This window comes from Dromaius novaehollandiae, unplaced genomic scaffold (assembly GCF_036370855.1).
Source record: "Dromaius novaehollandiae isolate bDroNov1 unplaced genomic scaffold, bDroNov1.hap1 HAP1_SCAFFOLD_42, whole genome shotgun sequence".
In the NCBI taxonomy this organism is placed as follows: domain Eukaryota; kingdom Metazoa; phylum Chordata; class Aves; order Casuariiformes; family Dromaiidae; genus Dromaius; species Dromaius novaehollandiae.
This window is the reverse complement of record NW_026991361.1, coordinates 268,710-410,039: the sequence shown is the minus strand read 5'-3', so window position 1 is coordinate 410,039 and position 141,330 is coordinate 268,710.

Here is a 141,330-nt window from a genome sequence, read left to right as displayed (position 1 = left end):
GTGAAAGCAAACTTCTCCTGCTCTTGTGGGGACAACAGGACCATAAGGAACACATCCTTTACATCAAAGAATGCCACCCCTTTAAACCCAGCTGCGTTGAGCTGATCTGATATTTCTAGCAAACTAGGAATAGCAGTGGTTAGCAGCTGTGTGGCAGCATTCAATTTTCCTTAGTGTACAGGAAGTCTCCATGCCCCATTGCTTTTTCTCACAGGCCACACTGGGGAGTTAAAAGGAGAGGGGATTTTCTTTATAATTCCTTGCCTTTCTAAATCTTTAATGAATTCCTTCACCAGCTTCCTAGCCTCTGGTGGGATCCAGTATTGCGGCGTGTTCACAACTTGGCTGTTGGGCAATGGTTCGATCATCTGCAGCAATGTCACTTGGGCTAGAGTGCAGTGCAATGGGGCAAATACCTGTGGGTTAGCAATTTCCCATTTCCCAAAGCAATCTAGCCAGCTCTGGCCACGACGGACATCCATCCCAAGTGTGTTCACTTTCTCCAGTACAAGAGTAGGCCTTACCACTTGGCCATTGGCTAGTTCCAGCTTAGCTTTAAGCACAGTGTGTTGTTGACATCCTGTCCTATGTCAGAGGTAACACAGCTAGATCAAGAGGTTCAAGCAGAGCAGATTGAAAAGCTATCAAGATAAAAGCAGCAGTTTACACTGAGTGCTAGTTTTCAATCACCAGATCACTGTTTCGACCAAAATTTAACCAGCTGTGAACATGCGATTTATCCTTTGGTTTCTAATGGGTCTGTATTCATTTAGGTGGGATCCAGCTGTGCTTGTGTGCAAACCCAGTATCCAGAAAGGACTGAACTCACCTCAGTGTGTATAAGCTGCCTGATAATACACAGATATGTAATGTAACTTCCATTAAAAGGTATGATTTGAATGATGCAATGCTTTTGAAAGTGACACTAAAGTTACTAGACACTTTTCTGTAATTTTGAATACGTCTCTGTCCTTGTAGATACGTTCCCAGGATGGGCTGAGGCCTCACCTTGCAGACATGTAGATGCCACAACTGTTGCAAAAAAAAGAGCTCCTGGAAGAACAAATTGCTCATTTTGGTATTCCCCTAACATTATCTAGCCGGACCCATTTTTTCGGACAAGTAATGCGGAAAATTTGTGCAGCCCTTCAAATGGAACAAAAGTTTCATTGTGCCTCTCACCCCCAATCCAGTGGGGCTGTAGGAAGGAAAAAACTTCATTTTGAAAACCCAGCTGGTGAAGATTTGCACAGAGACTGGTCTGAAATGGCCAGATGCATTACCTCTGGCGTTAAGGTGTATAAGAAATACGGTGACTAGGAAACTTGGGCTGTCACCTGCCGAGCTCTGAAGGGGCAGCCCCATGCGGCTGCCTTGCACAGCACCCTTAACACCCACGCAGGCAATCTTGCCACTGGCAGGTGATGCCCTTCAAAATAGTGCCAGGCATTAATGAGATGTGTAAGGTCTTTCTATGCACAGGTGAGAGAAGCCTCCCCTGCACCCGCCACTGACATCTGTCACTCCCTGGAACCAGGACACTGGCTCTGCATTAAGGTACACCAGAGGACCTCATCCGGTGCTGTTAATTCCCGACACTGTAGCACAGAGCAAGGGCTGCCCACCTGAGTCTGTGCTTCCCAGTGTAAAAGGGTCGTGGCACCGGCAGACACAGCGCAGTCTGTAGTTAGTTACAGTTCTGCTGCCACCGCAGAGCTGCACGGCCCAGATGGACTTCCTTCCACCAAGCGCCAGCAGCAGCTCCCTCTACAGCCCTGCAAGGAGCCTTTAATGACCCAGCTGTTACCACCTGAACTTCTTGCTGCTTTCTTTGTTTTAAAGATCATAACTTCATTTCAGGACTCTATATCGAGGTTTACATTACCAGTCATGTGCTAGCTGTGAAAAAACTGTTACATCCAGAGACTTGTGGTACTAACCTTTATTGGAAGCTCACCCAAGAGTGAGTTAGTGTAATGATCTCTTCAAACTGTTGGTTATGTTTGTGTTTGCCCCATAATGGACAGGATGGTTAGGAAAGCTGCTTGAAAGGATGTCCAAGTATATTTCATTAGAATTATTAACCTTGGTCATTGTGCATGGATTGGTGCAGTTAATCTTCTGCTGTGGCAGATTGTTGTGGGAAAGGATAGAATGAGGCATAGCGCAAGCAGTGGGCCAAGAAATGATGCAGAATATAGTAAAGGATAAGGAACAAGAAAAGGAAAACATACTTGAGCTAGTGGCTAGAAGTGATAACAAAGGCTAGAGGCCAGGTCGGACGGTGGGACAGCGCGGCCTGCACAGGGATTGCTCCTGGGATCCCAGGAGGCGTGAGCAGGGCGTGTGGTGCCCTTCTGCCGGGCTCTGGACCTTAAGACGACATGAGACTGTAAGTCTCAAAGGAGGAGTGTGGAAGTAAAATAGTGGATGCCTCCTAGGCCTTTGCAGGCCTGTCTAGGGAAAACTGTCTGCCAAGTCAGTCTTCCCAGCTGTCCAGGGAGTGTATTGTCTGTAAAAGATTGCACTGTCTGTGCTGTTGGGGCCTCCTCCTTGCTTCTGCTTGTGCTTGTGAGGTCACTTCTGCCTCGATACCTGATAGGCCAGCAGCAGTCTCATGGCTCTGATGCTGACTGTGAGGTGACTCGTGCCTGAGGACCTGATAGGAGAGCAGCAGGCACATTGCGTCAATGTAGATTGTGAGGTCACTTCTGCCTCAGCACCTGATGGGCCAGCAGCAGGAACCTTGCTTCAATGCAGATTGTGAGGTCACTTCTGCCTCCAGACCCAACAGGCCAGCAGTATGCACACTGCTGCTCTTCGTCCTGGTCATCTCACTTCTGCCAAAGGGCCTGATAGGCCAGGGCCAGGCACATGCCTGCTTCTTGCGTTCATGAGGTCACTTCCGTCTGAGGACCTGCTGGGCCAGCAGCAGGCACACGGCATCGATACTGACTGTGAGGTGGCTTTTGTCTCCTGAGCTTTTAGGGCAGCAGGAGGCTTTTGGCTCAGGCAGGTCACTGAGGAGTCGCCTCTTTCCCTGGCGGGGACAGGCCAGAGCTGGGCTCATGTTTGCAGTGTCCATTGTGAGGTCACTGCTGCCTCAGGAGCTCATAGGCCAGCACCAGCCCCATTGCTGCTGCTGGAGGTCATTTCTGCCCAGCTCCTTCCCTGCAAAGCTCCTGTCCAGCTCAGCCAGGGTTCAGTCCACCTCCCCATCCCCTTAGACAGCCCGTACTTCATCAGCGCGTCTACGGAGCTGTTGTGGGAGACAGTGTGGAGCCTTCCTGGAGGCAGCTCAGCACCACCCTCTGCTCTCCCCTGCTGCACTGAGCTCCTTAGGGAGAGCAAGAGGTGCAAGCGATCCTGCTGAAGGCATTCAGCTCAGGGCAGAGTCCAGCAGGCCTCCTGCTTGCAATAAAAGTTTCTGAAGCTTTCTTTCCCCAGCAATCCTTGGGGACCTCCTCAGGTGATTGGTGACAGAAATCCTAGTGTGCCGAGAATGGCAATGAAGGCAGCTGGAGCAGGATAGAAAAGCAGCCTGATGTATCCCAGCCTCACAGGGTAGCTGAGGTGGGAAGGGGCTTCTGGAGGGCTCTGGTCCCACCCCCTGCTCACAGTGGAGCTGACTAGCTTAGGTGTCTCTGGGCCTCCTTGCGATGTCAAAGTTTGACCATGTCCAAGGAAGGATTCCCCCACGACTCAGGGTGCTCCTTCCAGCACTTGGCCACGCTAATAATGGCTGGGAAGTTTCATCCTCTCTCAGATGGGAATTTCCCTTGCTGCAGCTGGTGCTGCTGCCTCTTGTTTTGTCCCGGGGCACCTCTGGGAAGACTCTGCCTCCATCCTCTCAACACCCTCCCTTTAGGCAGCTGCAGACAGCAGGGAGATCCCTCTGCGCCTTCTCTTCTCCTGGCTGCATCCACCCAGAGCCCTTGGCCTCTCCTGGTGTGTCCTTTGCCCCAGCCCTGACATGCTTGGAGGTCTCCAGCTCCAGTGTGTCTGTGACGCGCCACTAGAGGGGGGTCCGGGATTCTTTTGGATTCCAGGGTTAGTTGCACTGAACTGGAGACATCATCACTGGTCAAATAGAAGAATTTATTAGAGCTGAGCAGTTCCACACATATGACAGACGCTGGACAATGCTAAACAATTAACACCAGACGATCTACAAGGATAACTAAACTAAAAGCTATAATAAAGAACTAAAAACCAAATACACATATCAGAGATCTATGGTTAAGCCATGGATGCATGGTACAATGACCATTCTCGCCCTCTCCTTGTCCTTATGGGGCCACCCCTCCGGTATAGGCTTCCCCAGACTGTTCTCAACACGCTCAAACTGCGCCAGGATGATTCAGGTTCTCCCTGGCAGTTGGCATCAGGGATGTCTCTGCTGATGGGAGGGTTGTTGGATCCACAGGCCAGATGACGGTGCATCTGGGTCCACACCAGAGCTATGTGCCTTATTTGCCTTTATCCTTCCCGGGCTTAGTTCAGTATCCAGCCGATCAATGCCAGACCACAGTTACACAATACAACAGATGGCCTCAGTCGGTAACAGTATGGGTACCAACAGCATGCTCCACAGGATGGTCAGCAGATGACAGTCAACGGTATCAGTACGGCTGCTCAACAGATAACCCAGGGCAAAATTTCACAAGACCTAGATGTTTACAGTGCGAGTCTGTGGTGTCACTTCTTCTTTGCTGCCTAGGTTCACTCAGCACTCAGCGGGTCGCTGGAGGGCTACAGCAACCCCACGGTGTGGTGACTCTGGCCGTGGGGCACCCGGGGTTCCTAAACTCTTGGGGAGCACCCCAGAGCAAACCCCTCTTCTCTGGGCTGCACCATCCTGAGCCCCACGCTCGCCGGTGTGGTGCGGGTCAGCGAGCCTGTCTGGTAGTGGGGATCTCCAGAACAGGCCCGGAGCCCAGTGCGCAACAGAGGGGAGCAGCCCCTTCCCTCCGCCTGCCAGCTGCACTCTTGCTAACACAACCCAGGGAGCAGCGGCGGCCCTTGCTGCCCAGGCACACGGGGGACTCCCGTTTGCCTTGTCCCCAGGGCTCCCGGGGCCTTTGCTGCAGAGCTGCTCTCCAGCCAGGCATCCCTGCAAGAGACCGTTAAGGACCTGCGAGTTGTTAACGTCTCAAACATTGTCACAAGACGAATTTCTGCAAACAAGTTCTGCGTGGCAGTGGCAAACCATAAAGGAAGTGTGCCAAAAACCACGGCACGGGGCCGCCCGCACCCGGGAGAAGCTTATGGAACCTGGCGGCGCGGCGCCGTTGGTCAGCACAGGACGGGGGGGAGGGGTGCGCCGGAGGGCGCACAGTCCTGCTTTCTGATTGGCCCTGACTTCGCAACGGGGGCGGAGACCACCAGAGACCCCGGAAGCCCCTGGACCATTTCTGGAAGGTTCCAGGAAGGTGGACTGCGCATGGCAGCCAATTGGCATGAGAAGGGAGGAAGCACCTCCCTGAGGCGGGGCAAGGGCCTATAAAAACCACAGACTGTATAACACACATGTGCCCACCACTGCGGGGTTGCCGTGCCCATCATGGACACCGCGGGCTCCAAGGGTGGTGACTGTCTCTTCCTCTGTCTTTCACTCCTTTTCTGTCTTTGTTTCTTCTTATAAACATTTCAATAGAACCCACACCGACCATTCACGCTTTACCAGGTTGGGTTGCCTCCAAGTTAATGTTCTCTCTAAGTCCATGTTAATAAATAAAGCCTGTGACTGATCATTTAGTGTCATTTCACTTTAATTTAGCCCAAGGGAATCATGAAACCTGGATCTCTACGACCCTGAGTCAAAAAAATCTGCAGCCCTTTGGGGCTTCCCCACCTGCAAGGTGTATTTGGGGAAACCCCCATCTGACCTGAGACTGAAGGAGACTGTGATGCAGCCTGGGGTATGGAAAGAAAACCAAAGAAAGCAAGCCCCCATCATGTGGAGACATCAGGCCCTGGGAAAGTAGCTGGAAGTAGCACAGATGGTTGGAAAGGGGAAGTCTCCACGTAGCAGATACCTGTAGCTCTTGGCGCCTGGAGGGCATTTCCATCTTTGCAGCATGCTTGGAGGGTGAAATTGCATTCACAGGCCTCCTGGGACACATTCCCTGGGAGCACAGTTTGGGGCAGCAATGGTTTTCCTCTTGGAAACATCACAATCTTTGCAGAAGAGAAAGCTCCCCTAGAAACCTAGAGTGGCTTCACCTCTCACCCAGCTCCATGTCTAAGCTGGTGGAGGAGGTGGCCTTGGATGGTATTTATAACTCCTGGCCTCCCTGAGGTACTGCCCAGGTGCAGACGATGCCCCCAACCCCAGCACCCACTGCTTTGCAGCCTCACTGTCTCTTGCAGCCTCCCCCACCTGCCACCTTCCCCCGAGAGGTGCCCACCAAAGACCTCAGCCTGGCACAGGCACACACAGCCGTGGGGAGGAGAAACGCTGCCCTTCAGCTCCCAGGTGTGAACGGGCAGTGTGGGAGCACACAGCAGTGTGCTGGCAGGGCAAATGCAGGTCTGCTGGGAAAGGCCCCAGGACACGGAGGGTGCAGAAGGGAAGAGCCCAGGGTGTTCCCTGTGTTACATGGACACACTGGGGAAGCTGCCCCAGGGCCATCATCCCGGACCAGCCCCTCACATCAGCCCTTTCCAGCGTGGGTGGCTCACCCCGGCTGTGGGGTGGTCCATGGCCAGCTCTGTCCTCCTGCAGGTCTCCGTATCCCGACGGAGGGGAAAAGGGCAGCCTTGCGTGGCCTCTCTTCTGCACCACACCACGGCAGATCCCAGAGCACGGCTGTCTGCTGACCCCGGTGTGGGGCACAGCCTGGGCTGGGTGGGGGCCGGGTGCTCAGATCCCCGAGACTCTGCTGGGAGACCTGGGCAACTGGGAGGCCTCAGGCAGAGCTTACCCAGGAGAGCAGAGACAAGAAAGGCATTTAATACCCCAGCCCTTTCCATGCCCGAGGTCACCAGGGCCCCTGGTCCACTCAGCAGCAGGCCCACACTTGCCTTAGCTGCCTTCCCTTTGCTGTGGATGCCCTGGCAGGAGGCCTTCTCATTGCCCTCCCCTTCCCTCACTGGTTCCAGCTCCAGCTGAGCTCTGGCTTGCCGCACTCCATCCCTGCATGCACGCACAAGGTCTCGATGCTCCCCCAGGGCAGCCCGTCCCCCTTCCACCCTCTGGGCACTTCTCCCCTGCGGCACCCTGAGTGCTGGTGCTGCCAGGGCAGAGGTGGAGGATCCCCCGGAGCGGCTCCTCCGGGAGCTCCCCAGGGAAAAGCTGTGCCAGCCCCAGCCTCAGCCCCAGCCCCAGCGTGGCAGAGGGGAGCTGCCCTCTCCCAACCCACCCTGGAGGTACCAGCCCCACCTCAGTCTGCTCCTGAAAGGCTTCAGCACAGCCCTGGAGGGGCCCTGTGGCATGTCGCAGCAGGATGGTTTGACATGGGCACAGCAGCAGTGGTGCCGGGAGCAGGGGGAGGAGCAGGGAAATTGGGGTGAAGACCCCTGCCCTTGGCTGCATGGCTGGGGCTCTGGATGGGCGATGCCTTGGTGGCCGGCCAGGCTCCAGGTTCGGGGTGGATGCCAGCTCAAGGGCAGGAGCACCAGGATTTTCATGGGCTTCCAGTGCAGCCGTGGCTGTGGTGAAGGCAAGTGGGCAGAGCAGGCACACGCAATTGCAAAGCCTGGGCATGAGAAAGGCATGGGGGTAAGGGGGAGCATGGAGGGGCAGTGGGGCAGGGTGAGCAGCCTGGTTCAGGGCCCCACGACTGGCCCGGGGAATGTTGAGGGCTCTGGGGCTGGCTGGGCTCCAGATGCTGCTTCGTTGTCAGCTCCGTGCTGGGAACGTTGGGGTCTCACCCTTTGCAGGGAGCAGCCTGCGGTGGGGCCGTGAGCGGGGCCCTGTCTGGACCCAGGCGATGTTCTGCTCAGAGGCAGAGGAGGACGAGGGAGTGTGGGGCTGGCCAAGGGCTCTGCCCCTCGCCTGCTGGGAGGGCAGCCCTTGGGACAGGCAGAGCCTGTGTTTGTGCCTGGGCTCTTTCCATTCATGGGTTTGCAGAGAACTTTTGGTGGGAAGGCACCTCTGGAGGTCTCTGGTCCAACCTCCCACACAAAGCAGGGCTGGTGGAGCCCTGTGGTCTTGTCTGGTGATCACTGGCCTGTGCCTGATGCCGGTTACCATCCCCAGTCCTGCTCTGCTCCTCTTGTCCGGGCACTGCAGCACAGCATTTCACACCAGTGGGTCACTGCCCTGCCTGCCTTGCCGGCACCCTTGCCTCCCATCTCCCCTTCCCGTACGCAGCAGCTCTGCTCTTGCTGCTCCTGACAACACACTCTTTGTAGCAGGAACCCAGCCACAAATGATGCATAAACCCTTGAGCTGTGACACAGAAAGACCTGCTCTCCTAACTACCCATCGTAAAATCAGACCCTTTGGCTGCCTTCACTTTGTCATCCAGCTAAGACCGTGTGCAGTGGTAGCTGGGTAGTGGGTCCAAACCCAAATCACTCCTTACATATTGAATTTGGCTGTCAGGCAAGAGTAGCTGTGGGGCGGTTTGGGGACCTTTTGTACCCACAACCTTCTCTGGGATCTGCCTGCATCCAGCTTTCTTTGCCAACGCTTTCTGACTGCAGTGCCCAGGTCTGTCCGAGGTAGAGATGGGGAGTCAGGTCAGCAGGACGAGGACAGGGTCAGGTCAGGACCTGCGAGGTGCAAGGTCAGGCACAGGCATGTCCACAGCGTAACTCAGGCCAGGCCCAAGGACAAGGGGAGCAGTTCCCCAGCAAGGGGGAGGAGGCCCCGCAATGATGCCGGTCACTCTGTGTCTCCCCTGCTCTTGTGTCCAGCAGATCCCCTCCCTGTCTGCCTGCAGCCCCTCCATGCCCACCCCACTGCCCAGCACAGCACAAGAGCCCTGGCCCTGCAGCCCCTCCAGCAGCTCCTGCTGCCGCAGGGACAGAGCAGCCTGCCCCGAGCTGGGGCACACAGAAACCTGGGTCTCCTCCTCATTTTCCATCTCTGAAGGCTGCCCTGCTTTTCCCCTGCGACATCCCTGCTCCCCAGAGAGCCTTTCCCAGGTGACAACGTCCATGCTGGCCTGCCCAGCCATTCCTGCACCCTTCCCTGCTGCTCCCTGCAGGGTCCCAGGCTGGCGGTGCTGCTCTGCAGCGTGAGCAAACTGGGGGCCGCAGGGTGACTCCTGACTGGGCACTGGCCGTGCTGGTCAGGTGGGAAGCGGGCCCAGCCAGACAGGGATCACCACCACCGACACTGCTGGCACGTGTCTGTGCTCATGGACAGTGCTCAGAGTGACCCCAAGGTGTTTGCAATGGCAGGAGATGTGTTTGGGTGGGCATGAACTCCAGCCTGGGGTGTTTCCCTGAGGGTGCACGAATCCCTCTCCAGTGCCCCTTCCCTGGGCCTCCTGGGTCCCCACTGCCCCTCCACGGGTGGCAGAGCCCTCATTTCCCTGGGCATACCTGCATTTAGTGCTTTACATTCGGGTGACTCCACCAGGGACTGTCCCTCCCTTGGTGAGCCTCCACTCACCGCCCACCCCCAGGCACACATTGTCCCCAGAGATCCCCTGAGCTCTGCTGGTGGCTCAGAATCCCCTCCAGAAGAATGGCCATCTGTCATGGGCACTGTCACCTGTGGGATAGCCCAGGGGAGGCAACTCAGAGACCATTCTGCATCTCCACTGGCACCGCTCGCTGAGAAAGGAGCCCCAAATCCAACCTGCGGTCACTAGCAGATCCCATGGAGACTCTGAGCTTCTCCTCCAGAGCCTAGAGAGCTCACAAGCAGGACAGCGAGACCTTTTGTGGTGCAATCCCTTGGGAGTCTTTTGGACTCCCCCTTCTGAAGAAAGGCCAGGCTTGAGGCACATCACAGAGGAGATCCCCTTTCATCATAAAATGTTTTTCAGAGGCCAGGTCTGGCAGAAAGGTGCCCAAAGCCTGCTCCTGCCTGCATTCACAGGAATGCCCAGGGAAGCACAACCCTACCACCACCCACTAGGAGAGTGCTTAGGCCATATATCCACAGCAGAGCACAGCAGGAGAGTGTGGAAAGAAGGAGAATAGCCCTGAAAGGGGAAAGTCCTGCTGGCATTGCTGGATGTGTCTGCAGGAAAGCTGCAGTCCTTGTGCAAAGGCTGCAACCAGGAAATTCCTGCTGTGGCAGTGGGGCGATGGTCCTGAGGAGCACAGGGTCTGTCGCCACAAGCTGCATCCAGACTCCTCTGCCCTCCTGCTCTGCTTTGAGTGTTGGAGCAGTGCAGAGGCAAGGGACCAAGCCACAGGGACAGCTGGCTGCCACCCTTGCAGAAGAGGGCAGTGAAATCACCCTCTGACTGTGGCCAGGGGAGCTGAGCTCTCCTAATGGACACGGGACCCACGGTCTCATCCCAGCTGTGCTCATCCCAGCCTGACTCTGTTGCCCTGCACTCCCTTGGTGTCAGTGCCAAAAGCGACACTGCAAAGGGAAACTCTCCTCATTGCCCTGGGGGCATTGGAGGCAGCTCAGACCAGCGGGCTCCGAGGTTGCCCCTCTCTGCTGATGAAGGGTGAAGCCTGGCTTCCTGCTCCAACACCATCGCTGGGTCAGATTCCAATGAGAGTTTCCTGAGGAGAGGTGGCAGGAACCAAAACAATGTTTTCTGTTAACAATTAGGTAGAAGAGCAAAGTAGGCCAGAAAGAAAAGAACACAGAGCCTTGATGCCAGGTAACCTGGGAATGATGAGTGGATGCATGTGGGACAGTTACTGGTGCTGACATTGTCCCAGTTGAATCAGTTTCTTCAGTGCCTCCTTGAGCTCCTTGTTCCTCAAGCTGTAGATGAGCGGGTTCAGTGTTGGAGGCACCACCACGTACAGAACAGCCACCACCAGATCCTTAGCTGGGGAGGACATGGAGGGGGGCTTCAGATGGGAAAATGCGACAGTGCTGACAAACAGGGAGACGACAGCCAGGTGAGGGAGGCACATGGAAAAGGCTTTGTGCCGGCCCTGCTCAGAGGGGATCCTCATCACGACTGTGAGGATCTGCACGTAGGACAGAACAATGAAAACAAAGCACGCAAAGAATAAAAAGCCACTAGCCATAATAATCTTGTCTTCCCTGAGATGGGAGTCTGCGCAGGAGAGCTTGAGGATCTGGGGAATTTCACAGAGGAACTGCTCTATGGCATTGCCTTGGCAGAGTGGTATTGCAAATGTGTTTCCAGTGAGCAGCACAGCATTGAGAAAACCACTGCCCCAGGCAGCTGCTGCCATTTTGACACAAGCTCTGCTGCCCATGAGGGTCTCGTAGTGCAGGGGTCTGCAGATGGCAACAAAGCGATCGTAGGCCATGACAGTGAGAACATAATATTCTGCTGAGAACAAAAAGAGAAGCAGAAAGATCTGGGCAGCACATCCTGCATAGGAAATGGCCCTGGTGTCCCACAGGGAATTGGCCATGGATTTGGGGACAGTGACAGAGATGGAGCCAAGGTCGAGGACTGAGATATTGAGGAGGAAGAAGTACATGGGGGTGTGGAGGTGGTGGTCGCAGGCGATGGCAGTGATGATGAGGCCGTTGCTGAGCAGGGCAGCCAGGTAGATGCCGAGGAAGAGCGAGAAGTGCAGAAGCTGCAGCTCCCGTGTGTCGGCAAATGCGAGGAGGAGGAACTCAGTGGGGGAGCTGCTGTTGGACATTTGCTCCCTCAGGGCCCACAGGGACTATCCAAGGAAGAGGAGACAATGAGGAGACAGGAGAGCCTTCTACAAACAAAACCTTTGTGTAGAAGCCTCCCTCCCCCAAACATACACAATATCTCTGCTCCTCTTGCCAGGACCGTCACTGAGCTCCATGGCTTGAGCTCCCCTTTGTGCTGCCTGAGTTTGCCATGAGGAGCGGGGGCCTCTTCCCATGGGCTCCAGAGGACTCAGTCCTGACCCACAGCCGTGGGTGCAAGGGAACATGGGTGACTAAACTTTCAGATTCACGGTTTTAGTCAGATTTCATCCACTCATAATGTTGAAGGGCTTTTTGCATCTTCACTCTCAGTTCTAAACAATGGGTGTTCTTAACTAGTTTCAAGGATTCTTTTGTTTTCTTTTAGATTCTACTGAGTCAACATCCCTGAGGAGGATTCTTGGAGACAGAGATCCTCAGCATTGCAACTGCACTCAGAGTGAATAGCTGTGATTCCTGAGAGGCAAAAGGATTCACTCTGTCTTTAGTGCAGAGTGAGGAGAGCTGGCCTCTCCATCAGTCTTGCTCCCAGCTGCCCTGTGCTTGCACCTCTGAGGTGCAGGACATTTGCACTCATGCTGACCACGACCCTGCTGCCTGGAGCTGTCCCTGCAGGGAGCTCTTTCTCTGTCCCACGTGTCATGCCAGTGCTCACAGACCCCCCCATGCCACCCCTGGGTGCTCAGCTCTGCCCTGCAGAAACCTCCTGGGGGCAGGGCACTGCCCAGGGGCACCTCTGTGTTTGCAGGGGCTAAGGAGCAGGTGGGATAAAGCTTGCTGAGGCTGGAAAGGTGATGCTGGTTCTGTCTGTAGGCTGAGGGGTGGAAGAAGGGATTTCTTGAGTTTCTCCCACAGCTGTTCCTCTCTCACTGTCGCTATTTGGAAATCTCAATGCCCTGTTGAAACCGGCCAGATCCAAAGACATTTCATCCCAACAAAGAGAATAAAACTGAAAGCAGAGACTCAGGAAAGCTCCTTCCCTTTCAGGCATCCCAGTCTTGACCTTCCTTTTGGAAAGCCCGCTCCAGATATGTTCTCAGGCTGAGCCGCAGCTGAGAGCAGCCCTGACCCATGCAGCACCCTCTCAACAGGAGAGGGAACATGTCCTGCCAGGGGTCAGTCATCCCACCCAGAGCTTCTCCCCACAGCACCGTGGGGAGTTCCCTGGGCAGGCTGAGTGCTGACCCTCACAGGTGGCAGAGTCACTGCCCTGGGCACACGGCACCCTGGGGCACAGGCACACTGCTCTGAATTACAGCCCTGGGCAGACCTGTGTGCACACCCCGGCTTCACACCCTTGCAGCATCCCTGGGAGAAGGTGGCAGGATGCCGTTTCCCTGTGACGGTGTGGCTGGAAATCCCTGCTCTAAAGCACCTCCTGCTCCACTCAGGAGGGACTGGCATACCCATCCTGGCAGACCCCATCAGCCATGGCCTGTGGTAGCTTTAGAGAACCCCTCAGGATGCCTCAGCTGCATTGCCCTGCAGCCAGAGACTTACTGTGTTAGGGGCTGTGAAGATTTCTCCTCCAGTCAGCTCTCAGCCATCTACCCACTCCTGATTGCCTTCAACTCCTGTCTCACTCCTCTTGCTCATCTCCTTTGTCTCGTCGTGGCACCTGCAGGCAGTGCCTGCAGCCCTGCTGCTCTTTGCAGGAGAGCTGCTCCTGGACAGAGCTGACTCTCAGCAGTGCTGCCAGGTTGCCAGGAGCTCCCTCCGTCCCAGGAGCCTGGCCCCTCGTGGGAACAGTGGCCCAGCTGAAGAGGTGACTTTATTTGTCCTTTGTACTCCCTCCTCCTGGGAAATGTTCAGTGAGGAAGACTAAAATAATCACTGAGGGTCTCTCTCTAAACACTGCAGACAGACCGATTCCAGCATTGCAGTTTGTCTCATCAGAGGACGTTTATCTACCAGAGGTGGAAATGTCCCACTCTGGAAGCTCCTCTTGCCATCTCTTAACTAGGCAGGACACCTGGAGAGGGACAAGAAGGGAATTCATTTTCCCATGGCTCAGGGATTGATTCAGATGAGTTAATCTGCACATCTCATGCCATCCTGGAAGCCCCTGGGATGGAGTGGCATTTAGCTGCCTCTGCAAACACCTTAAGGGAGGGTGTCAAGAGGATGGGGCCAGGGTCTTTTCAGTGGTGCCCAGTGACAGGACAAGAGGCAATGGGCACAAATGGAAACCCAGGAAGTTCCATGTGGACATGAGGAAAAACTTTGCTGTGAGGGGGACAGAGCACTGGAACAGGTTGTCCAGAGAGCTTGTGCAGTCTCCATCTCTGGAGATATTCAAAATCCACCTGGATGCAATCCTGTGCAATGTGCTCTAAGTGACTATGTTGGAACCGGGGGGGGGTGGGGGGAGGGGGGGTTGCACTAGATGATCTCCAGAGGTTCCTTCCAACCTCAGCCATTCTCTAATTCTGTGACCTGCACTCGGTGTTGCACACCCCCACCCTCACACTGCCCCCAGGAAGAGCCCTGAGCAAAGCCTGAGGGAAAGGATCACCCCTTTCCAGGGGCTGCCTGTCGGTGCCTGGCCAATCTGCTTGATAAAACGCATCAAGGTTTACTGGACATCAGAGCCAGCTGCACATTGCCTTTGCCTACCTGCAATCAGTGCCTCCAACTTTCTGCTCTAATCAGCCCCCAGGGAGCCTTTGTCAGTAATGGCCCTCAGTGGGACCTATTAACACTCCAAGAAACTTGGGTGTTTGCTTCTGACTTCAACTTCTGGAGGGGTTTGATCAATCTCCTCTCAGCATCTGAGCTTCGTGGACTCAGCACCAAATACACCCGAGGGGCCATTCAAATGCCAAAGGCCTGAAAACCCCTGTCACTCTCCAGCATTTTCTTCAGTTCTTCAATTCTTGCATGGCCAATGGGAGATTTTTTCAGAAGTGTATTAAAATGAGGAGGATTTCAATGAGCAAAGTTTGTCTTATTTTTAAGTTTTATTTTCCAGCTTGCAGAACAAGTGATATGCACATTCTCCACTTCATACTGACCCAGAGTGTCTCTTAATGAAGTGTGGACATGTAGGGAAAGCAGTAGCCTTGATGGGAGGGAGATCTTTATGGACAGCCTTCCTCCTCACCTCCCCAGCCCTGCCGTTTCTCTCATCAGCCACTGGGGACTTAGATCACTCCTGTTAAAATCCAACCTTTTTCCACTCAAGTCTCTAGCTGCATGCTGCATTCCCACCTGCTTTCCTTAGAGAACTAGTTGTAGACGCAGGAGAATTTTTCCTATCTGCAGACAAACAAATACAACATACGATAGAGTTTACTAAAAAAATAAAATACACTCCCCAACTGTATGCTAAGTGCAAGCTGCCTCCAGTGAGGTCCACTTGCCACAAGAAAGACTTTCCCTGAAATGGTTTTGACAGAGAGATAGGAAAGGAGAGCTGGAAACACAACTAAGGAGGTGGCTAAAGAGACAATGAGACTCCTGAGAGACGAGGCAAGCTGCAGACTCCCTGAAGCTCAGAGCAGCAACTAGGGAGGTGAGAGGTATCTGAATGGCTAAAGAGTAAAGGCAGGAGGGAAACTGGGCAGCTATGGAAAGTGCAGAAGTGCAGATCGTCTGAGGCAAAGATGCCTTTAGAAATGATCAATTTAGTCAGGACATGTGAAAATAGGTGAGAGATTACTGAGACTACCTCCACAGTACAACAGACAGAGCAGTGGTAACGCAGGTTGAGGGGGACAGATCAACATTTCTTCTCCTGAGATTAAGACTCTTCCTGAAAATTGCCACTATTTCCACTATCACGGGAAAACATTGACATTAAAATTAGTCAATCATTTTAGCTGGTGAAAGTGTGTTCATACTTGTCAGATGTTGAAAACAGTTCTTCCCCTTTCCAGGCAGAGCTCAGGTGTCCAACCACAAACACCCAGCAGCACTTGGAGAGGCCCCGGTGTCTCTGAGGCACCTGCCTGGGCCTGGCAGCTCTCACGGGGCACCTGCGGGAGACCAGAGCCCCTCCGGGCTGCAGGTGGAGGCTGGGCAGAGGGCACCAGGGCACCTGCGATGGCACCAGATGTCCATGACCCTGTGACGGCATCCCACCCCAATTCGGAGAAGCACTTTCCTTAAAGAAGACCACACACAAAAGCCCCTCAAAACACCAGCATATTGAGAAAATACATCACCAACAAGAAAATAAAAAAAGAAACCTTATCAAGGAGGGCTGTAAGAACAAAGAATGCTAAAATGTTGAGGTACACCAGAGGACCTCATCCGGTGCTGTTAATTCCCGACACTGCGGCACAGGGCAAGGGCTGCCCACCTGGGTCCACACTTCCCGGCATCAAAGGATCGCAGCACGTGCAGATACAGCACAGACGACACCCGGTGCCACCGCAGAGCTGCATGGCCCAGATGGACTTCCTTCCACCAAGCACCAGCAGCAGCTCCCTCTACAGCCCCGCAAGGAGCCTTTAATGACCCAGCTGTTACCACCTGAACTTCCTGGTACTTGGTTCAAAGATCATAATTTCATTTCAGGTCTCTATATCGAGGTTTACATTACCAGTCATGTGCTAGCTGTGAAAAAAACTGTTACGTCCCGAGACTGTGAAGAATACTAACCCGTGGGAACAACTGGAAAGCTATTGGAATTTAGAAATTCCCCAGAGCATCACCATTTCTGTAATGTTTGGTGCCTCATTTCTTGTATTATTCATTTGATGGAAGCCTACATCTTAAGAATTGAAAAATGTGCAGACTTCTTTCTGTAAGCCTAATTCCAATGTTAATTTTGATGCTTGCGGTACTAACCTTTATTGGAAGCTTACCCAAGAGTGAGTTAGTGTAATGATCTCTTCAAACTGTTGGTTATGTTTGCATTTGCCCCATGATGGACAGGAGGGATAGGAAAGCTGCTTGAAAGGATGTCCAAGTATATTTCATTAGGATTATTGGCCTTGGTCATTGTGCATGGATTGGTGCAGTTAATCTTCTGTTGTGGCAAATTGCTGCAGGAAAGGATAGAAGGAGGCATAGCTCAAGCTGCGGCCCAAGAAATGATGCAGAATATTTTAAAGGATAAGGAAGAGGAAAAGGAAGACGTACTTGGGCTAGTGGCTAGAAGCGATAGCAAAGGCCAGAGGCCAGGTCGGATGGTGGGACAGCACAGCCTGCACAGGGATTGCTCCTGGGATCCAGGAGGCGTGAGCAGGGCATGTGGTGCCCTTCTGCCGGGCTCTGGACCTTGGAACGACATGAGACTGCAAGTCTCAAAGGAGGAGTGTGGAAGTAAAACAGTGGATGCCTCCTAGGCCTTTGCAGGCCTGTCTAGGGAAAACTGTCTGCCAAGTCAGTCTTCCCAGCTGTCCAGGGAGTGTATTGTCTGTAAAAGATTGCACTGTCTGTGCTGTTGGGGCCTCCTCCTTGCTGCTGCTTGTGCTTGTGAGGTCACTTCTGCCTCGATACCTGATAGGCCAGCAGCAGTCTTGTGGCTTTGATGCTGACTGTGAGGTCACTTGTGCCTGAGGACCTGATAGGGAGCAGCAGGCACATTGCCTTCATGTAGATTGTGAGGTCACTGCTGCCTCAGGAGCTCATAGGCCAGCACCAGCCCCATTGCTGCTGTTGGAGGCTGTGAGGTCATTTCTGCCCAGCTCCTTCCCTGCAAAGCTCCTGTCCAGCTCAGCCAGGGTTCAGTCCACCTCCCCGTCCCCTTAGACAGCCCGTACTTCATCAGCGCGTCTACGGAGCTGTTGCAGGAGACAGTGTGGAGCCTTCCTGGAGGCAGCTCAGCACCACCCCCTGCTCTCCCCTGCTGCACCGAGCTCCTCAGTGCTGCTGCTGCCTCCCCAGGCAGGTCGCTCCCTCCTGGCCAGGCCCTTCCCACCAGCAGAGCCCCCAGGCAAGGACCAGGCTGGGGCTGCGCTGCCACCAGCAGCCTCCCGGGAGCCTGCTGCCAGCTCCCCGCTCACAGCCCTGCGCCTCTTCCCCAGAGCCCAGAGCTGGGCACCAGCAGCTCCTGCTCTCACCCACAGCCAGGAACCTTTCTGCCACGCAGCAACCAGATTTCAGGGGATTCTGCAGGGCAGGAATAAACCCAAACTGCCCTGTCTTTTCCCATGAGATGGGACCATCCACATGTTGTAAAACACTCCCCTCTTTGCAGAGAGAGGGTTTTCCACTCTGGGAGAACTTTGGGTACCACCTCCCGCCCCTACTTGGAGGCTTTCCTTGCATTTCTCCCTCCAGCTCATGTGGAGTAAAGCCGTTCACTGCCCTTCAGCTCTTTCACCTCTCCCAAACAAGCTGTCTCCTCTGTTTCCAGCTCCTTCCAGGCAGGGACTTCTGCTGACTGCTGTTTTCCTTCTTCCCATTGCTGGGGGACTTCGGGAGCAGCCATTCCCTTAAGCAAGCAAGAAGGCCCATGGGAAGGGTGCCAAGGAGAGCAGCCCGCAGCCCCACAGGGGAACCCTCCAGCCCCCAGGATCTGCCTGCGGGGCAGAGCCAGGCAGGGCCCCCAAGTGTAGGGACCAAGCCAGGCATGGCGTCACCATGGCCTCCCCGCAGCAGTCAGCAGTGGCCTCAGTGATGCTGTTCCAGAGCCAGGACCAGGCTGGTGGTGGGAGAGGGCCCGGGATCAAGCTCTGCACTCCTGCCCACGATGGGGGCTCCAGCTATGAGCCAGGCACAGCAGCTGTGGGAGAGGAGGATGGTGGTGCTGCAGACGAAGAGGAAGGCAGGTTGAACCCTCTGAGACTGGCACACTGCCCTTCTCCAGACCCCCACATCCACCCTGGAGATCATGGATGCAGACTCCCCTGGAGGGAGAGGAGCCCATGGAGGTGCACAAGATGGAGGGGCAGCCCACCCCATGACCTGTTGCCCTGTCTGACAGACCAAAGAGGAGGCACTAGCCCAGAAGCACAGCCCCCTGCTCCCCACCAGCTGGGCCACGGCCCCCGCAGGAAGCCCAAGCTGGTGCCAGTACCTGGCTTGGGGAGCAGGGCTGAAGGCATCAGAGGATGCTCAGGATTGCTGGGCCTTGCAGTGCCTCCTGGAACTCACCTGGCTGCCGGGCACCAAGATCTGCCCACGGGAGACAAGGCTGACTGTGGGGACGTGTCTCTCCCAGGGATCCCCTCCACCTCTGCTGTGGGATCGAGAACATCACCCAGGAACAGCTCCCAACACCCCTGCCAAAACTTCCTTAGCACAGAGCAGTTAATTCCATAGGATAGGGTATTCAGGATTATTATTACTGTTACAGAATGTAGGATTATTACCACTGGAAGAGTTAGCTTAGAGCTGGTTACAGTATTCCTAGTGTGCAGTTGGTTACAGTTAATTACAGTATTCTTCTGGCAGTTACAGGAGTCTTTGTTCATAGTTAGTTCTCTTATTCCTAGTGTACAGTTAGCGTCTTTGTATCCACAGTGATAGAGGAACCCAGAATAATGGAGGCACTAACAAGGGCTAGACCTTTACAAAGTCTGTCCTTTCAAAGATCCTTCAGCAGGGAGGCAGCAGGACTGCCACAAATGACCATCATGCGCACACATGCATGGGGTCCCAGGGCAACTGGGCTACGAGTAGAGGCAAGAGTGCGTCTGCACAGCTGGTTGTAGGACTGGGCTCCCAAAACCAGAATCTCTATCCTTCTACAGAAAAGCAGTAGGACCATGACAAAAATGTCACAGGCACATGCAGTTAGGAAGTTTCACCACATACATGTTTAATGCTAGGATTTAGGTACAAGAGAAGGTTTAACACAAAGAGACTGTCGTGGGACAACTGACTATCTTTACAGTCCTGGACCGTGACAGTTTCATGTGGTGCCAGGGAGGGGAGGAGGGGAGGAGGAGTTTTACTGCATGACTCCAGAACTTATTTGAAAGATCTAAATTTACTACACAAGTTACAACAGTACAAAGCAACAATTCTTATCAACGGAAAATTAGTTCAACTGGAATACTTATTTTCCAACTCTAATTGATCTTGCCCAGGCGTTGCCTGAGCAGTCAATGTACACTCATTCGCAGGGTAGTAACTGCAAGAGAGCATTCCTGTCCCAAGGGGATCCAGAAGTTGGCAGACTCGCTGTCACCCGCTAAGAGCCAAAGACAGCCTCTGGGGCCAACCTGTTTATAGGTTGGCCTCCTAACACCTGCCTGCCCACCCGCTGCTGGCCAGTCTGGAGGTGCTGTCCCTTGAGGGCCAGGCACACTCCACAGCAGTGGCTCAGGACCTGCCTTTGGCCTTGCTCACGTTGCTCTTCTCTCTTTTGAACAGCTGCTCTTCCTAGGACGCGTTCCTAGTCCCTCTGGTGCTGTCCCAGCAGCTTCTCCTAGTGATAGGGAGTAAAAAAGAGAGGTGCATCGCTGTATGAACAGGGAGAAGGCAGAGAAACACCGGAGGCCTAATTCAGGCCATACATTACGGGATCTGCTTCCGGAGAAGTTTCAAGGTCTCTGGGATGTGTTAGAGACCCCTCATGCCCAAGCCCATGACCGGGTCCCATGGGCACCTAATCAGCCAGGGGCTGAGTCAGGTGGGCTGAGACCTTGCACTGAACAGCGATTGACCCTCAAGGCAAGGGGTCTCGGTGTCAGTGCTCCGCAAAGGAAGGACAGACTGCCTGGTTTGGAAAAGGGAGAGCCAAACATCTGAGCGATCCACATGGCTTCAGCCCGGACTTTTATGTGCCATATTGAAAGACCATTCTGAGTGCCCAAGAACTCCCCCTTGGATGTCAGGGATATCCAGTCCAATGTCAGACTCAAAAACCTCCTTCTATCTCATGAGGGGTGTCAGAGACAGACGCTCTTTCCCCTGGTGCTGCTGTCAGTGGCATGGGCATTGCAGCGGGGCAAGCACCATCCCTCTTTGCGGAGACTTGCCAGCAGAACTGCTGCTGCTCTTCTTGCCTCCATCTATTCCTCTCAGTGACGTGCTTCAATATATCCCGATGGCTTTTATATGGCTCCAACCTTCTTAGCATCTGGACTGCTCATGGGAAAGATGGCTGCAACAACATGGAGAAATTCTTTACCGCTGGCTTAGGCACTTCCTGCCTCTCCCCTCTCCCAGCCCCTGCACCCGCCCAGGCCCATGTGCACCCACAGCCCCCTCCCACCTGAGAGGAGCTTTAGGGCTTGCTGTGAGCTGCAGAAAGGCCTCTGGAGAGCAGGAGGGAGTAACCCAGGTCATTCCCATGTCATGAGGAATCAGAGGATGCTGCGTGCAGGCCCAGGTCTCGTGGACTGGGGTCCCTGACACTCGGCGGGCTCACAGCCACTTGACACCTGTGGCTGCAGCTGGTGCACACTTACTCAGGCTGGATTCTCCCCAGCTTGGCTGCTGCTCTCTGCTCCTCCCTTGATGGAGGCTTTTCAGCCCTTTCCCACGTCTCCTTGTGTTCCTTTCTCCTCAGCTGGGCTGCGGATGGGGAGTTCAGGTCTCTTCAGCACCAAATTCCTGCCAAGGAGGAGACACTCTGGCAACGGGCACAAACCAAAACACAAGCAGTTCCACCTGAACATGAGCAAAAACTTCTTTACTGTGAGGTTGACTGAGCTCTGGAACAGGTTGCCCATAGAGGCTGTGGAGTCTCCTTCCTTGGAGATATTTAAAATATATGTCTGCACACAGTCCTGGGAAACGTGACCCTGCTTGAGCAGGGGGCTTGGACTAGACAGGATCTCCAGAGGTCCCTTCCAACCTCAACCATCCTGTGATTCTGTGATACAAGATGGCAGAGAGAGGGGCTGTTTCCCAGAGCACCTCTGGCAAGAACCCTGCAGCAGGAACTGGGGAACCAGGACACTCTCCAGCACATGCCCACAGGAAAATGCCAGCATCACCCCAGGCTTCACTACAGTTCCCAGCTGGCCCTCCCACTTCCTTCGGGCATCCCTGAGAGCAGCATAAATGAGCAGGAGGGAATTGCCATTTGCAGGGCAGGAACTTCCAGTGGCATCTCCACTGCATCTGGCAAGACAGAGCAAATGATCCTGGCGAACACTTGTGACCTCAGGCTTTATCCTGAGGATCAGTGCTCACTGCCCCACTGGCTGCGTCTACAACATCCAAAACCCAGCAATGGGGATTTAATAGCACTGTGACTTTTCCTGATGACGGGACCCATTTGCTGCTTGTTCTTTGCCTGTCACAAGCATTTCTGGAAGAAACACTCTAGATATTGGAAAAAGACATTACCAAGGTCAGGATTACAATTTTCTTTCAAAAAAAAAAAAAAAAAGAAGAAGAAGAAGAAGAAGAATCTTCCCCTGGCCTCACATCTTTCTCAGAGGCTAACAGTCATGCAAGGAAAAAAGCAAGGAATTCATTTTGGAGATAGGTGTGAAAAGATGGCTGCTCAGCATCTGCATTCTGTTGCTACCGCAGCAGAACTGGGATCAAGGAGGAAAAAGTAACTAGGCGAAGGTTCGTTGTTTGGGTGGAGAAAGGGAGGAACAAAGGTGGTGAAAAGGTGGTTCCAGAAATAGAGAAAACGGGGAATAAGGTGTACAAATAAAAAGTAGGAGGCATCTCCCAACTGGAGTAGCTCCAGATGGTAGGTGTGTGAATGCTGATGGATGGCAGTGGGGATGACAACCCCTTGGACAACCCCAGACTCTCTACCAGGCCATGCCTGAAAACGTGGTGGGGGTGAGTGCAGAAGGGAGGGACAGACTTGCACCCTAAGACTAAGTAGTGGGGAGGGAAAGGAGACAAAACTACAATTCCATGCTAGTTGTGTGGGATTTGTAAGATTAAGAGTCAGGAGCTTTAGAGTTGTATGTGCCCTGAGGTTAATCATTCAGCTGCTGTATTGATTTCTTAGCAGTGTCATGCTACATCAGTGACTACAAGTAGTCCCTAAAATCAGTGACACCTTATGCCTGCCCCCCAGCTTGGCAGCATGGGGTGAGAAAGCTCCTGTCAGCTCTGCAGCAGCTTGCAGGATGCCACTCTGCAAGTGGGGAAGGAGAATGCTTTTCAGAGCAGCATCTTGGGGAGTGCATTTTCACCTGGATCCAGTCACCTGGTGTGGGACAGGAACCACACCTGCTCAGGAGGCAGCTGCTCCCTTACCTTTGCTACTCCTGGTGCTCCCCAGCTCTTCTCCAGCCTCCTTCTTGCCCCACAGGGAGCCGGGGGGCAGCCTTGGCCTCTGCTCTGCCTTTCACACTGAGCTGCAACCTGGGCAACCAGGAGACAACACAGGTTTGAAGGAAGGGCCCCATCTCCCCTTTGCAGCATTCCGATGCTAATCCTCCTCACTGCCATTTGAGACCATCTCACAACCCATCTCCTTCCTGTCCATGAAGGGTTCTGTGGGTTATTTGGCAGCCTCCCGCAAAAGACAACAAACATAACACACAGGCTTTCCAACACAACACTTCAAGGCTTTCTGAAGGGAAAAGGATCAAGAAACGCAGAGGATGCTCTCTTTGCTAATGGAGATGTGAGTGGGGGCAAGCACTGGGCAAGGCATTCGATTAGCCCACCACCTCCAGGTGGGCCAAAAGAGATCAGAGTGCTCAACCTTAGATAGGATTCCCAAAGAAATCAAAGCAGTCCGGGAGACCTGAGCAACTTACCCAAATGGCTGCAAGTGGTTCTGCTTTGTACACCAGCCTCTCTATGCAGGAGGCAGAGAACTTTGTGCAAACTTCATCTTCTTCACAGGCCAGAACGCCAGTGTTCCTGAAGGTGAAGACCACGAGCTCCTGGTTCCCCATGTAAGAAAAGAACAAGCAGATGGTCTCTTTTACACAGCCCTCCACCACATGTCACGAGAAGGACGTGGCCAACAGCAACTGCCAGCAGTTCAGTGGCTCAATTTTGATAGCTTTTGCAAGGAAGAGGAACAATGTCGCTGCCACAGAAGGCCAAATTTCCATTGCAGGGCCATCAAGAAATGCAAGTGGCACAGAGCAGCTCAAAGAGAGCCTAACTTGATGCCACATTCATAGGAAAATATTACAGAAAAGGTCTTTCTCAGAAAGAGCTCTTTGGGGCTCGGTTTGCTTTGGGGGAGCTGAAGCTCTCCCTTGACCTTGGGAGGGAATGCCCTACTATATCCCTATATCCCAGACCCTTCCAAAGAGCAGGGAGCACCCACTCCCCTACGGGGCAAGGCAAAGCGGAGGATGGCCACTGCCTTCTCACCAGAGACAGCCACTGTGAGGTGCCTGAGCCCCCGCAGCCAGGCCATGTCCATGCCCAGCTGGAAGACAGGTCTTCCAACTGGCAGCACCTTGTCTTCACTGAAGTGGAATTGCTCTCGGACCGTGCCGAAGGTCCAAGCCCTGCTACCAGGACACCCTGCACACAGAAAAGACAAAAAGGCCCAGGAGGATGTATAGGAAAGGTGGAGAAAGGGATGACTGGCAGAGTGTGAGCACACTGCTCTGTGCCTTCCCTGCTCCTGGCCTACCCATGGGGAAGGATTGCTCCCAGGGGCCCAGGGCTCTCAGGACGACTGAAAGCCCCCGGGGCATGGGCGATCAGCATGCCAGCCCACCTTGTCCAGCATCAGCTGTTCCCGGATGTAATAGACACAGCATCCCAAAGAGCGGCAATCTCTGGAAAGCAAGGGAAAGACACGTCAAGCCCCAGGCAAGGCAGCTCACAACCTCTCGGCATGCTCCTAAGCAGAGTGTGACAGATGCAGGTGTGCACAGACCCTCCAAAAACCCACTGCTATGGCTGCAGAGCTGGCCTTTTACCCGAGTTCAGACTTACTCTGAGCCCAGGGGAGGTCTAGAGTTGAAAGAGGGACAGGGGAAGGGTTTGGGACAAGGGCTGTGGCCATCTCAGCCCCAGAAACAGATGGCATCTCCAAGCCCAAAACATGCTCTTCCAACCTGGAGCCACAAGAGGATCCAGGCAGGAGGAATGGAGGGTCTCCTGAAGAAGAAGCCAACAAAATGAAGGGTTTACTTCCAACATGTGCATTTCTGGCAGGCTCTTGAGAGCCCTGTGGGTGCTGCAGGATACCCCAGCCTCTGGGTTACAGAACTCCTTTCCTCTCAGAGCTGGATCCCCAAGGGGGACACACTCCTGGGGAAAACTGGCCTGGGATTGCCCTCCACCCCCACCCTGTCCAGGGGAAGGAGCTCCCAAAGCCCATCCCGTCAGTGGAGCTGCAGGATTGTGGGGAACAACGATGTGTGAGCTGGGCTGACAGTCTCAGTCTAGCAGCCCTCCATCCTGCTTGCCCCCTTGCCCTCAGCTCACCTCTCCAGATGGGGAAAAAGGACATTCTTCCCATCTCCTTGCCCAAAACTTCTCTCCAACGTGCCCCTGCTCTTCTACCCAATTGGGGGGGGGGGGGGGGCAGGGCACAATGCAGCCCTGCTGCCTCCAGTGCCCTCTCCTTGCCACAGAGCGGCTCTGAAAGGCAGCGGTGGGAAGTGTGGGAGCAGTGCCAGCAGTGCCCGGGCCTCAGGAGGAAGCACAGGCACCACGGCAGTGCTGGTGAGACCTTGATGTGATGCAGCGCATCGCACTGTGACTTCAGTGTCCTTTGGCAGCTCATTAGGTCACTGGCTTGGAGACTGGCACAGCCGAGGAGGGAGCAGAGAGATATCCCCTGCTGTCCCTGAAAACCGTCACCTCCTTTCCCCACAGTTAGTTTCAGAAAATGCCTCACAAATACATGCAGAACTTCTCCAAATGGTGGCATAGGCTGTGAAATAGCAAATATGGGGCACCGGAGGAGTCACTTCTGACCCCCTGCACCAACAGGTTGCTGCTCTGGCGAGTCTTTGCAGGAGGCTGGGGTTTAGGGCTTGGTTTGGGGTTGGCTTCTTTCAAAGATGAGATCAAAGCAATGTGGGATACAGCAGCACAAAGCATGGGCATGACCTGGGTGAGCTGCCCCACTCATTTTTACTGGGGGCCACTTGTTCTGTATGGGGAGGATGTGCTACATGGAGGGAAATACGGGATGGGACAGGACCATCCTCCTTTAGGCATCAAACCCCATGAACTGTGCCCAGCTTCCCTGCTAGGCAAATGCAAGCAAAGCCAATTCTCATCTCTGTGCTGCTGCCGGTCCTTGGGCTCTTCAGTGTCACCCAGGGCAGCACTTCCCCCTGGGGGGCTGTACAGCCCCTGGCACCCTGGATACCTCTGGACTCCCTGGCTCTCTTCTGAATTTCTCAGCTTGCTTTCTCCACCTTTTGTTAGGATCCATCATGATTTATTCTCTGCACAATGGTGCTGGTCCTGTCTGCCATCGGTCTCATCACCACCCTTCCTCCATCCGTGCGAGTCACCTCCATCAGGCTCTTATTTGCAAATATACTCTTAAACCAGAAATCCCATTATTGTTGAAAGATTGTCAACACAATTGACAACACTGACCCTCAGCAATATCCTGTCCCTGACACCAACCCGTGTCACAGTCCAACACGCTCTGACCAAGACAAGTCCCAGGGTTAATGTGACCACACAGGCAAACAGGAGCGATCAGGCATAAAATTAAGGAAACCATCGTACCTCCAGGACTAACTCGGGACACAGACGTGCGGCACGGAAGTGACTCCATGGGGGTTACAGCGAGAGGGTCAGTGTTTAGGGCAGGGGCTCGGCTGGGGTTCAGGCACCTGGTTCGGGTTTCTGATGGGGGCTCGGTGTTCAGGCTTGGGCTCTGGGTCAGGGCTCGGCTTTCGGGGGGGTAGGGGAGGCTCGGGGGGCCCCGGCGGTGCCGTTCAGGGCCGGGTGTTGTGGAGGGGCCGGGCCGGGCCGGGCCGGGGCTGCGCTGGAGCCAGGGTGGCACCAAGCCTGCTCGCCCTCAGGGGTGCCACCCCACCTGGCCAATCAGCGAGCGAGGGGAGGTGGCAAGCCAGTGGATGCCTGGGAGGGGCGGGCCATGTCCTGAGTGACACACAGGCTGCCCAATGGCATGCCCCGGCGGGGCTGTGCCTGCTGCTGGCCCGGGGCCAGCGTGGCGCAGCGCCCGCCTCGACCTGGGCCGGGCGGGAATGGCCTGCTCTGCTGCCTGTCCAGTCCCGCCGTGGCGCAGCCTGGCTGTCACCCCGTCCCTGGCCACGGCACAGCCCATCCGCTCCCAACCCCGGCCTCGGCCCTGGCCCAGGAGTTTGGTGCTGCCGTGGACCAAGTCCTGTTTTGGCAGCTGCCGCGTGCCCGCAGGTCTGGGCCGTGTGGAGGGAGCCGTGGTGAGGACCGTGCTGGGGCCCCGCAGAGCCAGCTGCCACCGGGAGCTCTGGGCACCGAGGTCGGAGGTTTGGGGCAGCGCCAGCTCCCGTGTGCTCAGAGCTGGGGCTCACCGAGATGGGTCATCTCTTCCTAACGCCCCTGCGGAGCGGTTGGTCCTGAATCTCCGGTTCCAAACCCATCCCTGTGTCCCCTGGGCACGTCCCTGGGTCACGGCTGCTGTTGTTGTGGGGGTCAGATGTTATGGAAAATTACACTCCCCGGCCACCACAACAGGGTCCGACCTGAGGTTCCTGCTGAGAAGTTCGGAGCCAAATCAAAGCGAATTAAATACATTTTAATGATGCACGTGCAGTAATTACAGCTCGAGCTGGGTGCCTCCAAAGAGGGACCCCGAACCAAGAAATCCCTGGGCAATTACACCTTTCTAATCCAAGTTCCCCACCCCCCATGCAAAGGTTCAGACCAAACATAATATTTGGGTCTGGGGTCTTCCTGTTCTCCACTGGGTCCCACTGTTGTCTCTAGGCAGGCTGTTTTTCCTTATCTTTGCAGTGGCGGGCCTGATCTTTATGGTGGCGGCTTCTGCTCATGGATTTCCCTCCTTGCAATCTTCCTCGTCTTTCCAGCTTGAACCAGCTCTGGGGCCCTTTCTTACTGAAGTAGGTGGAAGTTCTTCATGTTATCTGAGTGCGGCCTAAGGCTTCAGCAAGTTTAGCTACTCATGCTAAACAAGTTTCATAGAAGTTCAGCTAAGTGGCCAGCTCTAGGCAGTTTCAGTTCAATATTGACTTTTCCAAGTGAGTTGCAAGAGTTGACATGGCTCTCTCTCTCACAAACTGCTGTGCGGGGTTTTGAAAAGCTGTGGAGGATTAGCAGGCTAGAAGCTTGCATGAGGTGTAGATTCTTAACCGAAGCTTGTCACTTTGCAGGAAGAAGGGGACTTGATCCTGATGAAATGCGCTCTCTAACCTGGCCCAGTCCATAGGCACGAATCAGGGCCTGTCGCTCTTGAACACTGTGCATCCTGATACTCGTCCTTGCCTGTGCAGTTCAGAGACCTGTGAACACCCGTGAGGCTGCTGGATGCTCTGGACACACGTGTTCCTTCTCGGGCATTGGAGGCATAACAGCATGTGGCAGAAATCTTCTTCCCCAGCTGCTCTGCAGCAGTGTGAGCACTTGAATTGTTTCACAAGCGGGCTCTCAAGCAAAGCACCTGCGTTCACAGATACTCCCTTGCCAGATGGAGCAAGCTTGTCAGGCTTGCTCTCTTTGAACTTTCCTAGACCTGTCTGCAGCTTTCTTTCGCTTGCTTTAGCTGTGACAACACTTTCTCTCTTTGACCGTGTTTATGTGGCTAATCTGTGTTTTTTGTCCTGGTGTGGTACAACCCTCGTTTGTTCTCCATAGCAGCAGCAAGCAGCTATTCTGTGGAGGATGAGATATTTACCGCTCTCACCCAATGCTGCAGTGTGGAGATACACAGGCCTGGGCAAATAGCAGAGGCCTGGACAAGTGGAATACCAGCATGGGAGGGGAAGAGATGGGGCACAGGCTTGGCACTGCAGACCCCACGGTGAGAAACACCTCACCGATGGTCGGTGAAAGAAATGCAGACCTGGAGATGGACAGGCCAGGTTTTCAGGGAACAAAGAGGTAACGCAGAAGGCAGGTCCGTGGTGACGAGGCAGATCTGAGGTCGGGCTGGGCAGTCAGGCCACGGGTCGCGGTCCACATCAACAGGGCCCATGGCCAAGCAGGGGCATGGCTGTGGCAGAGCTGGAGACCGGCACTCCTCCAGCGTAGCTCAGGCAGGGAGTGAGGGCCCCAGGCTGAGCCAAAATGGGGTCCGGGGCCCATGGGCAGGGGTGAGTGCGGGCCCCAGGAGAGGCTAGTAAGGGCCACTACAGCCTATTAGTGCCCACAGGGCCCGGACACACTGCCAGGTCAGCTTTATCCCCACATGGGCCATCAGCACTCACCCAGGATTTGTTGCAGTATTCCTCCATTGCAGCTGGTCCCTGCTTCCACCTCCTGAATGCTGCCAGTTTTGTGCTGGAGCTCTGCCATGAGTTGCCTGTTTAGCCAAGGCCGTCTCCTGACATGTCTCCTTGTTTTCTGGGGTATCAAGGTAGACCATTCTGGCACTTGGGGGGTGCTGTCCTCAAAGACCTGCCAGCTTCCTCGAGCTCCTTTGCTCTCCAGAGCTGCCTCCCATGGGATCCTCCTGCCAGGTCCCTCAAGAAGGTGAAGTGTGCTCTCCCGAAGTTCAGCTTCTGTCCTCTGCTGCTCTCCTTCCTCGCTGCCCTCAGGCTCTGCAACTCCACTCTTTCATGGTTGCTACAGCCCAGGTGACCATGGACTCTCATGGCCCCAGCTCTCCTGGTTGTGAGCTTCCCCTTCCGGCCCTTGGCACCCTTGTTAGTCCCCTCCTACCCCCAAAAACTCAGCACACAAGTGCACCCAACACACACACAAGAGTTGGGAGTGCCCTCCCACCATGCAGGCAGGACGGGGGAGCAGGAAGGGGGGCCCAGGCTCAACCCCTTCAAACCAGCTCTTCCCGCTTCTCCCCAGAGACCCCTTGTCAGCAGGGCAGGTGCTGGCCATGGCAGGGCCCTCTGCACAACTTTCTCAAGGACCAACACGAAGCAGGAGAGCCCTAGGCCACAGCCACCACGGCTGCAGCCAGACAGCAGCTGTAGCATGACCTTGGCAGAGAGCTGCCCTGGCAGCAGGGACTGACACCCAAGCCCTGACACCGGAGCTGTTTGTTGTCTTCAGGCCTCTCCAATGCTCACACGCTGCAAACAGCAGAGCTCACACCACACCCAGGAAGGGTCCACGCCAGGTGGGGGATCTGGTTTAATTCAAGAGAACAAAACTTCATGTGTGCCACCATCACGGACAGTCACTGTTTCTTCTTCTTGTGTCTCTGCACACTGCCCTTCTTCCCAGTGCTAAGGAGGGAGAAAGGGAGAGGCTGTGTTATGCACAGAGAGAAAGGCAGAGAAATAGTGCAGACTAGCTCAGGCCACCTGTGTTGGGACGTGCTTCTGATGGGGTTTCCATGCTCACCCTCATGTAACACAGGCCCCTGTGTCCAAACAAGGACGCACATGCAGCTCCTCAGCCTGGGGCTGAGTCTGCCAGGGCCAAGACTGGGGGTGAACCTGTGTCTGGGCTCCAGCGTTCAGGGAGAGGTTTGAAAAGGTGCACACAAACATTTGTGCTCAGCCGTTCAGGGCTTCTAGGTCCCCCAGTTGAAGCCTATTCTGAGCCCCCAACAGCTACGCCTTGGATTGAAGGGAAGGCTGATCCAAGGCCAGTGTGGCTTGCTCAAGGTGAAATGTGGCTGCAGCAGCACTGACATCTCTCTCTCTCACTCAGGTGGAGACCCCTTCTGCTCCTCTCCTCCCCCAGCTCCTCCAGCCTGGTCCCATTTGCAGGCAAAGCCCTTCCCCTCCAAAGGAGTGCTGGGCATTTACTTGGGCTGCAGAGAGGTGCTTATCCAGCTCCAGCTCTATCCAACCCCATGGCTCTGGGATTGGGAGTCTGACCCCTCGGTGGGTCACTGCTACTCAACCGCCCCAGGCTTTTCCTGCAGCTGGCACAAACATACCCTGTCTGTCGAGTCCTCTGTTGCTCGGCACACCATTTTGCCGCCTCCTCTGTGCAGGAGAAGTAAGCACTCACAGTTGCATCCTTATCTTGTCCCAACTGGCACTTGACGACTTCCTGAATACTTGGCTTTTCTTCAGCCGGCTTCTCAACAGTCGTCTTTGCTTTCCTTCTTTGGAGAAGGACTGAACGTGCCTGAACCCTTGGCTGGGTCTCAGTTCGCTGCTGAACCTGCAAGACAATTCCACACAGGTTTGTGCCCCACTTCCAAGTCCACGCAGCTGCTCTCAACATGCACCTCTAAAGCAGCCAGGGCCTGCAGGAGCTGTGCAGTCACCATGCCCTTGGCCTGGCCTGCCCTCGGGCACCCCAAAGGACAAATGCTGCCCCAGGCAGGGACGCTGCAGCCTGAGCTGGAGAACAGCGAGAGGCACCACGAGATGGCCCAGACTATGTCACAGCCTGACCAGGCTTCACTGTCGTTCCCACTGGCACTTCTCACTCAGTCTCCAGATACCTCCTAGTGTCATCAGTGAGCAGAGGGAATTGTCACTTGCAGAGCAGGAAATCGGCAAGGCAGTCCTGCTAGGGAGGGAGGGGGAAGCACAGGTCCAGCAGGTCTCTTTTTCCCTGAAGCAAAGGTTATTTCTCACACTCTCCTCTGACCCTTGTCTTGAGCCTGCCTGTCAGCACCATTTTGCCCTTAAGGGAATCCTAGCAAGACTGAAGATCCCTTTTGTGTTCTGACCAGTCATCTAAGTGATCGTGGAGCTGAACAGAAAGTCTCTGTCTTCAATCCCAGGAAGGCCCAGCAGGGACATTGCCACCAGAAGCAGGGCCCAAGAGGGTCTTCTGGTGTGTTCATGGAGAATGCAGCAGCAACAGATGTATTGCCAAAATAGAGCACATCTTTGCCGGCAGTATCAAAAGCAATCCCCAGACAAAGGCAGTAAGGGCTCTAAGGAACACGTCGGAAGGGGTCTTGTACAGCTGCTGCCCATAGGATGATGCTTTTCCATAATTCAGGCTGGCACAAGAAGGACCTCAATCAGGAGCACCTACCTGTTCTGCCCCCTGATGACCTTTGCTCCCTGGCCCCGCAGCTGGTGGTCTGGCTTCAAGCGATTGCCTCCTCCCAGCTTGTGGTGTTGTCTGTGTGGAGACCCCTGGGATAGGTGGGAGCACACTGCAAACACACACCGCGAGGAGTGGTATGAGCACAGGAGGAGCTGGATCTCCACCCCACGTTCACCACACCTCCACGGGCCTGGAGACGTTGTTAGGAAAGGATCCCACAACAGCAGAGACAGAGCTTCTCTCTCACTCTGGAGGGGGCCATCCTGCCTCTCCCAGCCCATGCACACACACACTCCCCTTCGGACTCACAGCCCCCAACTCTGGATGAGATTTCAGGACTCCTCTGGGGACACAGAGAGGCATCTGCCAGCAGCGTTTAGCCACACCCTGCTTGTGAAAGTCACAAGACCAGATTTCACATGAAGGAAAGGGCTCCAAGGTCACTAAATCCATCCCAAACTCAGTGTGAGAACAGCTGCTGCTCCTTGTCCTTGGTGGCAGGGTGGCTGGAATGGCACTTTGCTTTGAAAGGCCACATCCTTTCCAGGCAAAGAAAGAGCTGCTCTGTGTTTCATCCTGTCTCACTACATACTCACTGGTCTCTGGGAACAGCCACCATGGTGGGGCAAAGCTCAGACACACACCTCTGCTCTTTAGAAGGCCTTCCAAGAGCACAGCCTTTTCCTCAGCCTCACAAAATGGCCATAGGCCCCCAGCCCGACTGTCAGCATATAGAAAGCATCCTGTTTACTTCCATCTAAAGGGAATGGGGAAAAGGCCCTCCTCTTCCGGAATGAGGATTTGCACTGAGTTTCCCAAAGGGTTGTAACCTGCAAGCAGAGGCAGGAGAATCAGGAAGCCAACAGGAAGCCCATCCAGCATGGGATCACTGGTCACTGTGGCATGGGATGAAAGGCCACAGAGGAACTATGGACATTATGTCCAAAGGAGGTATCTCCCTCCAAGACAGACAAGGCTACAGGGTCCCCCTCATCCATTCCTCCCAGGGTCTCACCTGCCACGAGAGTCTTTTCCCTTGGCTTTCTTCTCCTTTTCCTCCATTCTATTAGGAGTAGCTAATTGGAGGGGGGCATGCCTCACTCTCGAGAGCAGCCGAATGGCACGAAGATTTCCTGTAAGCAGGAAACAAGAAAACGCTTCAGAGCAGTATCACAGTGACCACATCAACAGGAGTGACATTCGGATCTGCTCCAGCCTGTGATAGAACTATGAGGCCTCAATCCGATTCCTTTAAAGCCTTTAAAGTTTCCTAGGCAGGCCAAGGCCCTTCCTCACGCTGGCTCCTGTCCAACTCTTTGCTTTCACTCTGCAACATCATTTCTTGCAAAGGTGCTTTTCTACTGCTCTAACAGGTCCATGCTATGAAAAGGAGGCTTGTGGGGATGTGTTGGTGACCTGACAGAGTCTCTTTGTGGCAATAACTTCTTCACATGAGGGGAACAGGTCCTGGGATCCTTCTACAGATCTCAAAGGCCTGCATTGCCCCTGGTGACACAGTCAACCCCAAGGCAGTGGTTTGGGAATGTCTATGAGAAACTCACAAGGAAAGGGTAGAGCTGCCTGCTCTGAAAATCCAGGGAAGTCTTGGCACCCCTTACCACACTTCTGACCAGATTCTCTAGGTCACCTTGATTCCATGAGATAGGTCATGAAAGACGTCACACTTTCCATTACCATTCTGCTCCAGGCAGGATGGAGGATTCCCAAGGATTGTCCTCAACTTTTACTCTTCCTCCTCCAGTGGAAGAACAGTTTGCAGGGTACACTAGGGCCCAGAGTCCAGGAGGAAAGCTTAGCTCAGAGGGATCAACTGCAGCTGGGAGTGCTGGGCTGCCCTGAGGTCTTGCTCCCTCAGCAGTCACTAGAGATTTCCCAACAGGGCTGAGCAGCATCACATCTAGTGATGCCCAAGACATCGCACTGGAGCCTTGGCTCCAACCCCTACGCCAAGGAGGACAGAAGGAGAAGGCACAACCCCCCACCAGGAATCAACTGCTCCATTACCTTTCTCAACACTGGGGTCATCTTCTGCCCTCTCTCCCCAGATAGGCTTCAGAGGTGTCCAAGATGGAGTTCCCACAGATGATTCCCTGGGGGAAGTCTCCAGCTCCTGCCTGGAAACAGCAGAAAGACACCACTCTGGAGGAAGGGCTCCACAGTTCCTTTGCAGCTCATGTTAACTATGGGGACACAGACAGCTGTCAGAGCCACTATGAAGCCCATCCTTTCCCAGAGCAGAATATGCAGAATCGGCCCGACCCTGCAGGACTGTCTGAGGAAGTGGAGTGAGCCAGGGAAGACCTCCAGTGCCTGGAGGGACATAAGCTTCCTCCTCAGGCTGCTGCAGGGCTTCCCTAGCCTTCCTGGGAGAAAGCTTCTTCTAAGTTTTCCCAGCCAAATCCCCCAGGCTGCCACTGGAGACCGTCTCCCAGCTCCTGTCCATGCTCCCATCCAGGCAGAACAGACTAGTCTCCTTTCCTGCAGCATTCCAGCATCACTTCAAATTCCTGCCTTGCCCTCCACATCCCTTGCAGGCCCTGCCACACTCGTGTCACTGCATCTGGAAAGAACAGCCCCCAGGCCACTAACGGAACAAAGCCCTTTGCAAGCTGGGAGCCAGCACAAAGCTCTGCAGAAGCCCCACACAGAGAGCCCAAACAAAGCCAGAGCAAGCCTGGAGTTCACTGGGAACCAACCATTGGAAAGGGTTACGCTCAAGTCCCTTCCAGAGTGCCTGCACAAGCCCTGGCAAGGCAACACTACCAAACACACGGTGAGAAGATGCTCACTTGGTCAGCCAGCAGCTAGGAAGCAAACATACTCACCTTGGAAGGACAACGATAGAGCCAGAACGGGTCAGAGAAGCAGCTGTTTCGGTGCCCGAGAGGACTGAGTCCCTCCTCGCTGACATCTGCAAAGGTGAGGGACACATGTGAGATACTGCCAAGAAAATGATCTGGTTGCTCACAAAGGCAGCAGGTGCTTCCACTGTTCAGAGAAGCTGCTGCCTTTCAGAAGGTCTGAAACAAACTTTGCTGTTCCCCACAGCAGCCCCTCAATGCTGCAGAGTAGCAGGTATGGGGGAACACAAGAGAATGGGTAATAACACTGCCAGGCCTTGGGCAAAGCCCCAGATCAAGAGCCTCAGTGAGGAGACCAGTTTTTGCCTAATGCACAAGTCACTGGAGGAGAGCTCACGTGAAGGCATCCCACCAAAACCTGGTAAATCGGCAAGGCAGTCCTGCTAGGGAGGGAGGGGGAAGCACAGGTCCAGCAGGTCTCTTTTTCCCTGAAGCAAAGGTTATTTCTCACACTCTCCTCTGACCCCTGTCTTGAGCCTGCCTGTCAGCACCATTTTGCCCTTAAGGGAATCCTAGCAAGACTGAAGATCCCTTTTGTGTTCTGACCAGTCATCTAAGTGATCGTGGAGCTGAACAGAAAGTCTCTGTCTTCAATCCCAGGAAGGCCCAGCAGGGACATTGCCACCAGAAGCAGGGCCCAAGAGGGTCTTCTGGTGTGTTCATGGAGAATGCAGCAGCAACAGATGTATGGCCAAAATAGAGCACATCTTTGCCGGCAGTATCAAAAGCAATCCCCAGACAAAGGCAGTAAGGGCTCAAAGGAACACGTCGGAAGGGGTCTTGTACAGCTGCTGCCCATAGGATGATGCTTTTCCATAATTCAGGCTGGCACAAGAAGGACCTCAATCAGGACCACCTACCTGTTCTGCCCCCTGATGACCTTTGCTCCCTGGCCCCGCAGCTGGTGGTCTGGCTTCAAGCGATTGCCTCCTCCCAGCTTGTGGTGTTGTCTGTGTGGAGACCCCTGGGATAGGTGGGAGCACACTGCAAACACACACCGCGAGGAGTGGTATGAGCACAGGAGGAGCTGGATCTCCACCCCACGCCCACAAGCTGGGCACCTGCTTCTGCAGCAGAAGGCAGTTCTGCAGGAGAAGCACGTAGCCTCGACTGATTGTGGTCACATCAATGGAGACAGCAATCACCCCCTGCCAAAACACCCAGGGGTGCATCACATGGCCAAAGGAAAGCTCCAGGTGCCCACACTGAGGCTTTCTATCCATGTAGCAAGGAGAGCAGCAGGGTCATCTACAAGGACAGGCTCCAAGACACACCGTTAGTCTGTGTCCCGCCAAGTGCATTAGCCACTGCTCAGTGGTGCCAAAGACTGCGTGTTTAGGGATGGGAAATGGATTACTGCTGGGCACCCAGTGCCAAAGGGGGAGAAAGGCATCAAGGGACTAAAGCATTCATGCCATTTTCCTACCCCTGGCACTCTCCTGTGCCAGCCCCCAAAAAAGCTGTCAGACAAAAACCATGTATATAAAAAAGAGTAATAACAGACACTGCTCTGTCCCTTAGACTCCTTGAGCCTTCAGTCACTCATGGCCCACACCGAAATGCTCTTCTGAGTGCCCAGCAACTGCCCCTTGCCTGGAAGGGCTGCCTGGTCCAAAGGCACATGCCCCCAAGCCTGCTGCTCACCACCCCATGGCGGCTGCCTGGAAATGGCCCTCATTCCTTCTTGCTGCTGGGAGGGGAAGGAAGGCCATTGCACAAGGGGAAATGCCTCCTTTTGGGAGCTCTTCACCAAGGGACTCCTTCCCTTCAACAGCATTCCTGGCACCCATCTCTTCCACCTCACTCCTCTCTACCCACCTTCTCAGCTAGCCTCCAGCCACACCCTGCTTCTGGCAGCCACAAGACCAGATTTCATGTGAAGGAAAGGGCTCCAAGGTCACTCAATCCATCCCAAACTCAGTGTGACAACAGCTGCTGCTCCTTGTCCTTGGTGGCAGGGTGGCTGCAATTGCACTTTGCTTTGAAAGGCCACATCCTTTCCAGGCAAAGAAAGAGCTGCTCTGTGTTTCATCCTGTCTCACTACATACTCACTGGTCTCTGGGAACAGCCACCATGGTGGGGCAAAGCTCAGACACACACCTCTGCTCTTTAGAAGGCCTTCCAAGAGCACAGCCTTTTCCTCAGCCTCACAAAATGGCCATAGGCCCCCAGCCCGACTGTCAGCATATAGAAAGCATCCTGTTTACTTCCATCTAAAGGGAATGGGGAAAAGGCCCTCCTCTTCCGGAATGAGGATTTGCACTGAGTTTCCCAAAGGGCTGTAACCTGCAAGCAGAGGCAGGAGAATCAGGAAGCCAACATGAGGGTCTCCAAGGACTTGCTCTGGGCTGCCCATCCAGCAAGGGATCGCTGGTCATTGTGGCATGGGATAAAAGGCATTTGGAGTTCTATGGACAGTCACCCATGTCCATTGCTCCAAGCGGCTCACCTGTCTTGAGGCTCCTTCCCCTGAGCTTTCTCCCCGTTTCCTTCTTCCATATTTGCAGGCACTAGTATGGGTGGAAGGTGGCTCTCCCACAAATGGAGGCGCTCAGCATGAAGCCTTTCTGTAAGCAGGAGACAAGAAAACACTTCAGAGCAGAATCACAGTGACCACATCAACAGGAGTGACGTGTGGATTTGCTCCAGCCTGTGATAGAACTATGAGGCCTCAATCCGATTCCTTTAAAGGCTTTAAAGTTTCCTAGGCAGGCCAAGGCCCTTCCTCACGCTGGCTCCTGTCCAACTCTTTGCTTTCACTCTGCAACATCATTTCTTGCAAAGGTGCTTTCCTACTGCTCTATCCATACCACGCTATGAAAAGGGAGGCTCGCAGGGATGTGTTGGTGACCTGACAGCATCTCTTTGTGGCAATAACTTCTTCACATGAGGGGAACAGGTCCTGGGATCCTTCTACAGATCTCAAAGGCCTGCATTGCCCCTGGTGACACAGTCAACCCCAAGGCAGTGGTTTGGGAATGTCTATGAGAAACTCACAAGGAAAGGGTAGAGCTGCCTGCTCTGAAAATCCAGGGAAGTCTTGGCACCCCTTACCACACTTCTGACCAGATTCTCTAGGTCACCTTGATTCCATGAGATAGGTCATGAAAGACGTCACACTTTCCATTACCATTCTGCTCCAGGCAGGATGGAGGATTCCCAAGGATTGTCCTCAACTTTTACTCTTCCTCCTCCAGTGGAAGAACAGTTTGCAGGGCACACTAGGGCCCAGAGTCCAGGGGGAAAGCTTAGCTCAGAGGGATCAACTGCAGCTGGGAGTGCTGGGCTGCCCTGAGGTCTTGCTCCCTCAGCAGTCACTAGAGATTTCCCAACAGGGCTGAGCAGCATCACATCTAGTGATGCCCAAGACATCGCACTGGAGCCTTGGCTCCAACCCCTACGCCAAGGAGGACAGAAGGAGAAGGCACAACCCCCCACCAGGAATCAACTGCTCCATTACCTTTCTCAACACTGGGGTCATCTTCTGCCCTCTCTCCCCAGATAGGCTTCAGAGGTGTCCAAGATGGAGTTCCCACAGATGATTCCCTGGGGGAAGTCTCCAGCTCCTGCCTGGAAACAGCAGAAAGACACCACTCTGGAGGAAGGGCTCCACAGTTCCTTTGCAGCTCATGTTAACTATGGGGACACAGGCAGCTGTCAGAGCCACTATGAAACCCATCCTTTCCCAGAGCAGAATATGCAGAATTGGCCCGACCCTGCAGGACTGTCTGAGGAAGTGGAGTGAGCCAGGGAAGACCTCCAGTGCCTGGAGGGACATAAGCTTCCTCCCCAGGCTGCTGCAGGGCTTCCCTAGCCTTCCTGGGAGAAAGCTTCTTCTAAGCTTTCCCAGCCAAATCCCCCAGGCTGCCACTGGAGACCGTCTCCCAGCTCCTGTCCATGCTCCCATCCAGGCAGAACAGACTAGTCTCCTTTCCTGCAGCATTCCACCATCACTTCAAATTCCTGCCTTGCCCTCCACATCCCTTGCAGGCCCTCCCACGCTCATGTCACTGCATCTGGAAAGAACAGCCCCCAGCCCCCAGGCCACTAATGGAACAAAGCCCTTTGCAAGCTGGGAGCCAGCACAAAGCTCTGCAGAAGCCCCCACACACAGAGCCCAAACAAAGCCAGAGCAAGCCTGGAGTTCACTGGGAACCAACCATTGGAAAGGGTTACGCTCAAGTCCCTTCCAGAGTGCCTGTGTGTGGCAGGATGGCTGGAATTGCACTTTGCTTTGAAAGGCCACATCCTTTCCAGGCAAAGAAAGAGCTGCTCTGTGTTTCATCCTGTCTCACTACATACTCACTGGTCTCTGGGAACAGCCACCATGGTGGGGCAAAGCTCAGACACACACCTCTGCTCTTTAGAAGGCCTTCCAAGAGCACAGCCTTTTCCTCAGCCTCACAAAATGGCCATAGGCCCCCAGCCCGACTGTCAGCATGCAGAAAGCATCCTGTTTACTTCCATCTAAAGGGAATGGGGAAAAGGCCCTCCTCTTCCGGAATGAGGATTTGCACTGAGTTTCCCAAAGGGTTGTAACCTGCAAGCAGAGGCAGGAGAATCAGGAAGCCAACATGAGGGTCTCCAAGGACTTGCTCTGGGCTGCCCATCCAGCAAGGGATCGCTGGTCATTGTGGCATGGGATAAAAGGCATTTGGAGTTCTATGGACAGTCACCCATGTCCATTGCTCCAAGCGGCTCACCTGTCAAGAGACTCCTCTTCAGCTTTCTCCCCGTTTCCTTCTTCCATATTTGCAGGCACTAGTTCGAGGGGTGAGTGGCGCTCCCACAAGAGGCGGCGCCGGAGAGGAAGCTTTCCTGTAAGCAGGAGACACGAAAACGCTTCAGAGCAGAATCACAGTGACCACTGGAACAGGAGTGATGTGCAGACCTGCTCCAGCCTGTAATAGAACTATGAGGCCTCAGTCAGATTCCTTTAAAGCCATGTTTCCTAGGCAGGCCAAGGCCCTTACTCATATTGGCTCCTGTCCAACTCTTTGCTTTCACTCTGCAACATCATTTCTTGCAAAGGTGCTTTTCTACTGCTCTATCCATACCACGCTATGAAAAGGGAGGCTCGCAGGGATGTGCTGGTGACCTGACAGAGTCTCTTTGTGGCAATAACTTCTTCACACGAGGGGAACAGGTCCTGGGATCTTTCTACAGATCTCAGAGGCCTGCATTGCCCCTGATGACAGAGTCAACCCCAAGGCAGTGGTTTGGCAATGTCTATGAGAAACTCACAAGGAAAGGGTAGAGCTGCCTGCTCTGAAAATCCAGGGAAGCCTTGGCTCCAACCTCCTACACCAAGGAGGACAGAAGGAGAAGGCACAAACCCCCACCAGGAATCAACTGCTCCATTACCTTTCTCAACACTGGGGTCATCTTCCTCCCATTCCTTTTCCCAAACAGGCTTCACACCTTGCACAGCAGGAGCTCTCACAGGAGGAGCTCTCACACATGGCACTCTCACTGGTGCTGCTCTCACTGGTGGTTTTCGGGGGGAAGTCTCCAGCTCCTGCCTGGAAACAGCAGAAAGACACCACTCTGGAGGAAGGGCTCCACAGTTCCTTTGCAGCTCATGTTAACTACGGGGACACAGACAGCTGTCAGAGCCACTATGAAGCCCATCCTTTCCCAGAGCAGAATATGCAGGATTGGCCCCATCCTGCAGGACTGTCTGAGGAAGCAGAGTGAGCCAGGGAAGACCTCCAGTGCCTGGAGGGACATAAGCTTCCTCCCCAGGCTGCTGCAGGGCTTAGCTAGCCTTCCTGGGAGAAAGCTCCTTCTAAGCTTTCCCAGCCAAATCCCCCAGGCTGCCACTGGAGACCGTCTCCCAGCTCCTGTCCATGCTCCCATCCAGGCAGAACAGACTAGTCTCCTTTCCTGCAGCTTTCCACCATCACTTCAAATTCCTGCCTTGCCCTCCACATCCCTTGCAGGCCCTCCCACACTCGTGTCACTGCATCTGGAAAGAACAGCCCCCAGCCCCCAGGCCACTAATGGAACAACCCCCTTTGCAAGCTGGGAGCCAGCACAAAGCTCTGCAGAAGCCCCACACAGAGAGCCCAAACAAAGCCAGAGCAAGCCTGGAGTTCACTGGGAACCAACCATTGGAAAGGGTTACGCTCAAGTCCCTTCCAGAGCGCCTGCACAAGCCTACCAGAGACACATGGTGAGAAGATGCTCGCTTGGTCAGTCAGCAGCTAAAAAACAAACAAACATACTCACCTTGGAAAGACAACGACAGAGCCACAACAAGTCAGAGAAGCAGCTGTTTCGGTGCCTGAGAGGACTGAGTCCTTCCTCACTGACATCTGCAAAGGCAAGAGACACATGTGAGATGCTGCCAAGAAAATGATCTTCTTGCTCACAGCCCCTCAATTCTACAGAGGAGCAGCTGCAGGGGAATACAGGAGAATGGGTAAGAATACTGCCAGGCTTTGGGCAAGGGCCAAGATCAAGAGCCTCAGTGAGGAGACCGGTTCTTGCCTAATGGAGAAGTCAGTGGAGGAGAGCACAGGCAAAGGCCCTTCCCTAGTCTGTGTTCCTGGCTGCTGGCTTCTGGTGCCTGCTCCTGAGCTGAGAACAAAGTGTTCAGATGTGAGCTTAACCCCAAAGTCTCTCCTGAGAGTCAGATGGCTGCTTCCGCAGAATGCATCAATGGAGGCACACAGCCCTCCTTTTACCCTGCACAGAGGGTAACAACTGTGAGTGCCAAACTTGTGGGGTGTGTTGAAGGAGCAGCTGAGGGTCCTGGAGTGGGAGCCACTGCCCAAAAGGCTGGAGAAAAGTCCCTGGCCTAGAGAATGGCCTGAAAGGGCACCACGGACTGGGACAGAAGGAAAAGACCGAGCTGGCAAACAGGGCTGGGCTACAGGCTGCTTGCATCTCTGGCTTAGCCCTCGAGTGGCTCAGCTCAGACTGCTTTCACACCTCCACTTTCCAGCTGCACCTGAAAGCCCAGGCTGAAGGCCAGGGCTGCACTAAAGACCTGGGCAAGGGCACTGGCCTGGAATGACTGTCTCTGTGACACAGCACGGTCACACCACTAGCAGTGTGCAGGTGCACACGTTAGGGCACAGAAGTCCCCCCTGCATGCTGTGGGGGTGCCAGAGACACACAAAGGAGCTGCTCAGCACAATTGGACCCACACAGGGACAACAGCTAAAGGAGTCTGTTCCCATATGGGCCTTGCTCTGCTTGTGTCTCTGCATTGCCGCCCAGAGAATGGGGTGAGCAACAAGCCCTGCCACCTGCTGTGGTCCCAACACCACTGAAGATGATGGGCTGAGGAAACCACAGTGATGCTGGCAGCTCAGCTACAAGCTGCTATTTCTTGGTATCACAGCAGAAGGACAGGGAATTACAGCAACCCACTCCTTTGCACAGCGCCAAGAGGCAGAGCAGACAGAAGACGGCCCTACACAGACACAGAGCTAGAAATGCTAAGGTGACCAAAGATACTGTGACCAGCTGCCATACAGGAGAGATGAAAGACACTCAGGCCCTCTCGCTTCAGGGAGAGAGGAGGGCTGAGGTCACCAGAGATTTGACAGCGATGTCTGAGGCCCCTGCCAGCCTGGAGAAGGGCAGGAGGGATCACTGTGCAGGGAGCTGGCATTCCTCTAGACCAGGACCGTCCACATGCCCAGACAGGTTGTGGCAGGCCAAGAGAAATCCCTTCACTTTGACTTTGCTCGGGTTTCAAAAGAGCAAGAAGGAGCACTGCAGAAATGGACAACTTACCCCAAGAAGAGCTTCTCCCAGCTCTTCAGACCCATTCAGCCTTTGCAGAAGGCTTTTGTAAAATCTCATTTTCACAACGTTGCCTTCAATGACCAGTATGCCAATGTCCTTCAGAACAAGGGCAACGTTCTTCCCACTCGCAAGACAGCAAGAGAGAAGGTACATGGTCTCTTCTATGCAAGCCTCCACTATTTTCCAAGAGAAGGAGATGTCCAAGGCTATGCGAGCATACTTCAGGGGCTCAGCTTGCTTATGACCTAGGCAGCAACAAAAGAGCACCACAGTCACTAACAGAGCACTTCAGCAAGCTAAAAGAGAGTGTCAGCAGCTTGAAGGTCTTCCAGCAGAACAGTGCTACAGAGCCGTCTTCTTTAACTCTCTGGGAAAGCCCAGAAAGGACGCTGATGTCATCTCTCCCTTGGGAGAAATTGAAAGCACTCTGCAACCTCTTGGGCCAAGAGTACAGCAATGCTTCCTTTCCCACAGAAACAGAAAGAAAGGCTCCTGGCTATACTGTATGACCATTAGGCAGGACACCAGCACAAGGAGAGGAAAAAGCAGGCCAGTTCCCAGGAGAAGGGACTGCTCATGGTAATTGTGCCCACCCTCAGGGCATGCCAGGTTTGAAGAGACTTAGCTATGCCACGTCACAGTGGCTGCAATGAAGAAGAAAAACACATGGACTGCACAACAAATCTTACAGGCTGAATCTTCCTCTTCATTAGTAATGGATATGGATTACTCATCATTTTTACCTTTGTCTTTCTGGCCACCCCAAGGCCCTTGGACCTGCTCAGCACACAACCCTGCTTTTGGTGCCCAAGGCCTGTCCCTGAGGGACGCCAGACTGATGTTCACAGCACAGAGAGGATGGAGTCCTTTGAAAGCAAAGGCCCACTCCAAACACAGCTCAGAGCTCCTGCTGCCCCACAGCCCTCACTGACATCACCCTACAGCAGCACTGCTCCTACCACTCCCCAGCAATCACCCCATAGCTGGCCTCGGAGGGCTTTTCCTACACACTACTGTTCCCATCTCTGTTTCAAGGCTCTCTACAGATGGCTTTGACCCACTTGAAGCAGAAGCAGCTTGGAAGAGCCAGCAGCAATGCTGCTGTTCGCCCTTACAAGGTCTGCTGGGGCATAAACAGGTGTTTAAACTACAGGAGTTTTAACTACATCAGCTTAGAAGCAGCAACCCCAAAACACTTGGTATGGAGCCAGCTGTAAAAGCAAGCCTGAGAGGGAGAGAGAGGCTCATTCGATTCCACATTCTGATGACATGATAATAAAAAAAACCCTGGAGCTGTTCTCAGGACCCAGCGAAGGCATTCTAGATTTCTGACAGCCCCTGCTGAGCAGCAGTTATCCACACCCCACACATCTCGCACGAGGAAGCACAAGTTTCAGTCTGTCTTCTTACCAGGAACATAGGCCTTATCATGGGTGAGGCCATGACGCTCTGCAAGATACTTTCCGAGGACAAACGTGGGTCTGCGAACAGTCAGAAGACCATTCTTGCCATCAACGACTTGTTCTCTAACAACGCGGAAGGTGCCAAGTCGAATAATTCTCACGTCCTGCAAACAGAAGAGAAGAGAAGAATTCTAAGCATGGGAGATGAACAAACAGCCCGAGGGCTTGTCAGAGCATGGCCATGGTGCGACGGGCCCTGCTCACTCCTGGCCTACAAAGGGGCAAGATGAAGCCCTCTGGAAAGCTTGGGAGAGCCTTGGAGAGGTCCTTTGGAAGAACGTTCCAGATGGTTTCCTCCCCCTCCTCCTCGCCCTCTCAAAATTACACGTATATCATCCCTGTCATCCAGGACATCCATAGGAAGGCTTTCCAAGAAGGGAGATAACCTCAGAAAAAAACATGCCAGGCTCTCTCTTTGGCCTTTCACCCTTCCGGGGGGGACTGGAGAAGGCCCAGAAAGCCTCCAACCCCTCCTGTGAATGAAACTGGACAGGAGATTTGTCATCTCGCTTTAGGGAGACATTAGTCTGTGGCACTCCTATCATTTGCAGCATCCTTCTCCATGGGATTTCCTTCTGGTTTCAAAGGAGGGGCAGAGCAATTGCACCCAATGGCACAGAGATGTCAGGACTGCTGAAACCATCAGGGCTGGAGGGGAGGAACAGGAGGGCAGACCCACCTTGTTCAGCACCAGCTGCTCTGTGATGTAGTCTGACACACCTTCCCAGATGTGCACAGCCACTGGAAAAGCAAGAGAAAGTCATGTCGTGCTCTGGGTCGGCCAGCTCACAGCCATTCACCACACGCCTAACCAAGGAGATGGCAAGAGCGGGCGTCCTCAGACAGCACCCCCTGCCCAAACTAACCCCATCCCTCACAGGGGCTGCAGAGCTGAGGTGGGCACTGCCTTCAGGCTAGAACTGTCATCTGACCCCAGCAGCAGTCTGGACCTGAAACAGGCAGTGGGACATGGAGATCCTGCCACGGGACATCCACAATACATCTCCCAGATCAAAGCCTGCTCTGCCAGTCTGGAGGCACAAGACGGTCCAGTGGGAAGGGCTAGAGGCAGTGGCTGGGGTCCTGGACAGAAAGCCAAGCTGAGCTGAGGAACAGTGCAAGGATGCATTTTGAGCGCCGGTGTTTCTGGCAGTCTCGCCAGAGCCCAGCAGGAGCTGCAGGACCCCTCCGCCTTCTTCAGACAGGTCTCCTTTCCTTCCAGACGCAGCTGTCAGAGGGTGACCCCCTCCCTAGGGATACTGGCAATGATTTACGTCCCAGAGAGGATGGTGCTGTGCCCGTGGAAATCTGGGGATTCAGGGGATCCCCTGGGGACTCTCCTGCAGGGCCAGTTTCCCCCATACTGGATCCCTGCATGCACAGGCTCTGCAAGGCCACCAGGGCAGCTCCAGCTCCTTCCCCCGCCGGGAGCAGGGGCAGCGTCAGGGGCAGGACCCAGCAGTCCTGGCGGCCACACTGGCACCTGAGCCAGAGGGGACCATCAGCTGGAGCTCTTGGGGCACCAACCAGACTGTCCAGCCCCTCCCACAGCCCAGGGTTTCCACAGCCAAACTCTCTTTCCCCATTCATCCTCTCCACAACAACATTTGTTAAGGAGCTCCTGAAGGCCTTACCCCAGGCAGGGATTACTGGCACCCCCTGCTCACGCGGCGTCCCGTGGCCAGCGTCCCAGAGCTCCATCCTTGTCCTCCTCGCCCTGGGTCACCCCTGTGGCGGAAGATGATGAGGAAACAGCTCCTCTCCTCCTCCTCCTCCTCCTCCTCCGCACTTCCCCGCAGCCCCGCGCTGCCCCGGCCTCCCCTCGCCGGCTCCCGCTGGGGCTCGGCGGCTCCTGGCAGCAGAGCGGTGCCGAGAGCAGCCCCAGCGCCTGGGCTGGCGCGGCCTCGCCGGGCCGTGTGGGGAGAGGCTGGGGCCGCGCGGGAGAGGGCGGCTGTGGCCGTGACACGGGATGTCCCCTGTGAGCACAGCCCGTGTCACAGAGGGGGCCCGGCCCCCCTCGCCCCCAGGGCCCCGGCCAGGGCTGGCCCTGCAGCGGGCAGGGGCTGCGCGGGGCGCCCGGGGGCTGCCCCTGCCCCACGCAGGCCAGGCCATAGGGACAACCCCGCCGCGGGGCCCGGCCGGGCCTGCACAGGCGGCTGCGCTGCCCCGGCCGTGGCCCCCCCAGGGAAACCTGCCTGCGAGGGAGGGCAGGGGGCCCTGCGCCGCGCTCGCCCCACGGCGGCACAGCGGAGGCGGCTGCTGCCACCGGGGCAGCCAGCGCTGACAACCCACAGCCACACGGGTGGCTGACCCTCGCGGAGGGACGGACGGAGGGAGGGAGGGAGCAGCTGCAGGGACTTGGCAGCAGGTCAAACGCAAGCTCTCAACATTTCAAAAAGGTGCCACAAGAACCAGCTGGGAGAATCAAGAGACACTCAAAGGCCTTCCACACACCTCTGCTTTGAACACACTCCAGTCGAGGGCAGAAATGTCTAAGGCGGTGAGGAAAGACAAGACGGAAGAGCAACTCATACGCACACTTAAATAACCTGCTGCTCCAGCAGGGCTCAGGAACGAGGTCTTTCAAAACTTCTCAGCTGCACACTTCCCCACGACGCAGAAGGCAAGAGTCAAAGTATTACGTCAGCTAAGACAGAGAGGAAGTCTTGTGGAAACTCCTCCTTCAGGAACAGACACTGAAAGCAGCTTCTTAGGGGTTTTTGTTGTTGTTTTGTTTTTTCCATTTCCTTTGAAAAAGAACAGGAGACACTGCAAGGATACTCTGGCCTTTCTTCAACAAATTCACTCCTTTTCCACTGTTAGGCTCCCAAACCCAGGTGGTACCGTCACTCCTCGACTGTCTCCTTTTGGCATCCCCTGCACAAAGGTGCCCAGAACAAAGCTGATCTCCTGCCCTGCACCTCCCCCACCCCCTCGCCAGCACCGCTCTCCCAGCAGACAGAGCCTCCGCCCCGCCTCCCCCATTGGCTCCCGCGGGGCGGGGCCTCCCGGGGCCGGGCAGCAGGGAGGGAGGGGCGGGGGGCGGCAGTGCGCGTGCGCTGGGCGGTCGGGCGGGGAGGGGAGGGGAGGGGAGGGGCGGGGCAGAGGGGGAGGAACTGGGAGGGGCGGGGCGGAGCATGCGCACTGGTGCAGAGGAGGCGGCCCAGGGGCGGGGCGGGGGCGGTGCCGGGGCTGCCCGGGCCCTGCGGGGAGGGAGGGGCCGAGAGGCGGCTGCTGCCGGCCGCGCGGGGCAGCGTGTCCTGGGGCGGGGCCGCCCGGAGCCTCGAGCCGCAGCGCCGGGAGCTGCCGCGCCGGGGCCGAGGGCCTTGGGCTGGGCAGAGCGAGCGGCTGTGCGCGCGGGGGTGGCCGGAGCCGCCGCGGCCCAGCTGGGTGTGAGCAGCTGCTGGGGAAGGCCCAGCGCGGCCTGGGCTGCCTGCGGCCCCGCGGGAGCCCCCGGCTCTTGTGCCCCTTCTGCCGGCGGCCCTGCGGCTCGGTGCCGGCTGCGGTGGCCGTTTCTGGGTGCCGTGGCCTCTGTGCGGGGCGGACGCAGGGGCAGCTGGGCTTGTGGTGGCTGCGGGCCGGGGCAGGAGGCCGCCAGCTGCCCTGTGCCCCTGCTGACAGCCCTGCTTTGCCCGGGCGGATGCCCAGCTCCTGCCTGTGCTCAGCCCGGCCGTGGGCACCGGGATGAGCAGGACGTGCGGAGGCTGCTGGTGGCTGTGGCCAGAGCCAGGCTCTCGGCTGTGGCAGCGGAGCGGCTGCGGCAGAGCTGTGCCCTTCGGGAGGGCGCTCGCAGCCCCTGCGAACACCTGCCCAGAGGCCGTGGAGGGTCTGCAGGTGACATCTGCTCAGGGCAGCGTTGGCCCCCAGCCCCCATGGCAGCCCCATGGCGCTCAGCTCTGCCCCACAGAGCCCTGGCGGCAGCGGGGCAGTGTCGAGGGGCACGTGCGTGTTTGCAGGTGCTCAGCAGCAGCTGGGACAGAGCCTGCTGGGGCAGCCACGGTGCTGCTGGTGCTGCGCGTGGGCAGCGAGCGGGCGAAGGCCCTTGGTGAGCTTCCTCGCAGAGCTGCTGGTTTCTGCGTGGTCTTTGAAGCCTGGGGCTCTTGTTGCGGCTGGGCAGCTGCTTTTCCCTTCCCGCCACGCCAGCAGCAGGGACCTGGAAGCAGAGACTCCGGGAAGCTGCTTGCCTTTGGTGTGGTCCCTGCCTGGAGCTTCCTGCTGAGAAGCCCCTGGGGAAGTGTCCTGGGGGCGAGCGGGAGCTGTGAGCAGCCCTGCCCCACGCAGCCCCTCTGCCTGGGGGAATGCCCCTGCCCTGCCGGGGCCGCTGCTCCCCCCAGAGCTTCCCCAGCCCGTGTTCAGCCTCTTTGCAGTTACCGCTGGAGAAGGCTGGGTTGTGCTTTGTGTCTGCTGGGAGACCGATGCTGGCGAGGTGTGACTGAAGGAGCAGCATGAAACGTGTCTCTGGCTAAAAGCTGCCCTGGAGGACACTGGAGGCATTTTGTGCCGCCTTGAGTTTTACCTTCTGAAATAGCAGCATGTGCTGACTGAGAAGGTCTTCTTTTGTCTTCCCTCTGCTGTTCATTCTTGCATCTCCTTTTCTTTCCCTCCCCACTTCTGCTTTCTCAATCTTAGCATGCTGCTGAAGCAAAGGAAAGGAGCTAGGGGGTGTGTGCGTGTTTGTGAGTGAGAGAGGGAGAGAGAGAAAACAGAGAAGAACCTTTTTTCTTAAATAAAAATCAATAGTTTACATCTTAATTGCAATTCATTAATTTGATTAACACCCCCTGCACCTTTCAAATGCCAGGGCTTAATGTCATTCTGAGTGTGTCAGGGGCAGGATGGGAAAGGGCAGAGTCAAGGGGCTACGGCCTGGCTCTTTAGGGCAGCCACAGGGCCGGGGGCTCGGGGGTAGTGAATGAGCGTGGAGGAAAGCTAGCCCATGTGCTGACCCTCAGCACTAGAGCTGAGCCTTTTTTTCCCTTCTCATGGTGGCAGGTTAGGGGCTGGTGACACATGGAGCTGAGGGGGGTGTAAAACCATGCTGCAGCAGCGCATGGTCCATCGCCTACAGTCCTGCTCTTAGCCCGTGACAGTGCTTGCAGTTTTGTGGTCAGCAGGATTTCTGGCTGAAAACGAGTCCCGAGAGCAGGAAGAGGTTCAGAGGAGAGGGGAGCGGCTGCTTCCCCGGCTGGCCTGGGGTTACAGCAGCTGGAGGAGGTCCTGAAGAGGAGCCCACAGAGAGGGAGCAAAGCTGCAGGTTGTCACGCTTCATTTGGAAGGAGACTGTTCCCATCTGCTGACCTGATGGTCAACCAGGTGGGCAAGGTGGTGAGGAGAGCCTTGAAGTGGGGGCAGCTCAGGGGAGAGGCTGACTGCAGAAAGAGTGAGGAAGTGGTGGTGTGGGATGGCAAGGAAAAGGTGCAGGGTGATGTGGAGGAAAGAAACCCTGGAGAGAGAGCGGCGGCATGCAGGGAGCTCTGCGCAGGGACGGGCGATGAGGCAGTGGAGAGCGTGTGGGTGAGGATTAGTGGGCAGAGCAGCAGGGGTGGCCTTGTAGTGGATGCCTGCTAGGGAGTGCCTGAAGAAGGGCAGCCTGTGCAAGGCGCAGGGAGCAGAGAGCTGGGGAGAGGAAAATTGGTCCTGCTGCCCTGAAAGCAACTTCCAAGTTCGGGTGTTTTTTTTTTCTTCCCCCATTTCCTTTGAAAAAGAATAGGAGACACTGCAAGGATATTCTGCCATTTCCTCAACAAAATCAATTATTTGCCTCTCTTTTGCTTCCAAACCCAGCCAGTACCATCACTACTGCATTAGCTGCCTTTTCTAACAGATACACAAAACGCCCCCAGAGCCTAGCCGATATCCTTAACTGCCCCTTTCCTATCACACAGGGAACATTGGCTGTCAATATGCTACTAAAGTCGAGCAGAGAAAATTGGAGGGGGTAGATTTTAAATGCCAATCCATTCCTATCAAAATACATTCTCAGTCAGCACAGGCTGCTATTTCAGAAGGTAAAACTGAAGGCGGCACAAGATGCCTGTGTCCTCCAGTGCAGCTGGATATAAGGCTTTTTGGTCCACAACTGCCGTGGAGCTAAGCGGGTACAACGTGGGCAACGCTGCCTGGCCCCGGTTTGTGCCCCTGGCAGCTCCCCGTCCACGCACGCTGCCGGCAGGGCAGTGGGTGTCGCGGGACCCCCCTGCGCTCTCCAGGCTGCTCGCCGCACTCCCCCACCCCCGGGGGCTGTGTGTGTTGCTCCAGCTGAAGGTGCAGCCACCGCTCCAGCAGCTCTGCGCAGGGTTTACTGCATGAGCGGGAGGTGCTGTCCGGCCGGTGGCAGAGCAGTGGCTTACCGGACTGAATGCAGTCAATGTGAGGGGACCACAACGATGAGAGATTTTAAAGCATCAGAACTGCAGGATCATTAGTGTTGATAAAAAATATTTGAACTTCTGGAAATGAATATATTTTCTTTTCAGTCTTTGCATGGAGATATTTTTGGATAGGTTTTCAGGCCTCTATTCATTTGCCCACATACAGAGACGATTGCTGCCCAAGATGCCCAGGGCTACCTGTGTTCCCATGTGGTGCTGGGAAAGGTGGCCCAGGACCTGTGGGAAGCTGTCTGAAGCATGAGCTGGTCACCAAGAGAAGTCTCTCCAGACCTCTCAGGGAGATGCCTTATTTCGTTCCCTTGACTAGAAAGGGAAGTCCAGACACCTGGATTAGACAGAGACATCTGCACTGGAGGGGTCTGGCATGGGGTGAGATGTGTCTCCTCCCTGTTGTCCCCTCAAGTGGAGTTGCACTTCATTTGCTGGGCAGGGAATGGAAAGGGAGTGCAGCTGGATGTTTAGGGACTCCTTCAAGACATCACTATAACACAGGTGTGCTGAGATTTTTGCAGATTTGGCCATCCAAAAATAGAGTGTTTCATTGAAGCTGGTTACCCTGCTGCCCTCTCTGAGTCAAGAGAGCTCGACACCTCAGAGCAGGAATGGCTCTGTGCAAAGAGTGAGGAGCTGCATGGACTGTCCCAGGCAGGGAGTGGTTTGGGCCACAAAGTGCTGTGCGAGACATAAAAATATCTTTTTTAATCATGTGGGTCTGATTATAACAAAAATGTTTAGAAAATGTCAATAAAAAAGAATTAAGAAAGAAATTTTTAAAAGAATGTAAACAAGGAAATGTTTAGTTACACTTTTCAGTTGTTAACATTCTTTGTTCTTATAGCCCTCCTTGATAAGCTTTCTTTTTTTTATTTTGTTGTTGGTGGTGTATTTTCTCCATATGCTGGTGTTTTGAGGGGCTTTTGTGTGTGGTCTTTTTTAAGGAAAATGCTTCTCCGAATTGGGGTGGGATGCCGTCACAGGGTCATGGACATCTGGTGCCATCGCAGGTGCCCTGGTGCCCTCTGCCCAGCCTCCACCTGCAGCCCGGAGGGGCTCTGGTCTCCCGCAGGTGCCCCGTGAGAGCTGCCAGGCCCAGGCAGGTGCCTCAGAGACACCGGGGCCTCTCCAAGTGCTGCTGGGTGTTTGTGGTTGGACACCTGAGCTCTGCCTGGAAAGGGGAAGAACTGTTTTCAGCATCTGAAAAAATATGAACACACTTTCACCAGCTAAAATGATTGACTAATTTTAATGTCAATGTTTTCCCGTGATAGTGGAAATAGTGGCAATTTTCAGGAAGAGTCTTAATCTCAGGAGAAGAAATGTTGATCTGTCCCCCTCAACCTGCGTTACCACTGCTCTGTCTGTTATACTGTGGAGGTAGTCTCAGTAATCTCTCACCTATTTTCACATGTCCTGACTAAATCGATCATTTCTAAAGGCATCTTTGCCTCAGACTATCTGGACTTCTGTACTTTCCATAGCTGCCCAGTTTCCCTCCTGCCTTTACTCTTTAGCCATTCAGATACCTCTCACCTCCCTAGTTGCTGCTCTGAGCTTCAGGGAGTCTGCAGCTTGCCTCGTCTCTCAGGAGTCTCATTGTCTCTTTAGCCACCTCCTTAGTTGTGTTTCCAGCTCTCCTTTCCTATCTCTCTGTCAAAACCATTTCAGGGACAGTTTTTCTTGTGGCAAGTGGACCTCACTGGAGGCAGCTTGCACTTAGCATACAGTTGGGGAGTGTATTTTATTTTTTTAGTAAACTCTATCGTATGTTATATTTGTTTGTCTGCAGTTAAGGGAAATTCTTCTGCATCTACAACTAGTTCTCTAAGGAAAGCAGGTGGGAGTGTAGCATGCAGCTAGAGACTTGAGTGGAAAAAGGTTGGATTTTAACAGGAGTGATCTAAGTCCCCAGTGGCTGATGAGAGAAACGGCAGGGCTGGGGAGGTGAGGAGGAAGGCTGTCCCTAAGGATCTCCCATCAAGGCTACTGCTTTCCCTACATGTCCAGACTTCATTAGGAGACACTCTGGGTCAGTATGAAGTGGAGAATGTGCACATCACTTGTTCTGCAAGCTGGAAAATAAAAATAAGACAAACTTTGCTCATTGAAATCCTCCTCATTTTAATACACTTCTGAAAAAATCTCCCATTGGCCATGCAAGAATTGAAGAACTGAAGAAAATGCTGGAGAGTGACATGGGTTGTTAGGGCCTTTGGCATTTGAATGGCCCCTTGGGTGTATTTGGTGCTGAGTCCAGGAACCTCAGATGCTGAGAGGAGATTGATCAAACCCCTCCAGAAGTTGAAGTCAGAAGCAAACACCAAAGTTTCTTGGAGCGTTAATAGGTCCCACGGAGGGACGTTACCGAAAAAAGGCTCCCTGGGGGTTGATTAGAGCAGAAAGTTGGAGGCACTGATTGCAGGTAGGCAAATGCAATGTGCAGCTGGCTCTGATGTCCAGTAAACCTTGATGCGTTTTATCAAGCAGATTGGCCAGGCACCGACAGGCAGCCCCTGGAAAGGGGTGATTCTTTCCCTCAGGCTTTGCTCAGGGCTCTTCCTGGGGGCAGTGTGAGGGTGGGGGTGTGCAACACCGAGTGCAGGACACAGAATCACAGAATGGCTGAGGTTGGTTGTGAGTTTGTGGAGTTCATGGGAGGCAGCTAAATGCCACTTCATCCCAGGGGCTTCCAAGATGGCATGAGATGTGCAGATTAACTCATCTGAATCAATCCCTGAGCCATGGGAAAATGAATTCCCTTCTTGTCCCTGTCCAGGTGTCCTGCCTAGTTAAGAGATGGCAAGAGGGGCTTCCAGAGTGGGACATTTCCACCTCTGGTAGATAAACGTCCTCTGATGAGACAAACTGCAATGCTGGAATTGGTCTGTCTGCAGTGTTTAGAGAGAGACCCTCAGTGATTATTTTAGTCTTCCTCACTGAACATTTCCCAGGAGGAGGGAGTACAAAGGGCAGATAAAGTCACCTCTTCAGCTGGGCCACTGTTCCCACGAGGGGCCAGGCTCCTGGGACGGAGGGAGCTCCTGGCAACCTGGCAGCACTGCTGAGAGTCAGCTCTGTCCAGGAGCAGCTCTCCTGCAAAGAGCAGCAGGGCTGCAGGCACTGCCTGCAGGTGCCACGACGAGACAAAGGAGATGAGCAAGAGGAGTGAGACAGGAGTTGAAGGCAATCAGGAGTGGGTAGATGGCTGAGAGCTGACTGGAGGAGAAATCTTCACAGCCCCTAACACAGTAAGTCTCTGGCTGCAGGGCAATGCAGCTGAGGCATCCTGAGGGGTTCTCTAAAGCTACCACAGGCCATGGCTGATGGGGTCTGCCAGGATGGGTATGCCAGTCCCTCCTGAGTGGAGCAGGAGGTGCTTTAGAGCAGGGATTTCCAGCCACACCATCACAGGGAAATGGTGCCCTGCCACCTTCTCCCAGGGATGCTGCAAGGGTGTGAAGCCGGGGTGTGCACACAGGTCTGCCCAGGGCTGTAATTCAGAGCAGTGTGCCTGTGGCCCAGGGTGCCGTGTGCCCAGGGCAGTGACTTGGCCGCCTGTGAGGGTCAGCACTCAGCCTGCCCAGGGAACTCCCCACGGTGCTGTGGGGAGAAGCTCTGGGTGGGATGACTGACCCCTGGCAGGACATGTTCCCTCCCCTGTTGAGAGGGTGCTGCATGGGTCAGGGCTGCTCTCAGCTGCGGCTCAGCCTGAGAACATTTCTGGAGGAGGCTTTCCAAAAGGAAGGTCAAGACTGGGATGCCTGAAAGGGAAGGAGCTTTCCTGAGTCTCTGCTTTCAGTTTTACTCTCTTCGTTGGGATGAAATGTTATTGGATCTGGCCGCTTTAAATAGGGCATTGAGATTCCCAAATAGCGACAGTGAGAGAGGAACAGTTGTGGGAGAAACTCAGCAAATCCCTTCCTCCACCCCTCAGCCTACAGACAGAACCAGCATCACCTTTCCAGCCTCATCAAGCTTTATCCCACCTGCTCCTTAGCCCCTGCAAACACGGAGGTGCCCCTGGGCAGTGCCCTGCCCCCAGGAGGTTTCTGCAGGGCAGAGCTGAGCACCCAGGGGTGGCATGGGGGGGTCTGTGAGCACTGGCATGACACGTGGGACAGAGAAAGAGCTCCCTGCAGGGACGGCTCCAGGCAGCAAAGTCACGGTCTAAGTGTGAGAGGAAACTGCAGACTCCAGTGTCTCATCTGCTCTCCCAGCACAGCCCTCTGCCCTCAAGGCTGTGAGGTGCTGGGCATGGGCTTTTTCCTCGCAGATGGGCATCCAGAGAGGAGAAACACCTCAGTGTCCCCTGTCTCTCACTGTTCCTCCTTCCTTCAGCAGAAATACCATGATATTGCTGTGTGTTTCTCTATCTGTCCATGCTGCCCTTGTCCTTCCCCTTGGACTCTCTGGGCAGGGGCATTTCAGATGCAAATCAGACACCAATGCTGCAGGTCCTGTCATACAGACACGTCCTTGACACTGAAGTGCCCAAGTCCCCCTCTGAACTGTGGGGCTTTGAGCAATGTGGTGTAGGGGCTGGGAATGAGCCAACTCTCTCTTCAGGACACCCCATCTTTAGGACGTTTGACTGTTTCTCTGGGGTGTCCCGCAGGGCTTCAAGCTGCCCTCCAGAGGGGCACAGCTCTCTCATTGCACCTGGGTGTTACCTAGGTGCCCCATGGAGAAGCCACCTAGATGCTAAGGCTGTGAGAAAGCTGCTGGGCGGCTGGGTGTGGGCAGCTGGAATGAGTCCAACGAGTAGAAGGGGAGTACTGAGACCTTCCTCAGATATTCCAAGAAAGACTATTGGGCTTGGTGGTCTGTATTTTGAAACTTGATTCCTCTGCTCTCAGCAGTGTCATTTCTTTTTAGGGCAGCATGAATGCAAATGTCCTGCACCTCAGAGGTGCAAGCACAGGGCAGCTGGGAGCAAGACTGATGGAGAGGCCAGCTCTCCTCACTCTGCACTAAAGACAGAGTGAATCCTTTTGCCTCTCCGGAATCTCAGCTGTTCACTCTGAGGGCAGTTGCAATGCTGAGGATCTCTGTCTCCAAGAATACTCCTCAGGGATGATGACTCAGGAGAATCTAAAAGAAAACCAACAAATCCTTGAAACTAGTTGAGAACACCCATTGTTTAGAACTGAGAGTGAAGATGCTGAAAAGCCCTTCAACATTATGAGTGGATGAAATCTGACTAAAACTGTGAATTTGAAAGTTTAGTCACCCATGTTCCCATGCACCCACTGCTGTGGGTCAGGACTGAGTCCTCTGGAGCCCATGGGAAGAGGCCCCCGCTCCTCATGGCAAACTCAGGCAGCACAAAGGGGAGCTCAAGCCATGGAGCTCAGTGACGGTCCTGGCAAGAGGAGGAGAGATAATGTTTATGTGTGTGTGGGGGGGGGGGGGCGTCGGTTTCTATGCGAAAGTTCTGTTCATAGAAGGCTCTCCTGTCTCCTCATTGTCTCCTCTTCCTTGGATAGTCCCTGTGGGCCCTGAGGGAGCAAATGTCCAACAGCAGCTCCCCCACCGAGTTCCTCCTCCTGGCGTTTGCTCACACACAGGAGATGCAGCTTTTGCACTTCTCGCTCTTCCTGGGCATCTACCTGGCTGCCCTCCTGAGCAACAGCCTCATCATCACTGCCATCGCCTGCGACCACCGCCTCCGCACCCCCATGTACTTCTTCCTCCTCAATATCTCAGTCCTCGACCTTGGCTCCATCTCTGTCACTGTCCCCAAATCCATGGCCAATTCCCTGTGGGACACCAGGGCCATTTCCTATGCAGGATGTGCTGCCCAGAGTTTTCTGCTTTTCTTTCTGCTGTCAGCAGAATATTATCTCCTCACTGTCATGGCCTATGATCGCTTTGTTGCCATCTGCAGACCCCTGCACTATGAGACCCTCATGGGCAGCAGAGCTTGTGTCAAAATGGCAGCAGCTGCCTGGAGCAGCGGTTTTCTCAGTGCTGTGCTGCACACTGGAAACACATTTTCAATACCACTCTGCCAAGGCAATGCCATAGAGCAGTTCTTCTGTGACATCCCCCAGATCCTCAAGCTCTCCTGCACAGACTTCCACCTCAGGGAAGACAGGGTTATGGAGGCTAGTGCCTCCTTATTCTTTGGGTGCTTTGTTTTCATTGTCCTGTCCTACCTGCAGATCCTCACAGTGGTGCTGAGGATCCCCTCCGAGCAGGGCCGGCACAAAGCCTTTTCCATGTGCCTCCCTCACCTGGCTGTCGTCTCCCTGTTTGTCAGCACTGTCGCGTTTTCCCATCTGAAGCCCCCCTCCATGTCCTCCCCAGCTCAGGATCTGGTGGTGGCTGTTCTGTACGTGGTGGTGCCTCCAACACTGAACCCGCTCATCTACAGCTTGAGGAACAAGGAGCTCAAGGAGGCACTGAAGAAACTGATTCAACTGGGACACTGTCAGCACCAGTAACTGTCCCACGTGCACCCACTCATCATTCCCAGATTATCTGGCATCAAGGCTCTGTGTGCTTTTCTTTCTGGCCTACTTTGCTCTTCTACCTAATTGTTAAGAGAAAACATTGTTTAGGTTCCTGCCACCTCTCCTCAGGAAACTCTCATTGGAATCTGACCCAGCGATGGTGTTGGAGCAGGAAGCCAGGCTTCGCCCTTCATCAGCAGAGAGGGGCAACCTCGGAGCCCGCTGGTCTGAGCTGCCTCCGATGCCCCCAGGGCAATGAGGAGAGTTTCCCTTTGCAGTGTCGCTTTCGGCACTGACACCAAGGGAGTGCAGGGCAACAGAGTCAGGCTGGGATGAGCACAGCTGGGGTGAGACCGTGGGTCCCGTGTCCATTAGGAGAGCTCAGCTCCCCTGGCCACAGTCAGAGGGTGATTTCACTGCCCTCTTCTGCAAGGGTGGGACTCAGCACCAAATACACCCAAGGGGCCATTCAAATGCCAAAAGCCCTAACAACCCCTGTCACTTTCCAGCATTTTCTTCAGTTCTTCAATTTTTTGTGTGGCTAATTGGAGATTTTTCAGAAGTGTATTAAAATGAGGGGAATTTCAATGAGCGTAGTTTGTCTTATCTTTATTTTCCAGCTTGCAGAACAAGTGATGTGCACATTCTCCACTTCATACTGACCCAGAGTGTCTCCTAATGAAGTCTGGACATGTAGGGAAAGCAGTAGCCTTGATGGGAGATCTTTATGGACAGCCTTCCTCCTCACCTCCCCAGCCCTGCCGTTTCTCTCATCAGCCACTGGGGACTTAGCTCACTCCTGTTAAAATCCAACCTTTTTCCACTCAAGTCTCTAGCTGCATGCTGCATTCCCACCTGCATTCCTTAGAGAACTAGTTGCAGATGCAGAAGAATTTCTCTTAACTGCAGACAAACAAATACAACATATGATAGAGTTTAATAAAAAAATAAAATACACTCCCCAACTGTATGCTAAGTGCAAGCTGCCTCCAGTGAGGTCCACTTGCCACAAGAAAAACCTTCCCTGAAATGGTTTTGACAGAGAGATAGGAAAGGAGAGCTGGAAACACAACTAAGGAGGTGGCTAAAGAGACAGTTGGACTCCTGAGAGATGAGGGAAGGACATGTGAAAATAGGTGAGAGATTACTGAGACTACCTCCACAGTACAACAGACAGAGCAGTGGTAACGCAGGTTGAGGGGACAGATCAACATTTCTTCTCCTGAGATTAAGACTCTTCCTGAAAATTGCCACTATTTCATCATGGGAAAACATTGACATTAAAATTAGTCGATCATTTTAGCTGGTGAAAGTGTGTTCATATTTTTTCAGATGTTGAAAACAGTTCTTCCCCTTTCCAGGCAGAGCTCAGGTGTCCAACCACAAACACCCAGCAGCACCTGGAGAGGCCCCGGTGTCTCTGAGGCACCTGCCTGGGCCTGGCAGCTCTCACGGGGCACCTGCGGGAGACCAGAGCCCCTCCGGGCTGCAGGTGGAGGCTGGGCAGAGGGCACCAGGGCACCTGCAATGGCACCAGATGTCCATGACCCTGTGACGGCATCCCACCCCAATTCGGAGAAGCACTTTCCTTAAAAAAGACCACACACAAAAGCCCCTCAAAACACCAACATATTGAGAAAATACACCACCAACAAGAAAATAAAAAAAAAGAAACCGAATCAAGGAGGGCTATAAGAACAAAGAATGCTAAAAACTGAAAAGTGTAACTAAACATTTCCTTGATTACATCCTTTTAAAAATTTCTGTCTTGATTCACTTTTATTGACATTTTCTAAACATTTTTGTTATAATCAACCATTAAAAAAGATATTTTTATGTCTTAAAAAAGATATTTTGGTGTCTCGTACAGCGCTTAGTGGCCCAAACCACTCCCTGCCCGGGACAGTCCATGCAACCCCTCACTCTTTGCACAGAGCCATTCCTGCTCCGAGGTGTCGAGCTCTCTTGACTCAGAGAGGGAAGCAGGGTAACCAGCTTCAATGAAACACTCTATTTTTGGATGGCCAAATCTGCAAAAATCTCAGCACACCTGTGTTATAGTGATGTCTTGAAGGAGTCCCTAAACATCCAGCTGCACTCCCTTTCCATTCCCTGCCCAGCAAATGAAGTGCAACTCCACTTGAGGGGACAACAGGGAGGAGACACATCTCACCCCATGCCAGACCCCTCCAGTGCAGATGTCTCTGTCTAATCCAGGTGTCTGGACTTCCCTTTCTAGTCAAGGGAGAGAAATAAGGTGTCTCCCTGAGAGGTCTGGAGAGACTTCTCTTGGTGACCAGCTCATGCTTCAGACAGCTTCCCACAGGTCCTGGGCCACCTTTCCCAGCACCACATGGGAACACAGGTACCCCTGGGCATCTCAGGCAGCAATCGTCTCTTTATGTGGGCAAATGAACAAAGACCTGAAAACCTATCCAAACAATATCTCCATGCAAAGACTGAAAAGAAAATATATTCATGGGTAGCTCCCCTGCATACCCTGCAGTTCTGATGCTTTAAAATCTCTCATCGTTGTGGTCCCCTCACATTGACTGCATTCAGTCCGGTAAGCCACTGCTCTGCCACCGGCCGGACAGCACCTCCCGCTCATGCAGTAAACCCTGCGCAGAGCTGCTGGAGCGGTGGCTGCACCTTCAGCTGGAGCAACACACACAGCCCCCGGGGGTGGGGGAGTGCGGCGAGCAGCCTGGAGAGCGCAGGGGGGTCCCGCGACACCCACTGCCCTGCCGGCAGCGTGCGTGGACGGGGAGCTGCCAGGGGCACAAACCGGGGCCAGGCAGCGTTGCCCACGTTGTACCCGCTTAGCTCCACGGCAGTTGTGGACCAAAAAGCCTTATATCCAGCTGCACTGGAGGACACAGGCATCTTGTGCCGCCTTCAGTTTTACCTTCTGAAATAGCAGCCTGTGCTGACTGAGAATGTATTTTGATAGGAATGGATTGGCATTTAAAATCCACTCCCTCCAATTTTCTCTGCTCGACTTTAGTAGCATATTGACAGCCAATGTTCCCTGTGTGATAGGAAAGGGGCAGTTAAGGATATCGCCTAGGCCCTGGGGGCGTTTTGTGTATCTGTTAGAAAAGGCAGCTAATGCAGTAGTGATGGTACTGGCTGGGTTTGGGAGCAAAAGAGAGGCAAATAATTGATTTTGTTGAGGAAATGGCAGAATATCCTTGCAGTGTCTCCTATTCTTTTTCAAAGGAAATGGAAAAAAAAAAAAGTTGCTTTCAGGGCAGCACAACCAATTTTCCTCTCCCCAGCTCTCTGCTCCCTGCGCCTTGCACAGGCTGCCCTTCTTCAGGCACTCCCTAGCAGGCATCCACTACAAGGCCACCCCTGCTGCTCTGCCCACTAATCCTCACCCACACGCTCTCCACTGCCTCATCGCCCGTCCCTGCGCAGAGCTCCCTGCATGCCCGCTGCTCTCTCTCCAGGGTTTCTTTCCTCCACATCACCCTGCACCTTTTCCTTGCCATCCCACACCACCACTTCCTCACTCTTTCTGCAGTCAGCCTCTCCCCTGAGCTGCCCCCACTTCAAGGCTCTCCTCACCACCTTGCCCACCTGGTTGGCCATCAGGTCAGCAGATGGGAACAGTCTCCTTCCAAATGAAGCGTGACAACCTGCAGCTTTGCTCCCTCTCTGTGGGCTCCCCTTCAGGACCTCCTCCAGCTGCTGTAACCCCAGGCCAGCCGGGGAAGCAGCCGCTCCCCTCTCCTGGGAACCTCTTCCTGCTCTCGGGGCTCGTTTTCAGCCAGAAATCCTGCTGACCACAAAACTGCAAGCACTGTCACAGGCTAAGAGCAGGACTGTAGGCGATGGACCATGCGCTGCTGCAGCATGGTTTTACACCACCCCACTCAGCTCCATGTGTCACCAGCCCCTAACCTGCCACCATGAAAAGGGAAAAAAAAGCTCAGCTCTAGTGCTGAGGGTCAGCACGTGGGCTAGCTTTCCTCCACGCTCACTATCTAAACCCGAGCCCCCGGCCCTGTGGCTGCCCTGAAGAGCCAGGCCGTAGCCCCTTGACTCTGCCCTTTCCCATCCTGCCCCTGACACACTCAGAATGACATTAAGCCCTGGCATTTGAAAGGTGTGGGGGGTGTTAAAAAATTAATAAATTGCAATTAGGATGCAAACTATTGACTTTTATTTAAGAAAAAAGGTTCTTCTCTGTTTTCTCTGTCTCCCTCCCTCTCTCTCACACACATACACCGCCTAGCTCCTTTCCTTTGCTTCAGCAGCATGCTAAGATTGAGAAAGCAGAAGTGGGGAGGGAAAGAAAAGGAGATGCAGGAATGAACAGCAGAGGGAAGACAAAAGAAGACCTTCTCAGTCAGCACATGCGGCTATTTCAGAAGGTAAAACTCAAGGCGGCACAAAATGCCTCCAGTGTCCTCCAGGGCAGCTTTTAGCCAGAGACACATTTCATGCTGCTCCTTCAGTCACACCTCGCCAGCATCGGTCTCCCAGCAGACACAAAGCACAAGCCAGCCTTCTCCAGCGGTAACTGCAAAGAGGCTGAACACGGGCTGGGGAAGCTCTGGGGGGAGCAGCGGCCCCGGCAGGGCAGGGGCATTCCCCCAGGCAGAGGGGCTGCGTGGGGCAGGGCTGCTCACAGCTCCCGCTCGCCCCCAGGACACTTCCCCAGGGGCTTCTCAGCAGGAAGCTCCAGGCAGGGACCACACCAAAGGCAAGCAGCTTCCCAGAGTCTCTGCTTCCAGGTCCCTGCTGCTGGCGTGGCACGAACGGAAAAGGAGCTGCCCAGCCGCAACAAGAGCCCCAGGCTCCAAAGCCCACGCAGAGACCAGCAGCTCTGCGAGGAAGCTCACCAAGGGCCTTCGCCCGCTCGCTGCCCACGCGCAGCACCAGCAGCGCCGTGGCTGCCCCAGCAGGCTCTGTCCCAGCTGCTGCTGAGCACCTGCAAACACGCACGTGCCCCTCGACATTGCCCCGCTGCCGCCAGGGCTCTGTGGGGCAGAGCTGAGCGCCATGGGGCTGCCATGGGGGCCGGGGGCCAACGCTGCCCTGAGCAGACGTCACCTGCAGACCCTCCACGGCCTCTGGGCAGGTGTCTGCAGGGGCTGTGAGCGCCCTCCAGAAGGGCACAGCTCTGCCGCAGCCGCTCCGCTGCCACAGCCGAGAGCCTGGCTCTGGCCACGGCCACCAGCAGCCTCCGCACGTCCTGCTCATCCCGGTGCCCACGGCCGGGCTGAGCACAGGCAGGAGCTGGGCATCCACCCGGGCAAAGCAGGGCTGTCAGCAGGGGCACAGGGCAGCTGGCGGCCTCCTGCCCCGGCCCGCAGCCACCACAAGCCCAGCTGCCCCCGCGTCCGCCCCGCACAGAGGCCACGGCACCCAGAAACGGCCACCGCAGCCGGCACCGAGCCGTGGGGCCTCTGGCAGAAGGGGCACAAGAGCCGGGGGCTCCTGTGGGGCCGCAGGCGGCCCAGGCCGCGCCGGGCCTTCCCCAGCAGCTGCTCGCACCCAGCCGGGCCGCGGCGGCTCCGGCCACCCCCGCGCGCACAGCCGCTCGCTCTGCCCAGCCCAAGGCCCTCGGCCCCGGCGCGGCAGCTCCCGGCGCTGCGGCTCGAGGCTCCGGGCGGCCCCGCCCCAGGACACGCTGCCCCGCGCGGCCGGCAGCAGCCGCCTCTCGGCCCCTCCCTCCCCGCAGGGCCCGGGCAGCCCCGGCACCGCCCCCGCCCCGCCCCTGGGCCGCCTCCTCTGCACCAGTGCGCATGCTCCGCCCCGCCCCTCCCAGCTCCTCCCCCTCTGCCCCGCCCCTCCCCTCCCCTCCCCTCCCCTCCCCTCCCCGCCCGACCGCCCAGCGCACGCGCACTGCCGCCCCCCGCCCCTCCCTCCCTGCTGCCCGGCCCCGGGAGGCCCCGCCCCGCGGGAGCCAATGGGGGAGGCGGGGCGGAGGCTCTGTCTGCTGGGAGAGCGGTGCTGGCGAGGGGGTGGGGGAGGTGCAGGGCAGGAGATCAGCTTTGTTCTGGGCACCTTTGTGCAGGGGATGCCAAAAGGAGACAGTCGAGGAGTGACGGTACCACCTGGGTCTGGGAGCCTAACAGTGGAAAAGGAGTGAGTTTGTTGAAGAAAGGCCAGAGTATCCTTGCAGTGTCTCCTGTTCTTTTTCAAAGGAAATGGAAAAAACAAAACAACAACAAAACCCCCTAAGAAGCTGCTTTCAGTGTCTGTTCCTGAAGGAGGAGTTTCCACAAGACTTCCTCTCTGTCTTAGCTGACGTAATACTTTGACTCTTGCCTTCTGCGTCATGGGGAAGTGTGCAGCTGAGAAGTTTTGAAAGACCTCGCTCCTGAGCCCTGCTGGAGCAGCAGGTTATTTAAGTGTGCGTATGAGTTGCTTTTCCGTCTTGTCTTTCCTCACCGCCTTCGACATCTCTGCCCTCGACTGGAGTGTGTTCAAAGCAGAGGTGTGTGGAAGACCTTTGAGTGTCTCTTGATTCTCCCAGCTGGTTCTTGTGGCACCTTTTTGAAATGTTGAGAGCTTGCGTTTGACCTGCTGCCAAGTCCCTGCAGCTGCTCCCTCCCTCCCTCCCTCCCTCCGTCCCTCCGCGAGGGTCAGCCACCCGTGTGGCTGTGGGTTGTCAGCGCTGGCTGCCCCGGTGGCAGCAGCCGCCTCTGCTGTGCCGCCGTGGGGCGAGCGCGGCGCAGGGCCCCCTGCCCTCCCTCGCAGGCAGGTTTCCCTGGGGGGGCCACGGCCGGGGCAGCGCAGCCGCCTGTGCCGACCCGGCCGGGCCCCGCGGCGGGGTTGTCCCTGTGGCCCGGCCTGCGTGGGGCAGGGGCAGCCCCCGGGCGCCCCGCGCAGCCCCTGCCTGCTGCAGGGCCAGCCCTGGCCGGGGCCCTGGGGGCGAGGGGGGCCGGGCCCCCTCTGTGACACGGGCTGTGCTCACAGGGGACATCCCGTGTCACGGCCACAGCTGCCCTCTCCCGCGCGGCCCCGGCCTCTCCCCACACGTCCCGGCGAGGCCGCGCCAGCCCAGGCGCTGGGGCTGCTCTCGGCACCGCTCTGCTGCCAGGAGCCGCCGAGCCCCAGCGGGAGCCGGCGAGGGGAGGCCGGGGCAGCGCAGGGCTGCGGGGAAGTGCGGAGGAGGAGGAGGAGGAGGAGGAGAGGAGCTGTTTCCTCGTCACCTCCCGCTGCAGGGGTGACCCAGGGCGAGGAGGACAAGGATGGAGCTCTGGGACGCTGGCCACGGGACGCGGCGTGGGCAGGGGGTGCCAGCGCTCCCCCCGCAGGGTGAGGCCTTGAGGAGCTCTTTCCCGGGAGCTGTCGCAGAGACCATGAACTCTGAGCGTGGCTCCTGCTGGGCTCTGGAGATGCTGCTGGGAACACACGTGCTCCAAAGGAATCCTTGGACTTTTCCTCAGCTCAGCGGGGACTTTTGTCCAGGATCCCAGCCACTGCCCCTAGTTCCTTCCCACTGGATCTCCTTGTACCTGCAATTGAGCTCAGGGACACACTGTGGATGTCCCGTGGCAGGATCTCCATGTCCTACTGCCTCTGTTTCAGCTCCAGAGCCCTCGTGGGGGCAGATATAAGGTTCTACCTCAAGGCAGTGCCCACCTCAGCCGCTGAGCCCCTGTCAGGACTGGGGTTAATTTGGGGAGGGGGGTGCTTTTGGAAGACACTTGCACCTGTCATCCCCTTGGTTAGGCATGTGCTGAATGGTTGTGAGCTGGCCCAGCCAGAGCATGACGTGTCTTTCCCTTCTTTTCCAGAGCGCCTTGCTATCTGGGAAGGTGTGTCTGACTACATTGTATGGCAACTGATGCTGAGCCAGGTGGGTCTGCCCTCCTGGGCCTGCCCAGGAAACCCTTCTTCTGCCTCCTCTGTACCTGAGGGGTGACCTCTGTGCTTTGGCTTGTATTTTTGAGAGGCTGCAGAGGAGGGGGATGAAATCATCTGGAAGATTCTTCCAGAGAACTTCTCCAAAGCTTTCCCGAGTGCTCCATCTGTCCCTTTTGTACAGCAGGAGTGGGCAGGGCACCGAGCACCATCACCATGTGCTGACAAGTCACCAGCCTGTCCACCTAACACTCTCATAACTCTTCTCTTTCTGTTTTCAGGGAGTCAGGATTATTCGGCTGGGCACCTTCAGTGTTGTGAGGGAACAAGTTGTTGGTGGGAAACATGGTCTTCTGACTGTTCGCAGACCCATGTTCCATCTTTCGAAGAATATTGCACAGGTTCTCGGCCTCTCCCATGATAAGGCCTATGCTCCTGGTAAGAAGACAGGCGGAAGCTTTTGCTTCGCCTTGGGACATCTTTGGGCTGTGCATAGCTGCTGCTCAGCAGTGACTGTTAGAAATCTGGCATCCCAGCACCAGGTCCTCAGAAGAGCTTCAGATTTTTTTAAATACTCATGACATCATCGTGCACATGACAATTATACTCCCTCTCTGTATGATTTGCTTGAACAGCTGGCTACATGCCAGATGTGTGGGGGCTGCTGCTTCTCCTCAGCTTTCGTTGAAACTGTTGGTCTGTGTTTACTGCCTCAGCAGACCTTGTAAAGGCAAACACCAGCATTCATGCTGGCTCTTCCCTTCTCCTTCTACTCAGAGGTGGATCAAAGTCATCTGTAGAGAGCCTTGAAACAGAGATGGGGAGCAGAGTGTGTATGAAAAGCCACCCGAGGCCAGCTTTGCTGGGATTGCTGGTCAGTGCTGCCAGCACTGCAGCTGTAGTGGACATCAGTGATGCCTGTGAGGCAGCAGGAGCTCCGAGCTGTGTTTGGAGTGGGTCTTTCCTTTCAATGGACTCCATCTTCTCTGGGATGGCAACATCATTCTGGCACGTGCCGGGGACAGCCCTCTGGCAGCAAAAGCAGGGATGTTTGCTGTGCCCTTGTGAGGGTGCTGGGGGTGGCCGGAAGGATCTGAAGGGGTGGAGTGGAGTGCTTGTGTTTTCCTTCTTCCTTGCATCCCCGTGACATGGCACAGCTAAACGTCTGCCAACGTGGAATGCGCTGAGTGTGGGCACAAGTACTGTGACCTGGCAGCCACTCCCCCAGCATGGGAACTGGCCCCCTTTCTGCTCCCCTTGTCCTGCCATCATGGCTCCTGTTCCTGCCAGATGGCTAGAGCCCTTTCTTTCTCTCTGTGGAGGCAAGAAAGCATTGCTGCACACTTGGCACGTCCGGCTGTAGAGTGCTTTGGAGTTCTCCTGGGGAGGGATGGCATCAGCTTCCCCGACGAGCTTTCCCAGAGGCTTAAAGAAGACAGCTGTGTAGCAGTGTCTTGCTTGAAGCCCTCCAAGCTGCTGACGCTCTCTTTTTGCCTGCTGCAGTGCTCTGTTAGTGACAGTGTTGTTGTTATGTTGCTTGCTAGGTCACAAGGAAATGGAGCCCCTGAAGTGTGCTCGCATAGCCTCCTACACGTCTGTTCCTCGGCAAACAGTGGAGGCTTGCGTAGAAGAGACCCTGCGTGAGTTCTGCCGCTGCCTCAAGAGTGGGCAGAATGTTGCCTTTGTGTTGAAGGACGTTGGCATGCTTGTTATTCAAGGGAACCACGTGAAAATGAGATTTTACAAAAGCCTTCTGCAAAGGCTGAATGGGACTGAACAGCGGCTTGCAGCTCTTCTTGGGGTGAGTTTTCCATTTCTCCAGCCCTTCTTGTAGTCCTTTGGAAATACCAGCACAGTGCAAGTGAATGCATTTCTGTTGGCCTGCCACGACCTCTCTGGGCACCTGGATAGCTGTGGCCTAAAGTAATGCCAGTTCCCGGCACAATTTCTCTTGAGTGGACTTGGTGACCTAGAAGACCCTGGGAATTTCTGTACTGGGTCAAACCAAAGTTGCCTGTAGCCCAGGATGCCGTTCCAGTGTGGTCAGGGAAAACTTCCAAGGAAAGGGCAGGTCTATTGTGTGTTTTCCCATGAGATTTCTCTCCTTCCAGAAAGCCATGGTTTAGTGCCGTGGTGTTTTAGGCTCACATCTGAATCCATGGGTGGCAGTGGAGACACAGGCAGAGCAAGGCCCCGCTGGGAGCAGACCCCTTTTGCTGCTGTCACTGGGTCGGTCTAGTTGTGCTGACCAGCTCTTGCCAGTGCCCCTGGAGCCAGGGGAGCACAAAGCGGGGCTTTTCCTGCTGTGTGCATCTGCACGCTGCTAGTGGTGGCCACAGTGTGTTACAGAGAGAATTGCTCCAGCCCTTGCCCTTCCCCAGGTCTCTAGCTCAGCCCAGCGCAGGCTGTGTCCCTCCATTCCTCCATGCTGCAGACGCAGCCGTTTGAACGTTAGGAGAGACTGTGGGGTTAACCCCACGTCTGACCCCTTTGTTCTCAGCTCAGAAGACGTCACCTCAAGCCAGCAGGGAAAACACAGCAGCCAGGAACCCCGGCTAGTGAAATGCCTTCTCTTGTGTTTGCCTTCTGCATTTGGAAAGACTTGGTGTCCGCACTGAGTCCCTAGATTCTTACCCCTGCCCAAAGCCTGACAGTGTCCTTACCCTTTCTCATGTATTTCCCTCCAGCTGCTCTGCTGTAGAAGTGAGGGGCTGCTGAGAGGAAGGGAGTTCTTTGTCTCAGCATTTCTGAGAGGAAGCGTCTTCTCTGAGCAGTGGAAAAGTCTGCTGCCCTTGTGAGCACTGCTCTGATTTTCTTGGCATCATCTCCCATGTGTCTCTCACCTTGCAGATGCCAGAGATGAGGGATTCAGTGCTCTCGCGCACCAAAACTGCTGCTTCCCAGACCCTTTCTGGTCATGTCATTGTCTTTCCAGAGTGAGTATGTTTGCTTCTTAGCCCCTGGCTCCCACAGGAGATGGGAGATGGTCCGCAATGGCAGCCCAGAAGATTGAGGTTAAAATGAGCTTTCTCACAGGAAGCATGGGGAAGCCCTGGAAGAGCTTGATGAGGAAGCTGCTGCCCCTCGAGGCCCCTCCTGTTACTCAGCTTGCTAATACACGCTTGCAGGATCTGGCATATTCTGCTTTGGGAAAGGATGGACTTCCCAGGAGCTCCCAAATACTGCTGTGTTCCCATTATTCACACAAGGGGCAAAGGCAGTGTGGTGCCCTCCCTTTGGACTGATGTGTTTTTTTCCTGTGTCCAGGTACAAGCTTGAGAGTGTAGCTAGAAAGCCACCTGTGAGGCCCGTGGCAGCTGCGAAGGCCACCCAGGCAGAGGAGAGGGGAAAAGCTGACTGCAGTGGCAGGAAAGGTAATGCAAGAGCTGATTTCTGGCAGGGGGTTGTGCCTTCTCCTCGTGTGCTCATGGGTAGGGCATCGGAGCCAGGGTGACAGTGCGATGGCTCAGGGAGCATGAGGTCCTAGAGATGATGCCGCTTACCCGTTATGGGAAATCTCCTGAGGGAAGCCCATCACTCCCACCTGCCGTGGATCCCTCTGATTAAACTTTCCCCCATTTCCAAGGGGACTGCATGCCTTGGTGTGCATTGCAAGCACTTCTGTTTGAGGAGGTGGTGCAGAAAGGAGGCAAAGGTGTGAGCAATCCTTGATTACTGTGAATCTGAAATTGTGCCTGGAATTGTAGGTGATGGAGGGGCTGAGCTATCTCATGGACTCAAAGTGTTTTCATCAGATGGGAGAAGTCCCCTTGAGTAGATGGTCAGAAGTCTGGCAAGCTGTGCCCAGACTTCCTTTCATTTTCCAAGCAAGGAGTAACCTTGCTTTCTTAGTTTCTCATAATCATGCCCCAAACAATGCCTTTGGAGATCAGTGGACGGATCCAAAGATGTGTTCCCCTTGTGTGAAATGATTGCCCCCAGAGAGACTCCGTTAGGTCAGCAGCACGTGTCAGCAAGCCCCCTTTCCCATCATGTGAAGAGGATAGAATGTGAGAAAACCAGTAGCACAAGAAATGATGTTGCCCAGGAAAACCTGCAAATTGGACAGGAGCCAGCATCCAGAAGGGCCTAAGACTGCCCAAGAAACAAGACTGGAAAGGAATCGGCTTGAGGCCTCCCAGTTTGACCACAGGCTTGAGGAGATTTGCATATCCTTCCTGTTCCAAAGGTCTCCACAGTGCTGTCCTGAAGTGTTTTCTTGTCTCCTGCTTACAGGCAATCTCCCCGCCAACCACCTCCTCTTGAGAGAGCGGCTTCCTGCATGCAGACTAACTGCTCTGAGCATGGAGAAAGGAAAGGGAGACACAGGCAAGGGCAAAGCTCCTCCTGGCAGGTGAGAGCCTTGGAGAAATGGCTGAGGGTGAGCCTGTGCTATCATGGTTGTTTGGGTGAGATGTTTGCTTTGGACACAATGTTTATGGTAACTCTGAAGGCCTTTGACCATGTGTCATAATGCCTGCTGATCCCTTGCTGGATGGCCAGCATCACCTGAAGTTCTTGGGAGACACCCGTGTTCGCATCCTGTTTCTCATGACTGCCTCCAGGTGAGAAGCTTTTTGGAAACTCCACATGGCCAATGAGTCCTAAGTGAGAATGGGTTAAACATGGAGGAGCTCTTTCTTTGAATGGAAAGGATGTTGCTTTGCAAGACAAAGTGGAATTGCACTCATCCTGCCACCCAGGATGCAGAGCAGAGTGTCTTTTCATGATTTCAGTTTAATTTGTTTCCCTCAAAGCCTTCTCATTCATATGAAACCTTGTCTTGTGGCTGGCACAAGAGATTGGCAGGGATAGGTAAATGGCAGGCATGCTTTACTCCCTCGACGACTTGCTCCCTCTTTGACACTGGGTCCCCCTAATAATCCATTGTACATCCCCAGACACAGAGTGTTTTGGGACAGCAAGCAGTGACAAATGCAACTGCCAGGAAGGGGGGTAAAGGAGTCTCTTGGAGCCTGTCCTTGCAGAAGACCTGGCTCCGCTCCTTGCTGCGCCAAGAGAGAGGCTGTCTTTGGGCATCCTGAGCATTTCTCTGAACATGTTAGTACAGCCTGGGGCGTTTCAGCCTGGGGGGATCTCTGTCTCTGTGGAAGTGAAGACATTTCTTTGAACCCAAGTCATTGCCCTGCAGAGCTGCCTTGTGCTGCAGAAGCAAGAGCCCAGCTTGTGAGCTGGGGATGGAGCCCAAGCTCGCCCTGTGCTCACACCACCTCCCCGGGATGTGTGTTTCCAGTGTGCTCCCAGCCATCGGAGAGAGCTCCTTGAGGAAGGTGGAGAAAGGCAGGAGGAAGCCAAGTGCTGAAGAATCATCAGCAAAGCCAAAGGAAAAGAAAGAAAGGGCAGCACTGAAGGCAACGAGAGACATGGAAGAGCCAGAGGGGATCCAGGTACGGGAAGCCTTTATAAACCTTCAGACAGGAAAGGCCTTTCGTCTACTGCAGGGGAGCTGAACCTTGAAGGTCCCTCAGTGAACCTGTCACAGGTGCCTTGAAATGCATCTGTAAGAGGCAAAGCACCATCAGGAGTGGGGTTTGTAGTCCAAGAGAAGCCCCAGTGTTCTTAAAGGCCTGTTGCTGGTCTGTTGGGTGTTAGGGAAGCAGCAAGTGAGGCCATGAAGAGTCATGCTAAGAGTAAGAGCTAAGGTTAGAATGGGTATGTGGGGAGGTTTGTTCTGGCCGGGTGACCCCAACAGCAGGGCTGCATTCATAGGTTCTGCTCAGGCAACAGCAGTTCCTTCCCCTCCTTTGCTAGGCTATGTGAGAGGTGTGCGACTGGGATGGGAAGTTTGGCTGTGAGGGCTGGTGAGCCTTGGTGAGGCTGGCACATGCCCTGAGGGCTGTGTGGAGGCGGCTGTGCTGTTTCAGCAGCTCTGACTGCAGCGTCCCTGCCTGAGCAAGGGGTTTCTCCTGCCTTGGGGGGCCTGAGGCCCCACCAGACTTGGGGGCTGGTGAAGGCCCAGCTCCTGCAGGCGCCGGCTGCTCTAGTGCAGCATGTCCAGAGCGTCCGAGTGAGGGGAGACCCAGCATACAAATCCTGCTGTGATGCCCATGCAGGTTCGGCGGATGTCAAGGACCCTGACAAACCTGCGGCCTGACCTCAGCCTGCCCACGACCAGCAGGGACGAGAGGGCTGATGACCGTGCTGGGGAGAAAAAGCCAAGCATTAAGGACGTGTACATCTACCACCTGGGGCCAGAGGAGGAGATGACGGTCTACGTTTACTTCTCCCACATAGATGAGGAGGAGAAGAGCGAGCAGCAGTCATCAGAAGAGACAGTATATGGCGTGAGTGTGTGTGATTGTCAGGGTGAAACCTGAGCTGAGAAGGGCTTGTGAGGATTGTGTGGTATGAGCTGCTGAGCGCGGTAGCAGCATTTCCTTTTGGAGTTCTGCTCTGCCAAAGAGAATCCCTTCCCCTCATTGGTGATGTGAGGAGTGAGATTGTAGTGGGACAGTGGGGTCCAATGGGCAATTGCTGGGATGCCCTGGTCACGCATGAGTTCCCCCTGAGAGCATACTGAGGTCCAGGCTTTCTGGGTTGTCCAGCTGCTGCAAAGTGCTCCCATGGGAAATTGTCTGTGGGTCTTGTGGGCTGGGCAGCAGCACTGTACAGTCTTGAGGTTGTATGAGAATCTCTCTGCGTGTGCAGGATTCGTTCACTTGCTGGATGATGGAGGAGTGGGAGGAATATAAAGGAGCATCATCTGCAGAGTACAAGGCCAGCAGCACCTCCCCAAAAAGGTACGTGTGCCCCAGCTGCAGCAAGGGCTGTGGCATTTGGATGGTGGTGAGCCTCTGGCTGCGGGGTGAGCAAGGCACATTGGTGGGTGGTGGAGCTGGCCTGCCCCAGGAGCCCCTGATTTCTCTGGGCATGGCAATGACTGGGGTAGAGCCTGCTGGCAAGCGCCTCTCTGCATCCTCCAACAAGTACGGAAACCTTGTGCGGAGTTGCAGGCTGCAAGTCCAGCTGGGAGTGTGTGTGTACAGGGCCTTTGGGAGACAGGAGGGCTCCATGCAGAGCGTGAGAGAGACCCTGTGCCCGCTCTCGCAGGATGGTTTCCAAGCAAAGTCTCCAGGCGCTTCCAGCAGCAGTGACGAGCCTAGTGAAGGAGGCAAAGAGCTGTGTGGAAGAGGTGGGAGCAAAGAATGCTACTGAAGAACCCGAGTGCCTCAGGTGAGTATCTCTAAAAGCAAGTGTTGCTTCTCCTTGTGCAATGCCCTTCCTTCCACGCCCAGCAGCACGGGGGAGAGAGGGTCTTTTGTGGAGAGCCATCACGGGACGGAGAGCAGCAGGCTTGCGAGTCTGTGCCCTTGAATGAGGCAGCTCTTCCACCCAGCAGTTAGTTTTGGGTCCCTCAGAGGAGGATTTCCACGTGGGACAGGAGTGATGGAGGGATGAAGAGTCAGAGGGACAGAGCGGTGTCCATTGCTAGTGTTTCAGGTTTACTTAGTTACCTAGAAATTTCTTCTTTTGTGTTCCCGCCTGCTTTCATGGCTGGCAGGAGAGAGTGGCAGGGATGGGTAAATGGCAGGCATGCTTTAGGCCCTTGACCACTTGCTCCGTTCTTGACACTGAGTGCCCAGTGAAGAAACATCTTCCATCCCTAGACATGGAGACTCGGGAGCACGGGGCTGTGGTCAATGCAGTTGCCAGGAAGGGGGGTAAGGATGTGTCTCGGTGCCTGTCCTTGCAGAAGACCGGGCTGCTCTCCTTGCTGCCTCAAGAGGGAACCCGGATTTGGGCATCCTGAGCTTTCCTCTGGGCCCGTCATGTAGCCTGGGTGTTTCAGCTGGGGCAGATCTCTGTCTCTGTGGACGTGAACGCGTTTAGCTGAACCCAAGTCATTGCCCTGCAGAGCTGCCTCGTGCTGCAGCAGCAGGTGCCCAGCTTGTGAGCTGGGGATGGAGACCAACCTCCCTCTGTGCTCACACCACCTCTCCGTGATGGGTCTTTTCAGTGTGCTCCCAGCCATCCGAGAGAGCTCCTCAAGGAAGGCGGAGAAAGGCAGGAGGAAGCAAAGGTCTGAAGCCAGACTGCCAGCTGTGAGGCCTCTTGGTAGAAGCCAAGAGAGGGCAGGACAGGTATGTGCTACTGACTGAGGTCCCTCTTGTGCCACAGGGGCTTGTGGAAAAGCACATGGTCACACATGAGTTTCCCCCTGAGAGCCTGATGAGGTCCCTTTCTAAGTTGCAAAGAGCCACCTAGAGAAGTTGACTGTGGGCTGTATTTGCTTAAGGGAGTTAAGGCTTAATATTGCAAGTATTAGCTCCAGATTGCTGACTGGGTGGCTCAAGTCAAGCATCAGAGGAGGCAGTTGGAGACAATCGTGCCCTGTAGGAAGAACCATCCCAGCTGAACCCCCATCACCAGTCTTTGCCTGGGATGAATGCAGTGCCAGTGTCGTGCTCTGCCAGTCACAATTCCCTTCCGTCATTTGTGTTGCCATCAGAGATGCCAGCTTGAGAGAGAAGTGCCAGTGGGAAACAATAGTGAAAGCTGGTGGGGCTGTGACATACCTTGGGCCTGTTGCAGTGACTCTCATGGTTCTCCAGCTACGGCTGCAGCCTCCCTTGCTGGGGTGCCTGAGGCCAGGCCAGAGCAAGGGCTGTGGTCCAGGTGCTGGCACAGGTCCTGCAGTCCCTGGCTGCTCTCTTGGTGCATGTTGAGAGCCTCTGAGTGTGCTTGGAAGTGGCACTACAAACTTCCTGGGATTGTCTTGCAGGCTCAGCAGAGAAGTGAAACCCAGCCAAGGGTTCGGTCGGGCTCCTCCCGACCCACAGCTGAGAAAGAGGAGGAGAGTGGTGGGAAGCTGGGTGAAGACAAGCCCTGTTTTCAGGATGTCCTCAAGTACCGCCTGGCATCAGACGAGGAAGAGACTGTCTATGTTTACTTCTCCCGCATAGACGAGGAGGAGAGAAGAGCAGCCGAGAGGCTGGGGACACAGCAGAGGCAGTAAGTGTGTGCCAGCTGGAGGAAAAGCCTGGGAGTGTTGAGGGGTAGTGACCCACCGAGGTGTCAGAATGCCAGTGCCAGAGTCGCTGGTTTGGATATGACATCCTGGGCCTTTTTGTGACTTGGGATTGACCAGGGGTAGACCTTGATGCCATGCACCTCTGCACAGCCCCAAGCAAATGCCCAGCCCTCCCTTGGAGGTGGATGAGACCTGCCTGCCCTCCAAGGGGCAGCTGTTTAGCACTCAGAATAGGATTACAGTGTGGGACATAGAAGTCCTGAGCAGCTGAACACCAAGGGATGTTTGTCTGCACCTTTTCCACCCTCTGCCTGAATGCTGAAGCCAAGAAAGGGGTTGAGCCCCAGTCTTAGCCCCAGCAGACTCAGTCTCAGGCTGACCAACTGTGCATAGGCCCTTGGGTGGAGCCAGGGGCCTGTGTCACGTCACACTGAGTATGGATGTGCCATCAGAAGCACATGTAAACATACGTGGCCTGAAATCATCTGCAGGATTTCTCTGTCTTTCTCTGTGTGCATCCCACTTAGCATCTTGCTTTCTTGTTCCTTAGCTCTGGGGAGAAGAACTGCCTCCCGAGCCGGCAGGAGAGGGACCAGTGACTGCCAGCCATCCCGGCACACACAGAACTTTGTTCTTGTGAATGAAAGCAACTCTCCAAACTGCTGTGGCTCTTTCCTTGGCATGGTGTGAACTCTGCCATTTGCAGCATGTGAATGCCAGAGGGGCCCAAAACCAACAGCTCAGGAGTCTGGGGTTGAGTGTCAGGGCCTGCTCTGAGGACAACTCTCTCCCAAGGTCATGCCATACCTACTTGTGTGCAGCTGTGGTGCTGATGTCTCAGGGACCTCCTGCTCTTTGTAGGTCCCCGTCAGAGCAGTGGAGTCAGCCCTGTTATGGCAGCACATCCCCTGCTGACAAGGGGATGCTCCAGGGAGGTGGGAAGAGCTGGTTTGGCCCTCTTGAGGCAGGAAGAGGTTGCGCCAGGGCCTCTGTTTCCTGGTGCCAGTGCTGGCTGCAAGACAGGAGGGGACCTCAACTCTTGTGTGCGTGTTTGTTGCATTGAGTGCTTGGCTTTTGGGGGTGAGAAGGGAATAATGTGGATCGCAAGGACTAGCATTGGAAGGTCCCAAGCAGGAGGGTGTGGCCATGGTGGTCCGTGGCTGCCTTGGCTGTAGGGACCATGACATAGTGGAGTTGCGGACTCTGAGGGGAGTGAGGAAGGAGAGCAGCAGAGTGCAGAGCGTGGACTTGATGTGAGCTGACTTCCCCCTTGTCAGGGAAGTGGTAGGGGGATCCTGCAGGGCTGTCTGGAGGGCAAAGGAGCTGGAGAAAACTGGCAGGTGTGTAAGGACAGCACCTTCCAAGCACAAGAATGATCCCTCTTGATAGGCAGGCAAAGAAGCGGAATTACCATGAGACTGTCTTGGCTTGACAGTTTTCTGACCCTTCAATCTGTCACCGCGGCTGGGGGAATGTTCTGATGCCCTTGATGACATCACACTGCCTGCCCACTTGCCTGATTGCTGATGGCCTGTGAAGTTGCTGGGATAAAGATGACCTGGGAGTTTGTCAGGGCCCTGAGGGCACTAAGAGGCCTTAATGTCCCCGAGCAGCCCCACCTGGGGCTTCCACCCACCCCCTGCCCATGGGCCCAGGAGCCCCATTTGGGCTCAGCCCAGGGCCTGCAGGCCCTGCCGGAGCTGTGTCACAGAGTGATGGTGTCCAGCTCAGCCAGAGCCATGCCCATGCCTGACTGTGGACACCACTGATCTAGACTCTGACCCATGGCCTGGCCTTATGGCCTGCCCTTGGCGCTGCCTTGTCACCATGGACCTGCCCAGCGATCATGGGGCTGGGTCTGAGCCTGGTTATCCTCACCAGAGCTGATCCTGGTCTTGACTCTGACCTGGGGATTGGCTTCCCAGCTTGAACACAAACCTGTTTCTTTATACCCCACTGTACTTCTTAATAAAATCCTACAAATCCTCAGAAGACCACAAGACTGCTGAACCTCACCACAGATGGGATCTGCACAGTGTGCCATGGACTGACCCAAGGTCCATCCCAAGCTGTATTAGGTCGGGGTTCCCAGCATCAGAAGGGATGTCAGATTTTATAGTTTGCTGTCACCTTTTTCTGGGATGTTAATAAAATAGTGTTTTTCCTGAGAGGGAGAGTTTGTGCCTTTCTTTTTGCACCCAAAGGCACCAGCACCTCCTGGTGCTGGCTGCAGGAGGCAATGGGCAAGGGGAGGGAGGTAGATCCCGTGAGGATGAGGGGGATGGTTCCAGGCAGTGGCTGGGGGGATGTCACAAAAGCTTCCCAAAAGGTCAGGGCAGTGGCAAGGTCCCGATCTAGTCCCAGGCCTAGGTAGATCATCTCGTGCAATTCTGCTCAAGCAGGGTTGCCTAGATCACATTGCCCAGGACCCTATCCAGGCGGCTTCTGAATATCTGCAAGGATGGAGACTCCACAGCCTCTCTGGGCAACCTGCTGCAGTGCTCTGTTACCCTCACAGTGAAGACATTTTCCTTATCTTCCGATGGAAATTCCTGTGTTTCAGTTTATGCTGAACATTGTGCTCAACATTTCCTGGATATCAGGCAGACTTTTGTGTTCTCTGTCCCCTCAGTAGCAGCTCACAGCACCACTGGTGCGATCCTCCCCACCTCCCCTACCCGACCCTGCTCACCCACCAGACTGTCCTGGCCAGCCCAGCTGCAGCCCCTTGCAGCCCCTCGTCCCTGCACAGAGGCAGAAGCCCTGCTCCTGCAACCCCACAAGCTGCTTTGCTCCTCTTGCCCCTCTTGCCAGCTCTTGCTGCTGATGAACCCTGCTCTCCCAGCAGCGGCTCAGCTGCGACTGCGACCCAGGACATCCTGCTCTGTCTCCAGGCTCAGCCTCTCTCCAGCCAACAGGTCAGGCCAAGGATCGAGCAGAGACGGGACTGAGAGAGCTGTCCTCTCCCCGATGATGTGCTCAGGGCAGATGAAGGACTGACCCTGCCACAGGGGTCTCTGGCAGAGCTGTCTGCACATCAGGCAGATGTCAGAATCACTCCCACGTCCCCACACAGTTGCTGGAGTGGGGACTCAGCTGGCCTCTTCCACTGCCCCATGGCACCGCACCCTCTCTTCTCCCCATTCAGTAATGAGATGTACAGACACCACCACTCAGCACTGACACACACTGTTCCCTCTTCTGTCCTTCCCATCAGGCAAGGAGACGCCACAACCATCTCAGCTCAGCTTCAACAGGACCCATGTGCATCCTCCGTGCTGCTCCTCAGCTTCTCAGGCCATCCCACATGCTCCAGAAAGGACGTCCCACAGCAACACGCACGTCCCAGCCACCAGCAGACCTGCTGTGCCAGAGCTGGCTCCCCAGGGATGTACCTCCAGAGGAGTTTGGCTTTTGTTGTGACTGAGCTCAAGTGGGAGCAGAGGAAGGGTCTGTCCACCCAAGCAAGGCCATTGTCTTGCCAGCTTTGAGACTGAGCTTGTGAATGCTTGTCCCTAGGGACAGGGACTGCAGGGCTGCCACTGCCCCAAAAGACTCTACCAGGTTGGTCTGGAGCCACAAACAGGAGCGTCTTTGATGACGAAGGGGTTTGAGCCTATGTGCACAGTGCAGAAGAGATGAGCAGTGCATTGCTGCAACCTCTTGGCCCCCTCTTCACCATGCTGTTGTTGTCAGTTTGTCTTCTTCAACTTAATACAAATCCAGCTACGGCCTGTTCTTCTGCTTTTGTTTGCTATCATCTGGGCTGTGCAGCAGGGAGAAGTCTGAACGATGAGTCCTGTGTGCTTGTAGGCAGTGCTGAATCCAACAGCCCCACACGTCCCTTTTCCCTCGGGGTTTCCCAGGTCAGTTCCTGGGAGCAGAAAAGACCATTCCCTGCAAGCAGGGGAGGTGCAGGGAGGTTCCCAGCACATCAAGGGGCTGCGGAAGACACAACCATGAGATGCTTTGGGAAAGTGGGATTCATCTGTGGCTGTTCATGTTTCCCGTTCTTCTCCTCTTTAGAGGATGACACAGGCCAGAACGGATAGCATTGCCTAAACCCTGATTCATTATATTTTAGCCAGAGTCAAGCGTGGGCCTTGTGCTTGGTGGTGATCCTAAGGCTGTTGATCCCTCTGCCCGTTCCCTCCCAGTGTAACACCCCTCCGCAAGACCCATCCCTGCACACACACAGGTGTGAACAGGAAGGTCAGTGGCACCAGCCCTGCCAGCGAGGACCCCTCTGTTCCCAGCAGCCGTGGTGCAGGAGACAGCCCCTTCCCTGAGCAATGCACCAGCCTGAGTCAGAGCTGTGCGGTTACCAGAGGTTTTTCTGCACCAGGTCATGGGGCCTGGGAGCAAAACCCAGGGTGCTGGGCAGCACAACCCCCAGGCACCCCACCAAGAGGGCACCGTCCCTGGGTGGGCTCCAACCACCAACCTTTCGGTTAACAGCCGAATGCGCTGCCTGCTGCGCCACAGAGACCCCCGCCTGGGGCTGTCCTGGGGCAGCTCCGGCATCGGGACAGTCCCCGGTACTGCAGGAATGGGAATGTCCCTGAGCCCAGCCACATGCCCAGTCCCAGGGAAGGGGATGCTGCCTTTCACCCACTGCTGGGTGCTGGTGGGCAGAGCAGTGGGGGGGGGGGCCTGGTGCCTGGGTGAGGGGCTGTGGGCAGCTCCCTGCCAACCACCAGATCTGCCTGCTCCTCTGGCCCCTCCGCTGCAAACCTGGGGGGCAATAGTAGCAGCGGGCACATCACCCCAGTGCAGCCCTGGTGCAGGAGCAGTGGCAGCTGAGAGGCAATGCCAGCTTGCCCCATGCCAGCCTGCGGCCCAGCACGAGGGGTTGAGTGCTGCTTTCTGCTGAGGCTCTCAGGGCACCAGGGCACAACAGGGCTGTGCTTGTCAGGGACATGTCGTGGCATGAGATGTGCCCGCATCAGCCCCCTCCCCCCGACAATTTGTAAGGGGATGTAGCTCAGTGGAAGAGCACCTGCTTTGCATGCAGGAGGTCCTGGGTTCAATGCCCAGCATCTCCGGCGGAGGGGGAGCTTTTTCCTCAGTCTCCACCCCCCTGACCAACAGCGGGGAGGGCTGCCAACCGGCTGCATTGCTCCTCTCCACAAAGTGTCGGCTTGCCCTCCAACGACATGGCAGGCTGTCATGTGGGAAGTGGAGCTCCCCATGCAGGAAGAGCCCAGCCACATCCTCAGAAAGCCTGCCCAGGGCAAAGGACATCATGAGGGCACGACTCTTGCAACAAGCTGAGTGGCCAGCAGTAGGCAAACAGGCAGGACTTGTCAGATCCTCAAGTGCCTCTCAGCAGAGACCACAGCCCTGTGAGACAAGAGGGTGTGCCCATGAAGACGAGAGGGCTGGCTGCTGGCTGGGAGCTTCTTGTAGCTGCAGCAGCAGCAGCACTGCCCTGGCTGGGCAGGCAGGCGCTGGGAGGGCATCAGGCCCTGGCTGGGCAGGCAGGCGCTGGGAGGGCATCAGGCCCAGCAGGTACCTCCGACCACGGGAGGTGAGAGCTTGGCAGGAGGGCAGAGGGCAGGCAGGTGGAGGGGAGCACTGGCACGTCGCTGGGGAATGGCTCCTGTGCCAGCAGCGCCGGCCAGCAGCAGGGGAGCAGCCACTGGGGCCACCATGAGCGCTGGGAGCTGATTCAACAGCTGGGCATGTGGCAGCGGGAGCGGGAGCAGGAAGGGCAGGCGCAAGCACAATGGCTGCTGTGTTGGTTGTGAGCTCACTTGCATTCCAGTTAGCCCAGTGGCCAGCAGTGGGTGGGCAGGCAGGTGTTAGGAGGTCATCAGCAGCATGGGAGAGGCTGCCCAGCAGCAAGGAGAGCTTGGGAGGAGGTGAGAGGGAGGGAGAGGGGAAGGTGACCTTGGTGGCTGTTAAGGAATAGCAAACTAAAACTGAGTAGAGGTAGCCGCTTAGCACAACTTCTAAAAAACTAAATTTGCTGAAGCCTTAGGCCGCACTTAGATAAAATAATGAACTTTTACTTAGTCCAGTAAGCAAGGGCCGCAGAGCTGGTACCAGCTGGGAAGATAAGGAAGTTACAAGCAGTCTGCATTCCTGCGTCTCACACTCCGAAAGGGAAGATGTCAAGGCTTTGAAATAAGACCCGTGCAGGGCATCAGGACCTTGAGGGACAAAGCCTTAGCTCACTGCTGGGGCAGTGTTAATTGTTACGATTTAGAACCACCTCCTCCTCCTCCTCCTCAGGACCTTGAGAGACAACAGTAAGACCCAACAAGATACGAGGACACATCCATCAGCAGAAACCACAACAGTAAAGATAAGGGAGAAAAACAGCCTATCTAGGAACAACCATGAGACCCAGTAAGGAGCAGGAGATCCCAGACCTAAAAATTACTATTGGTCTGAACTACCGCGTGAGGGGTGGGAAACTTAATTTGAAAAAGCTGTAATTGCCCAGGGATTTCTTTGTTCCCCATGACTGTGGGGGACTTTTGCGGTAAGCCCCGCTAAAATATGGAGGAATGACCCCACAAAACTTCAATGATGCTCTTGCAATTAGTGTTTTTATAGATCAAGCAGCCCCTGATACACAAAAGTATTTTAAAGAGCATATGCCAGGCTGGCAAGGGGAGGGGCGCGGAAGAACCAGGGGAGATAGATGGAATCAAAGTGAAGGTGGTGTACAATTAAGAGTTAATGATGTTTGTCATTATTGAGGGGAACAAGGGCACTGCAAGCAGGAATGCCCAGTGAGGCCCCGTGTACTTGGGAATAGAGGGGCCAGCATGAGAAAATCAAACACTAAGAATGAGACCAGGCAATTCCCAGTCAGTCCACAATGATAGGAGACAGGAGACTCAGAAAATACTGTGGAAATTGGGGTAAATTAATGGGATATAGATTTGGATTTGAGGGGCAGGTAATGGCAAATATAGAAGGTTTAGAAGTTCCCTTTCTAGTGGATACTGCAGCCACCCTTTCCCTTTTAAATTTTGAGCCTAAAGGACGCAAGTCATCAGATAAAATAGTGATGCAAGGAGTGACGGGAAAAGGCGAACGAATGTTATCTAAGCCCTTATTACTCACTATTGGGGGTAAAACAGTGTGGGGACATTTTATAATTTCCACAGGCACGCCATGTGCCTTTTAGGGAGAGATCTCCTGCAAGCCTTGGATACTCAGATCTGCTTACAGCCGGAAGGGATAAAGCTAATAATTATGGGTTCATGTGTTCTGGCTAAGACACCAGAACCAGAGTCAACTCATCTGCAAATTCCAACAGGTTTAGAATCAGTTTCTAAAAAATTATGGAGCTCTTCAGGAATGGATGTGGGACTACTGAAATCAGCTAGTCCAGTCTCGATAAAAACAAAGGGGGGATTGCCTCCCGCAGTTAAGCAATACCCTATTCCAAAGGAAGCAGAGAAGAGTATCCAAAAACAAATCAATCATTATCTGAAACTGGGTGTCCTTAGAGTCTGTGAATCCCCATATAACACCCCAATTCTGCCAGTTAAAAAGAACAGGCAAGATTCTGATGGCAATTCCGAGTATCGGTTTGTACAAGACTTAAGGGCTAGAAACCAACATGTAATTGCTCCACACCCAGTAGTCCCCGACCCATCAACCATTTTACTACAAATACCTCATTGGGCATCGAGCATCTCTGTCTAAACTCCAGCTGTGTCAAAGAGAGGTAAAATATTTGGGTTTTATCTTAAAAGAAGGACACAGGTTAGTTGATCCAGAACGAGTAAAGACAATTCTTGATATGCCCTGTCCTGTAACAATAAAACAACTTAGGGGATTTTTAGGAGCTGTAGGATTCTGCCGACCGTGGATTCCTGGGTTAGCAGAACTTACTAAGCCTCTGGTACAGGCAACAAAAAAGGAGGAGATAGAGCCTTTGGCCTGGGGCCCAGAAAGGGAGAAAGCCTTTACATCTGTGAAAAAAGCGTTGGTTTCAGCCCCTGCTCTAGGATTACCAGATTATAGCAAACTATTTGAATTATTTGTCCATGAACGACAGGGAGTGGCAAGTGGGGTACTCACCCAAAAACTAGGCCCTCACCACAGACCAGTGGCCTATTACTCCACGCAACTAGATGAGGTAGCTAAAGGCACTCCAGGATGCATCAGAGCAATAGCAGCTACTGCAGCTCTTCTTGAAAAAACACGACCTGTAGTTTTGGGTCATTCACTGACTGTGTATGTGCCACATGAAGTAGAACTGTTAATGAAACAATACGCGACTCAAGCACTATCCCCACAGAGAGCTCACCGCTATGCACTGATAATACTGCATGCAGATAATGTGACTTTAAAAAGAGGCAATATTTTGAATCCAGCAACGCTATTGCCTCAACCGGAGGACGGAGAGCCACATCATTCCTGTGAGCAGGTGGTCGTCAGCTCGAGCAAGCCCCGGGAGGACCTTAAAGATGAACCTTTGGAGAACCCGGACTTAGTTCTGTTTACAGATGGGTCATCCTATTATTTGCACGGAAGACGTCACTCCGGCTATGCTGTCACTAACGTCTTTGAGGTGCTCGAGGCCATTCCTTTGTCTCCATCAGTAAGTGCTCAAGGAGCAGAATTAATAGCATTGCCCCAAGCAGCAAAAATAGGTAAGAGCTTGCGGGTAAATAACTATACCGACTCTAAATATGCATTTGGAGTGTGTCATGCAACAGGGATGTTATGGAAAGAACGAGGATTGTTTTCGTCATCAGGAAAGAAATTAGCTAATGGAGAAGAAATACGTAATTTGCTGGAAGCAGTTCAACTGCCCAAAGAAATTGCGGTAATACACTGCCCAGCCCATACTAAAGACACTACAGAAATTAGCAGAGGAAATGCTTTAGCCGACGCTGCCGCGAGGGCTGCAGCTCGACAACCTCTGAGAGAATGTATGGGGGCAGTTCCAAGGATGGACCAGAGTGAGTGGCCAAACTTAATAGACCCCAAAACTATGTATGAAAAAGACTGCTCAGTGGAAGAGAAAAAACAATGGGAGCAGTGGGAAGCAAAACAAAATGATGATGGAATATGGACAATTGGGGAAAAACCAATTCTACCAAAAAAATATTTAATTACTATAGCTAGGTGGTTTCACGATAAAGCTCATGGGGGAGCCGAGGCAATAGCTAAGCCGGTACAGAAAGTATGGGCTGCTCCAGGAATTTATGCAGCTGCTAAAAGAATAACAAATAGCTGCCCGACCTGCCAGAAGTTTTCAAATAACAGGCCAAGCTCAGATTTGGGGGGGGGCGACCACAGGCTTTCTTCCCTTTCCAGAAGCTGCAAACAGATTATGCAGATATGCCATCTGTCTATGGATACAAACACTTGTTAGTGATAGTAGATCAGTTATCAAGCTGGGTAGAAGCTTTCCCAACAAGAAAGGCCGACACAGGGGGAGTGGTAAAAGCCTTACTGAAGGAAATCATACCCAGGTATGGGGTCCCAGAAGCCATTGATTCAGATAGGGGTGCCCATTTTACGGCAAGCATAATCACTCAGTTATATAAATCATTAGGAATAAAAAGAAACCTATGCACCCCTTATCACCCACAATCTTCAGGCCAAGTAGAAAGAATGAATAGAACATTAAAAGCGAAAATAGCAAGAATATGCACACATGCTAGCCTAAAATGGCCAGAGGCATTAAACTCAGCTCTATGGGATGTTCGAAATTCTCCACAGCAACCCATAGGACTAACACGAGCAGAAATTCTTTTTGGGAGACATTTAGTGATACCAGGGACTTATATCCCTGCTAAGACCAGCCTATTAGACGGAGATGAACGAGTGACACAATATGTACTAGCCTTACAAGAACGGTTTAAGGCCTTGCAAAATCAGGCTCAGTGGTTTCAGCTGGTGCCATCAGACATTCAGGCACATGATATACAGCCTGGAGATAAAGTGTTGATAAAGGTATTCTCGCGAAAAACAAAATTAGAACCAAAATGGGAAGGACCCTATACTGTATTGTTAAGTTCTTACTACGCTGTTCTAGGAAAAGAGAACTGGATTCACCACTCTCACGTGAAACGAGCGACAGTCCAAGAAGCAAACACAGCAGAGGGTGCAGCAGAACAGTGAAAACAGCCACGTAAAGCTCGATGGGATACACGACTTCCCCAGGCTTTAACAAAATCATGGGATGTGAATTCAATTATTCAGCTCCTATCGCGTCTTATCAATTGTTACAATCTAATTATACTTTAATTCAAAATTTACTACCTACCCCCACTGGGATGAATCTCACCCTGGTAAGGAAACTACTACAACATGATGATTTACATTGACTGCTAGAGCGCATCCAGAACAGTGGACAGAAAACTCTTATCACTGTTCACCATGATGCAAAAGAGATACATCATATCTTAGAAAGGGTAAAAAGGGACGGAGAACATCATGGCTGGGAAACTCTTCTAGGGTGGTCACCAACCGCAACAGGGATTTATAATCATGTATTGCACCCAGTAGTAGTTGTGTTAAGATTAACTGTGTTATGCCTATTGCTTACAATCATATTATGTATAAGAGTATGGAAAGTGATAGTACGCCTCAAAAGACTTCGAGAACTCTGTTTAAAATATTAGCAGGGATGCTTCATAAAAACAAAGGGGGGAAACTGTTAAAGAATAGTGAATTGAAACTGTCTAGAAATGGCTGCTTAGCACAACTTCTATAAAACTTGCTTAGCATGAGTGGCTAGATTTGCTGCAGCCTTAGGCCGTGCGTGGGAAAAGTAACGAATCTTTACTTAGTTTAATAAAAAATAGTGCCTCAGAGCTCGTTCAGGCTGGGAAGATAGGGGAGCCACACGCAGTCTGCGCACCTCTGTCACCGACTCCAAGAGGGAAGATGCCAAAACAATGGGGAAAAATAAGACCTTGGGAGACAACCGCCAGACCCAACAAAAACAGAGGTACAACCGTCATCAGAGACCGCAAAAAACAAGAATAAGGAGAAAAACAGCTTGCCTCAGAATGACGATGAGACCCAATGAGGAGCAGGAGACCCCAGACCAAAAAATTATTATTGGTCTAACTTCCGCGTGAGGGGTGGGAAATGGAAGTCGAAAAGACTATAATTACCCAGGATTTGTTTATGTTAGGGTCCCTCTTTGGAGGCACCCAGCTCGAGCTGTAATGACGGCACGCGCGTGATTAAAATTATCTGATTTGTTTTGATTTGGCTCTGAACTTTACTTGCGGGAACCTAGGGTCGAGCCCTGTTATGGTGGCCGACAGGCCTAACTTCCATAACAGTGAACGTCAGTTAACTCAAGTTTAGGAAGGCTTTTGACACTTTCTCCCACACTATACTTGCCTACAAGTTAGTACGCAAGTTAGTTAGACAGCAGTGTGCCCAGGCAGCAAGGAAGGACAACTGCCTGATACAGGCTGAAAGCCTCTGACAGACCTGATGTCTTTGTCCCCTATGGTTGTTGTCTCTGCCACCGAGGCCTATGAGTAGACACCAGGGCTTCACTGTCCCCTTGTCCCCTGGGGAGCCCAGGAGGCCTTATGTCATTCTCCTGCATTCAGCATTGCACACCCCGACCTGAACACTGCCCCCAGGAAGAGCCATGGAAAACACGTGGGGGAAAGGATCTCCCTTCCCAGGGTCTCACTGTCCATGCTTGGACGTTTTGCTTGAAAAACACGTCAAGGGTTAACATGGTATCAGAGCCACCTGCACATTTCCTTTGCCTACCTGTAATCAGTGATTACGATTCTCTGCTCTAATCAGCCCCCAGTGAGTCTTTGCTGGTAATGGCCCTCAGTGGGATCTATTAACGCTCTGCAAAGGTTTGGGATTTGCTTCTGACTCTGACTCGAACGTTTTGCTCAATCTCCTCACAACAGCTGAGGTTCATGTACTCAGCACCAAATGCACCATGGGGCTCACTAAAATGCAAAAAAGCCTGATGAACCACGTCTGTCTCTATAATTTTCTTCAAGTAATGTACAGCTAATTGGTTTCAGCAGTATAGCGGAAAGATGGTGACTTCAGTTAGAACATAGTGTAAAGGTATTTCTGCTTTTTAAGGTTTTTAGGATTATTTTTCTTATTCAGCTTTCAGAATACATGACAGCAACATTCTCCAAATGATATAGATCCAGAGTGTCTCCTAAAGAAGCATGGACATGTAGGAAAAGCAGTGTCCCAGAGGTCAGACACTGCATGGATATTCTTCCTCCTCATCTCCCCATCCCAACCATTGCTCTCATCAGCCACCTGGGACTTGCATCACTCCTGTTAAAGTCAAGCCTTTTTCCACTGAAGTCTGCAACTGAACGTTGAAGCTCATATGCCCCAGTTCTCACCCGCTTGCCTTAGAGAACTAGCTGCAAATAGACACAGAGGAATTTTTCTTAATTGCAAGAAAAAAGAAGAAAAAAAAAAGGCATGATACAGTTTCCTAAAAAGAATTACACTGCTCTACTGCATGCTAAGTCCAAGCTGCCTCCAATGAGGTCCACAAGGGATAGCCTGACTAGGAATCTTTTGGGTAGATAGGAAATGCTGGAGAGAAACAGAATGAAGGACTTGCCCAGAGGAACAAACTGCTGAAAGACGGAGCAAGCTTTAAACTCCCCAAAGTGGAGTTAATGTAATGAGGACATGAGGAAACAGAAGAGAGAGCCATACAGCTCCTGGGGGTCCTGCACCATGCTGGGGCCTGTGCTGCTCTTGGGCATTTTGGATCAGCTTGTGTTTCTGTACAAAAGTCCAGAAAAGCCTTGAGGCAAGTCCCTAGAGAAGAGAGATCTTCCTGGACACTCAGAGCAACTCATTCAGTATGCAGGGATGTCGAGGGAAACCCATCCCACCCACACCAAACCCACTGCTCTCCCCAGAGACCTCCCTGGGGCCTCGGACCAGGAGCAGGAGGGGGTGTGGGGGCATGGCCACGTCCCAGACTAGCTTCCATCAGGCTTTCAGCTCCACAGCATGTCACAGATTCAAGTGAGCTCTCTAAAGCAACACTTCCCATGCCCATAGTGCATTGGCCATTAGTTTGGTTACACCCGGGAGACAGGGCAGAGAAAGGGCAGAGACCTCAGGGTGCAGAGCTGGGATCACAGCATCACAGAGGGGTGCCACAGGCTGGATAAGCAACCCAAAGAAGTAAACGAGTCCTTCCTTTGGCAGTGACTTGGAAAGCCCCATCTCTGACAGTATTCAAGGGGGATGGAGACTCCCTTCTGCAAGAGTCACCCCAGGACTGTGCAGAGACTAGGAAGAACCAGAAGGCTGGTTGTAGGGACGTTCTCAAGCTTCAGCAGCTGCAGCTGATCACCTCACAAACTTCTGAATGAGCCCAAATGCAGGTCCTGAGGCATTGCACTGCCTTCCAGGCTCTGCACCAGAGCTTGGACAGCAGCACTGTGGTGTGTGGGCATGTGCTGAGAAGCCCAGGGTCAAAAACGTGGGAGATCCAGGGTGCCAGAGCTGTAAAGCTCCCCAGGAGAGCTTGGGTGGTGGCTGGGTATGTCCTGGGTGCCAGAGGCTTTAGCAACCCCCAGGCAAGAAGCACTGCTTCGAGGGGACTCTGAAAAGCCCAAGGCCCAGCTGAGGCCCAGGCAGGGGAAAAGACTTTCCCTAGGCTCAGGGAAGGCTCGGCCAGAAGGAAAGCTGGGCAAAATGCATGGGAAATGGGGAAACTTCCCCAGATTTGCTACCTGGGCTGGCCCTCCAGATGATGGGTGTTAAGGGCACATTTGCTCTTCTCTGGTGTATTATCTTCATCTTGAGCACTGCAGATGGAGCAACCTTGCTGAGGACTTTTAAAAACAAAGAGCCTGCTTTAGTGCCTAAAGGAGGAAGGCTCTGTCCTGTCCCAGATTGTCTTACATCCTGCTGTGACAAAAAAAAAACGACCCACAGCAGAAACCAGTTTTGAGGCTCACTGAAGCATCTCAGCCTGTGGCTATGCTTTGTGCTGCTTGATCTCATGTGACTTTGATCTTGGCCTTCAAAAATGCCAAACCTTAAACCAGCCCTGAAGCCCCAGCTTCATGTACAGGTCTGCCCAGGGCTGAGACCTGTTAGTGTGGGGGTGCAGAAGTGACATCTCTAGTGACCCATTTTAGATATTTCACAGCCTTTGGCACCATCTGGAGACATTCCTGAAGGGTTTATCAGCAAGTTCTGGAACATAACAGGGGTGAAGGGAGGTGACTGCTTTCCAGGACGTGAGGGGAAATCTCTCTGCTCTCTCCCTGGCTGTGCCATCTCCATGGCAGTGGCCTCCTGAGTCCCCAGATGACACGAGCTGAGGTCACAGTGGGATGTGCTGCATCACAGGGAGGTCTCCCTGGGGCCACAGCAGTGCCCTCACTTCCCTGCGAGGCCCAGGAGCTGCTGGGCACCACTTGTGCACTCCCCACCGCTGCCCTTTGGAGTCACTGCGGGACAAGGAGAGGGGACGGGAGCCGTGCTGGGTCCCCTCACTGACAGGCAGAGGAGCAGGAGCATGTTGGAGAGGAGTTTTGGGTGATGAGACGGGAAGAGCGTCCTTCCTCCTCGTCTGGAGAGGTGAGCCAAGGGCAAGGGGACAAGCAAGATGGAGGACAGCTGGACCAACATCATCAGCCCAGACAACAGTTCCTTGTTCCCAGCGCTCCTGCGGCTCTCCACCTAGGGTAAGGGCTTTGGGAGCTCCTTCCCGAGGGGTCACAAAGAGACTGTGAACTGCAAAAAGGGCTGTGGATCCTGGGCTGTGGGGGTGGCTGGACAGGGTGGGGGCTGCCACGAGAGCCTTGTTGTAGAGTCCTGACTGGCTGGGGGGACAATGTGGCAGCCAGGACTCCTGGGTCCTGGGGCTTGGCCCTAAGCCCCAAGGATCCTGTGAGGGTGGGGGCAATCCATGGCCAGGCTTCCCTGGGAGTGGGTCCCCCTTGGGGATCTGGCTCTGAGAGGAAAGGGGTGCTGCATCCCAGAGCCTGGGGTATCCTGCAGTTCTGTGTGGCTCTCAAGAGCCTGCTGGAAATGCCCTTGCTGGAAATGGATCCTTCACCTTGCAATAAATCCTAGTGGTCTACTTGTTTCAGAGAACCTCTGTTCCTTCCCTGTGCATACCTTTACGCTTCTAACTTGGCAGAGCATGTTTTGGGCTCAGAGATGTTGTCCTCCGATGGCCACAGCCCCTGTCCTCCTGCAAAATGGAGTCAAACCTCTGCACCCAAAAGACAGCCTGTTTGGGGGAGCAGCTTGGGAACAGGTGGGGGTGCCATCGCCACCCCACAAGTCCCTGCTGCCCCCAAGCCTGTTTCTCTGAGCCGTGGGGGGCAGTGCTGGGGGGAGCCCAGCAGGGCCATCTCCCCCAGCCCCTCCCGGCCCCACCCCTCCGCTGCCCAGCACCGGCAGGCCCAGAGCTGCTCTGGCCCTGGCTGCCCCGGGGCTCCTCAGCCCTGCGGAGCGACGCGCCAGGGCCCAGCCCGGCCCCGCAGAGAGCAGCCCCTGCCTGGCCACGGCCCAGCCCTGCCGGGCACAGCGCGAGGGCTGCCGAGCCCCGGGGCTGCTGCCCACAACATGGCGCCCCACTGAGAGGGCAGGGGCGGGGGGCGAGGGGAGGTGGCCGCCCGCCGCGTCACACAGGGCCGCAGCGTTGCCATGGCATCGCCCCCAGTGCTGCCCTCCTATTGGCCAGCAAGGGGAAGAGGGCGGGCTGGGCTGGGCTGATGGCTCCATCAGCCAATGGGAGTGCAGCAGGCTGCTGGTGGCCTCGCCAGGGCCCTGCCCCAGGCTCCCTTTTGTCCTGAAAAGTGCGTTTCCAGGGCTCGCAGAGAGGCTGTCCCCGCGGGTCCCGCCGGGCCCCAGCCGCTGCGGCTGCTCCGTGCCTCTTGCTGGGCCTCAGCCCTGTGGCCCTGGCAGCAGCCGGGAGGGTGTTTGCAGAGCAGCTCTGTGCTGGGAGCTGCTGGGCTCCTGCAGGGCCTTGGCAGCTGCTGGGCGGCCAGTGCTGCCCTGGCCGGTGGCATTAGCCCTGCTCGGCCAGTGCTGCCCTGGCCAGTGTCATTAGCCCTGCTCCCAGGCCAGGCTGCAGAGCTGCTGAATCCCGGCTCTGCTGGTTTCACCCGCTGAGATGCCCTTGCCGCAGTCCTTCCCCGTGTCTCAGAGTGTCAGGGCCCCAAGCAGGAGAGTGCTTGTTGTCCTGGGGGTGTGGAGGATTTGCTGGGTGTGTTCAGCACTGGGGCAGGAACCAGACTTGGGAGTTGCGGGAAGGCTTCTGCCTCTGCCTGGGCCATGAGGCCCTGCTGTCTCCAGCTCCATGGTCGCTGCTCCCCTGCAATCCTCCTGTTAGGAGATGTTGCCCAGAATTGCTTGCAGGCCTTTCTGCAATTGCTAAGTTTCACGGGCCAGGTGGAGGTGCTACCTCGGCAGAGGCTGATGTTCTCTTGAGGCAGTAACTGGTGCATAGTGGGTGTTTTGCTGCACTGTGATCGTTGTGAGGCCCCAGGGTGAATCAGGGAAGTTGCTCAGGAGCTGGCTGAGCCTTGGGGGAGGCAGGGCAGCTGCAGGCGGCAATAGCCGCGTGGCCGGGCTGTGGGCAGGGAGGTCACGGCTGTCTGCGAGAGCTGGGCCAGGAGATCCCCAGTGTCAAATCAGCTCTTGGTCAGTAGCTGCCAGGCCAGCAAGGCCCGTGGCTCGGCTCTGTGCTTTGGAGCTCACTTCTGCCGGAGCAGATGAGAATCCAGGATTTGGCGCATGGCTGGGGACGTTATTGTGAGGTAGCTGCTGTCTCAGAGGCTCGTAGGCTGGTGACAGGCACATGGCTGTGAAGGTGACTGTGAGGTCATCTCTTTCTGAGTGCCCGATAGGCCAGCAGCAGGCCCCTGCCTGGGAAGTTCCTTGTGAGGTCACTGCAGACAGAGCAGCTGGCAGGCCAGCAGCTGGCCCCTGGCTGGGAACTGACGCTGAGGTCCCTCCTGTCCCAGCAGCCTCTGGGGCTGCAGCAGGCGCCTGGCTGTAAAGGTGCCTGTGAGGTGCCTTCTGGGTGAGAAGCCGATAGGCCAGCAGCAGGCTGTGAAGTGGGGAATGTGCTGGTGAGGTCAGTTGTGTCTCAGTACGTGATAGGCCAGTAGCAGCAGGCCCATTGCTGGGAACTGACCTTGAGGTCATTTCCTCCAGAGCAGCAGGGAGGCCAGCAGCAGGCAGGGTGGCAGAGAAATGTTTGTGAGCTTGTTATGGAAATTAGACTTGTTGGCCACCATGACAGGGCCCGACCCTAGGTTCCCGCAGAAAATTTCAGAGCCAAATAAAAACAAATTCAATAATTAAATAATAATGACGCGCGTGCAGTAATTACAGCTCAAGCTGGGTGCCTCCGAAGACGGACCCTAACATAAACAAATCCTGGGCAATTATAATTGTTTCAACATACATTTCCCACCCCTCACGTGGTAGTTAGACCAATAGTAATTTTTTGGTCTGGGGTCTCCTGCTCCTCATTGGGTCTCATCGTCATTCTGAGGTAAGCTGTTTTTCTCCTCCTTCTTGTTTTTTGCAGTCTCTGATGAAGGTTGTACCTCTGTTTTTGTTGGGTCGGTCTTTTGTGTCTTAAGGTCCTGAGGAGGAGGAGGAGGAGGTGATTCCCTCAAGGTCCTAATGCCCTGCACTGGTCTTATTTCAAAGACTTGACACCCTCCCTTTCGGAGTGTGAGCCGCAGGAATGCAGACTGCTTGTAACTTCCTTATCTTCCCAGCTGGAACCAGCTCTGAGGCCCATTTCTTCCTGGACTAAGTAAAAGTTCATTATTTTATCTAAGTGCGGCCTAAGGCTTCAGCAAATTTAGCTCCTCATGCTAAGCAAGTTTTATAGAAGTTGTACTAAGCGGCTACCTCTAGACAGTTTCAGTTCACTATTCTTTAACAGTGGACACCACTGATCTAGACTCCGACCCATGCACTGCCTTTATGGCCTGCCCTTGGCGCTGCCTTGTCACCATGGACCTGCCCAGCGATCACGGGGCTGGGTCTGAGCCTGGTTATCCTCACCAGACCTGATCCTGGTCTTGACTCTGACCTGGGTATTGGCTTCTCAGCTTGAACATGAACCTGCAAAATGCAGGGTGCTGGGCAGCACAACAACCCCCCAGGCACCCCACCAAGAGGGCATCGTCCCTGGGTGGGCTCGAACCACCAACCTTTCGGTTAACAGCCAAACGCGCTGCCTGCTGCGCCACAGAGACCCCCGCCTGGGGCTGTCCTGGGGCAGCTCCGGCATCGGGACAGTCCCCGGTGCTGCAGGAATGGGAATGTCCCTGAGCCCAGCCCCAGTGAAGGGGATGCTGCCCTTCGCCCACCTCCAGGTGCTGGTGGGCAGAGGAGTGCGGGGGAGGCCTGGTGCCTGGGTGAGGGGCTGTGGGCAGCTCCCTGCCCACCACCAGCTCTGCCTGCTCCTGTGGCCCCTCCGCTGCACACCCTGGGGGGCAATCGGAGCTGTGGGCACATCACCCCAGTGCAGCCCTGGTCCAGGAGCAGTGGCAGCTGAGAGGCAATGCCAACTTGCCCCATGCCAGCCTGCGGCCCAGCACGAGGGGTTGAGTGCTGCTTTCTGCTGAGGCTCTCAGGGCACCAGGGCACAACAGGGCTGTGCTTGTCAGGGACATGTCGTGGCATGAGATGTGCCTGCATCAGCCCCCTCCCCCCGACAATTTGTAAGGGGATGTAGCTCAGTGGAAGAGCACCTGCTTTGCATGCAGGAGGTCCTGGGTTCAATGCCCAACATCTCCGGCGGAGGGGGAGCTTTTTCCTCAGTCTCCACCCCCCTGACCAACAGCGGGGAGGGCTGGCAAGCGGCTGCATTGCTCCTCTCCACAGAGTGTCGGCTTGCCCTCCAACAACATGGCAGGCTGTCATGTGGGAAGTGGAGCTCCCCATGCAGGAAGAGCCCAGCCACATCCTCAGAAAGCCTGCCCAGGGCAAAGGACATCATGAGGGCACGACTCTTGCAACAAGCTGAGTGGCCAGCAGTAGGCAAACAGGCAGGACTTGTCAGATCCTCAAGTGCCTCTCAGCAGAGACCACAGCCCTGTGAGACAAGAGGGTGTCCCCATGAAGACGAGAGGGCTGGCTGCTGGCTGGGAGCTTCTTTTAGCTGCAGCAGCAGCAGCACTGCCCTGGCTGGGCAGGCAGGCACTGGGAGGGCATCAGGCCCAGCAGGTACCTCCGACCACGGGAGGTGAGAGCTTGGCAGGAGGGCAGAGGGCAGGCAGGTGGAGGGGAGCACTGGCACGTCGCTGGGGAATGGCTCCTGTGCCAGCAGCGCCGGCCAGCAGCAGGGGAGCAGCCACTGGGGTCACCAGGAGCGCTGGGAGCTGATTCAACAGCTGGGCATGTGGCAGCGGGAGCGGGAGCGGGAAGGGCAGGTGCAAGCACAATGGCTGCTGTGTTGGTTGTGAGCTCACTTGCATTCCAGTTAGCCCAGTGGCCAGCAGTGGGTGGGCAGGCAGGTGTTAGGAGGTCATCAGCAGCATGGGAGAGGCTGCCCAGCAGCAAGGAGAGCTTGGGAGGAGGTGAGAGGGAGGGAGAGGTGAAGGTGACCTTGGTGGCTTGGATGGTGAGGTCTCTGCTTTCAGAGCAGCTGATTGGCCAGCAGCAGGTGGGCAGGCATGGGAGGTGGCCAAGGGCACGACAAAGCCCAGGAGGTAGAGGGCAGAGCCTGGAGGGAGGAAGGAGGCAGAGAGAGGCAGGTGACTGTGGCAGCACTGGCACAGTGCTTGTGAGATGAGCTCTGTGACTGCAGCCTGCTTGGCCAGCAGCAGGCGGGCAGCACTGGGAGGTCATGCAGGGCAGGAGAAAGCCCCCAGCCGAGAGGAGAGCTGCTGAAGAGGGCAGAGGCAGAGGCAGGGAAAGCTGGCATGGCTGGGAGCTTGTTTGGGAGGTCACTTCTCTTGCAGCAGTCTGATTGGGCAGCAGGCAGGCACGGTGGGGTCATGAAGAGCATCTGAAATCTCTACCCTCCCCCACGCCGCCACTGAAAGGAGAGCTCAGTGGGAGGGGAGAGGGACAGGCAAGTAAAGGGGGATGATCCTGGGATGATGGTGGCATTTCTTTCACACTGTGGGAAGATCTTTGGAATTGAAGTTAGAACTGGGACACAAGGATGACATTGAAATTTATCCAGTACAGTCCTACATCAACAGAAATGGATCATGCATGCTCTGGAGTGGTCACACAGGACCGTGGGCCAGCTGGATTATCAGGGTTCACTGGAACAGTCCCATTTAGGGACTGTCATCTGATCCAGCTGAAGGTGCTATTGCAAGGACACCTGTGACAGAGACTACCATCATCAGCTGGACAGCAACCAACGATCCTGTCCACATTTGTGGGGGGATGCTCACAGCTTCCCCCCCGCCCCCCAACACATCTGTTGCCATTTACAAGCAGTTTGCATTCCTGTGCTTCACTCTCTGAAAGGGAGGATGTCAAGGCTTTGAGATTAGGCCTGCTTGGGCACCAGGACCCTGGGAAACAAAGCCTCCTCTCACTGCTGTGTTAATTAACAGTGTTAATTGGGGTGGTCTGGACTATCTCCTCCTCATCAGGACCTTGGGACATAACAGCTACTTTCACTGCTGGGCCAGTGTTAATCATTGGGGGCTGGAATTAACTCCTTACCCCAGCTATGGGATCTCTCTTTGGGACCCCCCCTGCAAGAGGAAAGCAGTCATTTGCAGCCACTCAAACTCCTTTCTGCAGTGCTGAAGAGTGCTCAAGGCAGCTAGTCTGCTGTTGGGGGTGTTCAGCTATCCCCCCCACCCCATGACTGTGGGTGTGATCGTCATAACAGTGTCAGAGGAGAGCTGAACCCTGCAGCAGCCAAGAGCTAGGGACTGCGACTGTGCAAAGAGAACTGCAAGTGGCCTAGGGACTCCACCTCCACCTTCCCCTAAGGGGTATAAATAGGTTGGCCGCAGAGGCTGTCTTTGGCTTTTGGCGGGTGACAGCGGGTCTGCCAACTTGTGGATCCCCTTGGGACAGGAATGCTCTCTTGCAGTTACTTCCCTGCGAATGAGTGTACGTTGGCTGCTCAGGCAATGCCTGGGTAAGATCAATTAGAGTTGGAAAATAAGTATTCCAGTTGAACTAAGTTTCTGTTGATAAGAATTGTTGCCTTGTACTGTTGTAACTTGTGTAGTAAATTTAGATCTTTCAAATAAGTTGTGGAGTCATGCAGGAAAACTCCTCCTTCCCTCCCTGGCACCACACGAAACCGTCACGGTCCAGGACTGTAAAGATAGTCGGTCATCTTGCGACAGTCACTTTGTGTTAAACCTTCTCTTGTACCTAAATCCTAGCATTAAACATGTATGTGGTGAAACTTCCTAACTGCATGTGCCTGTGACATTTTTGTCATGGTCCTACTGCTTTATGGTAGAAGGGCAGAGATTCTGGTTTTGGGAGCCCAGTCCTACAACCAGCTGTGCACAGACGCACTCTTGCCTCTACTTGTAGCCCAGTTGCCCTGGGACCCCATGCATGTGTGCGCATGATGGTCATTTGTGGCAGTCCTGCTGCCTCCGTGCTGAAGGATCTTTGAAAGGACAGACTTTGTAAAGGTCTAGCCCTTGTTAGCCCCTCCATTATTCTGGGTTCCTCTATCACTGTGGATACAAAGACGCTAACTGTACACTAGGAATAAGAGAACTAACTATGAACAAAGACTCCTGTAACTGAGAGAAGAATACTGTAATTAACTGTAACCAACTGCACACTGAGAATACTCTAACCAGCTCTAAGCTAACTCTTCCAGTGGTAATAATCCTAAATTCTGTAACAGTAATAATAATCCTGAATACCATATCCTATGGAATTAACTGCTCTGTCCTAAGGAAGTTTTGGCAGGGGAGTTGGGAGCTGTTCCTGGGTGATGATCTCGATCCCACAGCAGAGGTGGAGGGGATCCCTGGGAGGGACATGTCCCCACAGTCAGCCTTGTCTCCCATGGACAGATCTTGGTGCCTGGCGGCCAGGTGAGGGCCAGGAGGTACCGCAAGGCCCAGCAATCCTCAGCCTCTCCTGGTGCCTTCAGCCCTGCTCCTCCAAGCCAGGTACTGGCACCAGCTTGGGCTTCCTGGGGGGGCTGCCCAGTTTTCCTCCTGCCTTTACTCTTTAGCCATTCAGATACCTCTCACCTCCCAGTTGCTGCTCTGAGCTTCAGGGAGTCTGCAGCTTGCCTCGTCTCTCAGGAGTCTCATTGTCTCTTTAGCCACCTCCTTAGTTGTGTTTCCAGCTCTCCTTTCCTATCTCTCTGTCAAAACCATTTCAGGGAAAGTTTTTCTTGTGGCAAGTGGACCTCACTGGAGGCAGCTTGCACTTAGCATACAGTTGGGGAGTGTATTTTATTTTTTTAGTAAACTCTATCGTATGTTATATTTGTTTGTCTGCAGATAGAAAAGATTCTTCTGCGTCTACAACTAGTTCTCTAAGGAAAGCAGGTGGGAATGTAGCATGCAGCTAGAGACTTGAGTGGAAAAGGGTTGGATTTTAACAGGAGTGATCTAAGTCCCCAGTGGCTGATGAGAGAAACGGCAGGGCTGGGGAGGTGAGGAGGAAGGCTGTCCATAAAGATCTCCCATCAAGGCTACTGCTTTCCCTACATGTCCAGACTTCATTAGGAGACACTCTGGGTCAGTATGAAGTGGAGAATGTGCACATCACTTGTTCTGCAAGCTGGAAAATAAAAGTTAAAAATAAGACATACTTTGCTCATTGAAATCCTCCTCATTTTAATACACTTCTGAAAAATCTCCCATTGGCCATGCAAGAATTGAAGAACTGAAGAAAATGCTGGAGAGTGAAAGGGGTTATTAGGCCTTTGGCATTTGAATGGCTCCTCAGGTGTATTTGGTGCTGAGTGCACGAAGCTGAGATGCTGAGAGGAGATTGGTCAAACCACTCCAGAAGTTGAAGTCAGAAGCAAACGCCAAAGTTTCTTGGAGTGTTAATAGGTCCCACTGAGGGCCATTACTGACAAAGGCTCCCTGGGGGCTGATTAGAGCAGAAAGTTGGAGGCACTGATTGCAGGTAGGCAAAGGCAATGTGCAGCTGGCTCTGATGTCCAGTAAACCTTGATGTGTTTTATCAAGCAGATTGGCCAGGCACCGACAGGCAGCCCCTGGAAAGGGGTGATCCTTTCCCTCAGGCTTTGCTCAGGGCTCTTCCTGGGGGCAGTGTGAGGGTGGGGGTGTGCAACACTGAGTGCAGGACACAGAATCAGGGAATGGCTGAGGTTGGAAGGGAGCTCTGGAGATCATCTAGTGCAACCCCCTGCCCCCCCCCACCCCTGCCAGCAGAGTCACCTAGAGCACATTGCACAGGATTGCATCCAGGTGGGGTATGAATATCTCCAGAGATGGAGACTGCACAGCCTCTCTGGACAACCTGTTCCAGTGCTCTGTCCCCCTCACAGCAAAGTTTTTCCTCATGTTCAGAGGGAACTTCCTGGGTTTCAGTTTGTGCCCATTGCCTCTTGTCCTGTCGCTGGGCACCACTGAAAAGAGTCTGGCCCCATCCTCTTGACACCCTCCCTTAAGGTATTTGTAGAGGCAGCTAAATGCCACTCCATCCCAGGGGCTTCCAAGATGGCATGAGATGTGCAGATTAAGTCATCTGAATCAATCCCTGAGCCATGGGAAAATGAATTCCCTTCTTGTCCCTGTCCAGGTGTCCTGCCTAGTTAAGAGATGGCAAGAGGGGCTTCCAGAGTGGGACATTTCCACCTCTGGTAGATAAACGTCCTCTGATGAGACAAACTGCAATGCTGGAATCGGTCTGTCTGCAGTGTATAGAGAGAGACCCTGTGGCGGACAGATGAGTGAACTTTTGCCTTAAACATTTCTTGGTACATAAGGTGCAAGCAAACCAAAACCCCGAACAAGCCAACTGTTCCCAGCGGAAACAGGACTGAGCTGCTGCGACCCCTGAAATGGTCTCCCTGCGACCATTCGGGACACACCGAGCCTGCGCTGAACTGGACCACGATCGGACAGAGACTTTGGGACCTGGACTGCAAATTACTGCCGCTTAACACAACTTTTATAAAACTTGCTTAGCCGCACTCCGTAGTTCAGTGAGAAAGGGCCCCAGAGCTGGTGCAGACTGGAAAGATAAGGGAGTTACAAGCAGTTTGCATTCCTATGCGTCACACTCCAGGACGGAGGATGTCAAGGCTTTGAAATAAGGCCTGCTTGGGCGCCAGGACCCTGGGAAACAAAGCCTCCCCTCACTGCTGAAACAGTGTTAATTTGGGGGGGTCTGGATTATATCCTCCTCGTCAGGACCTTGGAAGATAACACCTACTGTCACTGCTGGGGCAGTGCTAATTGCTGGAACAACACCTGTTGGTCAGGGCCCTGAGAAAGCAGGGCAGAACCCGAGGAATCAACACATCCGTCAGCAGAAACCGCAACAGTAAAGATAAGGGAGAAAAGCAGCCTGCCTGGGAACAACGATGAGACCCAATAAGGAGCAGGAGACCCCAGACCCAAAAATTACTATTGGTCTGAACTACCGCGTGAGGGGTGGGAAACTTAATTTGAAAAAGCTATAATTGCCCAGGGATTTCTTTGTTCAGGGTCCCTCTTTGGAGGCACCCAACTCGAGCTGTAACTACTGCATGCGTGTCATTACAGGGTGAAGAGGACCAACGGGATGCCGCTGGATCCACGGGTGGTGATATCTCTTTCTCTCTCCCCCGTTTCTCTCTTTCTTTCTCTCTTTCCTCCCCTTCACCTTCTCCCCCCACCTTTTCTCCCCACTCTGTGGAAAATAAAGATAAAAGGTTGTATGATATTTGACCGGTTTTAGCGTCTTAATCTCGTCCTTGGGATCGTAACGAAACCCCACCCCGATATTGGATCGGGACAGACCCTCAGTGATTATTTTAGTCTTCCTCACTGAACATTTCCCAGGAGGAGGGAGTACAAAGGACAAATGAAGTCACCTCTTCAGCTGGGCCACTGTTCCCATGAGGGGCCAGGCTCCTGGGACGGAGGGAGCTCCTGGCAACCTGGCAGCACTGCTGAGAGTCAGCTCTGTCCAGGAGCAGCTCTCCTGCAAAGAGCAGCAGGGCTGCAGGCATTGCCTGCAGGTGCCACGACGAGACAAAGGAGATGAGCAAGAGGAGTGAGACAGGAGTTGAAGGCAATCAGGAGTGGGTAGATGGCTGAGAGGTGACTGGAGGAGAAATCTTAACAGCCCCTAACACAGTAAGTCTCTGGCTGCAGGGCAATGCAGCTGAGGCATCCTGAGGGGTTCTCTAAAGCTACCACATGCCATGGCTGATGGGGTCTGCCAGGATGGGTATGCCAGTCCCTCCTGAGTGGAGCAGGAGGTGCTTTAGAGCAGGGATTTCCAGCCACACCGTCACAGGGCAACGGTGTCCTGCCACATTCTCCCAGGGATGCTGCAAGGGTGTGAAGCCGGGGTGTGCACACAGGTCTGCCCAGGGCTGTAATTCAGAGCAGTGTGCCTGTGCCCCAGGGTGCCGTGTGCCCAGGGCAGTGATTCTGCCACCTGTGAGGGTCAGCACTCAGCCTGCCCAGGGAACTCCCCACGGTGCTGTGGGGAGAAGCTCTGGGTGGGATGACTGACCCCTGGCAGGACATGTTCCCTCCCCTGTTGAGAGGGTGCTGCATGGGTCAGGGCTGCTCTCAGCTGCAGCTCAGCCTGAGAACATTTCTGGAGGGGGCTTTTCAAAAGGACGGTCAAGACTGGGATGCCTGAAAGGGAAGGAGCTTTCCTGAGTCTCTGCTTTCAGTTTTATTCTCTTTGTTGGGATGAAATGTCTTTGGATCTGGCCGCTTTAAATAGGGGCTTGAGATTCCCAAATAGCGACAGTGAGAGAGGAACAGTTGTGGGAGAAACTCCAGGAATCCCTTCCTCCACCCCTCAGCCTACAGACAGAACCAGCATCACCTTTCCAGCCCCATCAAGCTCATCCAGCCCCCAGGAGGTTTCTGCAGGGCAGAGCTGAGCACCCAGGGGTGGCATGGGGGGGTCTGTGAGCACTGGCATGACACGTGGGACAGAGAAAGAGCTCCCTGCAGGGACAACTCCAGGCAGCAGGGTCACGGTCAGCATGAGTGCAAATGTCCTGCACCTCAGAGGTGCAAGCACAGGGCAGCTGGGAACAAGACTGATGGAGAGGCCAGCTCTCCTCACTCTGCACTAAAGAGAGTGAATCCTTTTGCCTCTCAGGAATCACAGCTATTCACTCTGAGTGCAGTTGCAATGCTGAGGATCTCTGTCTCCAAGAATCCTCCTCAGGGATGATGACTCAGGAGAATCTAAAAGAAAACAAAAAAACCCTGGAAACTAGTTGAGAACACCCATTGTTTAGAACTGAGAGTGAAGATGCTGAAAAGCCCTTCAACATTATGAGTGGATAAAATCTCACTAAGACTATGAATTTGAAAGTTTAGATACCCGTGTTCCCATTCACCCACTGCTGTGGGTCAGGACTGAGTCCTCTGGAGCCCATGGGAAGAGGCCCCCGCTCCTCATGGCAAACTCAGGCAGCACAAAGGGGAGCTCAAGCCATGGAGCTCAGTGACGGTCCTGGCAAGAGGAGGAGAGAAAATGTGTATGTTTGAGGGGGAAGAAGCTTCTATGCGGGTGGGGGTGGAGCCTATGTGAAAGTTTTGTTCATAGAAGGCTCTCCTGTCTCCTCATTGTCTCCTCTTCCTTGCATAGTCCCTGTGGGCCCTGAGGGAGCAAATGCCCAACAGCAGCTCCCCCACCGAGTTCCTCCTCCTCGCATTTGCCGACACACGGGAGCTGCAGCTTCTGCACTTCTCGCTCTTCCTGGGCATCTACCTGGCTGCCCTCCTGGGCAACGGCCTCATCATCACTGCCATCGCCTGCAACCACCGCCTCCGCACCCCCATGTACTTCTTCCTCCTCAATATCTCAGTCCTCGACCTTGGCTCCATCTCTGTCACTGTCCCCAAATCCATGGCCAATTCCCTGTGGGACACCAGGGCCATTTCCTATGCAGGATGTGCTGCCCAGATCTTTCTGCTTTTCTTTTTGTTCTCAGCAGAATATTATGTTCTCACTGTCATGGCCTACGATCGCTTTGTTGCCATCTGCAGACCCCTGCACTACGAGACCCTCATGGGCAGCAGAGCTTGTGTCAAAATGGCAGCAGCTGCCTGGGGCAGTGGTTTTCTCAGTGCTGTGCTGCACACTGGAAACACATTTTCAATACCACTCTGCCAAGGCAATGCCATAGAGCAGTTCTTCTGTGAAACTCCCCAGATCCTCAAGCTCTCCTGCGCAGACTCCCACCACAGAGAAGACAAGGTTATTATGGCTAGTGGCTTTTTATTCTTTGGGTGCTTTGTTTTCATTATTCTGTCCTACGTGCAGATCCTCACAGTGGTGCTGAGGATCCCCTCCGAGCAGGGCCGGCACAAAGCCTTTTCCATGTGCCTCCCTCACCTGGCTGTCGTCTCCCTGTTTGTCAGCACTGTCGCATTTTCCCATCTGAAGCCCCCCTCCATGTCCTCCCCAGCTCAGGATGTGATCGTGGCTGTTCTGTACATGGTAGTGCCTCCAACACTGAACCCGCTCATCTACAGCTTGAGGAACAAGGAGCTCAAGGAGGCACTGAAGAAACTGATTCAACTGGGACACTGTCAGCACCAATAACTGTCCCACGTGCATCCACTCATCATTCCCAGGTTACCTGGCATCAAGGCTCTGTGTGCTTTTCTTTCTTGCCTACTTTTCTCTTCTACCTAATTGTTAACAGAAAACATTGTTTTGGTTCCTGCCACCTCTCCTCAGGAAACTCTCATTGGAATCTGACCCAGCGATCGTGTTGGAGCAGGAAGCCAGGCTTCGCCCTTCATCAGCAGAGAGGGGCAACCTCGGAGCCCGCTGGTCTGAGCTGCCTCCGATGCCCCCAGGGCAATGAGGAGAGTTTCCCTTTGCAGTGTCGCTTTCGGCACTGACACCAAGGGAGTGCAGGGCAACAGAGTCAGGCTGGGATGAGCACAGCTGGGGTGAGACCGTGGGTCCCGTGTCCATTAGGAGAGCTCAGCTCCCCTGGCCACAGTCAGAGGGTGATTTCACTGCCCTCTTCTGCAAGGGTGGCAGCCAGCTGCCACTGTGGCTTGGTCCCTTGCCTCTGCACTGCTCCAACACTCAAAGCAGAGCAGGAGGGCAGAGGAGTCTGGATGCAGCTTGTGGGGACAGACCCTGTGCTCCTCAGGACCATCGCCCCACTGCCACAGCAGGAATTTCCTGGTTGCAGCCTTTGCACAAGGACTGCAGCTTTCCTGGAGACACATCCAGCAATGCCAGCAGGACTTTCCCCTTTCAGGGCTATTCTCCTTCTTTCCACACTCTCCTGCTGTGCTCTGCTGTGGATATATGGCCTAAGCACTCTCCTAATGGGGTGGTGGTAGGGTTGTGCTTCCCTGGGCATTCCTGTGAATGCAGGCAGGAGCAGGCTTTGGGCACCTTTCTGCCAGACCTGGCCTCCAAAAAACATTTTATAATGAAAGGGGGTCTCCTCTGTGGTGTGCCTCAAGCCTGGCCTTTCTTCAGAAGGGGGAGTCCAAAAGACTCCCAAGGGATTGCACCACAAAAGGACTTGACGTCATGCTTGTGAGCTCCCTAGGCTCTGGAGGACAAGCTCCGAGTCTCCATGTGATCCGTTAGGGACCGCAGGTTGGATTTGGGGCTCCTTTCTCAGTGAGCGGTGCCAGTGGAGATGCAGAATGGTCTCTGAGTTGCCTCCCCTGGGCTATCCCACAGGTGACAGTGCCGATGACAGATGGCCATTCTTCTGGAGGGGATTCTGAGCCACCAGCAGAGCTCAGGGGATCTGGAGGGACAATGTGTGCCTGGGGGTGGGCAGTGAGTGGAGGCTCACCAAGGGAGGGACAGTCCCTGGTGGAGTCACCCAAATGTAAAGCACTAAATGCAGGTATGCCCAGGGAAATGAGAGCTCTGCCACCCGTGGAGGGGCAGTGGGGACCCAGGAGGCCCAGGGAAGGGGCACTGGAGAGGGATTCGTGCACCCTCAGGGAAACACCCCAGGCTGGAGTTAGAGCCCACCCAAACACATCTCCTGCCATTGCAAACACCTTGGGGTCACTCTGAGCACTGTGCATGAGCACAGACACGTGCCAGCAGTGTCGGTGGTGGTGATTCCTGTCTGGCTGGGCCTGCTTCCCACCTGACCAGCACGGCCAGTGCCCAGTCAGGAGTCACCCTGCAGCCCCGTGGCCCCCCAGTTTGCTCACGCTGCAGAGCAGCACCGCCAGCCTGGGACCCTGCAGGGAGCAGCAGGGAAGGGTGCAGGAATGGCTGGGCAGGCCAGCATGGACGTTGTCACCTGGGAAAGGCTCTCTGGGGAGCAGGGATGTCGCAGGGGAAAAGCAGGGCAGCCTTCAGAGATGGAAAATGAGGAGGAGACCCAGGTTTCTGTGTGCCCCAGCTCGGGGCAGGCTGCTCTGTCCCTGCGGCAGCAGGAGCTGCTGGAGGGGCTGCAGGGCCAGGGCTCTTGTGCTGTGCTGGGCAGTGGGGTGGGCATGGAGGGGCTGCAGGCAGACAGGGAGGGGATCTGCTGGACACAAGAGCAGGGGAGACACAGAGTGACCAGCATCATTGTGGGGCCTCCTCCCCCTTGCTGGGGAACTGCTCCCCTTGTCCTTGGGCCTGGCCTGAGTTACACTGTGGACATGCCTGTGCCTGACCTTGCACCTCGCAGGGCCTGACCTGACCCTCTCCTCGTCCTGCTGACCTCACTCCCCATCTCTGCCTCGGACAGACCTGGGCACTGCAGTCAGAAAGCGTTGGCAAAGAAAGCTGGATGCAGGCAGATCCCAGAGAAGGTTGTGGGTACAGAAGGTCCCCAAACAGCCCCACAGCAACTCTTGCCTGACAGCCAAATTCAATATGTAAGGAGTGATTTGGGTTTGGACCCACTACCCAGCTACCACTGCACACGGTCGTAGCTGGATGACAAAGTGAAGGCAGCCAAAGGGTCTCATTTTACGATGGGTAGTTAGGAGAGCAGGTCTTTCTGTGTCACAGCTCAAGGGTTTATGCATCATTTGTGGCTGGGTTCCTGCTACAAAGAGTGTGTTGTCAGGAGCAGCAAGAGCAGAGCTGCTGCGTACGGGAAGGGGAGATGGGAGGCAAGGGTGCCAGCAAGGCAGGCAGGGCAGTGACCCACTGGTGTGAAATGCTGTCCTGCAGTGCCCGGACAAGAGGAGCAGAGCAGGACTGGGGATGGTAACCGGCATCAGGCACAGGCCAGTGATCACCAGACAAGATCATAGGGCTCCACCAGCCCTGCTTTGTGTGGGAGGTTGGACCAGAGACCTCCAGAGGTGCCTTCCCACCAAAACTCCTCTGAAAATCCATGAATGGAAAGACTCTAGGCCTTTTTTTGGTAACGTCCCTCAGTGGGACCTATTCACGCTCCAAGAAACTTTGGCGTTTGCTTCTGACTTCAACTTCTGGAGTGGTTTGATCAATCGCCTCTCAGCATCTGAGGTTCGTGCACTCAGCACCAAATACACCCGAGGGGCCATTCAAATGCCAAAAGCCCTAACAACCCATGTCACTCTCCAGCATTTTCTTCAGTTCTTCAACTCTTGCATGGCCAATGGGAGATTTTTTCAGAAGTGTATTAAAATGAGGAGGATTTCAATGAGCAAAGTTTGTCTTATTTTTATTTTCCAGCTTGCAGAACAGGTGATATGCACATTCTCCACTTCATACTGACCCAGAGTGTCTCCTAATGAAGTCTGGACATGTAGGGAAAGCAGTAGCCTTGATGGGAGATCTTTAGGGACAGCCTTCCTCCTCACCTCCCCAGCCCTGCCGTTTCTCTCATCAGCCACTGGGGACTTAGCTCACTCCTGTTAAAATCCAACCTTTTTCCACTCAAGTCTCTAGCTGCATGCTACATTCCCACCTGCTTTCCTTAGAGAACTGGTTGTAGACGCAGAAGAAGTTTTCTTAACTGCTGACAAACAAATGTAACATACGATAGAGTTTACTAAAAAAATAAAATACACTCCCCAACTGTATGCTAAGTGCAAGCTGCCTCCAGTGAGGTCCACTTGCCACAAGAAAAACCTTCCCTGAAATGGTTTTGACAGAGAGATAGGAAAGGAGAGCTGGAAACACAACTAAGGAGGTGGCTAAAGAGACAATGAGACTCCTGAGAGACGAGGCAAGCTGCAGACTCCCTGAAGCTCAGAGCAGCAACTAGGGAGGTGAGAGGCATCTGAATGGCTAAAGAGTAAAGGCAGGAGGGAAACTGGGCAGCTATGGAAAGTGCAGAAGTCCAGATAGTCTCTGGCAAAGATGCTTTTAGAAATGATCAATTTAGTCAGGACATGTGAAAATAGGTGAGAGATTACTGAGACTACCTCCACAGTATAACAGACATAGCAGTGGTAATGCAGTTTGAGGGGGACAGATCAACATTTCTTCGCCTGAGATTAAGACTCTTCCTGAAAATTGCCACTATTTCCACTATCACGGGAAAACATTGACATTACAATTAGTCAATCATTTTAGCTGGTGAAAGTGTGTTCATACTTGTCAGATGTTGAAAACAGTTCTTCCCCTTTCCAGGCAGAGCTCAGGTGTCCAACCACAAAGACCCAGCAGCACTTGGAGAGGCCCCGGTGTCTCTGAGGCACCTGCCTGGGCCTGGCAGCTCTCACGGGGCACCTGCGGGAGACCAGAGCCCCTCCGGGCTGCAGGTGGAGGCTGGGCAGAGGGCACCAGGGTACCTGCAATGGCACCAGATGTCCATGACCCTGTGACGGCATCCCACCCCAGTTCAGAGAAGCACTTTCCTTAAAAAAGACCACACACAAAAGCCCCTCAAAACACCAGCATATGGAGAAAATACACCACCACCACCAAAATAAAAAAAGAAACCGAATCAAGGAGGGCTATAAGAACAAAGAATGTTAACAACTGAAAAGTGTAACTAAACATTTCCTTGTTTACATTCTTTTTAAAACTTCTTTCTTAATTCATTTTTATTTGCATTTTCTAAACATTTTTGTTATAATCAACCATTAAAAAAGATATTTTTATGTCTCGCACAGCGCTTAGTGGCCCAAACCACTCCCTGCCTGGGACAGTCCATGCAACTCCTCACTCTTTGCACAGAGCCATTCCTGCTCTGAGGTGTCGAGCTCTCTTGACTCAGAGAGCGCAGCAGGGTAACCAGCTCCAATGAAACACTCTGTTTTTGGATGGCAAAGTTTGCAACAATCTCAGCACACCTGTGTTATAGTGATGTCTTGAAGGAGTCCCTAAACATCCAGCTGCACTCCCTTTCCATCCCTGCCCAGCAAATGAAGTGCAACTCCATTTGAGGGGACAACAGGGAGGAGACAGATCTCACCCCATGCCAGACCCCTCCAGTGCGGATGTCTCTGTCTAATCCAGGTGTCTGGACTTCCCTTTCTAGTCAAGGGAGAGAAATAAGGTGTCTCCCTGAGAGGTCTGGAGAGACTTCTCTTGGTGACCAGCTCATGCTTCAGACAGCTTCCCACAGGTCCTGGGCCACCTTTCCCAGCACCACACGGGAACACAGGTAGCCCTGGGCATCTCGGGCAGCAATTGTGTCTGTATGTGGGCAAATGAACAAAGACCTGAAAACCTATCCAAAAATATCTCCATGCAAAGACTGAAAAGAAAACATATTCATTCCCAGAAGTTCAGATATTTTTTATCAACTCTAATGATCCTGCAGTTCTGATGCTTTAAAATCTCTCATCGTTGTGGTCCCCTCACATTGACTGCATTCAGTCCGGTAAGCCACTGCTCTGCCACCGGCCGGACAGCACCTCCCGCTCATGCAGTAAACCCTGCGCAGAGCTGCTGGAGCGGTGGCTGCACCTTCAGCTGGAGCAACACACACAGCCCCCGGGGGTGGGGGAGTGCGGCGAGCAGCCTGGAGAGCGCAGGGGGGTCCCGCGACACCCACTGCCCTGCCGGCAGCGTGCGTGGACGGGGAGCTGCCAGGGGCACAAACCGGGGCCAGGCAGCGTTGCCCACGTTGTACCCGCTTAGCTCCACGGCAGTTGTGGACCAAAAAGCATTATATCCAGCTGCACTGGAGGACACAGGCATCTTGTGCCGCCTTCAGTTTTACCTTCTGAAATAGCAGCCTGTGCTGACTGAGAATGTATTTTGATAGGAATGGATGTTCATTTAAAATCCACTCCCTCCAATTTTCTCTGCTCGACTTTAGTAGCGTATTGACAGCCAATGTTCCCTGTGTGATAGGAAAGGGGCAGTTAAGGATATCGCCTAGGCTCTGGGGGCGTTTTGTGTATCTGTTAGAAAAGCAGCTAATGCAGTAGTGATGGTACTGGCTGGGTTTGGGAGCAAAAGAGAGGCAAATAATTGATTTTGTTGAGGAAATGGCAGAATATCCTTGCAGTGTCTCCTATTCTTTTTCAAAGGAAATGGGGAAAAAAAAAAAAAAACCAAAAAACCACCCGACTGTGTTGCTTTCAGGGCATCAGGACCAATTTTCCTCTCCCCAGCTCTCTGCTCCCTGCGCCTTGCACAGGCTGCCCTTCTTCAGGCACTCCCTAGCAGGCATCCACTACAAGGCCACCCCTGCTGCTCTGCCCACTAATCCTCACCCACACGCTCTCCACTGCCTCATCGCCCGTCCCTGCACAGAGCTCCCTGCATGCCGCTGCTCTCTCTCCAGGGTTTCTTTCCTCCACATCACCCTGCACCTTTTCCTTGCCATCCCACACCACCACTTCCTCACTCTTTCTGCAGTCAGCCTCTCCCCTGAGTTGCCCCCAGTTCAAGGCTCTCCTCACCACCTTGCCCACCTGGTTGACCATCAGGTTGGCAGATGGGAACAGTCTCCTTCCAAATGAAGCGTGACAACCTGCAGCTTTGCTCCCTCTCTGTGGGCTCCCCTTCAGGACCTGCTCCAGCTGCTGTAACCCCAGGCCAGCCAGGGAAGCAGCTGCTCCCCTCTCCTGGGAACCTCTTCCTACTCTTGGGGCTTGTTTTCAGCCAGAAATCCTGCTCACCACAAAACTGCAAGGACTGTCACGGGCTAAGAGCAGGACTGTAGGCGATGGACCATGCGCTGCTGCAGCATGGTTTTACACCCCCCTCAGCTCCATGTGTCACCAGCCCCTAACCTGCCACCATGAGAAGGGAAAAAAAGGCTCAGCTCTAGTGCTGAGGGTCAGCACATGGGCTAGCTTTCCTCCATGCTCATTCACTACCCCCGAGCCCCCAGCCCTGTGGCTGCCCTGAAGAGCCAGGCCGTAGCCCCTTGACTCTGCCCTTTCCCATCCTGCCCCTGACACACTCAGAATGACATTAAGCCCTGGCATTTGAAAGGTGTGGGGGGTGTTAATCAAATTAATTAGTTCCAAATAAGATGTAAACTACTGACTTTCATTTAAGAAAAAATTTCTTCTCTGTTCTTCCTCTCTCTCTGCAACACACACATAGCCATACACAGACAAACACCCCTAGCTCCTTTCCTTTCCTGCAGCAGCATGCTAAGACAGAGAAAGCATAAGTGGGGAGGGAAAAATAAGGAGATGCAGGAATGAACAGCAGAGGGAAGACAAAAGAAGACCTTCTCAGTCAGCACATGCTGCTATTTCAGAAGGTAAAACTCAAGGCGGCACAAAATGCCTCCAGTGTCCTCCAGGGCAGCTTTTAGCCAGAGACACGTTTCATGCTGCTCCTTCAGTCACACCTCGCCAGCATCGGTCTCCCAGCAGACACAAAGCACAAGCCAGCCTTCTCCAGCGGTAACTGCAAAGAGGCTGAACACGGGCTGGGGAAGCTCTGGGGGGAGCAGCGGCCCCGGCAGGGCAGGGGCATTCCCCCAGGCAGAGGGGCTGCGTGGGGCAGGGCTGCTCACAGCTCCCGCTCACCCCCAGGACACTTCCCCAGGGGCTTCTCAGCAGGAAGCTCCAGGCAGGGACCACACCAAAGGCAAGCAGCTTCCCGGAGTCTCTGCTTCCAGGTCCCTGCTGCTGGCGTGGCGGGAAGGGAAAAGCAGCTGCCCAGCCGCAACAAGAGCCCCAGGCTCCGAAGCCCACGCAGAGACCAGCAGCTCTGCGAGGAAGCTCACCAAGGGCCTTCGCCCGCTCGCTGCCCACGCGCAGCACCAGCAGCACCGTGGCTGCCCCAGCAGGCTCTGTCCCAGCTGCTGCTGAGCACCTGCAAACACGCACGTGCCCCTCGACACTGCCCCGCTGCCGCCAGGGCTCTGTGGGGCAGAGCTGAGCGCCATGGGGCTGCCATGGGGGCCGGGGGCCAACGCTGCCCTGAGCAGACGTCACCTGCAGACCCTCCACGGCCTCTGGGCAGGTGTCCGCAGGGGCTGCGAGCGCCCTCCAGAAGGGCACAGCTCTGCCGCAGCCGCTCCGCTGCCACAGCCGAGAGCCTGGCTCTGGCCACGGCCACCAGCAGCCTCCGCACGTCCTGCTCATCCCGGTGCCCACGGCCGGGCTGAGCACAGGCAGGAGCTGGGCATCCGCCCGGGCAAAGCAGGGCTGTCAGCAGGGGCACAGGGCAGCTGGCGGCCTCCTGCCCCGGCCCGCAGCCACCACAAGCCCAGCTGCCCCCGCGCCCACCCCGCACAGAGGCCACGGCACCCAGAAACGGCCACCGCAGCCGGCACCGAGCCGTGGGGCCGCCGGCAGAAGGGGCACAAGAGCCGGGGGCTCCCGCGGGGCCGCAGGCGGCCCAGGCCACGCCGGGCCTTCCCCAGCAGCTGCTCGCACCCAGCCGGGCCGCGGCGGCTCCGGCCACCCCCGCGCGCACAGCCGCTCGCTCTGCCCAGCCCAAGGCCCTCGGCCCCGGCGCGGCAGCTCCCGGCGCTGCGGCTCGAGGCTCCGGGCGGCCCCGCCCCAGGACACGCTGCCCCGCGCGGCCGGCAGCAGCCGCCTCTCGGCCCCTCCCTCCCCGCAGGGCCCGGGCAGCCCCGGCACCGCCCCCGCCCCGCCCCTGGGCCGCCTCCTCTGCACCAGTGCGCATGCTCCGCCCCGCCCCTCCCAGCTCCTCCCCCTCTGCCCCTCCCCTCCCCTCGCCGCCCGACCGCCCAGCGCACGCGCACTGCCGCCCCCCGCCCCTCCCTCCCTGCTGCCCGGCCCCGGGAGGCCCCGCCCCGCGGGAGCCAATGGGGGAGGCGGGGCGGAGGCTCTGTCTGCTGGGAGAGCGGTGCTGGCGAGGGGGTGGGGGAGGTGCAGGGCAGGAGATCAGCTTTGTTCTGGGCACCTTTGTGCAGGGGATGCCAAAAGGAGACAGTCGAGGAGTGACGGTACCACCTGGGTTTGGGAGCCTAACAGTGGAAAAGGAGTGAATTTGTTGAAGAAAAGCCAGAGTATCCTTGCAGTGTCTCCTGTTCTTTTTCAAAGGAAATGGAAAAAAAAAACAACAACAAAAACCCCTTAGAAGCTGCTTTCAGTGTCTGTTCCTGAAGGAGAAGTTTCCACAAGACTTCCTCTCTGTCTTAGCTGACGTAATACTTTGACTCTTGCCTTCTGCGTCGTGGGGAAGTGTGCAGCTGAGAAGTTTTGAAAGACCTCGCTCCTGAGCCCTGCTGGAGCAGCAGGTTATTTAAGTGTGCGTATGAGTTGCTTTTCCGTCTTGTCTTTCCTCACCGCCTTCGACATTTCTGCCCTCGATTGGAGTGTGTTCAAAGCAGAGGTGTGTGGAAGACCTTTGAGTGTCTCTTGATTCTCCCAGCTGGTTCTTGTGGCACCTTTTTGAAATGTTGAGAGCTTGCGTATGACCTGCTGCCAAGTCCCTGCAGCTGCTCCCTCCCTCCCTCCCTCCGTCCCTCTGCGAGGGTCAGCCACCCGTGTGGCTGTGGGTTGTCAGCGCTGGCTGCCCCGGTGGCAGCAGCCGCCTCCGCTGTGCCGCCGTGGGGCGAGCGCGGTGCAGGGCCCCCTGCCCTCCCTCGCAGGCAGGTTTCCCTGGGGGGGCCACGGCCGGGGCAGTGCAGCTGCCTGTGCCGGCCCGGCCGGGCCCCGCGGCGGGGTTGTCCCTGCGGCCCGGCCTGCGTGGGGCAGGGGCAGCCCCCGGGCGCCCCGCGCAGCCCCTGCCCGCTGCAGGGCCAGCCCTGGCCGGGGCGCTGGGGGCGAGGGGGGCCGGGCCCCCTCTGTGACACGGGCTGTGCTCACAGGGGACATCCCGTGTCACGGCCACAGCTGCCCTCTCCCGCGCGGCCCCGGCCTCTCCCCACACGTCCCGGCGAGGCCGCGCCAGCCCAGGCGCTGGGGCTGCTCTCGGCACCGCTCTGCTGCCAGGAGCCGCCGAGCCCCAGCGGGAGCCGGCGAGGGGAGGCCGGGGCAGCGCGGGGCTGCGGGGAAGTGCGGAGGAGGAGGAGGAGGAGGAGGAGGAGAGGAGCTGTTTCCTCATCATCTTCCGCCACAGGGGTGACCCAGGGCGAGGAGGACAAGGATGGAGCTCTGGGACGCTGGCCACGGGACGCCGCGTGAGCAGGGGGTGCCAGTAATCCCTGCCTGGGGTAAGGCCTTCAGGAGCTCCTTAACAAATGTTGTTGTGGAGAGGATGAATGGGGAAAGAGAGTTTGGCTGTGGAAACCCTGGGCTGTGGGAGGGGCTGGACAGTCTGGTTGGTGCCCCAAGAGCTCCAGCTGATGGTCCCCTCTGGCTCAGGTGCCAGTGTGGCCGCCAGGACTGCTGGGTCCTGCCCCTGACGCTGCCCCTGCTCCCGGCGGGGGAAGGAGCTGGAGCTGCCCTGGTGGCCTTGCAGAGCCTGTGCATGCAGGGATCCAGTATGGGGGAAACTGGCCCTGCAGGAGAGTCCCCAGGGGATCCCCTGAATCCCCAGATTTCCACGGGCACAGCACCATCCTCTCTGGGACGTAAATCATTGCCAGTATCCCTAGGGAGGGGGTCACCCTCTGACAGCTGTGTCTGGAAGGAAAGGAGACCTGTCTGAAGAAGGCGGAGGGGTCCTGCAGCTCCTGCTGGGCTCTGGCGAGACTGCCAGAAACACCGGTGCTCAAAATGCATCCTTGCACTGTTCCTCAGCTCAGCTTGGCTTTCTGTCCAGGACCCCAGCCACTGCCTCTAGCCCTTCCAACTGGACCGTCTTGTGCCTCCAGACTGGCAGAGCAGGCTTTGATCTGGGAGATGTATTGTGGCTGTCCCGTGGCAGGATCTCCATGTCCCACTGCCTGTTTCAGGTCCAGACTGCTGCTGGGGTCAGACGACAGTTCTAGCCTGAAGGCAGTGCCCGTCTCAGCTCTGCAGCCCCTGTGAGGGATGGGGTTAGTTTGGGCAGGGGGTGCTGTCTGAGGACGCCCGCTCTTGCCATCTCCTTGGTTAGGCGTGTGGTGAATGGCTGTGAGCTGGCCGACCCAGAGCACGACATGACTTTCTCTTGCTTTTCCAGTGGCTGTGCACATCTGGGAAGGTGTGTCAGACTACATCATAGAGCAGCTGGTGCTGAACAAGGTGGGTCTGCCCTCCTGTTCCTCCCCTCCACCCCTGATGGTTTCAGCAGTCCTGACATCTCTGTGCCATTGGGTGCAATTGCTCTGCCCCTCCTTTGAAACCAGAAGGAAATCCCATGGAGAAGGATGCTGCAAATGATAGGAGTGCCACAGACTAATGTCTCCCTAAAGCGAGATGACAAAGCTCCTGTCCAGTTTCATTCACAGGAGGGGTTGGAGGCTTTCTGGGCCTTCTCCAGTCCCCCCCGGAAGGGTGAAAGGCCAAAGAGAGAGCCTGGCATGTTTTTTTCTGAGGTTATCTCCCTTCTTGGAAAGCCTTCCTATGGATGTCCTGGATGACAGGGATGATATACGTGTAATTTTGAGAGGGCGAGGAGGAGGGGGAGGAAACCATCTGGAACGTTCTTCCAAAGGACCTCTCCAAGGCTCTCCCAAGCTTTCCAGAGGGCTTCATCTTGCCCCTTTGTAGGCCAGGAGTGAGCAGGGCCCGTCGCACCATGGCCATGCTCTGACAAGCCCTCGGGCTGTTTGTTCATCTCCCATGCTTAGAATTCTTCTCTTCTCTTCTGTTTGCAGGACGTGAGAATTATTCGACTTGGCACCTTCCGCGTTGTTAGAGAGCAAGTCGTTGATGGCAAGAATGGTCTTCTGACTGTTCGCAGACCCACGTTTGTCCTCGGAAAGTATCTTGCAGAGCGTCATGGCCTCACCCATGATAAGGCCTATGTTCCTGGTAAGAAGACAGACTGAAACTTGTGCTTCCTCGTGCAAGATGTGTGGGGTGTGGATAACTGCTGCTCAGCAGCGGCTGTCAGAAATCTAGAATGCCTTTGCTGGGTCCTGAGAACAGCTCCAGGGTTTTTTTTATTGTCATGTCATCAGAATGTGGAATCGAATGAGCCTCTCTCTCCCTCTCAGGCTTGCTTTTACAGCTGGCTCCATACCAAGTGTTTTGGGGTTGCTGCTTCTAAGCTGATGTAGTTAAAACTCCTGTAGTTTAAACACCTGTTTATGCCCCAGCAGACCTTGTAAGGGTGAACAGCAGCATTGCTGCTGGCTCTTCCAAGCTGCTTCTGCTTCAAGTGGGTCAAAGCCATCTGTAGAGAGCCTTGAAACAGAGATGGGAACAGTAGTGTGTAGGAAAAGCCCTCCGAGGCCAGCTATGGGGTGATTGCTGGGGAGTGGTAGGAGCAGTGCAGCTGTAGGGTGATGTCAGTGAGGGCTGTGGGGCAGCAGGAGCTCTGAGCTGTGTTTGGAGTGGGCCTTTGCTTTCAAAGGACTCCATCCTCTCTGTGCTGTGAACATCAGTCTGGCATCCCTCAGGGACAGGCCTTGGGCACCAAAAGCAGGGTTGTGTGCTGAGCAGGTCCAAGGGCCTTGGGGTGGCCAGAAAGACAAAGGTAAAAATGATGAGTAACTCATATCCATTACTAATGAAGAGGAAGATTCAGCCTGTAAGATTTGTTGTGCAGTCCATGTGTTTTTCTTCTTCATTGCAGCCACTGTGACGTGGCATAGCTAAGTCTCTTCAAACCTGGCATGCCCTGAGGGTGGGCACAATTACCATGAGCAGTCCCTTCTCCTGGGAACTGGCCTGCTTTTTCCTCTCCTTGTGCTGGTGTCCTGCCTAATGGTCATACAGTATAGCCAGGAGCCTTTCTTTCTGTTTCTGTGGGAAAGGAAGCATTGCTGTACTCTTGGCCCAAGAGGTTGCAGAGTGCTTTCAATTTCTCCCAAGGGAGAGATGACATCAGCGTCCTTTCTGGGCTTTCCCAGAGAGTTAAAGAAGACGGCTCTGTAGCACTGTTCTGCTGGAAGACCTTCAAGCTGCTGACACTCTCTTTTAGCTTGCTGAAGTGCTCTGTTAGTGACTGTGGTGCTCTTTTGTTGCTGCCTAGGTCATAAGCAAGCTGAGCCCCTGAAGTATGCTCGCATAGCCTTGGACATCTCCTTCTCTTGGAAAATAGTGGAGGCTTGCATAGAAGAGACCATGTACCTTCTCTCTTGCTGTCTTGCGAGTGGGAAGAACGTTGCCCTTGTTCTGAAGGACATTGGCATACTGGTCATTGAAGGCAACGTTGTGAAAATGAGATTTTACAAAAGCCTTCTGCAAAGGCTGAATGGGTCTGAAGAGCTGGGAGAAGCTCTTCTTGGGGTAAGTTGTCCATTTCTGCAGTGCTCCTTCTTGCTCTTTTGAAACCCGAGCAAAGTCAAAGTGAAGGGATTTCTCTTGGCCTGCCACAACCTGTCTGGGCATGTGGACGGTCCTGGTCTAGAGGAATGCCAGCTCCCTGCACAGTGATCCCTCCTGCCCTTCTCCAGGCTGGCAGGGGCCTCAGACATCGCTGTCAAATCTCTGGTGACCTCAGCCCTCCTCTCTCCCTGAAGCGAGAGGGCCTGAGTGTCTTTCATCTCTCCTGTATGGCAGCTGGTCACAGTATCTTTGGTCACCTTAGCATTTCTAGCTCTGTGTCTGTGTAGGGCCGTCTTCTGTCTGCTCTGCCTCTTGGTGCTGTGCAAAGGAGTGGGTTGCTGTAATTCCCTGTCCTTCTGCTGTGATACCAAGAAATAGCAGCTTGTAGCTGAGCTGCCAGCATCACTGTGGTTTCCTCAGCCCATCATCTTCAGTGGTGTTGGGACCACAGCAGGTGGCAGGGCTTGTTGCTCACCCCATTCTCTGGGCGGCAATGCAGAGACACAAGCAGAGCAAGGCCCATATGGGAACAGACTCCTTTAGCTGTTGTCCCTGTGTGGGTCCAGTTGTGCTGAGCAGCTCCTTTGTGTGTCTCTGGCACCCCCACAGCATGCAGGGGGGACTTCTGTGCCCTAACGTGTGCACCTGCACACTGCTAGTGGTGTGACCGTGCTGTGTCACAGAGACAGTCATTCCAGGCCAGTGCCCTTGCCCAGGTCTTTAGTGCAGCCCTGGCCTTCAGCCTGGGCTTTCAGGTGCAGCTGGAAAGTGGAGGTGTGAAAGCAGTCTGAGCTGAGCCACTCGAGGGCTAAGCCAGAGATGCAAGCAGCCTGTAGCCCAGCCCTGTTTGCCAGCTCGGTCTTTTCCTTCTGTCCCAGTCCGTGGTGCCCTTTCAGGCCATTCTCTAGGCCAGGGACTTTTCTCCAGCCTTTTGGGCAGTGGCTCCCACTCCAGGACCCTCAGCTGCTCCTTCAACACACCCCACAAGTTTGGCACTCACAGTTGTTACCCGCCGTGCAGGGCAAAAGGAGGGCTGTGTGCCTCTATTGATGCATTCTGCGGAAGCAGCCATCTGACTCTCAGGAGAGACTTTGGGGTTAAGCTCACATCTGAACACTTTGTTCTCAGCTCAGGAGCAGGCACCAGAAGCCAGCAGCCAGGAACACAGACTAGGGAAGGGCCTTTGCCTGTGCTCTCCTCCACTGACTTCTCCATTAGGCAAGAACCGGTCTCCTCACTGAGGCTCTTGATCTTGGCCCTTGCCCAAAGCCTGGCAGTATTCTTACCCATTCTCCTGTATTCCCCTGCAGCTGCTCCTCTGTAGAATTGAGGGGCTGTGAGCAAGAAGATCATTTTCTTGGCAGCATCTCACATGTGTCTCCTGCCTTTGCAGATGTCAGCGAGGAAGGACTCAGTCCTCTCAGGCACCGAAACAGCTGCTTCTCTGACTTGTTGTGGCTCTGTCGTTGTCTTTCCAAGGTGAGTATGTTTGTTTGTTTTTTAGCTGCTGACTGACCAAGCGAGCATCTTCTCACCATGTGTCTCTGGTAGGCTTGTGCAGGCGCTCTGGAAGGGACTTGAGCGTAACCCTTTCCAATGGTTGGTTCCCAGTGAACTCCAGGCTTGCTCTGGCTTTGTTTGGGCTCTGTGTGGGGGGGCATCTGCAGAGCTTTGTGCTGGCTCCCAGCTTGCAAAGGGGGTTGTTCCATTAGTGGCCTGGAGGCTGGGGGCTGTTCTTTCCAGATGCAGTGACATGAGCGTGGGAGGGCCTGCAAGGGATGTGGAGGGCAAGGCAGGAATTTGAAGTGATGCTGGAATGCTGCAGGAAAGGAGACTAGTCTGTTCTGCCTGGATGGGAGCATGGACAGGAGCTGGGAGACGGTCTCCAGTGGCAGCCTGGGGGATTTGGCTGGGAAAGCTTAGAAGGAGCTTTCTCCCAGGAAGGCTAGCTAAGCCCTGCAGCAGCCTGGGGAGGAAGCTTATGTCCCTCCAGGCACTGGAGGTCTTCCCTGGCTCACTCCGCTTCCTCAGACAGTCCTGCAGGATGGGGCCAATCCTGCATATTCTGCTCTGGGAAAGGATGGGCTTCATAGTGGCTCTGACAGCTGTCTGTGTCCCCATAGTTAACATGAGCTGCAAAGGAACTGTGGAGCCCTTCCTCCAGAGTGGTGTCTTTCTGCTGTTTCCAGGCAGGAGCTGGAGACTTCCCCCCGAAAACCACCAGTGAGAGCAGCACCAGTGAGAGTGCCATGTGTGAGAGCTCCTCCTGTGAGAGCTCCTGCTGTGCAAGGTGTGAAGCCTGTTTGGGAAAAGGAATGGGAGGAAGATGACCCCAGTGTTGAGAAAGGTAATGGAGCAGTTGATTCCTGGTGGGGGTTTGTGCCTTCTCCTTCTGTCCTCCTTGGTGTAGGAGGTTGGAGCCAAGGCTTCCCTGGATTTTCAGAGCAGGCAGCTCTACCCTTTCCTTGTGAGTTTCTCATAGACATTCCCAAACCACTGCCTTGGGGTTGACTGTGTCACCAGGGGCAATGCAGGCCTCTGAGATCTGTAGAAAGATCCCAGGACCTGTTCCCCTCGTGTGAAGAAGTTATTGCCACAAAGAGACTCTGTCAGGTCACCAACACATCCCTGCGAGCCTCCCTTTTCATAGCGTGGTATGGATAGAGCAGTAGAAAAGCACCTTTGCAAGAAATGATGTTGCAGAGTGAAAGCAAAGAGTTGGACAGGAGCCAATATGAGTAAGGGCCTTGGCCTGCCTAGGAAACATGGCTTTAAAGGAATCTGACTGAGGCCTCATAGTTCTATCACAGGCTGGAGCAGGTCTGCACATCACTCCTGTTGCAGTGGTCACTGTGATTCTGCTCTGAAGCGTTTTCGTGTCTCCTGCTTACAGGAAAGCTTCCTCTCCGGCGCCGCCTCTTGTGGGAGCGCCACTCACCCCTCGAACTAGTGCCTGCAAATATGGAAGAAGGAGACAGGGAGAAAGCTGAAGAGGAGTCTCTTGACAGGTGAGCCACTTGGAGCAATGGACATGGGTGACTGTCCATAGAACTCCAAATGCCTTTTATCCCATGCCACAATGACCAGCGATCCCTTGCTGGATGGGCAGCCCAGAGCAAGTCCTTGGAGACCCTCATGTTGGCTTCCTGATTCTCCTGCCTCTGCTTGCAGGTTACAACCCTTTGGGAAACTCAGTGCAAATCCTCATTCCGGAAGAGGAGGGCCTTTTCCCCGTTCCCTTTAGATGGAAGTAAACAGGATGCTTTCTATATGCTGACAGTTGGGCTGGGGGCCTATGGCCATTTTGTGAGGCTGAGGAAAAGGCTGTGCTCTTGGAAGGCCTTCTAAAGAGCAGAGGTGTGTGTCTGAGCTTTGCCCCACCATGGTGGCTGTTCCCAGAGACCAGTGAGTATGTAGTGAGACAGGATGAAACACAGAGCAGCTCTTTCTTTGCCTGGAAAGGATGTGGCCTTTCAAAGCAAAGTGCAATTCCAGCCATCCTGCCACACACAGGCACTCTGGAAGGGACTTGAGCGTAACCCTTTCCAATGGTTGGTTCCCAGTGAACTCCAGGCTTGCTCTGGCTTTGTTTGGGCTCTGTGTGGGGGGGCTTCTGCAGAGCTTTGTGCTGGCTCCCAGCTTGCAAAGGGCTTTGTTCCGTTAGTGGCCTGGAGGCTGTTCTTTCCAGATGCAGTGACACGAGTGTGGCAGGGCCTGCAAGGGATGTGGAGGGCAAGGCAGGAATTTGAAGTGATGGTGGAATGCTGCAGGAAAGGAGACTAGTCTGTTCTGCCTGGATGGGAGCATGGACAGGAGCTGGGAGACGGTCTCCAGTGGCAGCCTGGGGGATTTGGCTGGGAAAACTTAGAAGAAGCTTTCTCCCAGGAAGGCTAGGGAAGCCCTGCAGCAGCCTGAGGAGGAAGCTTATGTCCCTCCAGGCACTGGAGGTCTTCCCTGGCTCACTCCACTTCCTCAGACAGTCCTGCAGGGTCGGGCCGATTCTGCATATTCTGCTCTGGGAAAGGATGGGCTTCATAGTGGCTCTGACAGCTGCCTGTGTCCCCATAGTTAACATGAGCTGCAAAGGAACTGTGGAGCCCTTCCTCCAGAGTGGTGTCTTTCTGCTGTTTCCAGGCAGGAGCTGGAGACTTCCCCCAGGGAATCATCTGTGGGAACTCCATCTTGGACACCTCTGAAGCCTATCTGGGGAGAGAGGGCAGAAGATGACCCCAGTGTTGAGAAAGGTAATGGAGCAGTTGATTCCTGGTGGGGGGTTGTGCCTTCTCCTTCTGTCCTCCTTGGCGTAGGGGGTTGGAGCCAAGGCTCCAGTGCGATGTCTTGGGCATCACTAGATGTGATGCTGCTCAGCCCTGTTGGGAAATCTCTAGTGACTGCTGAGGGAGCAAGACCTCAGGGCAGCCCAGCACTCCCAGCTGCAGTTGATCCCTCTGAGCTAAGCTTTCCCGCTGGACTCTGGGCCCTAGTGTATGTACCCTGCAAACTGTTCTTCCACTGGAGGAGGAAGAGTAAAAGTTGAGGACAATCCTTGGGAATCCTCCATCCTGCCTGGAGCAGAATGGTAATGGAGAGTGTGACGTCTTTCATGACCTATCTCATGGAATCAAGGTGACCTAGAGAATCTGGTCAGAAGTGTGGTAAGGGGTGCCAAGACTTCCCTGGATTTTCAGAGCAGGCAGCTCTACCCTTTCCTTGTGAGTTTCTCATAGACATTCCCAAACCACTGCCTTGGGGTTGACTGTGTCACCAGGGGCAATGCAGGCCTTTGAGATCTGTAGAAGGATCCCAGGACCTGTTCCCCTCATGTGAAGAAGTTATTGCCACAAAGAGACGCTGTCAGGTCACCAACACATCCCTGCGAGCCTCCCTTTTCATAGCGTGGTATGGATAGAGCAGTAGGAAAGCACCTTTGCAAGAAATGATGTTGCAGAGTGAAAGCAAAGAGTTGGACAGGAGCCAGCGTGAGGAAGGGCCTTGGCCTGCCTAGGAAACTTTAAAGCCTTTAAAGGAATCGGATTGAGGCCTCATAGTTCTATCACAGGCTGGAGCAAATCCACACGTCACTCCTGTTGATGTGGTCACTGTGATTCTGCTCTGAAGTGTTTTCTCGTCTCCTGCTTACAGAAGAGCTTCATGCTGAGCGCCTCCATTTGTGGGAGAGCCACCTTCCACCCATACTAGTGCCTGCAAATATGGAAGAAGGAAACAGGGAGAAAGCTCAGGGGAAGGAGCCTCAAGACAGGTGAGCCGCTTGGAGCAATGGACATGGGTGACTGTCCATAGAACTCCAAATGCCTTTTATCCCATGCCACAATGACCAGCGATCCCATGCTGGATGGGCAGCCCAGAGCAAGTCCTTGGAGACCCTCATGTTGGCTTCCTGATTCTCCTGCCTCTGCTTGCAGGTTACAGCCCTTTGGGAAACTCAGTGCAAATCCTCATTCCGGAAGAGGAGGGCCTTTTCCCCATTCCCTTTAGATGGAAGTAAACAGGATGCTTTCTATATGCTGACAGTCGGGCTGGGGGCCTGTGGCCATTTTGTGAGGCTGAGGAAAAGGCTGTGCTCTTGGAAGGCCTTCTAAAGAGCAGAGGTGTGTGTCTGAGCTTTGCCCCACCATGGTGGCTGTTCCCAGAGATCAGTGAGTATGTAGTGAGACAGGTTGAAACACAGAGCAGCTCTTTCTTTGCCTGGAAAGGATGTGGCCTTTCAAAGCAAAGTGCAATTGCAGCCACCCTGCCACCAAGGACAAGGAGCAGCAGCTGTTCTCACACTGAGTTTGGGATGGATTGAGTGACCTTGGAGCCCTTTCCTTCACGTGAAATCTGGTCTTGTGGCTGCCAGAAGCAGGGTGTGGCTGGAGGCTAGCTGAGAAGGTGGGTAGAGAGGAGTGAGGTGGAAGAGATGGGTGCCAGGAATGCTGTTGAAGGGAAGGAGTCCCTTGGTGAAGACCTCCCAAAAGGAGGCATTTCCCCTTGTGCAATGGCCTTCCTTCCCCTCCCAGCAGCAAGAAGGAATGAGGGCCATTTCCAGGCAGCCGCCATGGGGTGGTGAGCAGCAGGCTTGGGGGCATGTGCCTTTGGATCAGGCAGCCCTTCCAGGCAAGGGGCAGTTGTTGGGCGCTCAGAAGAGCATTTCGGTGTGGGCCATGAGTGACTGAAGGCTCAAGGAGTCTAAGGGACAGAGCAGTGTCTGTTATTACTCTTTTTTATATACATGGTTTTTGTCTGACAGCTTTTCTGGGGGCTGGCACAGGAGAGTGCCAGGGGTAGGAAAATGGCATGAATGCTTTAGTCCCTTGATGCCTTTCTCCCCCTTTGGCACTAGGTGCCCAGCAGTAATCCATTTCCCATCCCTAAACACGCAGTCTTTGGCACCATTGAGCAGTGGCTAATGCACTTGGCGGGACACAGACTAACGGTGTGTCTTGGAGCCTGTCCTTGTAGATGACCCTGCTGCTCTCCTTGCTACATGGATAGAAAGCCTCAGTGTGGGCACCTGGAGCTTTCCTTTGGCCATGTGATGCACCCCTGGGTGTTTTGGCAGGGGGTGATTGCTGTCTCCATTGATGTGACCACAATCAGTCGAGGCTACGTGCTTCTGCAGAACTGCCTTCTGCTGCAGAAGCAGGTGCCCAGCTTGTGGGCATGGGGTGGAGATCCAGCTCCTCCTGTGCTCATACCACTCCTCGCGGTGTGTGTTTGCAGTGTGCTCCCACCTATCCCAGGGGTCTCTACACAGAAAACAACACAAGGTGGGAGGAGGCAATCGCTTGAAGCCGGACCACCAGCTGTGAAGCCAGGGAGCAAAGGTCATCAGGGGGCAGAACAGGTAGGTGCTCCTGATTGAGGTCCTTCTTGTGCCAGCCTGAATTATGGAAAAGCATCGTCCTATGGGCAGCGGCTGTACAAGACCCCTTCCAATGTGTTCCTTTGAGCCCTTACTGCCTTGGTCTGGGGACTGCTTTCGATACTGCCGGCAAAGATGCGCTCTATTTTGGCAATACATCTGTTGCTGCTGCATTCTCCATGAACACACCAGAAGACCCTCTTGGGCCCTGCTTCTGGTGGCAATGTCCCTGCTGGGCCTTCCTGGGATTGAAGACAGAGACTTTCTGTTCAGCTCCACGATCATTTAGATGACTGGTCAGAACACAAAAGGGATGTTCAGTCTTGCTAGGATTCCCTTAAGGGCAAAATGGTGCTGACAGGCAGGCTGAAGACAGGGGTCAGAGGAGAGTGTGAGAAATAACCTTTGCTTCAGGGAAAAAGAGACCTGCTGGACCTGTGCTTCCCCCTCCCTCCCTAGCAGGACTGCCTTGCCGATTTACCAGGTTTTGGTGGGATGCCTTCACGTGGGCTCTCCTCCAGTAACTTGTGCATTAGGCAAAAACTGGTCTCCTCACTGAGGCTCTTGATCTGGGGCTTTGCCCAAGGCCTGGCAGTGTTATTACCCATTCTCTTGTGTTCCCCCATAGCTGCTACTCTGCAGCATTGAGGGGCTGCTGTGGGGAACAGCAAAGTTTGTTTCAGACCTTCTGAAAGGCAGCAGCTTCTCTGAACAGTGGAAGCACCTGCTGCCTTTGTGAGCAACCAGATCATTTTCTTGGCAGTATCTCACATGTGTCCCTCACCTTTGCAGATGTCAGCAAGGAGGGACTCAGTCCTCTCGGGCACCGAAACAGCTGCTTCTCTGACCCGTTCTGGCTCTATCGTTGTCCTTCCAAGGTGAGTATGTTTGCTTCCTAGCTGCTGGCTGACCAAGTGAGCATCTTCTCACCGTGTGTTTGGTAGTGTTGCCTTGCCAGGGCTTGTGCAGGCACTCTGGAAGGGACTTGAGCATAACCCTTTCCAATGGTTGGTTCCCAGTGAGCTCCAGGCTTGCTCTGGCTTTGTTTGGGCTCTGTGTGGGGGGGCTTCTGCAGAGCTTTGTGCTGGCTCCCAGCTTGCAAAGGGCTTTGTTCCATTAGTGGCCTGGGGGCTGGAGGCTGTCCTTTCCAGGTGCAGTGACACGAGTGTGGCAGGGCCTGCAAGGGATGTGGAGGGCAAGGCAGGAATTTGAAGTGATGCTGGAATGCTGCAGGAAAGGAGACTAGTCTGTTCTGCCTGGATGGGAGCATGGACAGGAGCTGGGAGACGGTCTCCAGTGGCAGCCTGGGGGATTTGGCTGGGAAAACTTAGAAGAAGCTTTCTCCCAGGAAGGCTAGGGAAGCCCTGCAGCAGCCTGAGGAGGAAGCTTATGTCCCTCCAGGCACTGGAGGTCTTCCCTGGCTCACTCCACTTCCTCAGACAGTCCTGCAGGGTCGGGCCGATTCTGCATATTCTGCTCTGGGAAAGGATGGGCTTCATAGTGGCTCTGACAGCTGCCTGTGTCCCCATAGTTAACATGAGCTGCAAAGGAACTGTGGAGCCCTTCCTCCAGAGTGGTGTCTTTCTGCTGTTTCCAGGCAGGAGCTGGAGACTTCCCCCAGGGAATCATCTGTGGGAACTCCATCTTGGACACCTCTGAAGCCTATCTGGGGAGAGAGGGCAGAAGATGACCCCAGTGTTGAGAAAGGTAATGGAGCAGTTGATTCCTGGTGGGGGGTTGTGCCTTCTCCTTCTGTCCTCCTTGGCGTAGGGGGTTGGAGCCAAGGCTCCAGTGCGATGTCTTGGGCATCACTAGATGTGATGCTGCTCAGCCCTGTTGGGAAATCTCTAGTGACTGCTGAGGGAGCAAGACCTCAGGGCAGCCCAGCACTCCCAGCTGCAGTTGATCCCTCTGAGCTAAGCTTTCCCGCTGGACTCTGGGCCCTAGTGTACCCTGCAAACTGTTCTTCCACTGGAGGAGGAAGAGTAAAAGTTGAGGACAATCCTTGGGAATCCTCCATCCTGCCTGGAGCAGAATGGTAATGGAGAGTGTGACGTCTTTCATGACCTATCTCATGGAATCAAGGTGACCTAGAGAATCTGGTCAGAAGTGTGGTAAGGGGTGCCAAGACTTCCCTGGATTTTCAGAGCAGGCAGCTCTACCCTTTCCTTGTGAGTTTCTCATAGACATTCCCAAACCACTGCCTTGGGGTTGACTGTGTCACCAGGGGCAATGCAGGCCTTTGAGATCTGTAGAAGGATCCCAGGACCTGTTCCGCTCATGTGAAGAAGTTATTGCCACAAAGAGACGCTGTCAGGTCACCAACACATCCCCACAAGCCTGCTTTTCATAGCATGGACATGATAGAGCAGTAGGAAAGCACCTTTGCAAGAAATGATGTTGCAGAGTGAAAGCAAAGAGTTGGACAGGAGCCAGCGTGAGGAAGGGCCTTGGCCTGCCTAGGAAACTTTAAAGCCTTTAAAGGAATCGGATTGAGGCCTCATAGTTCTATCACAGGCTGGAGCAGATCCGAATGTCACTCCTGTTGATGTGGTCACTGTGATACTGCTCTGAAGCGTTTTCTTGTTTCCTGCTTACAGGAAATCTTCGTGCCATTCGGCTGCTCTCGAGAGTGAGGCATGCCCCCCTCCAATTAGCTACTCCTAATAGAATGGAGGAAAAGGAGAAGAAAGCCAAGGGAAAAGACTCTCGTGGCAGGTGAGACCCTGGGAGGAATGGATGAGGGGGACCCTGTAGCCTTGTCTGTCTTGGAGGGAGATACCTCCTTTGGACATAATGTCCATAGTTCCTCTGTGGCCTTTCATCCCATGCCACAGTGACCAGTGATCCCGTTCTGGATGGGCTTCCTGTTGGCTTCCTGATTCTCCTGCCTCTGCTTGCAGGTTACAGCCCTTTGGGAAACTCAGTGCAAATCCTCATTCCAGAAGAGGAGGGCCTTTTCCCCATTCCCTTTAGATGGAAGTAAACAGGATCCTTTTTGTATGCTGACAGTCGGGCTGGGGGCCTATGGCCATTTTGTGAGGCTGAGGAAAAGGCTGTGCTCTTGGAAGGCCTTCTAAAGAGCAGAGGTGTGTGTCTGAGCTTTGCCCCACCATGGTGGCTGTTCCTAGAGACCAGTGAGTATGTAGTGAGACAGGATGAAACACAGAGCAGCTCTTTCTTTTCCTGGAAAGGATGTGGCCTTTCAAAGCAAAGTGCCATTCCAGCCACCCTGCCACCAAGGACAAGGAGCAGCAGCTGTTCTTACACTGAGTTTGGGATGGATTTAGTGACCTTGGAGCCCTTTCCTTCACGTGAAATCTGGTCTTGTGGCTGCCAGAAGCAGGGTGTGGCTAAACGCTGCTGGCAGATGCCTCTCTGTGTCCCCAGAGGAGTCCTGAAATCTCATCCAGAGTTGGGGGCTGTGAGTCCGAAGGGGAGTGTGTGTGTGCATGGGCTGGGAGAGGCAGGATGGCCCCCTCCAGAGTGAGAGAGAAGCTCTGTCTCTGCTGTTGTGGGATCCTTTCCTAACAACGTCTCCAGGCCCGTGGAGGTGTGGTGAACGTGGGGTGGAGATCCGGCTCCCCCCGTGCTCATACCACTCCTCGCGGTGTGTGTTTGCAGTGTGCTCCCAGCTATCCCAGGGGTCTCCACACAGAAAACACCACAAGCTGGGAGGAGGCAATCGCCTGAAGCCAGACCACCAGCTGTGAAGCCAGGGAGCAAAGGTCATCAGGGGGCAGAACAGGTAGGTGCTCCTGATTGAGGTCCTTCTTGTGCCAGCCTGAATTATGGAAAAGCATCGTCCTATGGGCAGCGGCTGTACAAGACCCCTTCCAATGTGTTCCTTTGAGCCCTTACTGCCTTGGTCTGGGGACTGCTTTTGATACTGCCGGCAAAGATGCGCTCTATTTTGGCAATACATCTGTTGCTGCTGCATTCTCCATGAACACACCAGAAGACCCTCTTGGGCCCTGCTTCTGGTGGCAATGTCCCTGCTGGGCCTTCCTGGGATTGAAGACAGAGACTTTCTGTTCAGCTCCACGATCATTTAGATGACTGGTCAGAACACAAAAGGGATGTTCAGTCTTGCTAGGATTCCCTTAAGGGCAAAATGGTGCTGACAGGCAGGCTCAAGACAGGGGTCAGAGGAGAGTGTGAGAAATAACCTTTGCTTCAGGGAAAAAGAGACCTGCTGGACCTGTGCTTCCCCCTCCCTAGCAGGACTGCCTTGCCGATTTCCTGCTCTGCAAGTGACAATTCCCTCTGCTCACTGGTGACACTAGGAGGTATCTGGAGACTGAGTGAGAAGTGCCAGTGGGAACGACAGTGAAGCCTGGTCAGGCTGTGACATAGTCTGGGCCATCTCGTGGTGCCTCTCGCTGTTCTCCAGCTCAGGCTGCAGCGTCCCTGCCTGGGGCAGCATTTGTCATTTGGGGTGCCCGAGGGCAGGCCAGGCCAAGGGCATGGTGACTGCACAGCTCCTGCAGGCCCAGGCTGCTTTAGAGGTGCATGTTGAGAGCAGCTGCGTGGACTTGGAAGTGGGGCACAAACCTGTGTGGAATTGTCTTGCAGGTTCAGCAGCGAACTGAGACCCAGCCAAGGGTTCAGGCACGTTCAGTCCTTCTCCAAAGAAGGAAAGCAAAGACGACTGTTGAGATGCCGGCTGAAGAAAAGCCAAGTGTTCAGGAAGTCGTCAAGTGCCAGTTGGGACAAGATAAGGATGCAACTGTGAGTGCTTACTTCTCCTGCACAGAGGAGGCGGCAAAATGGTGTGCCGAGCAACAGAGGACTCGACAGACAGGGTATGTTTGTGCCAGCTGCAGGAAAAGCCTGGGGCGGTTGAGTAGCAGTGACCCACCGAGGGGTCAGACTCCCAATCCCAGAGCCATGGGGTTGGATAGAGCTGGAGCTGGATAAGCACCTCTCTGCAGCCCAAGTAAATGCCCAGCACTCCTTTGGAGGGGAAGGGCTTTGCCTGCAAATGGGACCAGGCTGGAGGAGCTGGGGGAGGAGAGGAGCAGAAGGGGTCTCCACCTGAGTGAGAGAGAGAGATGTCAGTGCTGCTGCAGCCACATTTCACCTTGAGCAAGCCACACTGGCCTTGGATCAGCCTTCCCTTCAATCCAAGGCGTAGCTGTTGGGGGCTCAGAATAGGCTTCAACTGGGGGACCTAGAAGCCCTGAACGGCTGAGCACAAATGTTTGTGTGCACCTTTTCAAACCTCTCCCTGAACGCTGGACCCCAGACACAGGTTCACCCCCAGTCTTGGCCCTGGCAGAGTCAGCCCCAGGCTGAGGAGCTGCATGTGCGTCCTTGTTTGGACACAGGGGCCTGTGTTACATGAGGGTGAGCATGGAAACCCCATCAGAAGCACGTCCCAACACAGGTGGCCTGAGCTAGTCTGCACTATTTCTCTGCCTTTCTCTCTGTGCATAACACAGCCTCTCCCTTTCTCCCTCCTTAGCACTGGGAAGCAGGGCAGTGTGCAGAGACACAAGAAGAAGAAACAGTGACTGTCCGTGATGGTGGCACACATGAAGTTTTGTTCTCTTGAATTAAACCAGATCCCCCACCTGGCGTGGACCCTTCCTGGGTGTGGTGTGAACTCTGCTGTTTGCAGCGTGTGAGCATTGGAGAGGCCTGAAGACAACAAACAGCTCCGGTGTCAGGGCTTGGGTGTCAGTCCCTGCTGCCAGGGCAGCTCTCTGCCAAGGTCATGCTACAGCTACTGTCTGGCTGCAGCCGTGGTGGCTGTGGCCTAGGGCTCTCCTGCTTCGTGTTGGTCCTTGAGAAAGTTGTGCAGAGGGCCCTGCCATGGCCAGCACCTGCCCTGCTGACAAGGGGTCTCTGGGGAGAAGCGGGAAGAGCTGGTTTGAAGGGGTTGAGCCTGGGCCCCCCTTCCTGCTCCCCCGTCCTGCCTGCATGGTGGGAGGGCACTCCCAACTCTTGTGTGTGTGTTGGGTGCACTTGTGTGCTGAGCTTTTGGGGGTATGAGGGGACTAACAAGGGTGCCAAGGGCCGGAAGGGGAAGCTCACAACCAGGAGAGCTGGGGCCATGAGAGTCCATGGTCACCTGGGCTGTAGCAACCATGAAAGAGTGGAGTTGCAGACCCTGAGGGCAGCAAGGAAGGAGAGCAGCAGAGGACAGAAGCTGAACTTTGGGAGAGCACACTTCACCTTCTTGAGGGACCTGGCAGGAGGATCCCATGGGAGGCAGCTCTGGAGAGCAAAGGAGCTCGAGGAAGCTGGCAGGTCTTTGAGGACAGCACCCCCCAAGTGACAGAATGGTCTACCTCGATACCCCAGAAAACAAGCAGACATGTCAGGAGACGGCCTTGGCTAAACAGGCAACTCATGGCAGAGCTCCAACACAAAACTGGCAGCATTCAGGAGGTGGAAGCAGGGACCAGCTGCAATGGAGGAATACTGCAACAAATCCTGGGTGAGTGCTGATGGCCCATGTGGGGAGAAAGCTGACCTGGCAGTCTGTCCGGGCCCTGTGGGCACTAATAGGCTGTAGTGGCTCTGACCAGCCTCCCCTGGGGCCCGCACTCACCCCTGCCCATGGGCCCCGGACCCCATTTTGGCTCAGCCTGGGGCCCTCACTCCCTGCCTGAGCTACGCTGGAGGAGTGCCGGTCTCCAGCTCTGCCACAGCCATGCCCCTGCTTGGCCATGGGCCCTGTTGATGTGGACCGCGACCCGTGGCCTGACTGCCCAGCCCGACCTCAGATCTGCCTCGTCACCACAGACCTGCCTTCTGCGTTACCTCTTTGTTCCCTGAAAACCTGGCCTGTCCATCTCCAGGTCTGCATTTCTTTCACCGACCATCAGTGAGGTGTTTCTCGCCGTGTGGTCTGGAGTGCCAAGCCTGTGCCCCATCTCTTCCCCTCCCATGCTGGTTCTCCACTTGTCCAGGCCTCTGCCATTTGCCCAGGCCTGTGTATCTCCACACTGCAGCATTGGGTGAGAGCGGTAAATATCTCATCCTCCACAGGATAGCTGCTTGCTGCTGCTATGGAGAACAAACGAGGGTTGTACCACACCAGGACAAAAAACGCAGATTAGCCACATAAACACGGTCAAAGAGAGAAAGTGCTGTCACAGCTAAAGCAAGCGAAAGAAAGCTGCAGACAGGTCTAGCAAAGTTCAAAGAGAGCAAGCCTGACAAGCTTGCTCCATCTGGCAAGGGAGTATCTGTGAACGCGGGTGCTTTGCTTGAGAGCCCGCTTGTGAAACAATTCAAGTGCTCACACTGCTGCAGAGCAGCTGGGGAAGAAGATTTCTGCCACATGCCGTTATGCCTCCAATGCCCGGGAAGGAACACGTGTGTCCAGAGCATCCAACAGCCTCACGGGTGTTCACAGGTCTCTCAACTGCACAGGCAAGGACGAGTATCAGGATGCGCAGTGTTCAAGAGCGACAGGCCCTGATTCGTGCCTATGGACTGGGCCAGGTTAGAGAGAGCATTTCATGAGGATCAAGGCCCCTTCTTCCTGCAAAGTGACAAGCTTAGGTTAAGAATCTACACCTCACGCAAGCTTCTAGCCTGCTAATCCTCCACAGCTTTTCAAAAGCCCGCACAGCAGTTTGTGAGAGAGAGAGCCATGTCAACTCTTGCAGCTCACTTGGAAAAGCCAGATGGCCTGCAGAAGTCACAGAGGTCTATGGCAGATTTTCCACCCTAACAGCAAGGTTCTGCTTGCAAACTGCAGGCCACTCAAACCTGATCCTTAATGAACAGGTCCCCTGGGGTGTTGAAGAATATTGAACTGAAACTGCCTAGAGCTGGCCACTTAGCACAACTTCTATGAAACGTGTTTAGCATGAGTAGCTAAACTTGCTGAAGCCTTAGGCCGCACTCAGATAACATGAGGAACTTCCACCTAGTTCAGTAAGAAAGGGCCCCAGAGCTGGTTCAAGGTGGAAAGACGAGGAAGATTGCAAGGAGGGAAATCCATGAGCAGAAGCCGCCACCATAAAGATCAGGCCCACCACTGCAAAGATAAGGAAAAACAGCCTGCCTAGAGACAACAGTGGGACCCAGTGAAGAACAGGAAGACCCCAGACTCAAATATTACGTTTGGTCTGAACCTTTGCATGGGGGGTGGGGAACCTGGATTATAAAGGTGTAATTGCCCAGGGATTTCTTGGTTCGGGGTCCCTCTTTGGAGGCACCCAGCTCGAGCTGTAATTACTGCACGTGCATCATTAAAATGTATTTAATTCGCTTTGATTTGGCTCCGAACTTCTCAGCAGGAACCTCGGGTCGGACCCTGTTGTGGTGGCCGGGGAGTGTAATTTTCCATAACATCTGACCCCCACAACAACAGCAGCCGTGACCCAGGGACGTGCCCAGGGGACACAGGGATGGGTTTGGAACCGGAGATTCAGGACCAACTGCTCCGCAGGGGCATTAGAAAGAGATGACTCGTCTCGGTGAGCCCCAGCTCTGAGCACACGGGAGCTGGCGCTGCCCCAAACCTCCGACCTCGGCACCCAGAGCTCCCGGTGGCAGCTGGCTCTGCGGGGCCCCAGCACGGTCCTCACCACGGCTCCCTCCCTGCCCAGGCACAGCCGGCAGGGGGCGGCGGGCACTGCACCACGCTGGCCCCGGGCCAGCAGCAGGCACAGCCCTGCCGGGGCACGCCATTGGGTGGCCTGTGTGTCACTCAGGGCACGGCCTGCCCCTCCCAGGCACCCATTGGCTTGCTGCCTGCCCTCGCTCGCTGATTGGCCAGGTGGGGTGGCACCCCTGAGGGCAGGCAGGCTCGGTGCCACCCTGGCTCCAGCGCAGCCCCAGCTCGGCCCGGCCCCTCCGCAACGCCTGGCCCCGAACAGCACCGCCGGGGCCCCCCGAGCCTCCCCTACCCCCCAGAAAGCCGAGCCCTGACCCATAGCCCAAGCCTGAACACCGAGCCCCCACCAGAAACCCGAACCAGGTGCCTGAACCCCAGCCGAGCCCCTGCCCTAAACACTGACCCTCTCGCTGTAACCCCCATGGAGTCACTTCCGTGCCGCACGTCTGTGTCCCGAGTTAGTCCTGGAGGTACGCTGGTTTCCTTAATTTTATGTCTGATGGCTCCTGTTTGCCTGTGTGGTCACATTAACCCTGAGACTTGTCTTGGTCAGAGCGTGTTGGACTGTGACACGGGTTGGTGTCAGGGACAGGATATTGCTGAGGGTCGATGTTGTCAATTGTGTTGACAATCTTTCAACAATAATGGGATTTCTGGTTTAAGACTATATTTGCAAATAAGAGCCTGATGGAGGTGACTCGCACGGATGGAGGAAGGGTGGTGATGAGACCGATGGCAGACAGGACCAGCACCATTGTGGAGGGAATAAATCATGATGAGTCCTAACAAAAGGTGGAGAAAGCAAGCTGAGAAATTCAAAAGAGAGCCAGAGTGTCCGGGGGTATCCAGGGTGTCAGGGGCTGTGGGGCCCTCCCGGGAGCTCCAGGGTGCCTGGATCGAAATCCAGGGTGCCAAGGGCTGTACAGCCCCCCGGGGGGAAGTGCTGCCCTGGGTGACACTGAAGAGCCCAAGGACCGGCAGCGGCACAGAGATGAGAACTGGCTTTGCTTGCATTTGCCTAGCAGGGAAGCTGGGCACAGTTCATGGGGTTTGATGCCTAGAGGAGGACGGTCCTGCCCCATCCCACATTTCCCTCCATGTAGCACATCCTAACCATACAAAACGAGTGGCCCCCAGTAAAAATGAGTGGTGCAGCTCACCCAGGCATCCCAAGCCATGCCCGTGCTTCGCGCTGCTGTATCCCACATTACTTTGATCTCATCTTTGAAAGAAGCGAACCCCAAACCAAGCCCTAAACCCCAGCCTCCTGCAAAGACTCACCAGAGCAGCAACCTGTTGGTGCAGGGGGGCAGAAGTGACTCCTCCGGTGCCCCATATTTGCTAGTTCACAGCCTATGCCACCATTTGGAGAAGTTCTGTATGTATTTATGAGGCATTTTTTGAAACTAACTGTGGGGAAAGGAGGTGATGGTTTTCAGGGACGGCAGGGGATATCTCTCTGCTCCCTCCTCGGCTGTGCCAATCTCCAAGCCAGTGACCTAATGAGCTGCCAAAGGACACTGAAGTCACAGTGCGATGCGCTGCATCACATCAAGGTCTCGCCAGCACTGCCGTGGTGCCTGTGCTTCCTCCTGAGGCCCGGGCACTGCTGGCACTGCTCCCACACTTCCCACCGCTGCCTTTCAGAGCCACTCTGTGGCAAGGAGAGGGGACTGGAGGCAGCAGGGCTGCATTGTGCCCCACCCCCCCACCCCCCAATTGGGTAGAAGAGCAGGGGCACATTGGAGAGAAGTTTTGGGCAAGGAGATGGGAAGAATGTCCCTTTTCCCCATCTGGAGAGGTGAGCTGAGGGCAAGGGGGCAAGCAGGATGGAGGGCTGCTAGACTGAGACTATCAGCCCAGCTCACACATCGTTGTTCCCCACAGTCCTGCAGCTCCACTGATGGTATGGGCTTTGGGAGCTCCTTCCCCTGGATGGGGTGGGGGTGGAGGGCAATCCCAGGCCAGTTTTCCCCAGGAGTGTGTCCCCCTTGGGGATCCAGCTCTGAGAGGAAAGGAGTTCTGTAATCCAGAGCTGGGGTATCCTGCAGCACCCACAGGGCTCTCAAGAGCCTGCCAGAAATGCCCATGTTGGAAGTAAACCCTTCATTTTGTAGTAAAATCAAGTTGGCTTCTTCTTCAGGAGACCCTCCATTCCTCCTGCCTGGATCCTCTTGTGGCTCCAGGTTGGAAGAGCATGTTTTGGGCTTTGGAGATGCCATCTGTTTCTGGGGCTCAGATGGCCACAGCCCTTTTCCCAAACCCTTCCCCTGTCCCTCTTTCAACTCTAGACCTCCCCTGGGCTCAGAGTAAGTCTGAACTCGGGTCAAAGGCCAGCTCCACAGCCATAGCAGTGGGTCTTTGGAGGGTCTGTGCACACCTGCATCTGTCACACTCTGGTTAGGAGCATGCTGAGAGGTTGTGAGCTGATTTGCCTGGGGCTTGACGTCTCCAATCCAGAGATTGCCGTTCTTTGGGATGCTGTGTCTATTCCAACCTGGAACAGCTGATGCTGGACAAGGTGGGCTGGCATGCTGACCGCCCATGCCCCGGGGGCTTTCAGTCGTCCTGAGAGCCCTGGGCCCCTGGGAGCAATCCTTCCCCATGGGTAGGCCAGGAGCAGGGAGGGCACAGAGCAGTGTGCTCACACTCTGCCAGTCATCCCTTTCCCCACCTTTCCTATACATCCTCCTGGGCCTTTTTGTCTTTTCTGTGTGCAGGGTGTCCTGGTAGCAGGGCTTGGACCTTCGGCACGGTCCGAGAGCAATTCCACTTCAGCGAAGACAAGGTGCTGCCAGTTGGAAGACCTGTCTTCCAGCTGGGCATGGACATGGCCTGGCTGCGGGGGCTCAGGCACCTCACAGTGGCTGTCTCTGGCGAGAAGGCAGTGGCCATCCTCCGCTTTGCCTTGCCCCGTAGGGGAGTGGGTGCTCCCTGCTCTTTGGAAGGGTCTGGGATATAGGGATATAGTAGGGCATTCCCTCCCAAGGTCGAGGGAGAGCTTCAGCTCCCCCAAAGCAAACCGAGCCCCAAAGAGCTGTTTCTGAGAAGAACCTTTTCTGTAATATTTTCCTATGAATGTGGCATCAAGTTAGGCTCTCTTTGAGCTGCTCTGTGCCACTTGCATTTCTTGATGGCCCTGAAGTTAGCAGAAAGAGAAGTATACCAGGGAGCAAAAGACATCTGGGAGGAACCTTTTTTCTTTTTTTTGGAAAGAAAATTGTAATTCTCACGCTTTTTCCAATATCTGGAGTGTTTCTTCCAGAAATGTTCGTGACAGGCAAAGAACAAGCAGCAAATGGGTCCCGTCATCAGGAAAAGTCACAGTGCTGTTAAATCCCCATTGCTGGGTTTTGGGTGTTGTAGAAGCAGCCAGTGGGGCAGTGAGCACTGATGCTCAGGATAAAGCCTGAGGTCACAAGTGTCTGCCAGGATCATTTGCTCTGTCCTGCCAGACCCAGTGGAGATGCCACTGGAAGTTCCTGCCCTGCAAGTGGCAATTCCCTCCTGCTCATTTATGCTGCTCTCAGGGATGCCCGAAGGAAGTGGGAGGGCCAGCTGGGAACTGTAGTGAAGCCTGGGGTGATGCTGACATTTCCCTGTGGGCATGTGCTGGAGAGTGTCCTGGTTCCCCAGTTCCTGCTGCAGGGTTCTTGCCAGAGGTGCTCTGGGAAACAGCCCCTCTCTTTGCCATCTTGTATCACAGAATCACAGGATGGTTGAGGTTGGAAGGGACCTCTGGAGACCCTGTCTAGTCCAAGCCCCCTGCTCAAGCAGGGTCACGTTTCCCAGGACTGTGTGCAGACATATATTTTAAAAATCTCCAAGGAAGGAGACTCCACAACCTCTATGGGCAACCTGTTCCAGAGCTCAGTCACCCTCACAGTAAAGAAGTTTTTGCTCATGTTCAGGTGGAACTGCTTGTGTTTTGGTTTGTGCCCGTTGCCAGAGTGTCTCCTCCTTGGCAGGAATTCAGTGCTGAAGAGACCTGAACTCCACATCCGCAGCCCAGCTGAGGAGAAAGGAACACAAGGAGACGTGGGAAAGGGCTGAAAAGCCTCCATCAAGGGAGGAGCAGAGAGCAGCAGCCAAGCTGGGGAGAATCCAGCCTGAGTAAGTGTGCACCAGCTGCAGCCACAGGTGTCAAGCGGCTGTGAGCCCGCCGAGTGTCAGGGACCCCAGTCCATGAGGCCTGGACCTGCACACAGCATCCTCTGATTCCTCATGACATGGGAATGACCTGGGTTACTCCCTCCTGCTCTCCAGAGGCCTTTCTGCAGCTCACAGCAACCCCTAAAGCTCCTCTCAGGTGGGAGGGTGCTGTGGGTGCACATGGGCCTGGGTGGGTGCAGGGGCTGGGAGAGGGGAGAGGCAGGAAGTGCCTAAGCCAGCGGTAAAGAATTTCTCCATGTGGTTGCAGCCATCTTTCCCCATGAGCAGTCCAGATGCTAAGAAGGTTGGAGCCATATAAAAGCCATCGGGAAATATCGAAGCACGTCACTGAGAGGAATAGATGGAGGCAAGAAGAGCAGCAGCAGTTCTGCTGGCAAGTCTCCGCAAAGAGGGATGGTGCTTGCCCCGCTGCAATGCCCATGCCACTGACAGCAGCACCAGGGGAAAGAGCGTCTGTCTCTGACACCCCTCATGAGATAGAAGGAGGTTTTTGAGTCTGACATTGGACTGGATATCCCTGACATCCAAGAGGGAGTTGGGCACTCAGAATGGTCTTTCAATATGGCACATAAAAGTCCGGGCTGAAGCCATGTGGATCACTCAGATGTTTGGCTCTCCCTTTTCCAAACCAGGCAGTCTGGCCTTCCTTTGCAGAGCACTGACACCGAGACCCCTTGCCTTGAGGGTCAGTCTGTGTTCAGTGCAAGGTCTCAGCCCACCTGACTCAGCCCCTGGCTGATTAGGTGCCCATGGGACCCGGTCATGGGCTTGGGCATGAGGGGTCTCTATCACATCCCAGAGACCTTGAAACTTCTCCGGAAGCAGATCCCGTAATGTATGGCCTGAATTAGGCCTCCGGTATTTCTCTGCCTTCTCCCTGTTCATACAGCGATGCACCTCTCTTTTTAGCTCCCTATCACTAGGAGAAGCTGCTGGGACAGCAGCAGAGGGACTAGGAACGCGTCCTAGGAAGAGCAGCTGTTCAAAAGGGAGAAGAGCAACGTGAGCGAGGCCAAAGGCAGGTCCTGAGGAACTGCTGTGGAGTGTGCCTGGCCCTCAAGCTGGGCCAGCCCCGAGGGACAGCACCTCCAGACTGGCCAGCAGCGGGTGGGCAGGCAGGTGTTAGGAGGCCATCAGCAGCCTGGGAGAGGCTGCCCAGCAGCAAGGAGAGCTTGGGAGGAGGTGAGAGGGAGGGAGAGGGGAAGGTGACCTTGGTGGCTTGGATGGTGAGGTCTCTGCTTTCAGAGCAGCTGATTGGCCAGCAGCAGGTGGGCAGGCATGGGAGGTGGCCAAGGGCCTGACAAAGCCCAGGAGGCAGAGGGCAGAGCCTGGAGGGAGGAAGGAGGCAGAGAGAGGCAGGTGACTGTGGCAGCACTGGCACAGTGCTTGTGAGATGAGCTCTGTGACTGCAGCCTGCTTGGCCAGCAGCAGGCGGGCAGCACTGGGAGGTCATGCAGGGCAGGAGAAAGCCCCCAGCCGAGAGGAGAGCTGCTGGAGAGGGCAGAGGCAGAGGCAGGGAAAGCTGGCATGGCTGGGAGCTTGTTTGGGAGGTCACTTCTCTTGCAGCAATGTGTCTGGGTGGCAGGCAGGCAGTGTGAGGTCATGAAGCAGCTGAGAAAACCTTCCCCATGGACATGAGTGTTCAGGAGGAGGGGGGAGGGACAGGCAGGTGAGAGTGACATGTCTGGGATATCGACTGTGAGGTCAGTTCCTCACAGGTCACACACGTAGGCCAGCAGGGAGGTGGGAGGTCATCCAGAGCATCAGAAAAGTCCTGCTAGCCAAAAGGAGAGGTCAGGGGGAGGGGAGATGAGAAGGCAGCTAGAGGAGGAAACAGTGGGATGATGGTGTCATTTCTTTTGCACTGTGGCAAGATCTTTGGAATTGAAGTTAGAACTGGGATGCAAGGATGGCATTCAGATTTATCCAATACAGTCCTATATCAACAGAAATGGATCGTGCATGCTCTGGAGTGGTCACAGAGAACCATGGGCCAGCTGGATTATCAGGGTTCACTGGCACAGTCCCATTGAGGGACTGTCATCTGATCCAGCTGAAGATGCTATTGCAAGGACACCTGTGACAGAGACTACCATCATCAGCTGGACAGCAACCAACGATCCTGTTCAAAAGGTTTGGATTCCTCACATAAATATGACCTAAGCAAAAGATCTCAAGGAATTACAGAGAGAGAGATATATGTTTTTTTTAATAAACACTTTGACCAAAGTGGGCTCTGCATGGTGCTTCAGAGCAAACGTGCTGTTTCCTACAGCCAAGGCCAGAGATTCAGCTGTGGGTCTGATCTTGGGCCTGGCAGATGTCTCCTGGGGATCCCAAAGACATCATCCTGGTGATGGAGCAGGCACATGTGTGACACGCCACTAGAGGGACGTCTGGAATTCCTTTAGATTAATCCAAACATGGTCTCCGGGTTTATATAACCCTTGCAGTTGAGTTTGAAAACTCTCTTCGGCCCTTGTAAATATAGTAGGCCAAAGGCCCTATCTGCGGGGCTTCCTGTTGAAGCCTGCCGCTTGTTCACGGTGAACACTGCTGGGCATAGGACACGTCCCCACTGGAGCCCTTGTGTCCTCGTGTTTAATTGCTGTTTTAACAGACCATTCCATCCCCCTATTGTCCTGTTACACTGGGGGTGATAGGGTAGATGGAACGTCCATCTCACACCTCATCGCTCGCACCAGTCCTGGACACCCTTAATCTTAAAATGTGAACCATTCTCAGACCTAGTTTCTTGTGGTAAGGGTAGGATAGTAAAGCAATGGTCCAGGCCAGCACTGGTGGCCAGTGTGGTTGCCATGCTGCCTGGGTGCACCATTCCTATTCCGCTGATTCCTTCCACCCCAGTCAAAATATAGGTCCAGCCCTGGGGTGTCCTGCACAAAGGACCTATATGATCAACCTGCCATACTTCCCATAATCCTTTCCCTTTGCGCAGGTTGGCATTTGACTGTCTTAATGTTACTTGTTTTTTCATTTCCTTACTAAATTTACAAATTTCAATTATATATTTGGCAGTGCACCTCCTTACAAGCCATGCTTGCCTCCTAGCTTGTTTGAAGAAATGGAATTCTCCAGTATGTCCTAACCATTCTTGTAGCCACTGTGCTAAATAATCAATGCTCAGGGCTTCCAAGGAGTCTTCTGTGAGAGACATAATCTTAGCGTGTTATTCGGCCTCATTATTCCAAAAGTGGGCAGGGTCGGAGCCTTTCTGATGGGCAGAATCATGTGCTATTGCAATTGGTTGAGACTCTGAATGTCTCCGGATTTGCTGCCATATCTCCTTTCCCCAAACATCCCGCTTCTTTCCCTGCCAATTCTTCCTTTGCCAATTCCTCAACCATTGTGTGGCTCCTGCCCAAACAGCAGAGGAGTCAGTATAAATAGTCCTAGCTCCAGCTTTTAAAGCCATTCAAATGGCTTGTAGTTCAGCCAGTTGGGCAGACCCCTCAGTTTGGGTGGTTAGGACTTGTGGATTAGCCACGGACACAGCAGCAGCAGTTCCTAAGCATTTGCCCTCACATTTCTTGGCAGACCCATCAGTGAACCATGCCCCTTTGGGTTGTTGAGGATCAAATTTCGGTGCTTCACTCCTTGGGGACTCAGGTTCCTCCCAATAGTCTTTGGGCATTCCTAGTTTCTGGACTTCCTCAGTTAATTTCCCTTCGCTTGGGCTCCCATCGCCACCTGTTCTAGGGTGAAGGTACAAGGCCCACCGCCGTCCTGTCATTTGGTGAGCCACCCCAGCAGGGAGAGGTTGTCCAGTTAGGATAGGTTTCAAGATGGGGAGGGGTAGTTTTCAATGTCCTTCTCTGTCTCCTGGGATAGTCTCAGTATCTGGTAGAGCTCAATAGGCTCCCAGTAAAACTCTCTCAAGTACTGAGGAGTTGCACTGTGCTCCCTGCCATGCCTTTGATCCAAAGTGTATACACCACTCTCCTTGGCCTTTGCCTGTTCTCTGCCACAACCCCCAGCAGGCCCCCAAATCTCCTACCATCATATGGAGTACAAAAGGGCCTGGGGGTGTAGTGGCCCTAATGATTGGTAAGCTTCTACTTCTTCCTTTAATGTATTGGGAGCCTCCTTAGCTTGTTCATTCCATTCCCATTTGGCTGATTTCTTTCATAAGCTCTGTAAAGGTCAAGCTAGGATCCTGAAACCCGGTCTGTGTTGCCTCCAGAATCCCAATGTGCCAATAATTCCTCGTAGGGATTTCTTATCAGCTGGGTCGGAGAGGTCCCAGAGATCTTCCAAGACATCTTGAGGTATCTCCTTTCTGCCTCCCACCCATCGCACCCCCAGAAACTTCACTTCCTCACTTGGTCCTTGCTGTTTTTCCTGTGATATCTCAATCCCTAATGCGTACAGCCGACACATCACAGCACTGCTTCCTTCCTGTACATGTTGTTCATCGTCTCCCCTATCAGTATGTCATCTATATATTGAAGAAGCGTGACTCCTGCTGGCATCGTGACTTCCTCTAGCACCTTAGCTACCTGAGCGTGGGCTAACGTAGGACTATGTTTGTATCCCTGGGGTAATTGGGGAAGGGTGTACTGCATCCCTTCCCATGTGAAAGCAAACTTCTCCTGCTCTTGTGGGGACAACAGGACCATAAGGAACACATCCTTTACATCAAAGAATGCCACCCCTTTAAACCCAGCTGCGTTGAGCTGATCTGATATTTCTAGCAAACTAGGAACAGCAGTGGTTAGCAGCTGTGTGGCAGCATTCAATTTTCCATAGTCTACAGTCAATCTCCATGTCCCATTGCTTTTTCTCACAGGCCACACTGGGGAGTTAAAAGGAGAGGGGATTTTCTTTATAATTCCTTGCCTTTCTAAATCTTTATGAATTCCTTCACCAGCTTCCTAGCCTCTGGTGGGATCCAGTATTGCGGCGTGTTCACAACTTGGCTGTTGGGCAATGGTTCGATCATCTGCAGCAATGTCACTCGGGCTAGAGCGCAGTGCAATGGGGCAAATACCTGTGGGTTAGCAATTTCCCATTTCCCAAAGCAATCTAGCCAGCTCTGGCCACAAAGGACATCCATCCCAAGTGTGTTCATTTTCTCCAGTACTAGAGTAGGCTGTACCACTTGGCCATTGGTTAGTTCCAGCTTAGCTTTAAGCACAGTGTGTTGTTGACATCCTGTCCGTTGTCAGAGGTAACACAGCTAGATCAAGAGGTTCAAGCAGAGCAGATTGAAAAGCTATCAAAATAAAAGCAGCAGTTTACACTGAGTGCTAGTTTTCAATCACCAGATCACTGTTTCGACCAAAATTTAACCAGCTGTGAACTCAGAATTTATCCCTTGGTTTCTAATGGGTCTGTATTCATTTAGGTGGGATCCAGCTGTGCTTGTGTGCAGACCCAGTATTCAGAAAGGACTGAACTCACCTCAGTGTGTATAAGCTGCCTGATAACACACAGATATGTAATGTAACTTCCATTAAAAGGTATGATTTGAATGATGCAATGCTTTTGGAAGTGACACTAAAGTTACTAGACACTTTTCTGTAATTTTGAATACGTCTCTGTCCTTGTAGATACCTTCCCAGGATGGGCTGAGGCCTCACCTTGCAGACATGTAGATGCCACAACTGTTGCAAAAAAAAGAGCTCCTGGAAGAACAAATTGCTCATTTTGGTATTCCCCTAACATTATCTAGCCGGACCCATTTTTTCGGACAAGTAATGCGGAAAATTTGTGCAGCCCTTCAAATGGAACAAAAGTTTCATTGTGCCTCTCACCCCCAATCCAGTGGGGCTGTAGGAAGGAAAAAACTTCATTTTGAAAACCAAACTGGCCAAGATTTGCACAGAGACTGGTCTGAAATGTCCAGATGCTTTACCTCTGGCGTTAAGGTGTATAAGAAATACGGTGACTAGGAAACTTGGGCTGTCACCTGCCGAGCTCTGAAGAGGCAGCCCCATGCGGCTGCCTCGCACAGCACCCTGAACACCCACGCAGGCAACCTTGCCACTGGCAGGTGATGCCCTTCAAAATAGTGCCAGGCATTAATGAGATGTGTAAGGTCTTTCTATGCACAGGTGAGAGAAGCCTCCCCTGCACCTGCCACTGACATCTGTCACTCCCTGGAACCAGGACACTGGCTCTGCATTAAGGTACACCAGAGGACCTCATCCGGTGCTGTTAATTCCCGACACTGTGGCACAGAGCAAGGGCTGCCCACCTGGGTCTGTGCTTCCCAGTGTAAAACAGTTGCAGCATGGGCAGACACACAGCAGACAACACCCGCTGCCACCGCAGAGCTGCATGGCCCAGATGGACTTCCTTCCACCAAGCGCCAGCAGCAGCTCTGTCTGCAGCCCCGCAAGGAGCCTTCAATGACCCAGCTGTTACCACCTGAACTTCTTGCTACTTTCTTTGTTTTAAAGATCATAGCTTTATTTCAGGACTCTATATCGAGGTTTATATTACCAGCTGTCTGCTAACCTGTGAAAAAACTGTTATGTCGTAAGATGGGGAAGAACACTAACCCGTGGGAACAACTGGAAAGCTATTGGAATTTAGAAATTCCCTAGAGCATCACCCTTTCTGTAATGTTTGTATGTGCCTTATTTCTCATATTAATCATTTGATGGAAGCTTACATTTTAAGAATTGAAAAATGCTCAGACTGTTGGGTTTTTTTTTCATAAGTCTAATTCCAATGTTAATTTTGATGCTTGTGGTACTCACCTTTATTGAAATCTCGCCCAAGAATGAGTTAGTGTAACGATCACTTTGAATTGTTGGTTATGTTTGTGTTTGCCCCATAATGGACAGGACGGTTAGGAAAGTTGCTGGGAAAGGATGTCCAAGTATATTTCATTAGGATTATTGGCCTTGGTCATTGTGCATGGTTTGGTGCAGTTAATCTTGCATTGTGGAAAAGGATAGACCAAGGCATAGCACAAGCAGTGGCCCAAGTAATGATGCTGAACATAGTAAAGGATAAGGAAGAAGAAAAGGAAGAAGTCCTTGGAGTAGTGGCTAGAAGTGATTACAAAGGCCAGAGGCCAGGCCTGATGGTGGGACAGTGCAGCCTGCACAGGGATTGCTCCTGGGATCCAGGAGGCGTGAGCAGGGCATGTGGTGCCCTTCTGCCGGGCTCTGGACCTTAAGAGGACATGAGACTGTAAGTCTCAAAGGGGGAGTGTGGAAGTAAAATAGTGGATGCCTCCTAGGCCTTTGCAGGCCTGTCTAAGGAATAATGTCTGCCAAGTCAGTCTTCCCAGCTGTCCAAGGAGTGTATTGTCTATAAAAGATTGCACTGTCTGTGCTGTTGGGGCCTCCTCCTTGCTGCTGCTTGTGCTTGTGAGGTCACTTCTGCCTCGGTACCTGATAGGCCAGCAGCAGTGTCATCTCTTTGATGCTGATTGTGAGGTCACTCATGGCTGAGCACCTGATAGGAGAGCAGCAGGCACATTGCCTCGCTGTAGATTGTGATGTCACTCCTGCCTCAGGACTTGATAGGCCAGCAGCAAGCACATGGTCTTGAGGTAGATTGTGAGGTCACTTCTGCCTGAGCACCTGATAGGCCAGCTGCAGGAACCCTGCTTCAATGCAGATTGTGAGGTCACTT